We start from the raw sequence: 144179 nt of genomic DNA on the forward strand, positions 1-144179 counted from the left end.
CTGGGCTGGGGAGTGACGAGTGACAGCCCTGGTGGCCCCTCGGTGTTGGGAGCTACGTGCTGAGAGCTGCAGCTGTGGCTGGACCAAACTGAGCGGCACCAAAGGCGTTGTTTTTCTGTGGTCTACCGAACTATCACAATTAAACGCCGTAACAACCTCTCTCATCCTCTGCAACTGCTGAGGAGGATTTTGCTGTAGTTGAGCTGAGTTTGTGAGGGAGCCCCAGAGAATTGGATGTGTGAATCCCTAAAGCTTGTCTTTTGGCTTTATCTTTTGAAGAAAGCTGCTGCACCACCTGATGCATCCTAAACCCTTGGTTTGCACCAGCAGTGCTCTAAACCAGGTATGTGGACTACGATAGCGAGCAGCTCACCGTCACGAGTTCTTTGCACACAACTGTTCGGATGGGGTTTGACTCATCTCCACAGTTGCTGGGGCCGGTCCAGTGCCCGCTAAAATCTTCAGCGTGAGCAACTTGGGCTCTCTTGCTTTTTATTTATTATTAGCTATTTCATAATTGATGAGCTCTTTGATTTGCATGAAATCCTGGGTTCTACAGCTTTGCCAATATGGTCCATTACTACTGCCTACTACAACTTGTGTACTTATATGCCTTTGAGAACATTTTTAATTGTTAAAATTGTTAAAAAAAATAATGTTAAGTTAATTTAATTTTTAATTGGGGAAATGGATTCTGGTGTCAAAATGATATTTACTGTGATGCCGATGTTTTGTACCTGTCATCTAGTTAAACAATGTGTAAATACTCTTGATTGAAAAGAAATACGAATGCCAATCATTTATTGTTCTGTGGAGTTACATGTTGCAGATGTGTAAAAACTTAAAAGGGAATGTTGTAAAACAAGGTGGAAAAATAAATTTTATGCAACTTCTTTACTTCATCCATATGTACCGTGTATGATGCACCTGAGTTAGTCCTGGCATGGTGAGTCCAAGATGTGCTTTGGCAGTTGTAAGTGCGGAGGTTAAGTTGTGTTGTGGCCCTTTAACTTCTCTGTGTGGGAAATGCGTATCTGAGACACGGTCAGTACTTTCTGCTGATCGGTGTAGACCTGCTTCGTTAATGTCTTTGTTATAAATGGTTTTCTAATTGTCTTAACAGGAGGGGTTTTTTTGGTGGAGGTGGACGACAGTCGTGTGTGTGTGTGTTGGTGGGTTTTGGTTTTGTTTTTTTAAAGTTTTGCTGTAAGCTTTTGCTGGCCTTGGCTTTCTTAGTGGCTTCTTGCAAGATGGCTTGGGCAGGCTGCTGGCCCCGCTGCCATCCTGCCACCGCTCCCCCCAGAGGACCTGGGTCCACCTGAGGACCACCAGGTGGAACTTCAACCCCGGGCTGCCGCTTCGCCGCGGCCTTCCCTAGAACCGGTTGGTCCCAGAGCACCCGACTGTCCCAAGGATTTCAAACAAGCCCCGTGATTTGTAAATTCAGTTTCAAGAGACTCAGCTCATTCAGGAAAATTCTGGTCAAATCATCCTCGCAATTTTTGGTGCAACGCCAGCTAGGCAGAAGATGGTCGTTCCTGCTGGTACCCACTGCTGTGATTTAGGGGAAATTTTTTCGTTTGAAACATATATGTGCTGCTCTTGGAAAAGCAATGATGCAATAGCATTAGGAACAGCTATTCTTGGAATGGTCTCATCACTTGGACGTTTGATTAAGGAACTGGCTCGGCACAAGGGCAGTCCCGCGGCTGGGGGGGGCTGCCCCGCTTCTGGGTCAGCAACGGCAGGGAGAGGCGGGAGTTCAGCACCGAGTATTCTCCAGAGGGAAAACTTCAATAGCACTGATCACAGGATGGATGACAGTTTTCTACCAAAAATGTAATAGAGCCATAAGCATGCAAAAAAAAAAAAAAAAAATTTAAAAAAAAAATTAAAATAAAAAAATAGGATAAAGTAAATCTATAACTTGGGAGACTATTTCACTAAAACACTGATAAACTATCCCTCAAATCATTAAACAATTATTAAATATTTATTTAATAAATATAGGACGCAGATGCCAGTATCTTAACCTTTTTCATGGTTAACATTTTTTGTCTAAAATACTAAATAAACAATTTTTGTGATGTTTGCACACATCAAATGAATGCTGTAGACTCCAGAAATGACAGTAACAAGACTTCGCTCCCAAGTGTTACCAATTTCCCACTCTAAATGGGTTACATAAGCCCTAGTTAGTGGTTCTTCTAATTTATGGATGGTTTCTTTTTAATGGTGAAATGTGTAATTAAAAAAAGCTAGAAATAGTTTTTCTAAACTCACTCTGGAAAGGGAAGGAGAATTTCTGCAATTTTTTTTTTTCACCCAAACATTGCATAATAGTAGAAATGTCAAAGATTTCCATGGGGTTTAATTTCATTCTTCATGTGGCTGTGGTCATACAAGAAGTTTGAACACTGCAGGGGTTGGCAGATTTTTGGAAGATCACGCATCCTGGGATAAGTTTTCAGCCTAGGCTTTACCAAAGAATGCCTGGCCTTATTTTTCGAATTGTGGTTGTATTATACACTAGACACTAGCGTGTCTTTTTTTTTTTTTTCTCTTTTCTTCTAAAAAGAAAAGGTGCTGGCTGGTAATTGTGTGTCTAACTATGGCCCTGAGCCTTACGTGTTGTGGGAGGACGTACAGAAGCTTCCCTTTGCCTTAAATCATTTGGAGAGAAGAAAAGCTTCTCGATGTACCCTCTGTCTGTGCCTTCTGATGGCCCAAGTCGTGCGGCTGTGTGCCTACTCTGCCTCCTCCATGGCATTACTGTGCCATTAAATACCGTCGTCATGATAAACCTTCACTAGAGGAAGGTAACTGCTCCAGTTCCCGGTTCACAGGGGGAGCCTGCGGTCTCCGGGCTGCACCCAAAGTCCCTGGCAGAGCATGGACTGCAGCACAATATTCTTGGTTTGATTATTAGGCTTAATCCCCACCTTAAACACTGGAGTCAATCCTATGGGAAAGTTACTTACTCCTCAGAGTATTCAGATGCGTGTTTTTAAATTATGGGTGTGATTGCAAGCTTCGAATACTGTCCTTATATGGAATATTGATAAACCCCAATCCAAAAATTCTGCTGGGTTCTTCCGTCTTAAAACATGGACCTGCAGATCCAAGTTACATCTGAGCTAAAAGTTTTGCAACCGCACGTGAAAGCGGCGAGTTCGGGAGAGCGTGAGCAGCAGTTGGCAGCAGAAATAGCATCGCTGTGACTGCAAAATGGTAACACAAGGAGAAACTTTGCTGAGCGCGACAGCAGTCAGTGGTAGCCCTACCTCCCGGTCCAGCACCTATGTAAGGTCAGTACCAAAAGTGATGCTCTGGGATTTCGGGGCCACGAGCTGGCATTTCCTGGCCTTAAAACTCTCTGGGTGGTGTTGGGCTCTCTAAATTACATGGTGAATCTCTGAATTTTTCCTGCTTGTAATTATAGATGATGAGAATCTTGCAGGATCTGGCCTTCAGAAGAACGTCCTTCCCTCTGCTGCTCTTCCTCCCTTTGTGGCCTAAGACCTGACTGTTATTGAGTGAGTGGGTTACAAAAAAAAAGGCTTTAAAATCATTGCATTCCCACTTTAAAGCCTCCCCCTCTTGGCTTGCTGTAATTGTGCACGTAAGGAGGAATATTGTGTGCTGTTCAGATTCTCTCACAGAAAGAAGTAGTAACAAGAACAATCTGTGCAAAAGAATTTAGCGCATTAAATATGGGGGTAATAGTCATTCTCATTTGTCCTTTTATGTGAAACAGATTTTATTTTAAATGTACACTCTGAGTAGCTTAACCATATCCAGAAACTTGTTTACCAGGGCAAAAGTAGAATTACCCACGATATAAATTAAGAGCATGAGTAGAGGTGAACGGATTGTGCTGCGTGATTCTGCTCGGTGGGCTCGGAAGTGCCGGAGCTCACCTCGGTGGGCACGGGGGACGCAGGTATCGCCTCTGCTCGGGAGCTCAGAGGACAAAGTATTTACTCATGTGTTTCACATCTGCTCCAAAAAAAGCCATGTTGCAGCTCTGCTGTAGGCGTTATGTTTCTGTGCCGTTAGACACGGCTCTGTCCTGTGCTGGCTCCTCTCTTTTTAAGACACGTCACTTCGGGTTCGTTTTGTACAGTGGCAGGTTTCACCAACGTCTGACTTGTCAAAAAGGGATGCAAATCACTATTGATCGGGATTCCTATTTAAAATGAGAACAAACCATTTGTCAGTGGTACCATTATATAAAAGTGCCACATAATGGTCTCGAGGAAGCGTGTTACTTGCTCCAGCAGCAGCGGTGTGACTGCCAGGGAAAGAAACACGGCTCGGCACCGAGCCTAAGCGATGCCGCCCGCAAGGCAGAATTCCTCTGCATCCTTTGTACATTCGAGATAAGGATTCTGACTAAAAGGTGCATTTATAAGGATTGGCATTCCCCCTGTCCGACAGCGTCTCTGCTCCAGTGCAGTGGTTTGCAGTGAATCGCTGCGTCCTGCATCTGCCCTTGCTGTGACTGCGGACGGGCAGGGCCATCGCTGCCACTCTGGACAGGAATCATAGAATGGTTCGGGTTGGAAGGGACCTTAAAGATCATCTAGTTCCAACCCCCCTGCCCTGGGCAGGGACACCTCCCACCAGACCAGGCTGCTCAAAGCCTCATCCAGCCTGGCCTTGGACACCTCCAGGGATGGGGCAGCCACAGCTTCTCTGGGCAACCTGGGCCAGTGTCTCACCACCTTCACAGTGAAGAATTTCTTCCTACTATCTAATCTAAATTTCCCCTCTTTCAGTTTAAAACTGTTAGCCCTTGTCCTATCGCTCCACTCCCTGATAAAGAGTCCCTCCCCAGCTTTCCTGTAGGCCCTTTAGGTACCGGAAGGGACTCTAAGGTCTCCCCGGAGCCTTCTCTTCTCCAGGCTGAACAACCCCAACTCTCTCAGCCTGTCCTCACAGCAGAGGCGCTCTAGCTCCTGATCATCTTCATGGCCCTCTGCCAGACCTGTTCCAACAGGTCCATGTCCTCCTTGTGCTGAGGAAGGTCCCACAGGTGACTTGGCTCTCCTGGGCAGGCCAGGGTGCCAACTGGGGAAGGGGAGTTGAATGGGTCGCGCTTACCATGTTTTTATTACCTGCGGCTTTGATCTTGTTCCAAGAGTTAAAAGCTAGGACCTTTGAGGTCCTCTGGACCGCAGCATGCGGAGAAGCAGCACTGCCAGCGGTCCTCTCGGCCCCGGCGAGGTAGGGTCTTTGCCCTGGAGATGTTGCTGGAAATGTTTATTGCTCTCCAGCTGCACCTCTGTTAGGCTCCCTCCTGTTCTCCTTACGTTTGACAACCAGCACGCCACGAGCTGTAAAATTTCAGAGCCCTGGTGAGGAGCAGCCAGGGCTTTAACTGCTCTCTTGCCAAGGCGGCCTCGGCGTGAGGCTGCGGCATGAGCGAGGAGGGCTCTTGCTGTGGGAGCTGCTCCGGTGGGCGGCCAGCCCAGGAAACCCGGTGCCTCCCTGCCCGGCCGAGGTTCTCCCCCCGAATCCCCCTGGCGACATCGTGGGTGTCAGCCCTCGCGCTGCTCCTGCCTGATCTCCACGCGTGCCTACACACCGCCTCTGCACGTGTTACAAATCACTTGATTTGCACACAAGATCTTTGTCTTAATTTAACTTGTAAACGTAACTGGAGCAGTTACATCCTGCTGTTTATTAATGGAGCTTTAATTATTTAGCATGCCATCTTGGCTTCATTCTAGCCTGGAACAATTACTTTAAGCCCAACGACAAACAGAAAAGTGATTTTAACATGGAAGATGAAAAAAATTAAACAAGAGCAAGGACATTTTTTTGCCTAAAGTGAGAGCTGGAAACTAACACAGGTTCTTCTCCTTACCTCTATTCGTGTCCAAGGTAAGTAAAACCCCTGGAGAAGGGGAAGACCAGTTTTAATCACGTTCTACACTATCGTTGTCTGCTGTGAGCTGCTCCAAAGACGCATTTTTCAATTCTTATTTGCAGGGTGGCGTAAGGACCTGGACCTTTACAGCTGAGCTGTAAAGTGAAAAAGAACTTTCTAAAAGACCAAGGTTAGATGTTATCAACCTCTCATCTATCTTGCTTTCTCCAGATATGCCACTGTCCAATCTGTACTATCCCTTTATTTGTTTGTAAAGATGCATTGCTGCCTTTTAGCTGGATCCAGATAAGTTAACCGAAGTGACAGTTTACATTTTGGGCTGAAAGTAGTGCCAGAATTTCTCAGGCAACAGTCTATAGACTAAAGTTGCCCAGTTTTCCTTCTAGGAAATCTCAAGCCTCCTGCTGACCAGATTTTGGTATCTGATCTTTCCTATAGACAAGGAGAAATGAGCCAGAAAACAGATTTTCTAAGGGAAATTGCCATTTGCAACACTAGCCCTTAAGGAGAAAATCTTTCCACAATCAGATGGGAAAAGCGCATCGTGTCGGTATCTTGGCGGCAGACCCGCGGCTGGTGCCAGGGAGCAGGTCCCGCTCACCCACACCCTCCCACAGTCCCCAGGTTTTGTTCAAGTCCGAGTGGAATTCTTGCGAGTCCTTGTTACCGAAGTGTGGAACTAATTTTTACAGGTGCGGCGTTCACCGTAAACAGCCTTCAACAGAAAGAAACATCTTGTATTTCACACATGGATGACAGCTATTTCCTTCAGCGGCCTCGCGCTCTTTTGTGATCTTTCACCATCGGGACACCGCGCGGGGCGGTGATTTATACGCGTTCCCACTCGTCTGTCTTTCAGCTCCTGTTGCCATTTCAGCTCCGAAGGACACACAAGCCTTCAGTAAAACCAGAGCCCGGAGGAAATATCAGGTGTTAACATCCAATAAAAAGCTAACACGCTCGAATGAACCGGGATTGCAGGGTACCACTTGCGCGGACCGAGCAAGGACTGACCTAATGCGGCGGTTTTATGGCGGTGGCAGGTAAGGACTAATTATGGACCCTGGACTCCATCACGAACGGAGGTGTCAGGTTAACTTACCGACTGAAGTACCTACAATTACATTGTGGTACTTTTTGCTCCTTTGTGTAACTGAATGCAGTTGCTCCTGTAGAAACATAGGGAGTAAATCTGAGGTGCTGAAAGAAATACTGCACTAGAAATTATGCTGTAGGGAACGTTTTATATGCTTTGGGGTAAATTAATGACGGGGTTTGGGTTTTTTAGAGGGGAAAAAAAAAAGAAGCAAACTTTGTGCACAAATACATACTTTAAAATATATTTTCTTTCAAACACCAACTATTTTAACAACAGTGTAAATCAGATTTTACAGACCACATATTTCAAGTATGAAGTTCATTAAACGTGTGAAATTCTAGATTAGCTGCCGGGTGTGGCCAGAGCCCCAGTAATGAATCGTAAATTGTGTTCAGGGTATAATATCAGATTCCCTTGCCCTGGCGGTGATATTAAAGGGATAAAACCACCTTTTCAAAACAGTCATAACCTATCTTTATTTAGTTTAGTCATCATATGACATAGCGAATGACTGTATCACTGTTTCCATCCCAAACCTAATGTACAGGTGTCTAATTGGATTTGTTCATTGTGGTTATTATTAATAAACCAACTTATGCCCTTATGCAACTGAAACTAATGCTATCTATTTATATGTGCATTTTTGCCAGTGCCCTGATGGGAGGTGGTAGGCTGTCTTTAGATACCTGAATATCATTCTAAACTGCAATTCACTCTGACCTTGCATTAAAGAATCATTTTATATTGTGAGAAAGCAGCGTGTCTTTGATTTGGTGTGTTTTGGAGTTATCCACCAGCACGGCTGTATCCTCCAGCTGAGCCAGGAGTCGATAGGTGTGGGCATTTGAGTCCAGGTGTCCTGGGAACATGATGGGTTTCATAGTCATCTTCTCGGTTTAGGTTTGCTAAGTCCTTCCTGGACTAGCTTTTAACCACCAACGGTTGAACCATGAGAGGTGATCGCTGCTGTGTGGGACTTGGAGGAAGGTCCATGCTGAGAACTGTGAAGCCACTGGTGCATGGGCATGTACCATGGGGATGCTGAACCCACACCCCTGGGAAGGAACAGGTGGGGAAAAATCCTCCTAATCACCTGCAATCAGAAGGATCTCTTCAAATTCCTCTCTACAGTAATTCCTTGGAAGGGGAAGGTAAGTTGTATGGCTGGGAATAACAAATGATTAATGATGCTGCTCTCATTCCACAAACTCTTTGGTGAGCTGGGAGCAATGTACAAAAGTGACCAGCTATTTCCTTGCACTGTTGTAACAACTATAATTTGGGGGACAGGATCTCTGTTGTATCCAGCATCATGGGACAGAGCAGGTAGGGAAGGATTCGTCTGCCCCAGGGAAGGTCCCTGGATGGAGCAGCTCAAGGATGCTGTAGGCTGAGCCGCCAGATGCCGGTGAATCCGCACTGCCTGGTCTTGGCCAGCACATGTAGTTTCTTCCTCTCCCTTTTTTCCTCTGCTGTGCAAAGAGAAGGAGGTTCACAAGCCAGTCCTTATCCTGGTATGACCAATAATGGGAATTTCCCAGGTAGCAACTTTGGATGGGGCTAAAAATCCAGGGTTAGGAAGTTAAAGAATTGGCATTTCTCATGCATGGCTGTTTGTTGGAGATCTCTTCCCAAAGCATGGCCTGGTGACTGCAGTTAGAGTGACTTAAGCTCTGCAAGAAACAGGTCAATGGTAGCATGTTATTTAGTTGCCTTGCCCACACAGAGAAGCACCTCTCCAAATCCCAAGTGTGACTAATCCTTTTTCTAATTATTCGAGCAAGTTACTGCTCTATTTGGCTGTCTCCTTTTTTTTTTTTCCTGAACCTTAGCTTAAAATCTTGGAAAACAAAACAAAACCCCCCTATGGTTTTATAATCTTAAAGAGAAAATATCTTTGGAAAGAAACCAACATTTTTACAGCCTCATCTAGATTTCTTACTTGTTTAATTAGCCTTGCTCTTAAAAAAAAATTGTTATAGTTCAATTTTTATCCTTTGTGCTCATTTGCAAAACGCCTCGGAGCGGCTAACCTAGTCATTGGTAGTAGTTTGTTAAGGCAGTGCCAATCTGAAGGGCTTAAGTGTTCTCTGAAAACCTTGTTTGATGTTTGGGCGAAAGCACAGACCGTGGCGTTCACCCTCCGCCCCCCCTTTTTCCCACGAGTTTGCTTAATCGGAGCGAATTTCGGGTTTGGAGTAGACCTAGCGCCCTTTACAACGCCGTAAACCGATGTATTGCTTTTATTTCCGAGCTGGCACGTCTGGATCCACGATCCACCCGCACCTTCCCCGTCCCTTCCTGCTCCCGGCCGCCCCCCGCCTCCCGCCGGGACCCTCCCGCGGCCGCGCAGCCCTGCGCTCCCGCTTCGCTCCCCACAAGGGTATGGAGAATACAGGTAAACTGTAGGATTTTCAGCTGAACGATCGGGTTCGCCTTGTGCCCGGGCGTGGAAAAAAGCCTCCCGGGAAGAGTGATCCCTTCCGTCGTACCTAGCGGCCACCCCCCGTCCTGTGCTCCCTCGTGCAAACGCATTTCCCTGCCTCTAAGACCGTCTGTCCGAGAATCGCTGCGGGCTCTTGCCAAATTGAAGGGGCCAGGGTAGATGTGAGCGGGGATGTTGCGGGATGCCGGCGGGGCCGGAGGATGCTGCGGGGCCGGGCAGCCGCCCCCAGCCCTGCGGCAGGATCAGCCGTCGGGCTTCTGCCTGGATCGGGAAAAAGAAAAGAAAAGAAAACAAAACAAACACGCCGGGTTTTTCAGGAGGCTGAGGCTCAGAATATGTTTTTCTACAGCTGCAGGTGCAGGTCTGGTACTTCTTTCGCATGTAACCTGGTGTTTCCATGGACAAGTGGTTATGACCTCGTGCGGCTGCTTTGCAAACGTGCTTCCCTGGCTGTCTGCAATCCTACAGACTTCTAGGAGACGGACACGGTAATAGGTAAAACGAGAAACTGCAGCCTAGGATGGTATCGTATCAGGCCAGCTGAATTAATTACATCCTCCTGGTCCCATAAGAGGACTCTAATTCAAGAGCTGCCTGACTAAAGACAGTGAGAGTGGCGCCCTATTGTTCTATGAGTGAGTTGAAAGACATTTATTTTTTCCTTTACAGGAAATTTTCGAGGGGAGGGGGAAAAGAAAGAATGTTCTCTACACTTTCTTCAATATCTTTTTTTTAATTTGTGGTTTTGTTTTCTGGGGTTGCCTTTGTTGAGGAAAAAGTAAAATAAAATAAAAAAATCACTCTTCATTTATAAAAATGATTTTTAATGCCTACAAACAGAATCTGTTTACTAAAAGACAGCTCTTAGGGAGAGGGGAAAAAAAACCCAACCCAACCAAACAAAAAAAAACCCAACCCAACCAAAACTACGTTAACTCAAAAAAATAGCCTTTCAGTTTATTGAGTTTTGTTGGGAAAAAATAAAAAAATAATTTAAAAAACCCAGAAAATTTCAACCAATTTTCATTGTAGATGAATAGCTATTTCTCATTTGGAAAAAATGTTTTGATGGGAAAATTTCAAGCAGTTCTATTCCCAATCTTGGAGAGCTGTATGCGGGTGGATTCCCCGAGCCACGTGGAGCTCATTACACGATCAGACACTCCGTTTGTAACTTAATTAAGTGAGTGAATATGCTATTTAGACAAGTGCATTGTCAGAAATAAGCTTGAGTTGGTTACATGTAGTCATGATGCTCTAGGAGTGTTACGAAAAGGGAGGGCGGTGCCAGTTTGCGTTACTCAAACAGGCCGAGCTGCAGATGTTGAGGTGTTTGGTCCTTGTTGGGCTCTGCTCGGGACTCCCGGTGCGGTGCAGTGAAGACACAACCGAGTGTGTAAATCTGGTGTAGAGGCACGGCTCTGCTCAACGCCTTAATGTCGAGGTTGTGCTGGGAGTGCATTGTGTGTGATGGCAGATTCGGGGAGAACAGTATTTACTTTGGAAGGGCGAGAAGCTTTTGTCAAAAAGTACTTATTGTTGCTGTGAGCCTGAAATACCTTTTGCAAGTGGAAAACAGAGATGTCTCCATGAAGTCTATGATGATAAACTCCGGGCAGCTGCCCCAATGGCCTGAGAGCACATCCTCAGGAAGCCTTGATGTCTTATCTCCTGGAGAGCATGAGAATTTTTTTTTTAAAAGAAACACAACAAACTATTTCGGTTTTATCGCCAATTAACAGCGTGGAGCCGGCTGGGGAGCGCTTATTCTCCAGCGGGAGGTGCTGCGGGCGGCTGACAGGAGAAGCCGGGGACCCCCGGGGACCCGACCCCTAGAGGACCCCTGGGGACCAGACCCCTCGGAGACCGCCGGGACCTGACCCCCGGAGCCTCCCCGGCGGCCCCGCTCTCCCCAGCCGCCCGTAGCTCTCCTCTCCCGGGCAGGGAGCTCCTTGCTCAGCCTCCTCGGCCGGGAGCCCGGGCTGCTCATGGGGAGAATGTCGGGTTCCAAACCGCCCCCCCTCCACACCCCGAGCCAGAGAGCAGGCCGGGGTGGGGGACAGAGCCAGGGTATGCGCCTTCCCCTGTCCCCAAAAGCCGGGCATCCTCTTGGCAAATCCCGGAGGGCGCCATGGGCACGGTGGGGAGGTGGGACTGTTATTGGGGGTTAGGGATGCTGTCCAAAATGTGCCCCTGAAAGGAAGAGGAAGTATTCTCCTAAAGAGGGAATAAATAGCTAAAAATATTAGCTATTAATAGCTCCTTACCTCCAAAAATAAAATCCCTTAGTGATACCAAAATAAGAAAGCAAAGGAAAGTCGGAGATATTTGGCCTTCCTTTGAAAAAGGGAAGCTAAAAATAACTATATATATATAAAAATCTCTCGTTTCTAGGGAAAGTCTCTGCCCCCGCATCCAGCTTGCACCGTTATATAAGACTTGAACGCCATCCCCTTCTCCTCCGCGGCCGCTCGCAACGCGCTGGGAGCCGGGGCCAGATGGAGAAAGGTTCCGTCAGGAAAGTTTAACTCAGCGGGGAAGCTGCAGCCAGTGGAGGACACGATTCTCTCGCTGAACTCTCCAAAAGCCTTGGAAATCTTACAGTTGTGTCATATGCTGGTTTGGGGAATGCTAGCAGTCCGGAGGCAGCCGCCAGCCCTCTTTCACTTTATTTTTTTTTTTTTTTTTCGCTTTGCACTGAGTTTAATTTGGGTAGCAGGATTCAGCATTTTTAAGTTGGAAAAAACTTGGTGGAAGAAGATATTTTAGGAAAACCCTGTCATGTGAACTAGCGGGAGCCGATCAAACTGAGCTATTAAAAGAAAGACATTGTATTTTTAACCGGTCCAGACGAGGGAAGCCAACCTGTGTGCCATAACCGCTGAGCTGGGACTGCTCCCCCCGTTTTAGCTCAGCGTGGGAGGAGGCGAAGCTTTCCGTCGGGGTCGCCCATTCTCCGCTCGCTCTGGGATACCCCTTGGCAGGGCCCCGTGCCCCCGGCCCCCGCCGGTTGTGTGTGTCCCCCCCCTGCACCTAGCTCGCCCTCAGCCCCCTCCAGCTCGCCCCGTCCCAGCTCAGCTTTAGTGCTCCCCCCCGCGCCTAAAACCCCTTCCCCAGCTCCTCTCCTCTGCATTTCCCAGTGCAATTATACCAAGGGATGCTGGGGTGACCAGTCAGTGCCACAGTGAGGAGTGTAAGAGTGGAAGTGGGGCGAAATTAATAATTTCCCCCGACAGTTAATTAACAATTGCTTTGCTCCCCAAGCAAAGCAGCAACCTCGGTGTCCCCGTAACTTTTCGAAACAGGAATCAGGTTGTTCCGACTTTACTTCACCTGATGCGAATAGTGGGTCTAATCGAGCATGCCAATTAGCTTAAGTATGACACCTCTGCAGAGGAGCCGGAGCTGCGGGGCTGGGGCAGCACCGGGGGTTTTGCGGGATCTCGCTCGTCAATATCGCGGCCCCACGGCGGCCCCCTGAGAGGGCGGGTGGAGGGCAGAGCATCCAGGTCGAGCCTAGGTGTCAGACGCGGCTTTTCGGTGCTTCTCTGCCAGCCGGGAGCGCCTGGGGCTCAGGCGGGAGAACCCCCTGCCAGGAGAGGAGCGGTGGGTGCCGGCGGCATCGCTGCTGGGGGCGCAGAGGGGTCCTTGCTCAGCCTCTGCGGGACGGGGAGGAAAAGTCTTCCCTAAAAGTCCCCGGGGGTGTGAGGGGGGTACTCGCTGCGGGGCTCCGGGGGGGGAGTTGAGGGGTGCGGGGGAGCCCCGATGCCGCACCTCGGGGGTCGGGGGGAACCGGTTCTCTAAGAGCCGGGGGAGGTATTTCCGCCTCGGCCCGTCCAAAAATGACAAAAGCTAGGAAAGTGAGGTGCGCTGAGTTTCCCTGGCCTGCCTGCAGTTGCTAGCCTGCAGGACAACAAACCGGAGAAGCAGAAAGTTTGATGGCGATACCTCCTTCGAGTCGATTTTGGGACTCCGAAGAGTGAAAAGTGGAAACGCGGGGCGGGTGCCAGGCCGCCCTCCCGCCGCCAAGTCCCTCTGCCCTGGCTCTCCCCCCGCCGCTCCCCCGGACCCCGGCGGCCGCCCCGGACCGCGGCCCGCACCGCGCCTCTGCGCGGGCACCCGGGGGCCGCGGAGCTGTCGCCATCCCCGCCGGAGCCTTCCCTCTGCGTGAACTCTTCATCTCTTCTGGAAAAAAATCAACCTAAGTTCAGCTGCAGGCAGGTACCGGTCCCAGCACGGTATCGAGAGACACATGCTCGTTAACGCGTTAGTGAAAACTATACGTTGTAAGACAGCACAGGGTTCACGACATCTTTGACTTTATTTTCCTGTTTTCTTTTGCTTTATTTTCCTGTTTATACATCGCATGTGTAAACACACACGGGTTGTCTTGGTTTCGGAGGCTTCCTTGGCTATTTCTTTCTTGCTGAGCTCCACGTGTATCAATGGAAATCCATGGGGTTGCTCCTCTCTCTTCTAAATGGATCTAAAAATAGAAACAGAGAGAGGTCTGTGAAATGCCACTAAACAAATTAACCGATTTATTTTTTTTTAACTTTTCGTCTTCTGTATGGAGAACTGAGCCAGTGGTAATTAGAAGCCAAAACCCGTGCCAGTAACAAGATGGGTATTAATAGGGTGCTGGCGAATTTAAAAGACATAAATATAAGCTGGGGACTTGAGTTTTCTGAATGATTTATTCAAAGGTAAAAGCAGCAGCAGCCCGAGCTTGTCTCTGCTGGGAAGAAGGAAAACTTCTGCACAGAAGCCCCGTTGCTTTGAAAGGCTTTGCAGTGCCTGCAAGTTTTGTTTAAAAAGCACACACTGGGATTTTTAACATCATCCATATTTCTTTCTTTCTCGCTCTCTGACTTTCTGCTCAACAATTAAGTGCTTGTGCTGCAGACTGAGAAAGCCGCAGAGCTGCCTTGGCCCGGAGCTGGGAGACGTCATGGATTCCTGAGTGTGAAGTTTGCAGGAAAGCCCTCAGTTTGGGAGATGGAGGCGATCCAGGGGTTTCCATGGCACTGGGATAAACAGGAGGAAACAGTGAGGGAATCCCGTTATTTTACAGCATTCAAAGACTATAAACACTCGGAGCAGGGAAGGAAGTGGCCTTTCCCTCTCTAGTAACCCTCATCTCAGAGCAGAGAACTGACTTCACTTCAGGAACAAGCTCAGCCCAGTTCGGATCCCTCTTTGCACCTCCAAACTCTTACGGAGGAGGCGAGCAAGAGGGGTTCCCTCTGTCCGGGCGGCACTGGTTGAACATGGTTTAAAGAAGATTTTTTTTCTTCCCTTTTTTTTCTTTTTTTTTTTTTTCCCCTGCTATTGATTTTTTTTTTTTTTTTTTTTTTTTTTTAATTCCTGATGCAGAGAGAAACTGCCTGCAGGCTGGTACATTACCACCACATCATGAGGTCTATGGATCAAGGTAGGGTCTTACTCCCGCGCTGTGTGTCTGTGCTCTGTGTGTGTGTGTGTCCTCCCGTGCGTGTCCCTCCCCGGGGGTCTCTAGGTCACCCCCCGGGCCCGGTGCTTTATCCTGCCGGTTTTATCTCGCACGCAGACAGCTCGGCTGGGTGGGCAGGAAGGGTTTCATGGCGAGAAGGTCCCTCGGGGAAAGGGACTGGACTGGCTCTAGGTTTGGTTTGAAGCGCTCCGCGAAGGCGATACAAATCTGTCTGGAGAAACCTCCTTTAAACTTCAGCCAGGGGGACTCTCCTCTTCCAAGCCATCACCCCGGGAGTCTCGCTGACTAACCTCCCGGCCGCTTAACCCTTCCGTCCCCTGCCCGGGCCGGGGGCTCGGGGCGTTGCAGGCGGCTTCCCCCGGCCCCGGCGGAGCCCGCGGCCGCGCTGGTGCGGGCTGCTCCGCGGCCGCGCTGCCCTCGGGGATGCCCGCGGCTCCCGTCGGGGTCCCCGCGGGGCGTGCGGGCGGGGGCGAGCCGTGCCGGAGGGGGTGGGGGGGGACTCCGTGCGGCCGCCGCGCTGCCCTCCCGCCGCCGCGGTGTCACCGGTGCCGGTGGAGGCAAGAGTTAAGCGCGGCGAGAGGAGGAGTCTGCCCCGCTGTCAGCGCTCGGTGCGCGCCCCCTGCGCGGCCGCTCCGCGCCGCCCGAGGGTCCGCTCCCACCCGAACCATCGCCCCCTCCTCCCCGGGGGAGATTTCCCCGCTACCGCCCCGGCCTCACCGAGGCGGGGCGGGGGGGGCAGTCGTCGAGGAGGGTCCGCGGCATCCTCCGTCTTCCTCCCGCGGCGGCGAGCGAGGCTGTGGGCCCCGGGGGAGGGCGCGGCGCCGGGAGCGGCCCTGCCCGGGGAGGCGGAGGGGGCTGCAGGCTCGGCAGCGGCTGTGTAATGCCAGCACGGAGCCGGGGGAAGGGGCATCTCTCCGAGCGGTGTTAGCGGGCAGGGACGGGGGTCTCCGGGCACAGCCGTGCCTGGGGCTCTCAGGGTCGGCGCGGCCACCAGCGGCGGGTCCAGGCGGAGGATGCTCCGCGCTAGGAAACCCCCCGCCGCCCGCAGCCCGGCTCTTATAAAGCACCCTTGGAGCGGCGAGCCCGGCTGCTCGCCCCGGGCCCTGCAGCCCCCTGCCCAGGCGGCCTGCCCGCTCCCCCGGGGTGCTCGGCGCTGCACCCCGCGGGCCGGGTGGGAGGCGCAGGTGAGTTGCCATTTTTACAGGGCGACCGGTCCGGGGAGCGGCGTGGAGAAGGGGGCAGGAGGTGGAGAAGGGAAACGCTTTTCCATCCACTCGCTCCATTTTAGATTTCTCCCCCCGCCCTCCCTCCGTCCAGCCACGATCCTGCCCGCCGCGCTCCCCGCCCGCTGGCACCGCCGCTCGGCCGCTGACTCAGAGCCCCGGGCGCCCCCGGGGCCGGCGGAGGGGGCGTGCGGGATATGGCCGGGGGGGGGGGGGGAATACGAGGCAGGAATCGCAGGGCTTCGTTTGAAGGGCCCTTAGTAGCGGCTATTTGTTTTCTCCTGCCGTAGCAAATCTCCCCAAGCACCTGCCAAAACACACTCATTAACACGTACACCCGGAGGGGATCATCCGAGAGCTCCGAATTTCGGACAAGCCAATGGAAAGGCTCTGAGCGGCTTTATACCGCCTTAGGATCAGGCCATTGCCCTGCCTCGTGTATCCTCGGCTTTCTACAGACAAAACTCCCTCTCTCCTGAGCGCTTCAGCTGCTCTTAGTCACTCTCACAACACCCCGGAGAAGTTATTTTGCTGCAGAGAGAGCAGGAAAGGAGACTTCTTGCACTTCTCAGTGCTGGTAAATTCTGGCTCTCACCTGCTATAGGATAGCAGTGGATCAAAGCAGAAGGCAGCACTCCAATGGCAGCTACCACAGCTCCTTCCATTGCTGCGCAGCTCTGCTTCCCCAGAGCCCTGCAGTCACAGACCGAAATGAAAGGCACTGATTTTTTTTTTTTCTCCCCCAGATCAAATACTTGAAACCACAGTAGCCAGACGAGCAGTGCAGTCAGTTCCATGACACAGTCCAGAGATGCTCCAGAAAGAATATATTCCTGGGTCCCGGCATGTATTTTTCCCTTATTCAAAATGCTTGCTCCTGCCAGTGGCTTAGGGGCAATGGGAGCAGACCCTGGCACCAACCTGCCTGCATGTCAGAAGTCTGCTCCCAACCTTTCCACAAAGAGAGCTGCATGAAACTGCCAGGGGTTAATAGCACATGGCACTTTCGGGATCAGTCTCTGGCTTTGGGAGGATTTCTGCACCCACAACAAAGTGCAAGAGTCTCATTAATGTAGGGTGTGTGAACGATGATGCGTTAATAATTTTGAGCCATAGCCCCCTTTTATGATTAGAGCAGGCTCAGAATGGCGAACAGAGGCTTTGCATAGCCGAACACCCCGCTAGCAAAAAGATGCTTTAGTAGCTTCACTCCCTGAGCTGTGCTTCTGCAGGTGTCAGCAAGACACTAGCCATGGCAGAGATTTTTCATCAGGTGACCCCGAGTCCCTGTGTCGTCTTGTTGTCCCACATCTGTTGCTGCTCTGTCCCTCGAGGTAGCCCCTTTCCAGCTGGAAGCCTGCCCTGTGGGACACGGTTACACCAGCTACCTGTCAGCAAATGATTTCAGAGACTTTCGTACAGGGCAGGAATCACATTCACAGATGGGACACTGACATAATTGGAGCACTCTTTTATAACATTCCAATAGATATTCTAACTGCAATGTTTCATCATTCATTTTTTGAAAACAGCCAAGGATAATAATATCCTACAACTTCTTTTCCACTACTGGCTTAATCTACTTTTTTTTAAACTATGATATGTGCATTCCTTTGGTTTGCATAGCAGACTTCAGAACTTAATAGGAACATGGAGATAGGAGCAATTTTTTCCATCGTCCTTTCTTGCCAAACCACTTTAAGCCTAAAATTGGGGGGTAATATCTCTGACTCAACCTGACCCCAAAACTGAATAGTAGCGTGTGTGCATGTGTGTCTCTCAAAGGAAGTACCAGAATATTTCTCCCCCCTCTCTCTCTCTCTCTCTTTTTTCCCTCTAATAGCACTCCCCGCACTCCAGACCAAGCAACTAGTCACTCACAGTCTGAGCTCATTTTAAAGAGCTTGGATTAAGTCCATGTGCAAGTTTTAGTTGCCTGTTAAATTTCTAATGCCTGCCACATACACCATTAGAACGCTTAGATTTTTAAGGCAGCATTGACTCGTATTTTCTTTGTGTTTTAGCTGCTAAATAGACGTGCAGCATTTTTAATCCACTTTTCTCTACCTTTTTTTCTTTTAAAAAGTTTAATATGAGGGTATTACAGTATTACAGATCCAGTGTAAATTATCTAATGTTGGCCACGTAATAATTAGCATGGTCATCGTACTTCTGAAAAGCTCATCTAAAACTTTCTTCAGCTCGGAGCAGCACCTGATCGCTTGCATTAGTGAAGTTATTAGTGGTACAGGGAATACAATGGGATGGTATAAGTAGAAACTGAAGATAGTAAATGATAACTCACATCTGCAGTAAACTTCAACACCAAAAAATACGTTAAGTACATTCTAAATCATAGTTTATATTACACTAGAAAGTACTCTTTCTTAGCTTTGTTTTTGGATTCCTTGTCCCCTAGTACCTAGGTAGTCCAGTATTCACATACTTTTAAAGTTTATTAAAGCAAAACCCTGCCAAAGGCAAGCACCGATCCAACTATGTGGAAAAGGACTCCTTCCATTCTCCAGTTCCCTGAAATGGCAGCACAATGTATTTCCAGTTCTGCTCTGTGTAGAGCCTGCTGCAAGTATACGTGGCTGCAATTTTTGTTAATGCTGCCAAGGACAGACTTTGCTTAAGTTCTTGAAACACCTTTTTGGCTCATGAAAACAGCTTTGCAGAAAAAAAAAAAAAAAGAAAAAAAGGAGTTAATGCTGACTCCCAGCTCTCTACTGTGGGTGCTGTGGGCCCAAGCGGAGTTGTGACCAGTGGCCAGGGCTTGTGGCCACGTCGCCCTTTTGATAGTGGTAACAGGAGAAATAAATGGACGATCCTCGTAGGAAGGAAGTGTTTCTGAAATGAAGATGATTGAGATTTAGGGAAACCAACTAGTATTTCCAGTCTTTGGATACTTTATTCCAGCCTTTTGCTCCAGCCCGAATGGAAAACAAGCATTAGGAAGCGTTTGTCCTGTTGTTTGGGTTTTTCCTTTGATTTGGAGTGGCCAGACGCTTTTTCTGAGTGTATGTATTGAGCTGAAGAGTCCACGGTCTATTTAAATCTAGTAGTCTCCCTGCTTTTTCTTCATCACTAATTATTAATGACACAGTGTGGGCAGTATTTGTCAGTTATGTAGCTATAACAGCTAAAACTTAAACAATTTATAATGTTTTATTCTCATTGTTGGCTCAAGAGCATTTTTTGGGTCTCAACTAAAGTACGCTCAGTCCTTGGAGGTCTCCAAAAACCGCAGCTGTCACTTCAGCTGAATTCTGCAGCTGCTTGTACCTAGTAATGGTTTCATGCATATATCTAACATTTAGGCCAGATCTATATTTTGTGGATTTGCACCATTTCTACTTGAAATAACACACTGGTAGGTTCCAAGACAGCCCACAGAGTATAGCATTATAACTCACACCTCTGTGCGCTCAAGGCCTGTGGAAACTGTTATTCCTATGCGTTATGCCATAGCGGTCATATGGGACCAATGTCCTTACGTGCCCTGTGAGCTGCAGAAGGCAGCAGAGGGAATCCAGTCCATCCTGTGCCCGGTGGCTACTGCTGCTTGACATCTCTCAAGCCGTCTGCTGGGCAAAAGAGTTGAATCCTATAAGCTGAGCTAATTCCTACGTTTCTCTAACACTTTTCTCATTGCTGTCTTGTCACCCTAGTTCCTCGCCAGTGTCAGAATTTATGATCACATGTATTAGCAGTGAAACTATTTCGGATGACATGGTCAGCTTGGAAAGCAAAAGGTACATTTTCCATTTGTGGAGTATTACTAATTCTAGGAGTAGCTGAGGATAAGTTTGAAACTTCACATGCTTAATGGATTGCAGGCAAGCTAGGAAATTAAGGATACAGGATCGGATAAAGATTTAGCAGAAGTGGGGGTCGTTTCCCCATGCTCTCCTGCCAGTCATCATATCTTACTTAAAAAGGCCAATGTTATTTTTTGTGTCTTTTCCTTTTGTGGCTATCCAGTCTTGCTCCTTGGGTTGTTAGCTGCAAGGGTGACAGCTCTCTTTAGTGCTAAGCCAAGATCAGCAAGTGTATTTGGTTTTCCTAATGAATTTTAAATAGAAGGGCCAATGATAAAAGGCTAGCGCTCCAGCGAACGGTAAGCGTCATTTTAGAACAGATATATAAATAGGCCAATTTAATGTATGTTTTCTTCACATTTAAACAATTCAGAATGAATCAAGCCCTCGGACAGAGCAGTGTGTGTTCCCCAAGGGTGGGCCGCCTCCGTTCCCCACGCATTTTTCTGGGGGGTAAGAGCTCAACCCCATCTGCAGCTTTCTGGGGTGGCCTCATTTCTGAGTGCTGGTAGCCACGACCACTAACCACCGGCTGCTCTGGCTTCCCCGCCTGTGCCCGGCGGCAGCAGAGCCCTGTCTCTGGCTGAACCAGACACGAGGGGAACTGCAGAGAGCAAGCGCCTCGTGCAGCGTCAAGAATCGCTGCAGCAGATGGGGCAGGCTTTAAGTGTGGTCTCCAGCTCAACCGCAGAGCGAGCGCTGGATCCTTGCCACAGTGGGCTTCAGCGGTCCCTGCGCTGAGCGCGGAGCCACCGCGGGTCAGGACGCGGCGTCGTGGTGCGCGGGAGGAGACAGACATAGCCTTTCAGCTTTTCGCACCATTTACACGCGCGCGTGCACATCCACACAGGGCTGTGTGCTGAAACCCAGCAAAGGCCTGTTCCCCATTGTTTTGGCAGCGTGCGCAGGAGAAAGTTCCGACGGTTTGGTCCAAGGAAGCTATTGTGTTACTATGTATACTATGCATTAACAAGAAAAAATATTGCCCTTGTAGTCTCTGCTGAGTTCAAGTGTGGCATTGATTGCAGTGAAATCCCTCATTAATCTAGTGGCTGTGAATATGGAACAATGGCTTTTCCCTCTCCATTTAAATTGTACTCCAGTGGGAAACGTATAGAGAGAATATACCCGTATTTCCAGCTAACCGTCTCCTTCTGTAAATACATCAGTAAAAACCCTGGCACATCCCGCCTGCAGGATCACCTGCCCTTTCTGAAAGTCAGGCTTCCCTATCCCTTGGCGCTTTCCAGTCACAAATTAATGCCATAAAGGCCTAATTCCAGGCTGACTGTTCCCTTGCTTTTGTGCAGTCACAACAGCAGTGTCTGCAGTTCCCCTTTCCCCCTTTCACACCCGAAAGCGTTGTGCAGTGTTTCTGCTCACCATTAGGTGCCCCCAACGCCTCCCAGTAGGTGCAGCGGGGTGACCATCCGGGACAAAGCTCACCGCTGGGGTTCTTCAGAAGCTCGATGTAGAAACTGATTTCAGAGCACAGGAAAAGCCCGAGTTCTGGCACTCTGCACTGGCAAAGGATGGAGCAAAAGGGTGTGATGAGAAGGTGATTTGTCATTACTTGCCTGTCCATATTAATGATAAAGGTGACAGGGTATAAACCTAGACATAGCGATCCTGGTTCGTGTCTGCTGTAAAACAGACTTTCTGTGACCTTAGACAAGTAACTTAGGGTCAGATTTGTAATGTAGTTAATGCTGTCATGCTAACAGGCTTAGCAAATAAAAACAAGTTGAAGTAAACACCAAAATACTTTTTAAATGATCTTGGTCCCTCTGCCTTTGCCTCCCTTCCCTGTCTACAGACTAAGAGCAATTTTCAAACCCACAGACCTGGTGACAGCCACCCGTACAGTAATAAAGGGGACCATACAAAAAGGTAAGCGAGGGAACAGAGTCTTCTGACCACAGATGCTCTAAACACACAAATTTAGGATCTCCAGTTACCCACGAATGAAGTCATCGCTAGTCGTAGCAGCCATCAGAGGGGTAGAAGGCTGTTGGGAGGCAGTGACCAGCACCCTGTGAAGGGCCTAGGGAAGATGGTGATGAATAGAGTCAATGTGGCGAAGGTGGCCGTGGGTACCTGGGGAAGCTGGCAGCGCTGGTGGTGTGGTCAGCAGGGCAGGCAATGAGAGCCCATTCTGTTGAAACACTGTTTGTGAGCGAGGCAGGAGGAGAACAGAGGCCTTGTGCAGGGTGGACTTGATGTTTCTAAAGGTGCTCCAGTTAAGAGAGGCTGGCCTGTGACTACAGAAGGAGATGCACCCAGAAACCTGCCGGCGATGGGAGGTAGGAGCGCATGGCGGGCAATGCGTGAAGCCTGGAGAAGGCAAGGGCAGCACCTGGGCTGCCTGGAGCTGCTGGAGACCCTGGAAACCTCAACAGAAAGGGGCCTAACTGCTGGGGAGGAGGAGGCTGCATGCAAGACAGCAACCCATGCTCAACCCAGGGTAACGGGGCAGAGACGGGCACCAAATGGGGGCTGAATGGGGTTTCCGGAGGCTCCCATCCCTGTGCAAGGCCATTACTTCCCTTGCAGCCCCGCTTTTCCCTTCCCCGTCCCGCCTCCCCTCCTCCCCAGACCCCTCTCCTCCGCTCTCCCACCCCCGCAGGCATCCCCCCCGCGGGCACCCCCACTCCCCCGGGGCCGGTGCGGTGCGGCCCGGGCCGGGCCGGGCTCCTCCTCCCCGGGGGCGGCCCCGGCGGCAGGTGGCTGCTCGGGAGCAGGAAGCTGCCACCGCTCGTCGCGCCGGTCCCCTCGTGTGCCGCCGCCGGGGCTCGCCGCCCGCACCCACCCCCCCGCCGTCGGGGGCAGCCGCGCCCGCCTCAGCGACGCCCGGGAGATCTTTTTTGCTTGTTTTCCTCCTTTTTAAATTTTTTTCTGCTCCCCTCTAACTCCTCTCCACTTGCGCTTGGAAGGATACCGACGGGTTTCGCGGCGGCTGTGGCACTCCGGGCTCCTTTCGGCAGCCGGCCAGCCCCGGGCGAGCCTCCCCTCCCGTCCCCTCTCGCCCCGCCGCTGCCAGGCGGGCCCTGGCCGCGATGAGCGCCGCCGCCCCGGCTCCGGAGCCCGACCCGCAGGAGGGGGGGCCCGGGCACGGCCCCGGCCCCGGCCCGGCCCGGGAGGGCAGCCCGCAGGAGGAGTTTGACTTCTCCATCCTCTTCGACTACGACTACCTGAAGCCGATCGAAGGTTGGTGAGGAGCCGCCGCCGCAGGAGGAGCCGGTGCCGCGCCCCGACGGGGCGCACGGGCCGCCTCTGCCGGACCCAGCGGCTCCCGGGGCCGGGCGCTTCCTGCGCCCTCCGGCAGCCCCTCGGAGGGCGGTGGAGACCGGGGGAGCTGCCGGGCCCCTGCCCTGTCCGGGGCCAGCCCCGCCGGGACCCTCGGTGGGGCCGCAGCCGGGCACGTGCCCTGCTCTGGCCGCCCGGACCGGCGCGGCGAGGGATGCCGGGCCGTGCGCTGCTCGACGGGCTCGGGCTTCTCGGGTTTTGCGGTGCTGCTTTCGCCTGCAGGCGCTTGTGAGTGGTTACTGTCACTGGCAGCAGAGTGGCTTGGTCCCCATCTTGGTGATCGAGTATCTGAAAGCGGCTGTGGGACCTGCCTGTTATTTACAAGGTTGTGCACCCGGGCATGAAAGCGCAGCTGTGAAAGGCGAAGCAGAAGAGGTCAGCTCGCTTGGTCTCCTTGTGACCGTCATCATCATGGTAGAGGGTGTTCTGGAAACTCAAAAAGGCAGCTTGAGCATCGGGTCTAGGAGCCATAAGGAGTTAGCTACCTGCAATGAGTCTTACCATCCTGCTTGGATGGCAAGGAGCTGGGGAGATCTGGTTTCCAGTTTGGGTCCAAACACCATAAGCTTAAGTTAAAATTAAAGAAAAAGAAAAAAAGAGAAAGATTTGCAGACTATTCTCCTACTTTTCTGAGTTTATGCAAGTCTGTGATACGAAGAGCACTGTGATAAGTGTTCCCTGACTTTCTGAATGATAATTCTGTTGATGATACTAAAAAGCAATACTTCCTGTCCTGTAAAATACAGATTTATGTAAACCAGACAAAGCCAAAAGAAGCGGGACCCAGAGGAAAGAATTGCTGGGTTATTGTTTCTAAGATACATTCATTTTGATTCTGCACAGTTGAGAGGTGCCATTTCTCTAGGGCATTTAAGAGAGAGGTGTTGTGTTCCTAGGGGACGGTGCAGGAGGAGACCTGTTAGGCCTGAATCATGGTATCATTAGCGAAATGGGGAGTTGTTACTGAGTTTTATTCTTTGTATACTTGTTCAAATATACAGATGTGCACCAGCATCAAGGCTGAGTGAGGATGACTAATGTCATTGGATGTACAACGCTGAATTTTCTTTCAAGGTTTAATGTAGATCAAACCATGCAAAAATAAATCCATGATGGGGAGAGGTCAGTGATTTTAATGAAAATACATTAAATCTCAGTGAAAGCTTCAGATGCTGTTTTTTTTCACATCTTTATAGTAGGGAGTACTGCTGTGAGGCCTTAAGTGGGAAGTTCCACAGAATATAATAGTACGTAGGTGGGGGGTAGAAAGTTTAATCTTCAAACCACATAAATGCAGAGCAGTGTATGCTTGTAGTACAAGTAACATCCTTCTTGAGCCTGCTTTCTCCACATTTGAATGACTGGAAACTATAATTAGTAGTAATTTTGTTTGTTCCAAAGATGGAAATCATTAGCATAAAAAAAAAATCACAACCATATATACTAGCATTGTAATCTGGAGAACATTCTCCCTCGCTTTGAAAAGGCACCAGCTAGAGTCTGTAAGCAATCCAGTATACATCCGCGACCTTTAATGTACAAAAGATTAAAGCATGTTTACACAAGGACAGAAAATGTTCAAATTTTGAGAAAGGGCTTTATCCACATGCCGGTGGTAAATGATGCTCCTTGTTCGTGTGCGATTCTGGCCTCGTCTGAACTGCAGTCGGGAAAACAAGTCCTTTTCAGTGGCGGGTTCAAAATGGAACCAAAACCAGAGGAGTGTCTGTGGATCCCAGCACTTCAGTCTGGTTCCTACATTCAAAGCCTGTTTGAAAGAGGCTCTGGTTTCCTCAGAGTCTGGCCTGCTCCACCCACCGCTCACGACAAGTCCTATAATAACAAATCTCTGTAAACTTGCTAAATGGGATTTTAAAATTTTTTTTGAAAAAATTTTTTTAAGGAAAAAAATGTAAATTTGGGGCTCTAGGAATGAATTGGGACGAAAGTTTATTTTCTGATAAACAATTTTTTTTAAGAGGTTGGGATTTGACAGTATCCACCTAAGCTTGTGTTTTAAAAGTAGGATCTATATCACAACTTGTTGCCATGGAAATGCCAGAAATATCCTTACTGAAAGCAGTTGGCACTCAGGAGTGCTTATGTGTGCCTGAGACAACAGGAACATGGACCGCTATAAAAGCGACAGGGGGGAAAAAGGGGAAATAAAAATCCTACGGTCAATATTATTAATATTAGATACTCCTCGCTAAGCCAACCATTTCCGAAAGCAGGAGTGCTGTACGAAGTGCCGTTTTCCATGTGCCTTTTGCTTTTACCCTTACTTGCCAGGCTTTAATTAGCTATCTTCTCCTCAGCATTTGCAAACCAGAAACATCTGCCTTCAGCAGGCTGAGCTCAGAGTCGTGTCCAGGTGAAGAGGCTTTGGGAAGTTTGGGCAAAGCGGGGATCCTGCGCTGTTAGGTTGAAATTGTGATTTCGCTTGGGCGTTGAAGATATTTTCTATCTCCTTTTAAAAAAATGCATTAGATGCGTTCCCTTGAGAGATACAGGGGGAGGTATTGCTAGTGGTATCCCAGGTTTTAGCTTATTTCAAACTTGAAAGGTGCTGAAGATCCTTGTTTCTCAGTGGAGAAGGTTGACAGAAAGTCAGCGAGCATTTGAACTCGCTCCTGCAAATGGGGCTCCCAGATGAGTAAGTTCTGATAACTGCTTTTTTGTATTACTCCATAATACCTGTTGTTGGCCCCTGTGAGAGACGAAATGCTGGAAAGCCAGACATCTGCTCTGCTTCAGCAGCTCGCTTCACGCGCTTTTGTTCCGTGTTCACTGTGTGATGATCCACTGATTGGTAAAGCTGCCACATAATTTTTAATATTTGAGGTTAAACCTCTTGAGAACTGGTCCTCTGAGGGGTGTTTTGAAACTTAAAATCCAAACAAAACCCATCTTTAAATAAGATTCCAGACAAAATCCTCAACAGGTGTGAATGCAAATGGGAGAGAGGATTCTCTCGTAGGCTCAAGCCTTTGCTGTAGCTCAGCAGACTCTTACATTGCATCTGGTGATACGGATCTACAAGGTCTGTGTGTGTATAACATAGAGAGGGGAAGCAGGGAGCATCTATAAATATTAATATTCCTCTAAATGCTTGCTTTCATGTAGGTCAGGCTCCCAGGGACATCGCCACGTCTTGTGGCCCTGTATAATTTGCCTTGTTCCTTCTCTTTCTCCCCAGTACAAAGCTATTAAAAGGAAAAAAAATAAATAAAGTGCTTGCAGCTCAGCCCTGGTGACTGGCTCAGTAACACAGGAGGCAGTGTTCGGCGGCTGCCCCGCAGTGAAGAGGCAAATATGCGCATGTAACAGAGAATACCAGATTTCACTCAGGAAACCAACTTTCACTTTGAGCTTCCAAGCAGCCAGTGTAAATAACTGGCGACTCGGCTTTTGAAAAATGCAAAAAAGCTCTGGACTGGCCCCTTCAAATTACAATAAGCAAATCAATTAAAAAAAAAAAAGGAGCAAATTAAATTTGGACTCTTTTACTTATGCAAATAAGTAACTCCATCTAAATCCCAGGAGCTGCGCTGCAGCAAACGGATGTGAGGTCAAAACCCAACTCCTGCCCCTGCCCTCCCTTGTCCCCCTCGTCCCGCGGGCGCTATCTTTAGCTTTTCCTAGATTATGGTTTGTATAAACCCGCCATGGAATGCAGTTGCTGGGGTGATCTGTTATTCCCTAATTTCATGCTAATTGGCAAGGTCACATTTGGCTGACTGCGTGGCTTTGAAGTCACTGCCTTGTTTAAAAAACAGTGGAGGGTGGGCCCTTGCAAAGCCATGTGTGAACACAGTGGTGTGCATCCCGTCTGATTCCCAGTTGGGAAATTGCTGGTGCCCAGCAGGACCCAGCATGGGTTTTCCTTTCTGCCTTTCAGACGTGTGTGAAAAGGAGGTTTGTTGGGGGTTTTTTTGTTTGTTTTTGGTTTTTTGTTTTTTCTCCAAATCAAGGGTTAAGTCCTCTGAAGCTTAAACCCCTTGATCTTTTTCACCTGGGTTTTACCTCCTCTGGGTAATCAGTGCTAATGGCAGTGCTGCAGGTACCCACCTGGGAGGCTGCCCACCCACCAGACGGTTGCTGGAGCTGCCCGCAGCGTGCGTGAGTCTCTGTAGGAGCTGGTTTGCTGTTTGTTTGCGATACGGCAGCACACAGAGCCCCGCTCCCATCCCCGGTTGTGGGGAGAGATGCTCTTGTGAACTAGAAACTGGGTAAAGGCTGCGGAAAAAAGCGGGGGAATAAGAGCTGAGAGCTTGGAGGGAGTTTGGGTGGGGGCTTGGAGGCAGGACTTCCCCAGTCACGAGACTTGGGTGGCAGAGGGCAGTGGTGAAGTCGGCTTGGAGGCAGTAAAGCTGAGAACTCAAGGAGGTGCTGGTGTTGTCTGGGTGCCAAGCTCGCTTTCTTGTAGCCCCCCTGCAAACAAGCAGGATCTTTTGGTACTGAATCAGAGGCTGATTCAGCAGCGAAACCTCAGGTTGGGAAATGCCCGAGTGCGGGGAGGGGGGAAGCCCCGTAACCGCCTGTGCGGAGGGGTGTCAGAGGAGCTCTGCCGAACCTGCCGCTCTCTGAGATGTCCATCATAAAAGCAGTGGAGAGGATGGTCCTTTTCCTTTGCAGGAGGATTTCAGTCTGTGTTCTGGCATGTAATATTCAGAGCTAGATGAAGCCTTGAAGTTGGCACGACCGAGGGTGCAAAGCTGTACCTCTGGGGCTTTCACACAGAGGTTTCAAAGCTGCTTCAGTTCTTGAAAAACACCTTTGCTAGGTTGAGCGGTCACATAATTATTCTCTCGTAAGGAAGGGGGTGCAATGGCCTCTCATCTCCCTGGGGAGCCCAGCTGGTGGGCGGCAGGGCTGCTCCCTGCATCCCCAGGGTGGCAGAGGGCCAGCAGTGTGAGGTTTGATGTCCTCAGCTCCGGCCACCCTAGCCAAGCTGACCTTGGCAGTTCGGGGAGAAGCATGGCTATCGCTGGGGCCCCCTGCCCAGAGCCATTCCTGTGCCTGGGGCTGCTCCGCGTTCCTGCTGGTGCCTGCAAATGCAGAGAGAAAGCAGCCGGGCTGCTGGGGAGCAACCTCTCCCAGTCCCCCCGGCTCTCAAAGGCAGGAGCTCGACTGTTTACAAAGCTGAACTCCCGTGGTGCTCGCCCGGGGAAGCTGGGATGTTGGCTCGGGTCTGCCCCTTCCTCCAGCGGATTCCAAACCCCAGCCTGCCTTAGCCAAGTTGTCCGGAGTGGGGTAGTCAGTCTCCTCCTACTGAAGCAAAAAGCAGAATTTCTCCTGATTTCGACGGGAGAGCCATTTATTTCCAGAGAGCAGCACTTGCTGCTTCACCCAACCGCCGCGTCTCCCTCCCGGGGTGAGGTCCGAGCCCTGCGTTGTAGCATCACCGGCGTTTCCATGGCGACAGACCCTGTCGTCACACGCGTGGGCAACAGCGACCGGGACAGTGATTTCATTGTACCTCCAAAGTTAGGCAGGGCTGGGACTCGGTGGGGAGATCTCCCCAAGCCCCGGCTCCTGACGATGCCGATGAGTCAGGGCCGGCAGCCTCAGCCCTTGGGCATCTCTGCCCGGCGCGGTTCCCCGGGCGCTCTTCAAACCAGCCGAGGTTTTTCTTGTCTGCAGTCTTGCCCGCATTCCAGCGCCGCTGCCTGCCTTATTGATAATTTGCCATGCGGGGGGAAACTAAATATTTTTGCTCTACGGAAGGCTGTGGGTGTTGTCTGCTTGGCAAAGGGCTCCCGCCTGCCTCGCTGCCTGCCAGCGCTGGGTGAGCAATCCCGGTCCCTGTGGCCCCTGCAGCACGGCGGAGCGGCACTCTGCCGGAGCCCTGCGCGAAGGCAAGGGCATGCGGCAGCTTGTTGTTGTGCGTAAACACTGTTATTAATACCTGTAGCGTGGATCCCCCCGGAGGGTGAATACCGAGGATGAACGTGCTCCTTTAAACACAATATTTCGGGAGGGGGGGGGAAGAAAACGTAGTTTATCCCCAATTTTTAATGGGCAGAAGGCGTGTGTGGGGTGTGTCTGTTACTCACAAGGCTTATGTTGTTATTAATATCTGTAACGCGGGCCCTCCTGGAGGGTGAATACTAAGGGTGAAGTGCTCATTCAAAAACAATGTTTTTTTTTGGGGGGGGAAGGAAACTTAGTTTATCCCCAATTTTTAATGGACAGAAAGTGTGTGTGGGGTGTGTCTGTTACTCACAAGGCTTATGTTGTTATTAATACCTGTAACGTGGATCCTCCTGGAGGGTGAATACTGGGGATGAACTTGCTCATTTAAACACAGTATTTTGGGGGGGGGAAGAAAACTTGGTTTATCCCCACTCTTTACTGGTCAGAAAGTGTGCGTGTGTGTGTGATGATCATTTGAACACAATATTTCAAGAGGAAAAAAAAAAAACTTAGGTTATCCCCAGTTTTTAATGGGCAGAAAGTGTGCGTGTGGGATTAACATGCTCATTTAAACGCAATATTTCAGGAGGGGAAAAAAAAACCTTGGGTTATCCCCAATCTTTAATGGGCAGAAAGCGTGTGTGGGGTGTGTCTGCTGTTCACAAGACTTTAAAAAACTACGCGTGCGCACACAAATAGGTCTTTGCTTTCCCCATACCCCGCGACACAGATCTCCACACGCCAGCGTTGCTGCTCGACGAGTGCTGTGAGCAGTTGTAGTTTTGTAGTTTTTCACCTGCTGTCTGTGTGTCTGGCACAGACGATGCGGCGTGACAAGCACGGTGGGGGCAGCTCTCGCTGTAGGTGTGTCGCATGGGGAACTGAAACGGCCGCCTGTTCCTTGATGTGAAGCTGTTGAGCCTGGAGAGGTGTTTTTTTGCTGTTCCTGGTCACTGTTTGAGTCCCGTCACAAGTCCTGGCGTCACGCCTCGCTCTGCTTGGGGCTGATTTTCTCCCTTGCATCAGCTTAAATCAGAGTGATTCTTCCAACAGCCGTGGGAGGGATGTTTCGTGTGAGTGCAGAGGGGTGTGTTGCTCTGTTGAGGCCGAAGGAGTGATGAGTTTTATTCAGAGCGAATCCTAGCATCAGTATCTAGGCTCGATGCGTCAGAGTTTGAGTGGTGTGAATGACACGCTATTCCTGTGAGTGCCAAAGCTCTGATAGCCGAGATCAACGATGCTAAAAATATGTTCGGCTCAAAATTCAGTGACTCGTTGCTGTTTTCCCCATCCCCAAAACAGCTGTGTGCTGGGATTAAAAGCCAGAGGGAACCTTAAGAAAGCTGCAAGCTGGACTCCCCCAGTCGTCTCCTGTCCTGTCACATAGACGTTCTGTGTGTTGCTTTGTTTGGTCGGCTGTCGGGTTTTCCCAGTAAGCACGAAGGCTCAGCAACATTTTTTCTTTTTGTGGGGTTTCTTCCAGGTTGTGCAAAACACTGAGCACAAAAAGCAGTAGTCAAAAATCAGTGGAGGGATTTTGCTTTAAGGAAAAAATAATTTTTTTTATTAGGATTTGCTTAAACTAAGAAGCGTTTAAAACAGAAAACCAACAGAACCACCCTGAAATTAAATTGCAGTCTATCTCTGTGTAAAAGTTTTATTACTGTCTTTCGCTACTTTTGCAGAAAGGACAGTCAGCTCCTACCTGGCTTTACGTACAATATTATTTGCTCGTGGGAAATGCTGCCTCACGCAGTGTAGGAGTTAGAGAAAAAGCTGGAACAGTTATTTAAATATTTAAATGAAACTCTCTTCACCTATGCCACATACTGATCTGCGCCCAGGGGTGAGCAGATAGTATGAATTAATCTCAAACTGTGGAGCTACTTCAGATATTTCCTGCTGGATACATTGAAATCTTTAAAAACATAAAAATCCTGATAGCATTTTGCATGCTTTTGTGTAAAGACAAATATTGTTCAGCTCCCGGGCTGGGGAAGCTGATGTACATCGAGGGGTCTGTCCCGGGGATGCCTGGCCCGACTCTGCTCTCTCGGATGCCGCTGGCATTGAGGACCCGGTGGGGTGCTGGGACGACATCAGAAGCGGGCTCAGTGGGAATTCTGTATTGCCCAGAAGCATCCCTGTACTCTGCAACCTGGGAATAGTTTGCAAGATTGAGAATCTCTGAAAACTGAGGGGGTTTTTGCCCCAGGAGAGAGGGTTGCAGTGAACACTTACCTGTTACTGTGTATTTTATAATCCCTCTTTGACCAAAACGTTCCTTGAGCTGAAATTGGAAAGTGATTGCCTGTAACCATGGGGCTGGATCCTTTCTATCTCTTTTCTAACAAATATTTGTGAATATTTTCCGATCATCTGGTGCTTTCTCATGTGAAACCTGTCACCAAAACTTGTTGACATGATATGGAGCCAAACAAATCAGCACACAGAACTGTTTAATTCAAGAACTTGAGCTCAGCTTTGGTTTCATGAAGCCTTTTCTGGCTGGGCTTTGCTGTGTAAGGTTTTTTTTCTCCCTTCACTAACAGCTCTTCCTCAGCCTTTTGGTCTTACGTAGACCTGTGTGGAAGTGGGTTTGTGATGTGATGGTCTCAGTCCAGCTCCTAGTTGACAAAAGGCGACCAGAGTCACAATGCCCCCGTTGGCACTAAGGGGTATATTTGGCAGAGAGGGTAGGGAGGCCAGCACGGAAATGGGCAGAGAGGCTGACATGGCGCCGACCCTTCCAGGTGATCCCTTGAGCTCAGGGCTCAGGTCGAGGGAGCCTGGCCGGGCGGCGTGGAGATATTTGCAGTGTTTTTGTCCATGCTGCATCTGCTCTGAGCACTTGAGCTTCCCTGGCTGTTAATCCAGTACTTTTCACAAGCATTAATTGAAGTTAAAAAGAATTTAAAAAATATTTACCTAATATCCGATCACAACCAGTTTATAAATATGCATATATATTTTTTTTTTAATCCATGATTGCTCAGCTTCTGTAATAATATTTATAGTCTTAAAGAGACCCTTCTTTTTCCAGAAGAACCGACTCCACATAAAACCAACAGCCCACCCTCTGGAGTTACATACGCTCATGATGTCTTGGACTGTGGCCTCAAGCCATGCCCCCTGCCTTTTTCTAGCCTTTCTGCAGATCCCATGGGCAGATATGGACAGCCAGATAGCATAGGGACAACACCTACACACCCTGCCAACGCTGCAGGGGCCTCTGCTCCGAGCCCTAGGATTGAAATTACTCCATATCATGAACTGATTCATTCAGGGGGTCCCTTCCGCAGCAGAGACACAGATGTTCTTTTGGTAGAACATCAGTCAAACTCAGCTACCACTAGCCCAAGGGTTACCCTGCCTGTCCCTGGCTTTGAGGGCTACAGAGAACCACTGTGTTTGAGCCCAGCTAGTAGCGGCTCCTCTGCAAGTTTCATTTCAGAGACAAATGTATCTCCTTGCACATCACCATGTGTTTCACCAAATAATGGTCCTAGTGATGACCTTTGTCCACAGTTTCAAAACATCCATACTCATTATTCTCCTAGAACCTCTCCAATAATGTCACCACGAACAAGCATCACGGAGGAAACCTGCTTGGGACGACATTCACCATCACCCTGTCCCAACTCAAGGTCTTCATCACCAGGTGCAAAACGGAGGTACTCTTGCACTGAGCTCTACAGTACTCAGCTGCCTTCCACTTCTCCACGACAGTCAAGGACCCCCTCTCCACAGTCTTCTCCTCGCATCCCCTTGAGAGAAGACAACTCTTCAGTTACTTACACGCAGTTGCCCAGCGCTTCTCTTTCCATGGATGCTATGAACACCCTTCCTACGGATCCTTCCTGTGGTGTTCCCACGAAAATTTGGAAAACCAGCCCTGATCCTTCATCAATGCCTTCCCACAAAAACAGCATTCCGTGTCACGTCTTTCAGACTGTTGACTTCCATGGGCCTTGTGAGCAGGAGGACAGGAGAAACTCAGCCCCAGAATCAATTTTGTTGGTACCTCCATCCTGGACAAAGCAACTGGTGCCTGCAATACCTATCTGCAGGTATGTAATGCTTCTCGTGGCTGTGTGTTTTCTCGTGGTGCGATGCCCTCTGTCACACGTAGTGTTCCCTAGGGAGTGTTTGCTTGGGCAGGTCCTGCTGAGACCAGAGCTAAGTGCTCAGGGGCAGCACTGGTTAATGGGAGCCCAATCCATTGTGATTCCAAGAGATGAAAAAATCTGGGTTTGGAAGAAACATCATCAAAGTGGTTCATTGGTAGCACAGCATATGAAAAATTCAATTTTCCAAATTATTTCTCTAAAAAGGAGATTGCAAACAGCCTTTGACAAAGGCTGAACACTCTCGTTCCATCCTGCAGCTTTTGAAGAAAGTGGTTTGTTTGCTTTTCTAAACTCAGGGAATGTCTCGCTTACAAATTTTCACCAAGGATGAAAATACTTCAAATATCTCCTGATTCAAAATAGAGCGCCCTGCTCCAAGTCAGGCTGAGCATTCGGTCAACCCCAAGTGACTTATTGTTGTCACATTGTTGTTGTTAATTTGTTAATGGTCGTTTAACCCAAATCTCATCGACTCCCTCCATTGCCTGGCGCGGGCGGCATGCAGGTCTGGACCCTGAGCGCTGCACGTCTGCCAGGGTGGAGGTTGCCAAGTGTGTGACTCCACTTGCCGTCACCGCTGGCACCCTGTCAGCCCTGCTGTCCCGCTCGGCAGCAAGGTTGTCCCCGCGCTGACGTTATCCCGTGCTGCTCCCAACCTGCTAAACACAAATTGCGAGTGAAAGAACATGGGCTGTGACTCTCCTTAGCTTGTGAGATGGGTCCTGGCAGCAGTTTGTACTAACGAAATAGGAGTTGTTTAAAGTCCAGTGCAAGCTCTAGTTGTACATTTCGATGTAGTAATTTCATGTTATAAACCCTTGTGTATTTTGATCACAGGAAAACTAGTATCAGGTAAGACTATTCAGCATTTTATTCGTGTGCATTTTAATATTCATGAAAATAATAAATATTATTAATTTACGCAACTGGTAAGTAATGGTAAATGGAGTTGATATTTCAGAGTATATGCTCTGTGATCAAAGTTTAAGATGCACAGCAACAGCTAGATAAAAGAGGGGGATCTCTGAAAAAATATAACTGCTGCAGATAGTTCCATTGAAGAAATAGAAATATTCACTTCCATTGAAGAAATAGAAATATTCTATTCTCTGCAAGGAGATGGGCCCCCAGAAATTATTGTGTTCATCCTGAAGTTCAGCAAAGCTTTTAATCACCCGTGAGCAGGACAGCGTATTCTCATTGATATTGATAGCAGAGCCCTAAACGTTTTGGTGAGAGCAACCCCGCTGGGGCACTTGGAGGAAGAAGGGATCAGGGCTCTGAGAAATTAAGCGCTAAAGAGTTTCAGCTGGTGTTGTCTCTCTCTTGCCCAGTTTGCCCGTCCAGTCGCTGCCACCCCTTGAGTGGCCGCTCTCCAGCCAGTCCGGCTCCTACGAGCTGCGCATCGAGGTGCAGCCGAAGCCCCACCACCGGGCACACTACGAGACGGAGGGAAGCCGAGGGGCCGTCAAGGCACCAACTGGAGGCCACCCCGTCGTCCAGGTAAGGGGCTGGAGAACAACTCTGTAGAGTAAAAGTCGGGGGTGAGTTCATTTTTGAAAGCCTTGCTGGGGGCTGACCCTGGAAGAGGGGAGGGTGTGAACCTGGACGTGCTTGTACGTGTGTGTAAAGTGTCTGAAGTTGAAGTTGTGGCGCAGTCCTAGGCGTTTGGAACGTTGTTTTGGATTAGCTTGTGAAAGGTCAGAAACTTAGGCAAATATTTGCCACCTTTTCTGGGCTATATGTTAAACCTCCTGTGAGGTCATGGATGTCATCAGATGCCCAGCTGTCCTGAGTTCCAGCTGAGCCCATTTTATCTTGAGAACAGACTCTTCTGTGTAAACAAGGGCTTTTTGTGAGGCTCAAAAGGTGCAAACATCAAGCCTGGCTTTCAAACTCAGTGTAGCTCAGTGACCTACCAAACTGGGATTGAAAATAACTAACAGCTCGCCTTAGATCTGAAGAACCATGTCCTCCTGCAAGCGGTGAGCAAGAGGTTTGGAGCTGTGTCCCCCCACGTTCCTGCAGACCAAGCCCATGTGGCAGAGTTGCTACCTGTGTTTCTGGCTGTATCTAACCTCCATACAGCCAAACTCTACATGACTCCTACACATTCACTTGAGGTTTAAAGAAAGGCAAAGCAACCTTCGTTAACCTCCCAGCCATGGGAGTTGGATCAGGAAGGTATGGATGTTGAACTGGAGTTTCCCCAGAGTCAACAGCTGCCTTTTGCTAGCAATGTCTTTCATGCATTTGCTTTCTCCTTAGCAATTTTACTCTTTTTTTTTTTTTTTCTCCTTTCTTTCTTTTTTTTTTTCCCCCGTCCTCTGGTTATGCAGTGAAACTTCTCATTTTAAGCCCATGTAAGTTTAGGTCAGAGAATTTCACCCATGTGAATTCAGTAATTCAGCAATTCAAACACTGAGTACATCCATTTCAATCTAGCGCCTGGTTTATGCGTAACTTGCCGACGCCGTGTCCCACCTTGCCTGCGGTTCTGCTTGTCGTCTGGGGTAACGCTGCCTTCTCTTCGTCCTGGGTGAACACCACCCCGGGGAAACCTGTACTAGCTGTAGTAGCTGTGTGATAAGGAGACATCAGGGCAAGATAATTACCTAGCAGTGGGGAGGATTGCAAGAAAAATTTTGGCTTCTATAAAGCTGTGAATACAGAGAGGACACGTTTATTCACTTTGTAATGCTATAAAGGGTGAATGGGTTTAGGCAGGTGATTTGGGCCGATGTCACTACAGAAACATAATTTTGTATCTCCTTTGAGACATCATTTATATCGCCCTAAAGAGCCCAGTTCTGCTCCTAGCTATGCTCGTGAGCAGGGACGTCCCCCCGCCGAAGCCAGTGAAGAGAATCCAATCTGGCAGTGATGGAGGGAGCAAGCTGTGGCCCTTTGCTGACCTGTGGGGCGGATGAGCTGAACCGTTACTCTGTCGTGGAGGGTGAGGGGCTTTTCCTTCACTTTTCAAAGGGTAGCGTGAAATAACGGCTGAGTAGCTGCACTGGGGCCACGTGGGGCCACATCAGTCTTCTCCCTCCTTTCCTCCTCGTTTGAGCCGAGCATTTGGTCGGGGTGGCGAGGTGCCAGGGGGATGTTGCTGGCAATGAGGTACGGCAGTGGCACCCATCAGCCACAGCTACGCCTTCCACTAGCCAAAGTTGGGGTGCACCCTACAGGTGTTCCTCTTGCACTCAGGATTTGCTATGGCAAGCACAAAACCAAGAAAAAGTTGAAGTTTATGCTTCATTTTAAGCATGTGATCGATACCACTAATTTTACTGGGTTGGCTTGCGCTTAACTTGGAACATATGTTGGGTATTGCCCTGCAGGCTCAGCCCCTTTTAAAATCAAGCCATAAATTACTGAATCAATGAATTTGTTTACTTCAGTTGAGCTGGACTTACTTGTATGGACTGGATATTTGAGTAAGGGGGGAAGGGCAATAATAAATAGCAATCACATTTGACATACCTTAATAATATATGCAATCTTTTTAGTTTATGAATCTGACAAACTCATAGCCCGCTGTGGTGCATTTGAAGCTACATGGATGTATGAACTATATGGACAATCAGCACTTGCCCATTTCTTAGTTTGCTTACAAATATAGTATCATTTACCTTCCCAAGATATCCCTATCAACCGGGTGTTTATTGCAATGAAGGAGTTTCTCATGACATGGGGAAATATAAGTGCTTTGTTTCCTTCCTGTAATCAATATCAATCAAAGAGGGATTTATATTTTCAGTTGGAGACAGGAACTGATATTCCTAGTTTTATCATAATTTGCCATCAAGCTTAAGGATCTTAAACTATAAATTCAACGATCCACGTTAGTTTCCCAAGCAGATGTGCCTTTGCGCAGCTGTGCCTGCATATGGGGAAAATGTGGACGGTTTATGAAGGTTTAGTATAAACCTGGAAGTATTTGTTGGATTTGTGTTCACTTTAACCTAACAAGGTTCATATGGGCATACAGAGCATTGAGATAGTTGCACCTGTATGGTTTATGACATCTGAAACTTGGAAAGGCTAGTAAAATCCAAAGCTTTCATGTCATAAGTTATTTGGCTTCAAGGTTGGGTTTTTTATTCTTTTTTCCCCCCTCAGTGAATTTTAACTTTCGTGTTCTTGTCAGATGCAAGCAGTACGGAAACAGAGAAAAGGAAATGGGAGATTTTTAAAAGGTGGATGCTGTGTTGAGGAAAGGCATGAGTTAAAGGCAGATGGTTGTAGGGAAATTAAATTAAATGAGTTTTCAACAAGTGCTATCGCATTCGGCCCCGGAGCAGGAATGGCTCCCGGGGGTGACAGCGCTGGTGTTCTCCTGCAGGCTGCAGGCCTGGCGCTGGGGACCCGCAGCACTTTTCAGATGGCAGACTGGGACACACCGCCCTTGGGAATTTTCTGGAGCATTAGGACCTCTCCGTAGCAACTTTTTTTTGAAGCCAGTGCTGTCTTTCAAACAATGGACTTAAATACTGAGAAGCCAACCTTGTCCCGAGCGGGAGCGGCCCACCAAAGCAGTGGGATTTATGCTGAGGATGAATGTCCCATTCGTGTCCCATGCATTTTACAGTCACTTTCAACAGACTGCTATTCCACTGTTTTGATTACGTTTTCTAAAATATAATGGGGTTTTAATATTTTTTTTCTGAATTTTCTAATTTCCCATTAAATTAACCCTACACAGGATTAATTATCAGCCAGACCTTCTGGAGGAAGAGCTGTTGGCTACTTTTTGCAGCATGATGTTGGCCCGCAATATTTATTTTTTGAAAACTGCGTTTTGCATGCAAGTTTCTTCTTTTGGGTGCTCCGAAGCTACAGACCAGCAGATCTCATATCCTCCAGGCCTTATCTTGTGGTTTATCTCTGATGCTGCTTCCTCCTCTTCACGTGTCTAGCCCCGAGAGTTTGTGCACAAGACTCTGCACCGGTTGTGCACTCCAAGTATGGCAGGAGGAGAGTCTGGTTAATCAAAACCTCTGGCTAGATGGGCCACACTGAAGTGGGCATTTACTTTGTTTGCCTGGGGGAGGAGGAGAGAAGCCACGCATCTCTCGTAATGTTCACACCATCTGACTTTAGAGACCGTCTAGAGTCACATGGAGAAGTGTAGGCTCCCAGTTTAGGTGTTCTGAGTCACTCTTGGGAGGAAACTAGAGTTTGCTACTAACTATAGAGAAACTCGGGCTTCTATTTTAGGGATGTAAGTTGAATGCCAGTGTGAGTATCCCCTACATGTTAAGTCACTGAGAACAGCGAGGAAATCCTGCATAGCAAGGACAAAGCTGAAGTTTGCATGCACCCACCGTCTCGCAGGCCCATCCGGTTGCTGAGACTGCAGAGGAGGGGTAGGCAGGATTGTTTTGCTCCTTTCCAACTCTTTTTCACTGATGTTGAGGGATGGCTGCTTATTTGTACCTGACTGCTCCAGTCGAGGCTTTGGAAGAGGCTATCCATTAGGAATGCTCCTGTGCAAAGAGCTTATGGATGTGACTGGGATAGAGGTGACAATCCAAACACAAACCTAGCTTTGTCCAAGATCACCCTGTGGCAGCACACCCTGCCCAGAGGGGTAAAAATCTCCTTCTTTGCATGTTTTTAGGCAAACATCTGCTAGGAAGGATGTGGATATGTTTGAATTCTGCTTTGGGGTAGGAGAGATGAACTAGATGATTCCTTGAGATTCTCCCCGCATTATTTTCAATAATCCTTCTAGGAACTCCCATCTCTTAGAGGAAATTAAATTTTTTGGGTTGCTGGCTTTGCTTGCTGTCCTGTTGTCAAAGAGAAACAGGGCATGTGGTAGCACATGAGTAACACTGGGTGCTGGCATAGGTGTCTTTGGTGTCTTTCTTATGCTGCCCACAGGAAAATGTGGTGGTAAGAACTTCTCTGCAGTTCTTCAGCAGAAGGTCTCCTGTCTTTGAACTGTTTAAGGCAGTGATGAGAAGGAAAGGCCTTTTTAGTAGCAAAAGTTGGGTCTGAATGAGCTTCACCCCATGGTCAAGAAGAGTCTGTGGTCCCTTAAAAGCCATAAAAATATTATTTTGAAGATATTCATTAAACTTAGTGGTTCTGGTGTTGTCCTACTGCTTTGCATGAAGCCAGATTTTTTTTCAAGATGGAAATGATGTTTCACACGATTGTGTGGTATTTCAGGGAGTTCTAAGCAGAACCCTTGTCTGTCCTTCCTTCAAGTGAAGTGGAAGGGAAAGGAAAAGCTTTTAGGGAAGATGAGCAGTTGATTTATGTAAATGATTGGCCGCATATTCTGGATACCTGGTCTGTACTTGTTTCATTAGAAGTGGTTGCGTTTACACGTGTTGCAGCCCATGAGTATAAATGAGACAAATCCATTTCACATCATCGTCTTCCCACATTCTGAAGTCCTCTGGGGTCCTTGGAGGTAATCGGTGCTAGATAAACGGGTGATGTACTGCTGCATTCATCTCCTATAATTGAGAGCAGTGACACAGGGCATCAATTTCAGATGTGCATCTGCCATGGGCTGTAGAGAGGCTGAGGTATATTATTTTGTTAAAAATCTGTTTATGAGAACTCAGATAAGTCTTGGGGTCAAAGAGTAAATATAAACCTTTTTCCTTTTTTTTTTTTTTCCTTATTATTTCTATTTTTCCCCCCAAGGACCTAGGTTTTTTTGACTTACTTTGCTGTAAACAATCCTCGGGGAACCTGTTTCTTTACGAGGCTCTTCAGCACAGTAATTTGTAGTCATTTTCTCAAAGGAGCGTGCCTTGCTCTGGTATTTTGGGCTTTTTTTATTGCTGTCTTAGCAAATCCTTTCCCTGATGTGTTGCTTCTCTAACTTATCTTTACAAAAGGCTCAAATACTTCTGAATGAAAACCAGCTTATAAGTAATCAGTAACTCATTTGCATGTCTCACCTTTTCTCTTGGTTCCTAACTGCGTTATTAACTCAGTGCTTCATCAACAAACCCGCTTGTTGCCACTGCTTGTGTCAGATAGTCGAATCCGTGCAGCACAACCCCAGGCTGTGGTGTTCGAAGGCAGCTGAGGACGTTGGTGACTCGGGCCCCAGTTTTCCAAGGCAGTGCCTTGCCCGGCGCACACCCTGCATCGGTGGTCCCCGACTCGGGGTGGGGAAAAACTCACTCTTCAGCCAGAAAGTTTGCCCCATCCTGCAGCCGGAGGTTCTGGATGCTGGGGCAGACAGGCACCAAGCCAGATGAGCCTGCGTCTGGGGCAAGCGCTCTTGGGGACCGGGTGGATGGCGGAGCTGCTGCCGCCTGTCTTTGGGTACCAGCTCCGGTGTTTGGGCACTTCCCAGGCACTGGGAGCCCGTCACTCGGACCTCCTCGCTGGTGCGGCGCAGCCCTCGGCTGACACAGGCTCCCCAGCCACTGCGCACTGATGGGCGGCAGCTTTCTGTGCCCCGCCAGAGCTGTGGTCCCCTGCAGGGAACATCCCTGCGACCTGCCTCGCCTGCTGCTGAAGTCTGGGGTCTTTTTTTAGTCAAAGGTGGTGGGTTAAAATGAGTAACGGGGCCGGGATGGAGGAGGGAATAGTTCCTTCAAGTCAGAGTGTCAGGGACAACAACTTCCCCATCTCCCCCTGCAGCAGGAGGGGGAGATATCTCAAGAGGGCTGAGACTTCAGTCCCTGCCTGCTGACGCTATCCTAAAATCACCAGGGAGGTCCGCAGGGTACCCCTGACCCATCACAGCTTGTGCTGTCTGCCTGCATGGGCTGCTTTCCCCTGGGTTTTATCTTTTAAAATTTGGGTGACTTTCACTGCCTTTTTTTTACTTAAAAAGAAGCTGGGATGGTAGTTTTTAATGGAGCACACAGGAGCTGCTTTACAATAACAAACGTATGTTCCACTTTCCTTTTATATTTGAATTTTGCCGTATGTGTTTTCTTGTGGTTTCTAAGTCAAAGGAGACATTGTTTTCTAGCCGAGGCTTCCCATGGGGCCCTGACTTTTAACTGTATGTGACTTCCAACATGCAACTAATTCCTATTTGTATTAGCGAAACCAGAACCTTTGATGGCAACTCAAAACCGTATCACGGCTCGATACCGTGATGCACACTCTCACAAGTAGGGCTGGGTTGGAGATGTGCTCATGCTGAAACCCAAACGGGCCTGCCCAGCAAGACTTACTCTTGAGGGCACGTTGGAGGAGTTGAATTTGTCCTTTTCTGCCCATCTTTTCAACTCCCCCTGTTCGGGGAAGGGGAAGTCGGAGATCCGGGACGAAGCCGTGCATGTTTGCACTTCCATGGGCAGGCTGTTCTGGGCTCGTGCTGTGACACATCTTTGTACCATTCTTGCGGCCTCCACTTCCCTTTTCTGGCGAGCGGGAGCCTTGCGCGGCCTCTCGGTGGCTTTTGGCTCTTGCAGGGATTTCTGCCCCCAGCTCCAGAACAGCATATGACAAACTGACTGCACGTTTCATGCCCGATCTGCCTGCAGGACTTCTGGGCTTGTTGGCACAACTGTGATGCCTGTAGGTGCCTCCTGAGCTTTGAGCCATTGGGTCGTGCATATATTTACTGTCGTTGCACATGCTGTTGCAGCAATAGATGTGCAATTCTGAAAATGCAGATTTTAGGTACATCTGGGAAATTCTCTTCAAAACTAACGTCCCATCAAATGTAAGGGTGGGTCAGTCAGTACCCCTCACACCACACTGCTAGCCTACTGGTAGTGCGGCTGTACCTTGAGATCTATCTATCTGAAAGCTTAGAGGAGCCACTGAGGAAATGAAATGGCTAGATAAATCAAAAGTAGCGTAGGAAAACATGGATGAGCCTGAAATTTGCTTTTGTTTAGATGCAAGACAAACAGAGAATATCAAATATGACATCTAATAAACCAAGATTAGAGGAAGAGCTGATTGGTGTGCTTTCTCTGACTAACACAAGAAGAGAACTGCTGGGTAACAGTGAGGGTAATTAGCTGCTGGGAGAATTTAACCAGAGATAAGTTGTATCCTCTGTTGCTTAAAGTCTTTAAACTGGGTCTCCATCCCCCTGCATGAAAGGGGTGCCGCCACCCAGATGTTATGGCTGAGCGAGTGCAGCTCGTCCCGAAGAGAAGGACAGGCAGGATCGCTCCATGGTGGGGTTGAGATGCAGCTGGGGTGCAGAGGCACAGGGCAGATGATCAGTGAACGAGGTACCTCGAGGGAGCAGCAGGATTTTCCCTTAGGCCAACCTGCTTTGAGTTAGAGATGAATGAAAAGTTCTCGTTGAAACTTTTGAGCCCAATTCAAAATATATTGCTTTTGATGGAAAGTAAATTTGGGAGAGGTGAGAGGAAGGAGGGTATACCAACTGCTTAGAGTGTGATGCCTGTGAGATGCAGGCAGCCCGGGCTATTCCTTGGATTAGGAATATGCCTGGATTAGGCAGATGCAAGATTTAGGCTACTCTTTCATGTGTGATCTAACTGCAGGACTGTACATGGGGGAGTCAGTGCGCAGTAAACCACAGTTCAAATTTATGGCTGTTTGCCATGAGTGTGGACGCTTCCAGCGCAGCAGTAACGCCTACGTAACTCATCCTGTGCAGGGCGCGCTCGAGTGTCCGCAGAAGTTTGTGGAGGGTGGATAGTGTCCTGTAAACTCACATCTGAGCACTTTGTTCACAGGATTCACCACCCAGCTGAGCCCCCAGTTCCTCCCTTCCTCTCTCAAGACCAATGTCTATTGAATGGGAAGAGCCTCGCGCCAAGCGAGGGCTCACACCTGGGTCTCCCGTGTCCGGGGGGAGCGTCGTGCTTGCCGGGCTAATGGCTCTTCTGGGCGGGAAGGGGCTGGACTCCTGCCTGCTGATGCTCGGTGAAAATTTTCTAGGGTCTTTATTTCATTCTGAAACAACTGTTGAAACCCTGATGCTTCCAGCAGACCCGAGTTATTCTCTCTCTGAGCATGCCTCGTATTGTGGGTTTCAGCATGAGAAAGAAATTGGGGGGGAGGGAGGCCCCTGGGGCTCATTTTTATTTCTTCTTTTTTTTTTTTTCTTCCTTTTTTTTCTTTTTCCCAAAAATGCTTTTTGGCCAAGTTCCTTTCCAAAATTTGGCTGATATTCAGTCAAATAGCCAGTGCCTGAGCAAAGGCCATGGTTCCTGGAGCCCCTCGCAGGAGGCCCGGCACTAAGCCCTGGCAGAGGGCTCAGCTCTGGGGATTTGGTTCAGTGCAATCAAATCAATCATCTCGGGTTGAACCGAGCAACTCCAAGATGCTGTTGCTGCTACCGCTGTCCCATCTTCCCCCTCCTCAGCACGGTTGCTCCTGAGCTTTGTGCCACATCTTGGTCGCACAGCGTGATGCTCCTGCGGCTGCACCTGAAGCATCGCTGCCTCGCCGGGAAGGACAAACCGGCCCTGGCAGAGGAAGCTGCAAGGTTAGGTGATGAGGAAGCATCTTTGCTTGCCACCCTCCACTCTGCTCCAGCTGGGCTGGGGCCGGTTCCCACAGTGCCTCCGACAGCTGGCAAGGGAACGACTTCACTAACGGGTGTCAGAGCCACGTGCTGAGAAACTCCCCCAGTGCCTCTCTGTCCAAATCAGCAGATTTGCACCCTCTGATTTACTTGCGGCAGAGAGAGTTTTGTTGTGCTGGGGGAAGTTTAAATCTTTTATCATGAATGTGCATGGAAGCTCTTTTATTACACAGCTGGTTTTCTTAGTAGGAAAAAATTAATATTTTCACCCAGCTATGAAACCATGATATCCAAATCCCCATATCTGTTCATGTGCGGTAGTCAGATAGTGCCGCCTCTTTTAAACTTTCAGCTGAGATTGTCAAAGCATCTTGAAAACAGGATCATCTCTTTGTAGGGGTAGGGAAACTGAGGCACAGAGAGGGAACAACTTCCTTACATTGCAATGTAAGGTCAGCGTCAGGACAGCCAGGAACAAAACCCCCCAACTGCTTTCTCCCAAGAGCTGCCGTCTCTGTCCCAGACCTGTATTTTAACCCCATGTGGAAGCAGAAATCCCAGTTAGACACTGGCAGTCTGGTTGTCATTTACTGTAAGGAGCAGCAGAGCAAATGAGATTCAGTACTTGGAATTTTGACAAAATTGTCACCAAAATAAGAAACACTTAAAATTGAGTATAATAAAAACTCATCATTTAGCAGAATCAGATGTTTAAAGGATTATCTTTGGAGGCCTTTTTAGACTGCTTTGGTAAGGAGCAAGAAGAACCAAGGCAGAGATTTCCTTCTGGTTTGCGTTCTTTCGCTATGTCACAACTACATTACATTAAATTGAACAAAAACACGTGACAAGATTTGACTTTGTTGCTCAATGTCGGCTCTAAGTGAAGCAGGCAGGCAAGCCGCTACATGATACGGTGTCTGGATGAGGTCTTTGTCTTAATTACTGGCAGCTATTGATATGCTGCTCTCCCCGAGACAATACAGTGAAAATTTCCATCTTGGTAGGAGTATTGTTGAGTGAAGACCCTCCCAAAAATCCTTGAAATTGTTGCAGTCACAGGGTATTAATGAGGAGGATTAATGATCAAATCCAAGATGTAAAGTTGCTTCCACCAGGAAGGGAGATGAATAGATGTGACAGAAACGCTGGGGCTATTCCCACAAGCACATCTTCCTCTTGTCCGCTGCAGAGCCTCCGAAAACGCTTGCTGGTGTGGAAAGCAGCCTCAGGGCCGATGAAGGGTGAGCAGGGGAATAGTCCGTGGTGTCAAAAGCTTTAACTCGGCAGGCTCTTGCTGTTGCTAGAGGAAGGGTGGGCGTTGGGTGAGCCGGGGCTCCGTCCTAGAGTAGCCAGTGCCGCAATGGCGTGCTGCTCCTGGCCAGCCTGTCGGTGCTTTCTTATCTTCTTGTGTACAGCAGGAAAAGGGAAGCAGTAGGAGGAAGTGATTTCTCACGCGGCTTTGTATTTGCTTCTAATTAAATGTTGCCAGTCGAGCTCTGTTTTCCCACTTTTCACTACCGGCCGGGGACGGTCCATCTGCCTCACCCCGGCGCTGTGCTCAAAGCTGGCCACACACATGCACACCCTGCGCGGGGGGAAGCCGGAGTGACTTCCACGGGGAGATAGCGAGCAATATGAAGCAGTTAATGGACTAAGCCTCATGTTACAGTGAGCTGAAACAAGCAAGAGAGCTGATTACTTTCAAGCAAATAACATCACCAAGGCTAGCAAATTCATTCCTCAATTTTATACTTTCCTTCTGGCAGTAGCTTGTGTTGTCTAGACAGGAAGATGTGTGCAATCAGCTTTAAAGATGCAGCTTTATACCTCCCAAGGGAGAAAGACCTAAATTCCTATCAAGCAAAGCTCTGTTGGGATGAATGGGAAACAAATTATTCCCTTCTACTCTCTAAAGCAATCGGCATCATTATCACACGGGGCAACATTCTCGCTGGGGCTCTTCAAAGGTGCCCCTAGGATTTGCAGATGCTCCTGCTTTTGTCTGGCAAAGCCCAGCACTGTTTGCCTGCAGACTTTCAGATGTGCAACACGCAAAATAGAAATCCCCAAGAAAATTTGTCCCTGAAACCCATCAGTTAAAAAGGCAAAGGCAGGAGCCTGCAATACTAGTGGAAACGGAGGAGCTGCGGCTGGTGAGCGGTTACTGCACACTTGTGCCACTTGCAGAGGGAGGTCGGCAAGGCAGAGTGCAGGGGGACAGGGACCTTGGGGTCTTTTTGGCTGCTCGTCTCCTGCGGGACCCAGCGAATCACTGCAACTCTCTGCCCTGGCTTCCCCGTTTAAGAATAAAGAAGTTATCATACTTATCTCCTGGGAATCCTCCTTCCTCTAGCTAATAATATAAGTCTGTATAAAATATAATAATATTTAAACTCCAGTAAACGTGTGCAAGATTCAAAGATCTACATTCCAAAAGTTTTGCTAAATTCCCTCTGTATATGCATATATTGTTTCTATAGGTGACCACCTATGGAATCCTTAAGGAATTCGCTTTTCCTTCTGACTCCGCTGTCAGTTTATCCCTCTGTTACCAGACAGCGTAACTAAGCAGTGTTGCAGGCTTCGCTTGTGCAAAGAGATTTGCTGTTCATGCAGCACAGCAAAGGGGAAGCTGTGTTGTTCAATCCCCGCAGCCAGAGACGATGTCAGCTGCGCAGATGCAGGGTTTGGTGTGTCTGAGCGCTGGGGTAGGGACTGATTCAGATTTGAATTTCAAACTCCTCCTTTAAGCGCTTGTGGATTTGGAGCTGGGGGCTCAGTCTGTAGGAAGACCTGAGTTTTGAAATAGTGCAGGAAAAAAGAAGAAATGTTATTTCATATGCTTAACGTGTGTTCTGGGTGGCTGTGGTTGCCGGTACCGTCGCAGGAATTGTGTTCAGGCGGGTAACTGGGCTGCCGATACACAGCAGCTAAAGGCACATTGCTCATTTTTTGCATGCGGAATTATACACGTGCCTTCCTGGAAATGGCACTTAAGTATTCCCCTGTCCCAAATTTGACTGGTATCGATCCACAGATGGAGTGCAGAATGAATGAATTTTATTTATGCAGAGGTGAGCTGATGATTTTAATCATGCCACACATTTCCATTTTGTTTAGAAACCCAATCATAGCAGCAAACCAAACAAGAAAAGTCTCCTTGTTTTCTGAATGATGTTATTTGTTTATCTGCCAAAGTGCTTTGCATTTCCTCAGGTCACAGACCAGCCCATGTCTGGCTATGTTAATATTATAAGAGTTATGCAAAAGCAGAGTTTAAGAAAAATCTTTCAACTGAAAGAAATAGGATCTTAAAATCCCAAAATAGAGTATGGAAAGGTACACATCATGTCTGGCTTCTCTTTCCCCTTGTGGCAAATGTGACTCAAAGGATTTGGTTTTTTTCCAGCTCGATCTGTATACAGTTTGGGGGAGTTTTATTGTGAATAGGTCACCTTATAATACACAAAAATATTTCCTCCCAGAGTTCTGTATTCATAAATCTTTTTGGATTCTCACTCTCTTGAAACTGAAATCCACATGATTTAGTTTTCTTCAGGGAAAGAAGAGTGAGGGAACACCTTGGCGCGGGGCTCGTCCTCTGTTCTCGTCTCTGCCGAAACGCCGGTTGTGGGGCTTTGCGTCCCCCCCTCAGGCAGCTGCCGGGTGAGCTGCTGTCTCCCTTCCTGCATGGGAGCAGAAGGGTAGGAGTGAAAAACTGAGACTTTTGAGCGGCTTGGTTGTTGCTAAGGGAGGAAAAAATTAATTTCAACCTTATTATTTAAGAAAATGTTCAAAGTCTTCACTTCTCTGTAGGGTTCTTTAAGGGTCACTTTTGCTCCGCCAAAGAAAAGATCAGCGTTATGGTTAAATACTAAAGCATAGCTGGAGGTGAGTGCTTATTGAGAGTACCGGTCTCTCATAGTTCAGTTTCGAGGAGAGATACATCTGAAGTGAATCCTTGATGCGTTCTTTCATTCTAGCTCACAATGATTTTTCCTGTGTAAAAATGCAGCACAAAATATTAACTCATTTCTGTCCCTGCAAAGTAGGGTTAGCATCACTGTCCCCCTGTTACAGATGAACAGAGAGGTTATATGGCATGACTGAAGATATGCAGTAAATTGGTGGTAGAGCTGGGTGCAAAACTCTGATTTTAAAGTGGCTGGAGCGGTTCTGTGGGCCGTCCCCATCTTCATTTTTTGCTCCTAAGCCATCCTGATGCGTTCTTAGCAAGTGAAAGGTAGATGGAAATGCTCACGGTAAGTGATCTTCTTCTATAGTGTCTTTTAAAATGTAAACAATTAACTCAAGATAAGGACATACCCTTTTAAACCTGGATGCTTGTCTCTCTTATAGATATTTTTGTATTTGTATTTTGTAGGGCTATTTTGATTTTACAGTGATGTCATCCCATAGCATTGCCACAATGCCATAAATTACCAAATAATTCTGTTACTTTCTTCCATTGATCAAACAATTAATGTAAAATGTGGTCCCACTGGAGGACCAGGCAGGCTTTTACTATGTGTTTTATACCCGCTCGTCCAGCATATGATACAAACGTTGCCATATGAACAGGCAATCAGTTTGTCTCCTCTTTAAGTCTGTGTACGTTTATACAGACGCACACCCACAGACATACATGTTATTAGAAGACCATGAATAGTTTTACCCTGGGAACTCATTCTATACATGAGCAGAAACACCACTTAAAATTACTTTTAAAGGTGGCCAGTATTAAAAACTGTACATAGCCAGTTCTGTTACAGCTGCTACTGACTGTGCTCACTGGGGGCAAATCATCTTTTGTGATTTATTAACTGTTTTCCTCCGTTACAGTCTCCCACCTGTAACTCTGGGATTTTGTTCTGCCCAGACAGAGGGCAGAGCGAAAGCTGCTTTGCTGTCACTGCCATAACCGCCCCAGTGCAAAGGATCCTCTCGTCATCTTTGCTGGATCCACAAAGAATTACTCTGTCAGGCACGACAATAAACATGCTCAGTACTTAAAAACTACTCACTCTTCTCCCTCTCCTTTTGTAAAGACAAGATGGCTTTTGGTCATACAATGGCTTTTCATTGAAGGCCAGGAAATCTTGGATTTTGAAAGCATGATACTGAGGATGAGTTTCAGTACGGCTCCCAGAGGAGCTGGGCTTAATGGGCCTCCATGGATAAACAGGGGGTGATTCCTCCATTCATGCCTGTTCCCAGTAGATCTATCATTTTGACCTCTGTCGCCTTTAATCTTCTACACACTCTATACATTTCTAAATCTCCCCATGGCTGCCATTGTATTTACCACATTCTTGGCAATACTGCTTCTCCCGTACCAACCCTTGCGCTTGAGTCCAGCTCCGCTCCTCCTCCACCTTGCTCCCGGAGCCAACTGGCATGTTTGCACAAAGCCGATTTTCCCTCCTCACGATCTCCCGAAGCGCTTGTGTGAGTGAGTTATCGTAGGTGTCTGAGCTGCGGCTGGGCTGGATTCTGTAATTCTTTCTTGCACAACCCGTACTTAAGGCCCGTTGACTTCAATGGAGCTATTCATGCAAGTGGAGGCTGCAAATTCGGGCCCTTGGGTTGTAAGGTCTCTGGGGCATAGACCCTGTCTTTGTATGCCTTGCAAATATGTGCTAGATGAGTAATGATAGCTCAGAAGAGTGAGTGTCGCTTTACATTTGCCATACTGAAGGAAGGTTGCCAGGATTGCATTGATGCTGCATGTGGTCCCCTTCCAGGGGGGAATTAATCCTTCTGTGCAAAGATACCTCCCGCCGACTGGTGAAAAGAAAAAAGAAAAAAAAAAAAAGGTTTGGCCATGAATACCATTAGCTTAATCTTCCTTTTCTCTGATCTTCCAGCACTATTTGCTTTGTATGGCTTCATCAAGGTTTTGTATGTGGACAGAATAATTGAAAACAAATTTAGCATGTCTCAGACCATAAAGTTCCCTTCCAGCTAGATCACTGGCTATGCGGTAGATAAATGTCTGTTTTTCATTTTTGGTTATGTGAGAAATTTAGAATGGTTTGATTTGTAATTTTGAATGTTAATAAAGAAGGAGAAATTTCCTCGTCTCCTGGCCTGTGGAGGAATTCTGCCTTTTTTGCTTCTCCTGCAGCAAATGCTTCTTATAAAAATGTTACTTAGTACAGGAGAGTCTGTTTATGTCCTTGAACCCTAGAGGCCCCAGTCTCTAAGGTCAACTAAGATCTCCTTGTGCCAGGTGCTGTGCAGTCACCGACCAAAAATGCCATCTCTACCTGTACGGATAGTATTTCAGTGCAGTGCAAGAGGAATGGCTGAAGGTGAACTAACGACTGGGGGAAGGACGAGTTTCAAAGAACAGTGAATAAACTCTGGTCTGCAGAAGTGATTTCAGGAGAACAAGAACGTATTTCCTTTTAAGACTGTCTATGAATTCTGCAGAGAGGGAGATTTGTTGGGTGGAGATGTAGATCTTAAAAGGGAACATCCTCCCTGGGGGAAGAGGCTGATGGACAGAAAACTCAACATTGTGAGTGTTTAGGAAGCTGATACTGGTGTTTTGGGCTGGATTTGGGAAGTTTGGGAATAGACGTTGATAACTGAGTAGAAAATGAGAGGTGTGAAGGCAAAGAGAAGAGAAGACCTTTGAAGGTGCAGGCTGGCAGCTTACGTCTGGTGTGAGTGACGCAGAGGAAGCTGGAGAGTTGTGAAGCTCAGGGTGACTGCAGCAAAGTGAGGGGCTGGAAGGACAATCCTTCCAGCTGGGTTTGGAATGGGTATGAACTGGGCAAGACTGCATGTGCCAAGGCCAGAGAAAGGGCTGTGGCCGGGACTATTAATTTCTGAAATGTTTATACATAGTTTAACATGTCAGTTCGCAAAATTGCAGATCCATTTGCTAGATACTTCCTGTTGAGGGGGAAAAAAAAACCCTTATTTTTTAACTGCAGTTGAAGTAGGAATCATAAGCTGAGCTGAGGCAAAGTCATTTTACTGAACGTTGGGCTGGACAGAAACTGGGGTTTGCAAGTTGGACGTCACATAGGCCCTGATTCAAAGCCCCCTGTGTCAATGGGCATCTTCCATTAGCTTTGATAAGGTCTGGAGAAGGTACGTAAGGGAGTACCACATGTATCTGCAGGAACGCAAGTGGGAGACTTTCTTCTGTCCTGGCTGTGTTTCCTGCTGATGGGAAGCAGGAGTCACTGCCCAGGGCTGCAGATGCAGGGAGTCAACGCAGCTTTGCAGCTTTATCCACCCCACCAAGCAAAATCTTTTGAACCTCCTTTAGGAATCAGTTTCTGCAAATTAAACAAGTGTACTCAAAAATATATCTTTTGAGAGGATTTATCAAGCTGTTTTGGAGACAGCCAAAAAACTTCTGGTAATGGAGACCTTGTCTGGAATTTTTTCTTCTTGATATATCCTTTTTTTCTTCTTGATATATTTAGTATTAAAACCATTAATTACATGTTTTCCATTAGCTTCCTTCCCTATATATCATGGACTTCAGCAAATACTCTTAAGAGGATGTCTGTCTCTGAGAGTAGGAAAGAGTCTGTATTTATTCATATCTTTATGTCTCTGTGTATCTCCATATCTATATATATGTCTGTAGATCTATTTGGTTTCCTGACATGAAGGCACTGCAAGCCCTGTGTGTGATCATAGATTTTTAATGTCTTGCCAGCTTCACGGTTACATGGAGAACAAACCCTTGGGTCTTCAGATCTTCATTGGGACAGCAGACGAACGGATACTTAAACCTCACGCTTTCTATCAAGTCCATCGCATTACGGGAAAAACCGTTACCACCACCAGCTATGAAAAAATCATTGGCAACACCAAAGTTCTAGAGATCCCATTGGAACCCAAAAACAACATGAAAGCAACGTAAGCATATTTCTTTTTATTAGCAAAGTTGAGGAGGATTAAATTGGCACGTGAAGTTCCTTCCCTTTGGAAAGGAGTCACTTAAATAAATAATGATGCCTGTTCTGGAGGGACTCCCCTTTCAGGAGCACTGGGATGATGTATGAGCGTAAGACCCTTTTTACAAAAGCACAAGCAGCAGTTACAAGCACCTGGGTTAAAGCTGCTTACAGAGTTACCATTCATCAGCTGACCGTGCAGGCATTGGTGCTCTTTATCCCAATTGCTGCAGTGACTGTATTGTAGTCATCTGTCATCTTCAGTGTCAGAACAGTTTTGTAGGGCACTAAGGAAAACAAGACTCGAATCTCAAGTCCTTGTGCTGCAGGGATGCAATGAGAAGCAAGGAGCAGTAGACAGTGGAGGAAAGGTGTACAATTCATTTTACATCATCTAATGGAATAGGAAACATCTCTTCTGAACTCAGCCAAGTGCTCTGGCCGTGAAATTGCACTCTTTTGTTGTAATAGCTTAACAGAAAAGCAAGTACAGGCACATCTTTTCTGTATTACTCCTTCCAGTTTTATGGAGGCAGAGGGATGAAGTGGGCACTAGTCTGAAACTTCAGGCTTGAACACGTGCCAGGCAGCGTGAGAGTGATTGCTCTGCAGAGGGAAGAGCTGCGTCTCCATCCTTCAGAGGATACTGACAAAATTGGCAGAGCAGCTATGTTTTTAAGCCCCCCTACTTCATCGCAAAATCCACATTCTTTCTTTATATATCTTTTTTTTTAAAAAATATACCTCATTCCTCCCTTTCCTTCAAGCCTCTCCTTCCCTCTGCACCCAAGGAAATAAATAAAAGTCCACATCTCAAACTTAAGCAGCCAAGTGAACGGAACACGACTATCTGTTCCTAACAAGTAGCCCTGGAGTAATAAACCCCTGCACACATGCAATGGCAAGGAACAGTGTGGGTGTAGGAAACAGCTTGGGGTTTACGCCTCCCAAAAAGTGATTTTAATTCATATCTACAGAAGAAAAATGGTGTGTCTTTAAAAATGATATCAAAATGGGTTGGCAGTGCCCATTTAACAAGTGTTCACTGCACTCTCCGATGCCTATTGCTGAGCAGATCTCAGATTCTGTAAATATTAATTAGCACATTCTCTTGCCATGGCTCTGCTGTAGACAGGCATGTTTGCTAGTTTATATCGGGCTCTTAAGAAGTTAACGTGCACTTACACCAATATTAAGTTGCAATGCTGGTTTAAGCAATCCTAATCCTTTCATTGCTGCTCAGCCCCATCCTGCTCCCTACATCCTCCCTTCGTGCAGGGACACGGTGAATGGGAGCAGAGAACCTTTTTCCCAGGCTATTGCCTTGGCTGGGAACAACGTCCTGGGGCTTTGGAGGATGACGTGGTGACCAGGGCGAGGGCTGGAGCACACCTACCGTGTCCGAAAGGAGGGGAGAGCAGTTTGGTTCCTACTTTAGAGTTGAATTCAATGCTTGCGTTACAAACTGTGAGGAAAACGTGCCTGGGTGGTGCATGCAATTAGCTGGTTCAACTGCTGTGACTCCCCGCGGAGCTGAACTAATTTGCCCACGTGCAGGCAATAGCTGCTGTGCAGTCTCTGGGCACTCAGCTCTTCGGGAGCTGGCGGTGGAGGCTTTAATGCTGTCTAGCTCACGGAGGGCTGCGGCACAGGCTCAGCTTTTTGCCTGCCCCGGTGTCCGCTTCTTGTTCTGGTTCACTCCCCCTGCCCCGCTGTGCCGAGGCAGGCGCTGCCATGGGCACTCGTGTGCTTAGCACAGGAGGGAAATAGGACTCGGCACTATAATATTTGGAGGGTGGCTTCTGCTTTACTTGCCAGAGTAAAGGCCACCCCGGGACACGCTGAGCCCAGACTCTTTGGGAGGGCTCCAGCAGCATCCCTCACTTGCTGCGTGTCTGGGATTTCTTCCCTGCTGAAATGGCAATATCTAGATCCTATGCAGAACCAGTATTTGGAGCTGCTCTTAACCCAGAGATTAAAGCAAAACGTCTTAATCCTCTTGACCGTTACCTATTTCCAAGCTGTTTGAGAGCAGAAATGTTAAGCTAAAGGGCGTGTGTGTTTGGCAGCATCGACTGTGCAGGGATTTTGAAGCTGAGGAACGCAGACATCGAGCTGCGCAAGGGAGAGACAGACATTGGCAGGAAGAACACCCGCGTCCGGCTCGTCTTCCGCGTGCACATCCCCGAGTCCAACGGCAGGATCATTTCTCTGCAAGCAGCGTCAAATCCCATCGAATGCTGTAAGTATCCCCTGAGATTTGCTCCTTCTCCGTCTCTTGCAACAACGATTGTGTTGTCCCTCTGCTGCAGGCTAGCTCTGAGGGGACAAAACGCAACGTGCTCGGATAGGGAAAGGCAAGGTGCTCTGCCCCTCCTGCGCTGGCTGGGTCTGTGCCACCGTTCGAGTGATTCGCAGGTCTTACCCGTATGCACTCCCTTTCCTGAAACAAGTTTTGATGGCAGGTGGCTCTTCACGGTGCCTAGAGCTTGTGAGGACGGCCAGGGACTTTGGGGCTTTTGCAGAGTTCATTTACTAGTGTGCTGCTGCTGGATCCTCGTGGTTAGGAGGTCTTTTCTGGGAGCAGGGAGCCAGCGTGGGTGTGTGTGTAGGGGCGTACATACATGCTCCCTGCTTGTGTGTGTGCGCGCAAACTGCCTGCCATCCTGGGAGTGGTTTTACTTTGAGCGGAGGCACAACCAGAACTTGTTATCCACAAGCTGGCACGTGGTTGGAGGTTTTGAATTCAAACCTGGGCCAGATCCTAGCCCTGTGGCCGGTCCTGCCTGCCAAAGGAGTGACTGCAGTCCTCAGATCTGCGCTGTGGCAGGAACACAACTGAAATGGAGAAACAGGTTTGATTTTGAGGCTCAGGCATATCCTGGTTCTCGATGTTGATGCTAAGGGGTGTGCAGCTCAGGAGGCTGCAGCTGAAGCAGGGAAACCCCGGGTTGTTCTGGTATTCCCCTGAGGGACAGAAGAAAACATGCAGTTCTGATTTTTCTGCGGGGCAAATCCTATGAGCATGTGAGCTGAGATACCTGCACCTCCCACTCACTTTAACGTACTGGATCCTGAGAAAGAGAGGCCTCTGATGAGGTGCCCCCTGTGTCGCAGTCATTTCTGGAAGGGCTCCACCCACTTTGCTGGTTCATGTGCATCCTGTGATGCTTTTTGTTGGTAAATGGTGCCTTTTCAGCGGTTTGGGGATTTCACAAATACATAATGAGCAGTTTTCCTCTCCCTTTGCTGAATGACTCACCCCTTCAGCAGAAGCTGTCTTGCCATCAGTCATGTGAAGAAAGCTATTGAAGAGTTTCTCATGTGTGCGTTTTATTTATTGAGACGCAGGCTTTACTTACTTAACAACTGCTTAGAATAAGAGAGGAGCCAGTTTTGGATGGGAAATCAAGATAAATTGTGTAACTAGTGAATTATCGATGGCAGCTTTGAAAAAAAAAACCAAAACAGTAGAAATGAATAAACAAGTCAAGGCTAAGGAGAGGATGATGGATAGGTATGATCTCTTGGCAGTGCTTATGAGAAGATACCACCTATCAGAGCATTTTAGCAGCTGAGTGAAGTCTCCGGGCACGGTGATGGGAAAGGGAGAATAGTGGGAGTAGCCACCACCTTTCTCCATAGGAAATGGTTACGATCCTTTATGGGACCAGATGGCTGAAACAATAGTGGCCTCCACCCCAAACGTGTCCCTGATGAAACAAAGGCCCATTTGCTAAAGGAAATAAACGTTCAGCGAACTGCAGCTTCTGGAGATAGGAAGGGAATTGCGGCAAAGCATCACCTGGCTTCTCCCTCAGTTTCTTTTCTGACTGGAAAGAGCCCATTCCTGCCTGCAGTGGGGAGCTGCTCGGGTGGGGAAACTCCAGGTGTAACTCGTACATCCACTGTAGAGAAAAACAGCAGGAGCCCACAGCAGAGGGTGGATGGTCCTGGGTCATGCCGCGAGCCCCGCAGATGACACCCCGCTTGGGCAAATTCTCCTACAGCAACAGCAGACACCTCTTTCAGAAGGAGTTAGGCAGGGCCTAACCTTTTGTTTGGAAGGGCCTAAGACCCTTCCACAATTGCACGTTGTATTTGTGCCCATGACCAAAGAGCGTTCAAGCAGAAATCTGGTCACGGTTTACAGCATAAGATCACGTTTTCCCAAATTGTATGTGCCCACCTTATTTGCCTGGGCAATGACTGCTAATTTTGCAAGGCTTGTTTGAGATGTCTAGGCATTTATTTTGAGATATGTTTGCTTTGATGAGTCTTAAGGGCATAAAAAAAAAGAGAGTGGAGATACCAGTGTAAGTGGCTTATTTTTATGTTTTTTATGATTAAAATATGAAAATGTTGGCTGCAGAGCAGACAGCAAAGCTCCTACGAGAAAAAAAAAGGATTTGTTCCCCAAGAAAAAAAAAAGTTTTATTTTTGGAATATTGGATATACTGGCAATTTAGAGAAATATTTTAAGGACTGTGCTTTTCTAAGCTCATGGAAGCAGAATATGAAGTGATCTGGAGTAATAAGCCTCTTCCATTTAGAACGTGTGTTGCATATTTAGCAATGTTTTTGCATTTCAGTAGCACTTCCTGAACTCAGCCCAGTTCTGGGAAGATGGTTAAAAACATTAGTTAGTTCAGCCAGCATTAGTAATGCAGACTAAATCACACTAGAGATGATAATCTCGGTTTCTCCCAGACAATCTGCACATGTTGCAGAGCTCAAGGGCTCAGGTAAGCTCAGGTGCCCGGCCAAGAAGGGGCTCCGTGACATTTTCTCCTTGTGTCCCACCTCCCACCTTCCTGTGGTGCTGGGATTCTCTTTTTTTCCCTTTTGTTTGTTTTTCATTTTTCTTTGACATGGCCACGTGGGAACCCTTATCCGCGAGGACTCTCCTGTAAGATCTCTCCTGTCTGGTAGCTGTTAATAATATTCCGTCGGGAAAGCCTTAGTAAGTAGCAGCTTTAAGATAACTGGCCATTTCCCTACCACTGGGGTTCCCTTGAGAGCGCGGTTGCTACCAACAGAATATCTGAGTGCTCTCCTCAGCAGAAGCTGATCCCGGCTAAAAACTCCCACCGGTGTCAGCAGATCATTAGCTGCAATGAAGCAAGAACTGTGAAGTATCTGCTTTTCATGGGGCAATTTGATTCCACCTCATCTGTGTCACATTCAGCACTTGACAGGTTTTAGGAGGGGATTTCACAGGTTCAAAGCATCATCCGGAGCAAGTTCCTCCCTAGGCAGCTGTGTGGGAGGACCAAGAAGGTGATATGTTGTTAAATGATCAGTTATGCCTCAAAATGGACCTAGTATCCAGACAAGCCTGTGCATTCAGCAGCTTGCAGCTTTTTTTCTCCTGTTGCCTGTTGATTCCTTCTGAAGCCACCGAGTAGGCAAAGGCATTTGGAAGTCCTCTGATAATTGTAGCAACAGGCCATCGCTTACTTAGGGATAAAAAGCCACTGTCTTGTAGATGTGGTGCTGGAAAGGTGAGAAAAATCCCTTCTCCTGGGTGTTGCTCCATGTGGAGTCTGTGAAATGGCAGCAATGCCCCATAGGTGCTACATGCGCTGTCCCTGGGATCTGCAGCCAATGGGTCCATGTGGCAGCAGTGTGCTGCCTGGCCCGGCTCCCTGCCTGCACTCCTCTGCCGTGGTGCCCTAAGTCGGTGTGCGTGCCCAAATGGCCATCCCTGCGTGGGCAGGGCTGTGCTTTAGGCATAGGCATAAGCCAGCTCACGTAGCTGAGCTCTTGCTGGGCCAGGCAGGGCTGTCACAGAGCTGCTGTCACAGAAGGTGGTGAAATCGCAGGCATGAGAGGTTACTGGGTTAACTTGTCCCTTCGAACACAGCCCTAATAACAACAAGCTCGTAGAGTGCTTTGGTATTTGCAGACCTGATCGTTATTTTCAAACCGTTCAGGCAATTTCTGTAGCATTAGTGCTATTCATTTGCTTTGATTTACCTTTCACTACGAGCTGAAAGTCATTTCTTGGTGAGTGATCTCTGGATTTGTGTTCCTACTCCTCGGCTGGAGCATCCATGGAGCAGAGAAGGAGCAGTACTGAAGGGAGTTCAGAGTAGCACCTGCCGTGCTTTTTTTACTCCATGCTGTTGGCAACCAAAAATTGCTTCGTGCAAGTGTCTGCAAGATGCGAGTATAAGTGTTCAGAGTACCATTCACGCTGCGTCACAGTTTTAATTTGAATGGATCCTGGTTAAACCACCCCAAAATGTCTCACAGTTCTTGTTTTGTGTAATCCATGTTTGCTGATACCAAGCTGTGCTCATGAATCCCTTAAAATGCAAACGATTGCACTTGGCAGGAGAGAAAGAGTCTAAAATCTTGTTCTTATAATAGATATTCCAAGGTGGTTAAAAAACAAAACAAACAAAACTTATTACTAAAGAACTGTGTGTCCATCTGAGGAATTTAAATAGTTTCTATTACTGACTGTATTTTGTTCCACTGAATTGGGTCAAATATCTTATTTCCCTTTAATCAATTTCCCTGGAAGTTTCCTTTATTTTTCTCTCCTTCTAGTAGATTTTCCCATAATATTAGACAATCTGAGCCTACAATATGTGACACATTAATAACTACAGGGGAAAGAGCTGGTCATGTAAAAGAATGTTGTCTTGGCAAACCAGCGAGTGCTTTTCCTCGGCTGGGAGCTGTGCTGGTTGGAATACAATGGCAGGCAAGAAGGAACCCTAGTTTATTGAGATAAAAAAGCAGAAACGAATGGTCTCTTTGCACCAGGGAGATACCCATTTGCAAGTTTAACCATAACCATGATTATTACAAGAGTAGCATGGTTTCCAGTTGAATTAAAGGAATTTTACCCCCCTTTCATTTCAACTTCAAGACAGATAGCTGACGCAAAAACTGGTGCTTTTTCTGAAGTAAAATTTTTATCTCTCCTAAAGCACAGAAATTAAAAGCTAATTCTGGCAATATTTGCCACTTTTAATATGCAACTGAAAGATTTCAGTCTGGAAAGCCTGAGTCAGACAGAAGGAGAACGCCCGCCCTTTTTGCAGGCTGCGAGCTTTGCTACGAGGATAAACTCCTGTTTACTTTTTGCCTTTGCAATACTGCTGTTGGTAAAAGCAAGCGCCCCAGCGTATTACGCGGAGCATGGATTTCTGAGCATAATTTGAGCTCAGCAGATCTCCTCCACAAGGGATTAAAAGGAAATGCTGTGCATACCCGCAGAGATGATCGACAGAGAAGTGAACCGAGGCCATGGTTTTCCTGTCATTAATCACACGCTGGTTTGGTGAGCTGGCTGCAGTTCATAGAAAGTATCATACTTATCTGACACTGCTGCCATCGGTGCTTGTCACTCCTCTTTCGCAAGGACATCATAAAATAAATTATGTGCAGAGAAGGAGGTGGAGAAAAGCCCTCTATTTTTGGTGCTTTTTTTCTTGGATGGCTCTGCACAAACTGCTGATTAAGTCTTGCTGGCAACAAATTGGAAACTGTTGTCATTCATACCGGGTTCTTCTTTTCATAGCGTTTAGATCGCATTTTCAAGGCTTCCCATCTAATCAGGAGGTTTGGAAATTTGCTTTATTTCCTTGATTCTCACTTAAGCTTTCCACTGCCCCATACTCCTACCAGGAGGTAGTTCATCTCATCCCTCTGATTAGAAGATTGCTGCTTTCTAGGGTGCCTTGCTGATGTCTGCCTGCCTGCTGGAGGTGTCTCCTGCCCTTGGTCCTCCCCTGGCTCCCATACTGCAGCTCCCCAGCCTTTGCCTCTCCTCCCTCCGGAGAGCTCAGGGTGCTTCCATGTGTGATGGTCGGGATCAAAGTCTCTCAGGATGTTAGCGCGTTGGATAAGCATTGGGCACAGGAGCCCTGCTCCTATCAATCCTACCACAGGCAGGCAGCTCGTGGTAAATAAACACAGTGTGACAGGAGCAATGAAATATTTACTTTGGCTCATTAAGGTTTGCATTGAGGTGGAAGAATTAATCCCACAACAAATCAGGCCTCTGCTATTGCTTCTAGGGTTCGGGATTTTTTTCTAGCATCAGACACCCAGCTCTATCTGCTCTTCTCAAAGCCAACAGAAATCAGTGGCTGGAGCCAAGAGCCTTTGGGGGTTTGGAAAGACATATCAGGAGTGGTGAGTCACGGCTTGAAGGCTTCCAGAAAGCTGGGGTGAGCTGGGGCTGCCCTGGGCAGGATAAGGATGGCGGGGTCCAAAGAGGGAGCTGGACGTTTGGCCTGGGGAGACTGCTGCACTGGGGGTGCAGTTGTGACCCCACCTCTTTTAAGTAGCCACATTTTTTGGTTTACTTGGCTTGTGATGACATTTAGAGGTAATCAGAGGTAACACTAGCTTTGTCCTCACTGAGGTGCAGGTGAGCCTCAGTCCTGCTCCTTGGGATCGCCCTGGGTAAGATCTCTCCTGAACTGTGGTCAGCTATGGGGACGACGGCTAAACCGAAGCTCTAGAAGCAGAGTTGCAGGTGTCAGAAAGACGGCGTGGAGCAGATTTCACTCAAGCAGCTATTCTTTGGCCTCTGTTTACACAGAGGTTTGCACGGAGGCCTCCAGCCATGCTGCAGAAGGCAGCACTGAGATAGCGTGCTGATACACGGAGGCTGTAGAGCATCTCCGCTCTGGAAGCGTCGGTCAGAGCTGTGCTGCTCTGTGCAGAGTTCACAAGCCTGTTCCTCCCGAGAGGCAGATCACGTTAGTGTTTTTGCTTTGCCTACATTCCCCGATCCAGCCCTCACTCTCATTGCACATGCAGGGAGAGAGATTGCCGAGACGGTTCCTCTCCGGAGGCTGTTAAGAGACATTTAGCTTCAGTTAAGACTCCTCATAAAACGAGTCAGTTTTTGGGCAAGACAAGGCAGTGCTTGGAAGCCCTCCAAGCCGGTGGAAGGAAACACGATGCTCAGGCAGGGCTAGAACTGCTCGCCCCAGGAGATGCATGCAGGAGGAGCGCTGACGGGGAGAGCTGGGAGGCACGGAGGGAAGGGGGCTCTCAGGTGGAGCTGGGATTACCTAAGGAGCATGTTAGGGAATACAACTGAGGTTGTCACTTGGAATCTGCTAGCAGCTATGGGCAACACTCTCCTGGGGGAGATCTGGAGCTGCAACAGACTTATCCAGGTAATCAGTTGCCACAAAATATCCTTTTTTTTTCCCTATAAACCAAATAGCCTCTCTGCTGAAAAAGGAACAGTTATGGATGCTGCGGGCAGGTGGGGAAGCAGGAAACACCTTCGCCCTGCCTTGGCACGCTTCCTTATGGTCAGCCCCAGGCTTGTGCATCCCCTGTGGAGCGTCCAGCCTGCCGGCCCAGAGGTTTAGGCCATCTTAGCCTTTTCTCCACCCGTTGGCATAGGGAAGGGGATAAAGGCTCACCCCCGGAGAAGCTCCCTGCGCCCGTGCAGCGGGTGGCTGGGTGGGCTGTGGGCAGCGGCAGCCGTCCGCAGCGGGGGCTGCTTCCCTCCTGGGCTGAGGGTCGCTGGAGGTGGCGTGGCACTCCCAGACAGCAGCTCCCTTTCTCTCTTGTGTTGCTCTGTGCATTGTATTTCTTGGCACCATGCATCCATGACATCTTGATTTGCAGACAGTCAAATAAAATAGAAAAATAATGTCCCCTGTTAATAGGTTGACACACTGCTTCAGGCCAAGTGTGAGTATTTCTATAGCATTTGCTTTGCTGCCTTATGTCAGTAACTGTTGCTATTGAAAGTAAACACCCCAACTGGTTAAATCAACAGCGTTTTGTTTATTCAAAGCTCATAAACTCCAGTAGCTGTAGGTCACTTTATGAAGTGCCAACCCCTGGGGGAAGAGAAGGAATAGTGTGAAATTATTGCATGCAGTCCACCCATCATGAGCCTTAGAGGAAGGGGATTTATTGGCAATTAATATTTCATGCAGAGGAAAAAAAAGTAATCCTACTGAGGCAGCTCCACACTGAACCTTGAGCCTCCTTACTGATGGAAATGGGGAATAGGGTGAAAACTTCTTATAGGCCTGAGTAAAAAAAAAAAAAAGATCTTGGAAAATGAAAAGTGGGTTTTTAAAAAAAGATTGGCAAACCACATAGTGGGAGAAGAAGAGTGCAGGCAAAATGGGGCAGAGGAAGTCAGGCCTGTATTCCTTCTCAGGTGCCTGTGTTCCTCCACCTTTTCCTTTAGCACGAGGATTGAGAAATTGCATTGCATTGAGAAACTCAACTGAAACTCTTCTAAATGGTATTATTCTGCGGCACACATAAAGCACACATGGGTTTTGTACACCTACAGGGGTGACCAAGTCTGGGTCAGGGTGAACGCAGTTTTTTGGAGATGCCTGTAGCCTGCTCGTGCTGTAGCCATGCCTGACTGTAGCTCTGCATCAGCCGGGCTGCCATGGGGCCGTGGCCACACAGAGCTGCATCGGGGTACCTGCAGAACACCTCTACCCATCGCAGGCTGCCAGGCAGCACAAGGATGGCAGAAGCATTTCTGGCATGTCCCAAGAGCTGGGATGCACATTCCCGGTGAACGGGCTGTCCTCCCCGGCTCCCTGGTAGGTCTCAGCGTACACAAACACTGCGCTCTATGGAAGTTGGACAGAGGCTTGGTCTTCAGCAGCGATTTCCAACTCGCCGAGATCCAAATGTAATTAAGATGAGTCAGACGGTTATTTCCAGGCTAAAATTTGTCCTTCCTCGTCCTGAAAAAGCCTTGAGAACCACTGATCTGCTGGATGTCAGGTACAAAGCTCTCTACTAACAAAGTGAAGTCTGTAGAAGATGTGGGCTAATCTGGAATTTTTACTATTTGGGGTACTTAGGAAGTAAAATTTGGGGATTGAAAAGGAATAAACAGTGTCCAGGGCAAAGCTTAAATACGTTTTCGCTTGGCTGTTGTAGACGTGTTTTTGATGATTGATATTTACTCTTAAGCCTTTAAGGTTACAAATCTGTCTTTGTGATAAATCCAATTATGAACTCATAACAAATTTGAGGATGTAGGGAAAGGAATTAATCATACAGCCATGTGAAAGAAATTAGCAGCTTCTGTGAAAATAATCTGAATATATATTCTTAATTGGCAGTATCTTAGCCCAGCTGTTGTTATAGATTTGACGGGAACAATGAGTCATAATGTTGTTTTAAATAGACATTTTAAAATGCCTCTCAAATGGGACAAGAAAGTTATAAATATTGAATTATCTGTATTTTTAGTGAGCAAAAACTCCATGTCATATGACTGGCAGAAAGGGTTCAGCTGAGCTTGTCCTTGCTAGATAAATTGCTCCCCTCTTCTGCAGACACCTGTCTGAAAGGTTTAATGTTTGTGTTTTCCCACCAAATACTCTAGCATTTTCTTGATGTGGTGAGAGAATCTGTACAGCTCTCACTGCAGCTGAGAGCTGTTGGGTTTTCAGCTTTCTGAAGGTTGCAGAGCAGTAAAAGGGTGCTGGAACCAGGTCGCAGAAAGCACAGCCTTGCCTGTGTGCGAGCAGAGGGCCAGCGCTGAACATATAGGGTAATATTTCCTTATTTTTGGCTCAGCAGCCAACGGTGTTCAGTGAAGGGAAGACACAAGTGCTCAAGGTCTCTTGGGAGCAGGCTCTTTGTCAGAGAAAGTTAAAATCCAGCCAAGGCAGCTGTTAAATAGATGAGCGGCATCCTCTAGAGGCCTTTCCAGTTGGGGTGGATGAATCTGGAGGAGTTTGAGTGCAGGTCATGAACTCGCAGTTCACCAGACCCAAACTGCTGCCCACCTGGTCTGGTCACAGGGAAGCTCATGATATTTTCCAGCTGTCTGCATTGTAGGGAACAATTCTCGCATCTTTGCTTTCTTCGGCTCCTGCTGCTTGTTAGCAAACAGTTGGAATGGACTTGCAGGGATGGTGATCAGGATTCTCCGAAGCTTTTCTGACCATGCAGATGGCTCTTTTAATGGGATGAGAGGAAAGCAGGTGGAGAGGTGGTGCTATCCTGGTTTTCTGGCTGGGGAAAGACAGAATAACTTGCCGAAGTCACGCTCCAAGTTCATGGCTAAGAACAGTAAAGACTTTAGAAATCCTTGATCACGTACATGCCCATCTGGATTCCACTCAACCTTTTCTTTCCTTGCCTTTTGTAATCAAATTCAATTTGCAACACAAGGTCCTGCTCCTCAGATATTCGGGCCTCTGCAAGACATGCTTGCAAAAAGCCCAGGCTGCAGGAGAGTCCCGGCGTGACCCCTCCTGTTCACCAATGTGAACATGACTTTGTGATTGCCCCTCTTGTTGTGTGTACAAGGCTTGGGTGCCTGCACATGGAGACGGTGTTTTTGTTGGCAAACAGATTGTTCCATGCCCAGTGTAGTCCCTGTTCTGTGGGAGGCAGTGGGCTTTTGTAGAAGAGGTTTATTTTTATTTTTTTTCTGAAGGAATTCAGTGTTATTCAGTGGAATCCTCTCTGCAGGTGGAATTTTTGGGCTCCAGGGCTGTAGTGTGCCTGCACTTGAAAATTTGGCCATTTATTTGGAAACAGACATGGGCAAGTTCCAGCTCATTCATCCAAGCTGTCCTTTCTCAAGGACAAGGAGTAAGGCCAGCACAGCTGAAACGCTGCAGCCAGCTCCTGAATGTTTCCAAATAAAATGCCTTGAGTAAGTTTATTTTTCCCTCTCAAACCTAAATTTAGCACCCTGGAGAAGCTGCTTTGGCAGTCAACGGATGGTAACGATGACAAGATCAATCTGTGGATAGTTCTGGGAAGATCTGGAAAGTCCTGGTAAAACAGAGTTGGTTTCATTCATGTCTGCAATTTGTCCACAGCCCAAAGATCTGCTCATGAACTTCCGATGGTTGAAAGACAAGATATTGATAGCTGCCTTGTTTATGGAGGGCAACAGATGATCCTGACTGGACAGAATTTCACAGCAGAGTCCAAGGTGGTGTTCACAGAGAAAACATCAGGTAAGGCAGTTTTTTTCTAACTTTCCCTAATGGGATAAGGCAAATCTGTAGTGGTGTTGTGTCTCACGGTCTTTCCTAAGATTTGTGCTCATGAGTAACTCTGCTCGAGTGAGTAGTCCCATCCAAGTTCATGTAAGTAAAACCAAATCACTTGACTTAACCATGTGAGTAAAATTAGACTTGGGAGCAAATATTTGTGTTATTGGTTCACAAGAATACAGACACTGGGAATCAGCAGGAAGAGGATATGTTATCAAAGAAATGGGATGACCAGTACATGTTCCTCTATGCTTGTTCCATCTCATGTTTAGTGAATGCTACTGCAGATTTCACAATTGAAATGAACGTTTTTTATTGATGTGAACTCCAGGCAAAGATTGCGTTTTCTTCCCTTCAGAAGTTTGTGGGGGAAATTGTTCATAATATGTGTGTTTTATATAAAAGTAAAATTATTTTTATACATACTGAGATAAAAGAACACATCACTTCATCTTCCATATTATTTCAGATATTTTCACATAGGCTCAGACTACAGCAAAACAAATCAAATTCAATTCAAAGAGAAAAGCCCCCTGTTACAGCCCAATGCTACTTTTTTTCCAGTAGAGCTGCTTCTTTTAAAACATGTTTTGCCAGTTTTCAGGTAATCTTGCTAGCTCTTGAGCAACCATGACAGGGGAATGAGTGGCAGATTATAGATTCTCTCTCTTTTCATCTTGTTTGGTGACTTGCTCAGAGCCAGTACAAGATGGTCCCAAGCGCTGACGAGCATTGGATGAATATAAATAATAGGAATAAAGAATGATTACTGGGAGTTATTTAGTTGCCTAGCATCACCTTTTCTGCCTTTCCTGAGCTCTCTGTATTGTGTTTTCATAATGGCATGCTACAATAAGTGTATCTTGATTTCTAACTCAAAGAATACCTGACCCCAGAAAATATGCCTAGTGTGATCTAGTGGTTAAGGTAGGCAGCAGAAATCCAGGTTTCCTTGTTTACAGGAGGAAATGCAAACAAATGCATTCTGCTGTAGTTAGTTACCTGTTTTTTCAGAGCTGAGTCGTTTCTTTTCTAATATCATACGCATGCAGGCATTTCATCTCACCTCACTAAGCAGTATGTGTATTTTATTGGATTTTCTAAGGCTTTTGCAAAGGGACATTTGTTTCTTTGCAAATGGTCTGGACTTGTTTAACTTACCCTTCATTAGGCTTGATTTTTGTATTCTAGATACTGTGCTCTGCAAGGATGACAACAGTGTCCAGGGATCAAAAAAGCACTTTGCAAATATGAAGGGACAGACTCTGCCAGCCTTTACTCTGCTTGATTTCAGCAGGACAGAGGACTCTGCAGTATGAAAAGTGTTAGCCTGTTTTATGTGAAATTTGTGTTCTCTTTGTGCTGTTAAGAAAACATGTTGTTCCCAAGTTTTCTGTTGGTAAACTACGGTAGAGGCAGTTTAAGTGATATATCCAGTGACTTGCAAGGGATTTAAGAAATTGCATCCCCCAAGTGAACAGCATGTGCATGATTTTATGGGGTAATGCCTCTGGCAAAAAGCAAAAATTGAGCCAAAAATTAATGTATGTGGGCATCAGGTGGCGATGGGGGGGGGGGGGAGCGTGCTGTGGGTCTCAGCTTCTTCCCCGCACTACTAGCAAGCCATGCTAGTTTACAGCAAGAATGAAAGGCTCTGGGCTCTGAACTGTGAAGATTCAGATGAGCCTGTGCAGTCAGAGCACTTTTCTTGGCACCCTGTATTTCCTTTTAAGCCCGTGTATTAATTCCTTCCCACTATGCTGCCACTGTTCCGTCGATGTCAGCGAATCGTGAAGGTGCATGGGAACATGCTTGGCAGCCCGCGACAGTACCTGTCCCAAGAATGTTTTGCAGTAACTAAAGGAGATGATACACTAAAAGGAGGTAGCTCTTAATGCCATTTCGAGGAAACATCCAAAACGCCCTGCCCCTATTTCCATATAAGAGCAGAGAAGGCTCTGGCTGGAAGAGATGTTAGAAAGTAAAAAGAACAACAACATTTTCCACACTAAATCTAAAGCTTTTCTTCACTGCTGGGGAAACTGCTATTTTTTTTCTTCTTTTTTTACCTCCTGGTAGCGGAGAGGCGTGACTTATCCCAGCGGCAGTGCCCCGTCTGGAGCAGGGATTTGCATGCTGGTGTTCCATATCCTGCCTCCTCCACCGCCCCTCGGCCTCTGCAGGCGGCCTCAGTCTGCAGGACTTTGAATAAATGATTGGCAGAGGGGGAATTTAGAGGATGGGGGGCCCAGAGGCAAATCTTTGGTCTGAATCAGAAGTCTGTGTAGTTTGCAGTGGGTTATCTGGGGGACTCCACTGCGTGCTGAAGGCGAGCTAGTTCTGTGTATCTGTGCACTGTTTTATAATGCAGCAATACCTCTTACTGCTTTTAAGTGAAGATTGCTTGCTTTAATAGGTATATCTTAAGGTGAGGAAGGTTAAGAAGCTGAGATGGGTATGCAAATCATGCCGGGGCTGATCAGACTCTGGCTGACTGCAGTAGATTGAGAATTAAGCCTTTGTGCTTGGGTTGTCAGAGGTTAATGAGTGTCCCAGCTTGCCTGAAAATTAGGATCCTATGCACCTGCGACTTTCAGCTTCCCTCATTGTACACTGTAGACAATTATCACTACTGTGGCCATGCTTAGTTGTTGTTGCATTAGGTTGAACGCAGAACAAAAAGGCCCAGGTCTGCAGCTGGATTTATCAATTAGAAATGTCACTGGGTGGGAGGAGGAGGAGGATCCTGCGCTCACCTCGGGGAGCTGGCTCGCTGCAGATCTGATCTGCACAGCACCTTCACCTTGCAAAAAGGGCTGATAAGCCGCTCAGAAGTAAAGTAAGCCACAATAAACATGCTGGTGGGTGGATAGTGAGTCGCTGGCATGACCCTGTCTTTGTTGCGCCCTCTTCCAGAGCGTGACGTGGCCCCTGGGGGGCTTGCAAAAGAACCTCACCTTTGTGAAGGCAGGAAGATGCACCAAGCTCGCAGGGGAAACATGGTTTTCTCTGAGTTTCATTTTAACAGCTCACAAGCCTTGTCTGTGCTAACAAGTGGTATTTGATTTCCCACTTTTGCCACCCATTTTAGTTCTACAACTAATGACAAGGGTGAGAGCAGCAGTGTAGATAACCATCTAACAGCTTTTGGCATGTCGTACTCCACAGAGCCCCCTGACTTGTTTGGCCAGTGTTTAAGATGAGAGTAGCAAGACTCTTTTTTTCCTCAAAAACCTTTGTGTGGGTATCTTTGTGCAGTGAGACATTCTCCTGTTAATTGTTTCGTAGACTCCAAAATCTGGGTGTACCTTGAATCTGGGGTCTGAACCAGCATCTGCAGTGAAGCGGGTGCTGAGGAGGCGGCAGTCGTTGTGCCTCACAACACTCGGGAAACTGCTGCTGGGGCTCACAACTGTAAATTAGTTTTTATCCCTCAGGCAGACAATCAAACCTTATTTCCATTTCCTATGGACCTTGTAGGCAATTCTTCACTCACTACTAGCAACACAGAGAAACATAGAACTGTTCATATTTCTGACCAAAATACAACAGGCTTCTAAGAACAATAATGAATAGTTTTTACTTCTCTGTTACACAGCGCAACAGATACGTGTATTTTTCCCTAGGCATACCTGGAAAATAAAGAATATTCCCCAAATTATGCCGGCATGTCATTATGAAAATAACTGCCTTGTTGTATTACACGAACTACAAACTATTGCAATGAGCTCGCCAATGAGAAGTCTGTAAAAGGCTCTCATTTTAGGCTTGTGACAGGAAATGGCAGCAGGAAGTGAACTGAAGGGGCTGGAGCTCAGAGTTCTGTGTGCGAGCAAGGGGATAAAGTACTTGCATTTGAAATGCTGATGCATAAATAGCATTCATTTTCTTAATGGTAAGGTTTACCAACATGCAAGCATTACAGCTTTGAGTTCTTTTTAAGGTTATCTCTTCCTGATGAAAGATTGTCATCTGTAGCTGCCATAAGCCAGGGGAACTCACGAATTTGGTAGAGTCAGTCCAGCACACAAAAGCAGAGTTTGGCTGAAGGTGTTAAGATCTGAACTCAGGGACACCTAACTGAGCCCAGCTAAATAAAAAGAGGTCAGGGGAAGCAACTAGATCGGATTGTACAGATAGAAATTTTTGAAGTGCACGTATTCTTTTAATTTTGAGCTGGAAGAGAGAGCTTGAAAAGCAGCCTTACGGCCATCAAGGATTTGGAATATGCTAAAGGTCAAGGGTGTTAGTATTTGGTTGGAGCCCAGATCTTACAATGCAGTTAAAAAAAGAAAAGGGTTGGAATTCCCCCTTTTATTTGTTTTAATTGTCATGTAATAATTTGCAAGTCAGATGTTGTTGGTTGCATTGTGTTTACTCCCATTTGTGTACTGGTTACTGCTGCTCTGCTGTGAGTGATAGAGGAGTTTCATGTTTCTCTGGGAGAAAAGTGCAAATGGACTGTGCTTTCCCTTGCCAAACTCTTATGGTGGCCACATGGACATCATGAATCATCGCTAGGACAATGTGGGTGGTGGAGAAACAACCCAAACAGAAAGCGTACATCTTTGGAATAGATCCACCATAAATCTTTCAATTCGGCCATGCAGTGTAAAGAGAAGAGGTGGTGCTCTCTGTGCCCTTTGAACTGATGCAGCTGTCAAGGCCTCTGAAGCATGGACGCTCAAAGTCCATTTGACAAAAATAAATCTTTCCAGCTCTAGATTCAAGCAATGGAGTTCTAGTTGCTTTTTCCCTTGAGTTCCTGCATGTCTGTCCACCTCGGTGATATTTTCATGGCAGTGGTTTCTTAGGAGGCTAATAGCTAGAGCAGGTGAGCTTGAACATACTTGAATGTCGGCCGGATTCAGGAGAGCTCAAGCAGGCAGGATCAGGGCTATTGTGTTCAGTGTGTCGGTGGTGAGTTGAGGCTTTCATCCGCACGGTGCCCAGAATGTTGTACCTGAGTGGAGGCACTTGTCTCCCTACTCCAGAAATGAACCTTGGAGCTTGTGCCAGCACCCAGGCTACCAAGACCCACGAACCTTTCTTCTTCCCTCCCTCTTGTTCCGTCTTGTACATCCCCAGGCTCCATCCTTTGGCAGCTTTACTAAAATATCTGAAATGAGATTCACAGAGTTTGTTGCTTCAGGTATGGCAGGAGCATTCACGCCTTCATGCACAGCAGAAGCAGTATCACGCTGCTTGAGGTGTGCACCAGGCCTCCACCCTACGCCCGTCTTCTTTGAGGTTGGGTGCTCTCTGTTTCTCGGGTATATGTTTATGCGTTGCTCTCTGTCAGGGATGGCTGTGGGAGATGGGCTGTCATTGCGCATACCGACGTGTTAAGTGCAGTGGCTTGTGTGCTCAGAATCACCCATGGCCACAGGTACCTGCTTTATCCCAGTATGTTCATTCAGATCCCTTGCAATGGCTTGCCTATCACTGGAACAAGAATAATGATAATAACTATTCTGATTGTATTTGTACTACTTCACTGTGCCTCTCTAATTTTCAACACTTCTGTATATCTGTCATTGCAGATGTGCTTTATTTTAACTCTGGGTAAATAATCTCATTTCTTCGAAACATATTGCTTTCACTTTTAGAAGCAAACAGGCAGGCTCTAGAGTGATTTTGCTCTCAAGCTTGCACTTTTCAGTATTCCTGCTGCATTGCAAGCTAGCAAATAAGCACAGCAGCGCTTGCTGGTTTTGGCATTTCCACTTTCTGGAAAAAGTCTTGTTTATAAAGCACAGTAAGTTGGACCCAATGATGCTATCAAACTTCCTCTACCTCTGCCTGCAACAGTTAAAAGGAAATCACAGCTCCCTAGGAAGGTTTTATATTCACAAGTTATAGCTGGGGATAGTGATAATTCTTTAAATATATATTTAGATATAGTTAAAACGCACAATAGACTTAAAAATATAGAAAATTAAGAATTTATAGCTTCTTACATCACTCCCTTTTGTCCTGCAGCAAGAGCTCAATACTTCCGGTGTTTGGGCATGGGACTTGCTTATGAAAAGCAACCCAGAGAGTTCAGTGAAATGGGGTAAATCCTTTGTTAATGGGTTTGTGGGAGTCCTAGCAATCGGTTCTGGAGCAGTGAACAGCTCTACGCTGCCAGGCACCAACGGGAAGAATGGGGCAGCCTTGGCAAGCAAGGAGTTAAAAGGGGTGATGTTTTACTTTGAGCCGAAGCTCCTGAGGAGGCTGCATCCACAGTAAGTGTTGCCCCAGACCTGAGTCAGCACATATGGGCTGACATTTTATCACAAGTAAAGCCACTATTGCAAGTGCTCTTCTATGCCGTAAATGTCTTTTATAGCCCATATGTGTAGTAATTGTGTAAGTTGAGATACATCTGCTCAAAATCAGCCAAATGACTTGAAATGTGAATCAGTCTTTTGGCCAGGACAATTCACTATGGAAAACTGTGACGGGATGGCATTATGGCACGTATAATGCGAATAGAAGGTGGCTTGTGTATTGGGTTTGATGATAGTGAGGAAACAGGGCTGAGGATCGTGGTCCTTTGTGGGAGATGTGAAAAGTAATCATAAGACTGTCTTCAGCAATGTTCCCCTTTCTGTTGTGTCAAGTCTGAAATTTCATACCATGCCCCAAACAGGGAACTAAATGCCCGTTAGCAGTCTGACAGTTTCATGAACGATCAAAAGACTCCCAGGGAAAGTAAAAAATAGCAAACTATTTTCAACAATTATATCTTTGAACTTAATGATGCAAAATTAATGATGCAATTTTCTCAGGCAAATTAAAGATAAAAAAGACACCAGCCTTTTTTAAAAAAACTTTCAATTTTTTTCCCAGATCCATCCGAAAGAGATATTTGCTATTTGACCCCAGTAAACAACTTTAAATATTTAATGCAGGCTCCAAGCTCCAGTTCTTTCACTGAATTTCTAAATTAATGAACTGAAATAGAGGGTTTAAGTTATGGAGAATTGAGAGGAACCGAGTGTATCTTAGAACTAGTATCATAACTCAGTCACAGACACAATCCATGCTGAACATGCAGGTTTTTAGTGCAAAAAATGTAGGTTTTTAAGGCATCTTAACCTGAGATAAAAGCCCAGCATCTGGGGAAAAGAACCCAAACTATTGATTGTGGTTTTTAATGGGAAAGGCTAAGGAAAAAAGCACAAATATGTGGGAATAGTTATAGAGTTAGCAAAACTGAGAGTGGTACTGTAATCTTAAATGATTCAATTTGTTTGCAACTTGACGTTCTGCAGAGAGTATATGAAATAAATTTGCTATCTTGCTATTTTCTTGGTAGTTTAGAAAGAGCGCTTTCTCTACTCCACGCAGTCTGTGGCTGGAGTCCAGCATGTAAAGCCGGATGCATATCTTCTCCGCTCTAAAGCTGCAGAGCGATGGGATGAACCGGAGGAATAAATTACAGATGTCTGTGTCGGGAGACCCACCTGATTTTTGCATTAGCTAGAGGTGATCACCTTCCAGGTTAATCTCCCCTCCCCGTGCCTTGCAGTGCATAAAAGTAAGGCGCCAGCAAAGTGGAGCACAGGGCCTGCTTGGTCAGTTCTCTCTGCAAAAAGATGTCAGAACTGGGGAGGATGAGGGAGGTTTTGTTCTCTTTGAGTTTCTCTTTGGTTTGTTCTTTCTAAGCAAAAGAGGAATGTGTCTTAGCAAATCCCACCATTTGTGAAGACTGAGGAGTAACAAGTATTAATCAGGAGGATCAGTTTGCCCTATTTTGCTGTGCAAATTAGAAAGTTTCAGGGTAAAGGGGACACCTTCTGCTTTTCCTTGCTATTATAGCTGCTGAAACCCCAGCAAACCTTGCTGCCCACAGGTTTACTTCCTGGCTGAAATGTGCTGCCTGCCCCAGGTGTTCTTGTAATCCCACAGGGCAACTGTCAGACATTAAATTGGGGATCCCAGAAAAACACTGCAAAACAGGAAAAAATCTAAGGATCCCACACACAAAAATGCAAGAGTGTGGCTGCAGAAACGGAGTTGCCATAGCTGTTAGAGACTCAGCGAGACAGGGTGGAATCCAGTGTTTTGGAAGGTTTCCCCGTATGACACAAGATTTTGGAATTTTACAGCTGGTAAATCCTTATTAACACAGGCAGCCACTACTGGCCTGAATTCCCTGGCTCACTGTTTACTATGGGGGCGCCTAGTGGAAGCGTGCCTGGTCCTGATTATTCAGCTTTGAATCTTAATTGTTTAAAGAGAATATTAAAAAATAATAATAATTTTTGGAATAAACAAAACGCAGAGAGACAAGCTCCCATCACCTGTTGACAGAAAATTGATCCTGTAGAAAGCTGGCATGGGGAGTGGAATTCCCTATTCTCCCACTTAGTCATCGCATCCTGGTGTGACTCATTTTATTACATGGAGGTTCCCAGTGGTTTTATTTTGAGAGGAGCTTTTGTTTAATAATTTATACACACACACGCACACACAAACACACGTATAATCTTAAAAAAACAACAAATCCATTTTGATGAATTGGCATAAGGAATCATTTGGAAGAGCTCTGGAATGACAGACTACCCCTGCTGCTTCACTACTCAACTACTGTATTTATGTTTTATTTTAGCGTGAATTCAATTCCTCAACAATAGATGGGGAGAAGTCTTCTCTAGACTTGTTCTCACTGTGCAAAATGTCAGATTTGGGGCTGGGCTGGATGGCGGATGACTAATCCTTTGGCCTTTTACCTCCCAGACCTTGACTTGTATCTTTGGCCTTGGTGACTCAAACTTGTGTCCTCAGTGAAATGAAGGCACTGGCCTCAGCTCATCATAAACAGAGCTTCATTAACTGCAGTGGGCAGTCTTGCTTCAGAAAGAAAAAGAAATCCATGGAAATCAAGCTCAGTGAAAAATTCAATAGCTCTACTTTTGTGAGTTTTAAATTCATTCATGATGTGAAAATTCATAAAATTTGAAGACTAGTCTGAAGTAAAATCTTAGAGGGAGACAACTGCTTAGGACTAGATGCTGAGCAACCTTGCATTGACATGGAGCAGAGTAACTTCCCAGCCAAAATCAGAATTCATCCGCAAGAAGAGCAGGAGAGGTTTTGTGTGAGTTTTCCCCTGCCCGCAAGGTTTCTGCATCCCAAAAGTGGTGTCTGTTCTGCTGGAAAGCATTCATTGTTGTTTGCTTTGTTCTTGGGGTGGCTCTAAAAAACCTTAACTGTTTTCCAGAGATCCCTCTCGCCTGCTGATAAAAGCTGACAGAGATAATTGTGCTTTTTTAGAAGACTTTCCAAGAAACACAGTGCATAGGGAGAATTCATTGCAAACCCAAAGGGAACTCTAGAAATGTCTAGTTGGGGCAGCTCTCCCACTAGCTACTAGGCTCAGTTTCTTTGGGGAACTAGTGTGGTTTGCTGCCTGGGAAAAAGGTAACAGGTTGTTCATTAAGTAATTTGTGTAATGCTTGACTGAAAAGCAATAAAGTACGTTTTCAAGCATAAAATCACATGCAGGCACAGAATCACATACAGAATCGGCACAATAGTATACTTAGTCTTCAACTGGAGAGAACTGCAAAGAAAATTTCCTGAACCTCTCAGTCCATCAGTCATGCTTGTTCAAATAAAGCAGTAAGTTTGTTTCTCTGGTAGTTACTGACCCCAAAGTCATGAGTAAGGTATCGTGAATAATGTGTAAAGGCTGTAACTGGTTCAGAAAACCTTTAATTGGCTAATTAAAAAAAGCCCTATAAGGGGCTGCAGAGAATCACCCAAAATGTTCCTAATGCAGACTGACGTTTTGATTTTCCCCAAAGTTTGAAGCAAGACTTTTGGTATGATCACAGTTTGAGTTAGAGAGGGTAGAATTACTTTCTTCCAACAACTCATTCATTCCGCCAAAGAGTGCTGACACAATCAGATCTCTCATCAGGGTTTAATGCTAAGTCTCATAGTCCTGAAGCAGCACAAAAATCTCTATTTCCTGAACATTTCACTGACCTGTGGTGTTAAAGACTTGCCAACTAAGACAAACCATTAAATGAGCAGGGAACCACAACAGTAAAAATACTGCGTGAGGCGGCCATGGCTGGTAAGACCTCAGGGTCTAAATCCAAAAATATTTTATCATCTTTAGTGGAACTACTTTTCAGAGGCGCGGGTTGAATTCCCTGTAGCAGAGGTAGAATTTGAGACACCCCACACATGTGGACCTGGCACCAAGTTCTTGCGTGATCCACGCATGTACCAGGACATCCTTGCAGTGCTCTGGCTGGCACGTATTGATGTCGGGACAGCCCAGTGCTGAATGCGACATGCAGAGCACACGTTCTCTGCACCTGTGTGCTCATGCTCTTACACTACTTCAGCAAAAATGATGCTGTTGCTCTTTTACAGTTTTCTTACCTCTCCGCTGTCAAAGCAGGTTTGATTATATGCAATAAACAGCTATCTGTACTTGTAGACTTTATATTAAGTTATTAGTCATGCTGGGGCTTAATCTTGGTTTGCAAGCAGGGAGGGACTCATTTGTCCTGTTCGTGGCATGACAGAACGACAGGGTAATTAAGGCCAGAAGAAACCTCAGGAGGTCATTGAGCCCAGCCTCCTGCTCCAAGCAAAATGTGTCCATAGTGTTTACGCACCACCTGGGTTGCACCACTGGCACTGGAGAAAAGGGCTACTTCGGTATAGCCAGGTCATGATGCATGTTTGGTATTGAGGGCTGTGCTTCACCATCATATCAACATTATGATTTTTAGCACATCCTTACAATAAAGATCCCATTTTTTACTTTCTTCAAACATCCACTTGAATTTCCTCCTAAAAAAATCTCATTTATGCACATTCTAAAGATGATAAATGTGTTGACAGTTTGGTGCAAGTTTTCTCTGTTCAAAATTTCCTTGAATGGTCCTACAGATGGGCCTTAGACTTCTCAGTTTTTTCCTCTGGCTCTCCATTAATGCTCTAAGTGTGCATAATCAAAAGATTTCATTACCAGCAAAAAGGAGAGAAAGTAGAGAGAGATTTCTGAATGCAGTTGTATTTTTCATTTTATTAACAGCCTCCCTCATCCTTCTGCCAAAAGCTCACCGTAATGTGCATATCTAGAGGGGTTAAAGGAAAAGCAAATATTGATTGTCTTGAGCTAAAGTTTATACGTTCACAACTATAAAAGTGAAGCAGTGAGACAGATGGAGCCACATCATGATATTTAATCATAAAGGTCAGGGAGTGAGCTGCAGAGTGGTTATATTCAACAGGGCTTCAGTGCTTAAAGAACAGGGATTGCTGCTGCTGACAGATACTTTAGAAACCTGTTTAGCTGCCACGAGCATGAATATATCCAAACAGAAGCATCTATCATCATTAGATTGATAAACCCAAATACATTTATTTCTTGTTTGGTTGGGCTTATTCTCGTTCTTACTCTTAATCCCCACAGACTTTGGACTCAGCCTAAGCACCATTTGATTTTTATGGCTGGCTTCATTAGCTTTTAGTGCAATTTCAGTGGCTTGGTTACTAAATCAAATCCACTGTGATTGTGGTTGCATATGCTTCACAGGCCTCTTGAATACGGCAGATGACTTGGAGGCCCATTTCTCCTTTATTTTATGCATTTTGGATGAAGAAATCCTTTTGATTTCTACCTTCTTTGTGAAGTTAGTGCCGTTGTATCTGCACACACTGTTTGAATTTAGCAGTACAGAACAAAGATGAAAACATTCTGCCTGGAGGAAAACCAGTGTCAAATATTCTCGCTTGGCTGTCCTTGTTGTCAGGACATCTTCATATTGCATTGCTTAGACAGTTCCCAATGTGTGTCTCTATCAGAGCCCTGTTTTGTTGTTCCTTCTCCCTCCTTTTTTCCTCAGACAACTATAAAAATTTCTGTTCTGGGTATTTTTTTTAGGGGGGTATGGGGAGGTTCCTTAACACATACTATGATAGTTTCTTTTCATTAAGATGACCTCGAAGAGGAATTAACTATTTACTGCTTGTCATCAGACAATGCATTTAGTATTTGCTGGATTAAACCCCTGGTATTTGCTGGCTTCCCCCTTCCCTGAGATATTTACCATTTCAACCACAGTGAAGCATTAGCTGCATTAATAGGGTTATAGATTTAATCTGCAACAGTCCAAAGTAGTGGCCAAAGTGAATGCTTATTGTTAAAAAATGGAGTATTTTCCATTTCTGTGCACAGCGGTCCTTTGGGATGTGAGGGCTAAACAGCAAATGGGGCGAGAGCCTTGCTGGCTCTAATTACACGGCTTGCTTAGGCCGTCTCCGCTCCGGCAGTCCGTCACTAATCCACGTGTTAGCGTAGAAAAGACAACTGATTCACTGTGGAGGAACTTGAAACACTTAAACAAGTCTGAATTATCTAGCATTTTCTCCTTGCACCAGAATAGTGTGGCAGTAGCGGTGTGAAGTGTTGGAGGCCTGAGCTCGCTCTCTCTCCCCTCTCTCCCCCTGCAAGGCTCTTCCTCAAAGGTAACCGATGGATGGAGACAATCTTTCAGCTTTTCCTCAGATGCCTCCATGTCCCTGGCAGGAAGGATCGGGGGTGAGAAGGCCCAGCCAGGGCTGTGTGCCTGTGTGCCCGCCACAAGCCAGGCACCCTGCCCGAAGGCCCTGGGGAGCCAGCCTGCCCTGAGGGAGGAAGGGTCACCCCGTTCACGACAGACCCAGGGAAAACCCTTCTCTCCCCTCTGTGTGTTTAGGGGCCAGAACGTGGCCGAGGTGTCTCAGGTGTGGGTGCTGGGGGAGGCCAGGCCCTGCCTGCTGCGGTGGGCAGGCTGGGGGGGACCCCTGGGCTGAAGGACATGGAGCTGGAGCCGGCAGGGCCCTCCCTGGGGCTGCGGCCATGGACCAGAGGCCGGAGAGCCCAGCACATCTGTCAGCTCATTGTCTGCGCGGAGGCGAGAACAAAGAGGAAAACAACAGAAAAAAAAAATGCAAAATGCATTTAAAAATACTCTTTTCATTTCCCTTTTCGCCAGAAGCAGAAGTACTTAAATAACAGAGGACAAAAGCAGCTCTTGCAGAATTTCCAAGAATTGGGAAAAAAATAAAAAGTCCTGTGAGAAGGACTGTTTTTAGGAGACTTCCACCCCTGTCCCGCCAGACCTGGGCGTGCAGTCTGGGGAACCCCCGCAGAAACGCGCCCGCGGCGGCCTCCCCCTCTCCAAAGCAAACACCAGCCTCGCGGCTGCAGTATTTCAAGTCACGTCGGTTGGTTGGGATACGTGTCCCCTATTCATTTTAAAATCAAGCTTTCAGAAAGGTATGAGGCAATTTTTTTGTTCCCATCAGTATTTTTCTTCCGCAAATTGCTTGGCTAAAAGGCTCAACAGAGTGTAAAAATCAAAGGGGTAGAGATTAAAATCTTAAAAAAAAAAGAAAAAAAAAAGAAAAGTAATAAGGAAGGCATTGCTAAAAGATGTTTCTGGGAAGTGTGGGCGACAGTAGATTTAAGAAATATTTGTATCCAGATGAAGCACCCAGTCTATGTACAAATGTCCTGTCACTACTGATGTACTCTTATAGCACGGGGGTTACTTTGATGGTATTCCATACAAGAGGATCAAATTTTATTTTCCACTATAAATACAGTTTTGTGTAACAGAATGGAGATGAGCTGTGTGGATGTAATTAAGAACAGAAAGACTTCTAGTGGTTCAGAGGTAGAGGCAGTTGCATGTGCAAGTGAGATGCTTTTACACAGAGTACCGTGAATATCTGGTGCTTTATAGTGACTTTAGGACTGCTGGTGTCCTCTGTCACAGCCCACAGTGGTGGCAGTGCTGAGGCATAGACCCACAGCTGGACATGTTGGGCTTTTCCTCGATCAGAGGAGATGTATTGCTAGATATCATGTGATGAGGTTTCATATTGCACTTACAAGAAAGGAGTATAAATAGTAAGAAGGCATGCATAATAAAAATCAAGTACCCTATATAGATGGTTTCCCAATTATGGTAAGAATCCGTCCCTGTTGAACTACTTCTAGAAAAACCTGTGTTCCCATGAGAATTCAGAGCATCTGCCAGTTTCACTGTGCAGCACCTCTAAAAATCATCCCTGAAGTGGTTCAATTTGCTTGCTTCCATCTCTGTGCATCCCTTATGAGATCGGGATTTTTAGCTAGTCCTTCCTGCACCTCCTCACCCATTCGACCACTTACCACACTGGTGGGGAGCCATGTGGTCTTAGCTTAAAATAGCGGAAAGTTTGCTGAGCTGCTGACCGAATGTGACCATTAACGAGTTATCTGACCTTCTGGTGCCCTCCCTCAGTCAAGCTGGCTGAAATCAAGTCTGGTAGAAAGCAGATGTTGCACCTGTGCTAAATATTTCATTCCTCAGTTCAGCTAATTTCTACAAAAACACTTGATTTTAATATGTACGTTAGCTTTTTCCTGGCGAGAGAAGTGTTCAATGATGTGTTTAAATTAAATGCTGTTGCTTTTGGTTAGGACTGGGAAGGTGCTTGAAATTAAGTCCATTTTGAGAGCTGTGCTAACTTGGTGCCCTTAATTTGTCTCCTTTTTTTAACTCAAGCTTTATGATTAAAAAAATACAGTGAGGTTAATACTGTGTTATTCTTCCAGATGGGCAGCAGATCTGGGAAATGGAGGCAACAGTGGACAAAGATAAGAGCCAGCCTGTGAGTATGCAGAACATTGGATGTCCTCTCCTTGAGTTTCTCAGACAGCAAGTTGTATTCAAGGGGTAGTTTTCAAAGAGCGTCTCAAAAGCAGAAAGAGCAGCTATCTTACTGCTATGATGAACAAATGTCAAATGCTTCAGCGATAAATGTGTTGCAAAAAGAAACTATTCATTTAGCAGTAACCCACAGCAAACTGAATAGCGGCTAGATTTTGTGTTCTTGCAGAAGACTCTATTGTATCAGCCCAGTCCTCTGCAGGATGCTGGCTGTCCTGACTTCCTTTTGCCTGTATGGAAGTCTTGGTTGCTCTGTACTTTGTAGGACGGGACTTGTACTGTAGTATTTAAAATGAACGTTGGTCTTTCAAGGGAATGAGCCTCTTTGTTCACTTTGCTTAATGGGACCTTGCTGTAGTTGTTCAACGCATTTAGGAGCTAGCAATTGCATTGCCATGGGCCATGCCTGCCCTTGCGGAAGAGAATGGGACGCTTGCTGTTAATTTGCATGGAAGTGGGATCCGGCTGTGTATAAGTAAAAAGCCTATAGAATAATCAGGTTTACTCTAACAAAAAGAGAGAATTCTGCAATACATACTTGTTCATCAAGCACAGTGTGATTAACAGTGCTGCTACATTTATCACCATTCTGTGTGTTTTATTTCTAGCTGAGACTTCTCTCTCCAGGTTCAGGACAACATCAAGTACAAGAGAGGATACAGTACATAGAAACCAGCTTCCTAGTGCCAAAGATCTAGTCTTTCACCATCTGCCTTTTTCTCCCTTTCTTCTCATACCCTTCTTTAGAGGGATGAATAGGAAGATTTCTCTTCCTTTATGCCTGGACGTGTAACAGGGGAGGTCCACGCAAGAATCTGCAGTCAGCCTCAGTTACTAATTCTATATTGTCACCTTTCATTGTTTCAGAGCATGCTTTTTGTAGAAATACCAGAGTACCGTAACAAGCACATTCGCACAGCTGTGAAGGTGAATTTCTACGTCATCAATGGGAAAAGAAAAAGAAGCCAACCCCAGCATTTTACCTATCACCCAGGTAATTCTCAAGGACGGAGCAAGATTTTATTTTCTGCTGTGTTGTTTTCTTGTCATTATTTGAGGATCTAAATTTTACTAATTTAATTCAGCTGAGTGCTGCTAAGCACTCAACAACTGTTTGGTTTAAAGGATGCATGTGATTTATGATCAGGAATTTCCCATAAATTTAAGGAGACAGTTATCTTGGCAATGGGCTGTTGCTGCCCCATTCACTTCATGGAAGTTTGCCAACAGCCTCAGTGGGAGCAGACTCAGTCTGTGACATGATGTGACCCTGTGAAAACCATGAGCATTGCCTTCCCCAGCTGACGTGTATGACACTAAGATAACATCAGATCTGGGAAAGTAACAAGGGCTTGGCATGGAGGAAGACGAACAATATATATTTTTCAGAATGAGGCCGGTTGAGAAAAATATGAATGCTTTTCTGATGTTCTTCCTCTTGGGAATTGGTGAGCCATGTCACAATAAACGCAATAGGATTACTAATGAGATTCCCAGAATTTCTCAGCTTTGGCTGGGAGAAAAATATTGTGAGAAAATCAGAGTATTGTGTTTGTGGAAACCAAAAAGCATAAAATAACAGTACCAGATTTTTTGCAAGCTTCAAAATGATGTCTTAATTTGACTGTTTTCTAAGGATGGACAAACATTCATTATGATTTTTTTTTGGTCTCCTCCAGCCTGGAAATCTCTGATCCTCCCCTGAATTTATGAACTGTATAGTGTACGTGAAGGTTTTGTATAGTTGCTAAATTGTTCTGCTATGGAATAGTATTGATAAGCACAATACTATCCCAATACAATCCATAAAATAGACCACTTCAGACAAGGAATTCCTACACTTCCAAAAAATGACCCTGTTGCATGACCATTATATGCTTTCAATTGTCTGTTCTTTCTGTACTGAGTTTTGGAGAAGATTTTACAAAAAAAGAATTAGATATGTGAGAATTTGTCTGAGGACATCATTTATCCACTCTGCCTTTGGTCACTAGTTAAATGTTTGACAGAAAAATGAGGAGTTGTGTACACCATAGGATTTCTATTTACTCAGTCTTCCTTTGAGATGGAATTACTACCTGAAACAGCTATCTAAGGCTTCTTGTTTTGCTTATGTTCCGGAATTGCCGTTAAATGAATTAAAATATGAGCTAAAGTACTGAATTTTTCAGTTTTTAGAAATTTGTGTGAGAATGTAGATCATTACAGATTTTCAAGAACATCTTAGCATAGAGGGCTTTCAAGAGACACTCTGCCATGATTGCATATACGTGATTTAGTAAACTCAATAAATGTGTGAGATACGAGCTCGCACGTGCAAATGTTGTAAATGGCTTAAATCTGTTATTACTTCAAGGAAAATCTCTCTGTTACTTATCAGCTTGTTACGAATAATGTCCTTTGCCTGCTTTATTCTAGTACCATCAATCAAAACAGAGCCCATTGATGACTATGATCCAGCCTTAATCTGCAATACAGTACACAGTGGTCTGGGAACAGTAACACAGCCTTACTATTCACAGCATACAATGGTCACCGAATCCCCTTCCTGTCTTGTGGCCACTATGGCTCCTTGCCAGCAGTTGCGCTCAGGCCTTTCTTCTCCTGATTCTCGATACCATCAGCAGAATCCAGCCGCTGTAATATACCAAAGAAGCAAGAGCCTTAGCCCGAGCCAACTGGGCTACCAGCAGTCCAATTTGATGGCTACACCAGTTGCTATTTCAGATGCCCATAGGTCAGTGCTGGTGCACGCTGGTTCTCCAGGCCAAACTTCAGCAGTGCTCCACCACTCTCCAGGCAACCAGCAGTCTTCTCCAGTGATTCACTATTCTCCAACCAACCAGCAGCTGAGGTGTGGAAGTCACCAAGAATTTCAGCACATCATGTGCTGTGAAAATTTTACATCCAATGTTGCAAGATCCAGCCAGCCCCAGGTCAGTCAAGCACAAAGGTTAAGTCCGAGTTCATATCCTACCGTGATTCAGCAGCAGACAGCCTCAGGCCAGCGAGCAGCAAAAAATGGACCACCGGTTAGTGACCAGAAAGAAGTGTTACCAGCTGGAGTCACTATTAAACAGGAACAGAATCTGGACCAAGCATATCTGGACGACGGTAAGCACCGCTCTTCTCTTGTATGGGTTGGTTTGTTGGAGGGAGGGAGAAAGTTTAGGACTTATAAATCCCACCTGTTCCTCGGCACAAACCCAACATGTCCTCCTTTTGGTGGGTGTGGATATTTGCTGTTTGCTCATGCTGCATTTTGGTCTTTCATCAACTGCATTTTTGGTAGATGGCAATGCGCTTTGGCAACTGAGCAAAAAACATAGTGTTCTTCAGAAACCCTGTGTCTTGCTTCGTGCCATGGAGTGAGCTGTCAGGTTTCAAGCTGTTGCCATTTTTCTTCCATTTGCAAAAGGTTAGTTTGGAAAATGGAGAATCTGAAACAAATGCACTTTTTAATTATTTTTTTATTATTCATATCAGGGCAAAGTCCACTTTGTAAAATGCTTTTGTACATTTTGTACCAAAAAAAAAAAGCCCATTGAACAGTCTATCAAGGCCTGTAATGAATGGGGTAGTGCTGCAGGCAAAACTATTGCAGATGTTCTAGATGAACAGTAGGACATTGATAAGTAAAACAATGCTGTTTCTTTGTTGTAAGCCAGCAGATTTAGCCTTTAGGAATGAATATATGTTAGAGTAAAGCTTTCTTTGAACATATCCTGCTTATTCTTAGGTAGGCAGCTATTGGCAAACTGGTTGGTTGGTTCTTTTATTAAAGTATGTTCCTTGCAAGAGGAAATCAGTGCAAAGTTAATAGTGCAGCTGGACGCTGCAATCATAAAGGCCAGTAGCGAACCGGACGCTGATTTTAGTGGGAGCAGAGTGAGGCTGCTGGATCTATTGCTGCAAATATAGGCTGTTCTTATGCATGAAGTACAGACCTGATTTTCACATATATTTACTGATCTCGTGAATGCGCACCGTTATGTGCTTTGTAAGCACCCAGTAGTTTGGGATTTTTACTGCAGTTACTCACCTAGAGTTGTGGAATTGTGCCCATGAAAGTTTTACTTTCTTCAGCTTAGGTACTGAGTGCTTCGTGGCTGTACAGTCTTCATTGCTGGTTTTGTGGGCAGAGTAGAGTTTGGATAGTTTTCTCTGTTAGTCTATGTTTGAAATGTGGTTGATATAGCTTTCGTGCCATCACAGTAAAATATTGAGAGTTTTTACTGGTCCCTGTGTCTGAAGAGCAGTGTTGAATTGGGTTTTAACAGTGAATTTGATTTAGGAGATTTGCTGGATCTGCAAGAAAATGGCTAAGTAAAATCAACTTCCCATTCAGGGAATGGGGCATGATAACAAAGCAAGATAATCTTTCTAATAGTAAAATTGAAAACTGTGTTTTAAGGTATTTTTAATATGAGAAGCTGAGAGGTTCTTCCACGTTTGTAAAAAACCTTCGTACAAACCTTGTAAAAGAAATAAAAAAGAAAGAATCTTGAAGTAAAAGCTAGCAAACTTCAGAGTCGAGCCAAAGTCCACTTAAATGGACTGCAAAATTAATTTCACTGAGTTTTGAATCAGGGCAGTGACATGTAACTATAGCATAGCTCACAAGGGATGCAGTCGACCTCTGTGCTAAGAGGAGCCATTAGGCAGAATAGCAGCAAGTTAATAATGAAATTCCAGGCTTCTGCCTGGCTGTCTGGATCATCTTGAATTGATTTCATCTAGAGATTAATTATTAATTATGCCACCCAACTCAGGCCAGGCAAGATTGGTCAGATGCAGTCTCTTTACTGACCTCAGTGAGTTTACATTAGCTAGAAGTGTGATTCGGAGAAGTGTGATTTACTTTAGGACTTTGCAAAACATTTCATTCTGAAATGTTCAGGACTTGAATTGAAAAGCCACTTTGTTTGCTGCTGGGGAAAAGTGACTCAGAACATAACAAAAGCCATATTTTTCCTAACTAGAAAGTTTATTTTTGTGCTTTATAGTATTAAAAGAAAGCAAACCCAAAGGATTATGGAGGCTTTACCCTCAAATCCCTTTTATCCAGAAAGCTCTTCTGAGATGAAGTGAGCTGTTAGGTCTTGCTGTGATTTTTCACAGATAGATACTGAGATGATGGTTCCCCAGCCAGGCTTGGCATGAGTGCGCTGCACTGCCGCTGATGCACAGGCTCTTAAGCAACCACTGTTTCAGTGCCTCTCGCTTCCCTTCTCTCTTCTTCCCTTCCCCCATCTTCCTCCTGCCTCTTCTGTGTTCTTCTTGGTTCTTCTTAGTTCTTCTTTCTCCATATTTCTGCTGACAGTCCAGCTTTTGTCCCTTCCTACGGTTGTGACCTCCACTTGTCAACTCTTGTCCTCTGCCTTCATGGTTAATGCTCACGCTTGGTGTTCTGGACTTTGTTTCTATTCTGAGCTTTGCCATGAACTTCTTGAGTGACCTGGGACAAGCCATGCTCCATTTTTTTCCTCATTGCTGAAGCTTTTGCCTGTCAGAATGGGTATGCTGTCCCAGTCTTTGAATTCTCCTGGAAGTGACCAGAGAAGAACATCTCATAGCTAACACAATTGCTATTTCTCTTTACCTCTTCCAGCTTCCTGCTGTCACTGCTGACACTGCTTCATTATTTTCTTATCTTCCCTGCTGTAAAAAAATATTTTTCCTTCTTTCGGAGATCATGGTTTGTTCTTTACTCAGAGCCTTCACTGCTCCACAAGGCATATAATACTGGGGACTTAGCACACCTAACATGTCTTTACCTCCCGCCTTGTAAAGGTAAGAGCTGGTTCCACCTTCACAGGCGGATTACAGTCAAATGTGTGACATAGATCACAAAGCTGTAAGCTCTCAAGGTTGAATAGCACCAGCAGTGTAGCCAAAACAGCACAGACCTTAAGGCCGGTGATGGCAAGTATTTACCTATCTTCTCAGGTGGGTTTTGCCATGTGTGAGGAACTCTTTGTGCAGTAGCTGCAAAACTGGTACCATCTATGCTGGCTACCTTAATGGTAACTTTAGCGTGTTTCTTGCTCATTTCTGACTATACTGCAGATGTAGAGACTTGCTGTGTGCTTTCTTGGAAGGAGACATTTGTCCCATTCTTCTCTTACTGGTGCTACCTCAGAGCAAGAGGTTGTGCAGCCCCCTTGCAACTTCTCAGCTTTCCCCTCCCAGACAGAATTATGAAACGTGATTACTGGACGAAAGGCTCTAGCTATCAAGTCATATAGATTAGATTTGGAAATTAGGGACACTGATGCAGGTTAGACATTGTCACACATAGGTATATGTATGTTATACATATTCCTCCCTATACTTCCATATTTCTCTGTCAAAAAAAACCACCTGTAGCTTTTTGATATAAAATAGTGTAAAGATGAATCCCCAGGGGAAGGGATTATTTATGAAAAATTTGCAGAGAAACCTTTGTTACACACCTCTGCCTCAGAGATTCATTACTGTTGGAAATACGTTGGGAGTGAAGATGGTCAGGAGATCCTTCAGGACGCATCTGGTGTCCAGGCTAATGCTGGCAAGCAGTGATTAGCTTCAAATGCAAGTGAAACCCATAGGATGAGAGAGTGCTGAGCACGTTTCAGCAAAGGCCGCCTCTTAATATTGTTCATAACCAAAACCACCAACAATGGTAAAAGTTACACAAACAACCACAGAAATATGTTGACAAATAGAACTTAGTTCTTCCAGGGCCTTCAGAGCAATCAGATTAGCTATTTAAAGAACAAACACAGTTAAAAAAATAGTTATTTGCAGCACTTTCCAAAATCCTTTGGTGGGGCAGGACCAAGAGAGGGTGACACAGGGCTTGGGGCACTGCCTGTGCCCTGCACTGCCCACGCTCATGCTGCGGAGCCAGAGGTTTCCTGTGTAGCTCTGGGGAAGCCGCTCAGCTGCCATGTGCCACAGTTCCCCATCTGCGACACAGAGATATGAGGATCGTGTGACAAGAGCAATGGGAGGATAAATGCATCGCAGACTCTAAAGCACTCAGATGTGACATGATCAAGAAGTGTCTTATAGAGATCGAGTGTCAAGTATGGTGTTAGGCTCTTTCCATATACAAATAATGGACGTGTAGCTGTTGTCTTGAATGTTATCAACTTGCCTGCCTTATATTTAGTCCTTCTTTTCGGTTCAGCTGTCATGTTATGTGCTTTTTACTTTACAAAGAAAAATGATTGTCATTATTCAAATAGTAACTATCTAACCACATCTGACGCTCAGAACTGTCTGCTTGATACAGCAGCTCTAAATTATTTTTGGTGCACCAGTAATCTTTAATGGGGAGGAGAAAAGCAAGGCAGATGCTTGTGTAGTGGTTTATCAGCCTGCCGATCAGCAGAGATGTTTTATAGTGAACTCATGTATTTCACAGAAAATTTCAGACACAGCAGATACTTCTTTAGAAAATGGATCTGCAGGGTGTGCAATGTGGTGCTTGTAAATCACCCAGCACTTTCGATCACCTTCGCTACGAGCAATGTGTTAATTTGTGCAGTTTTGCTCCCCACCGCAGTAACCATTGCCCTAACCATGGGTCTCATACGAGACCATTCGGAGTGTATCAGGTCCCTCCATTTTCATTTTGTGTTTTTTTATTCAACAAGGAAATCCGCAGTCTGTCCCCACAGTAGCATGAAATGAAATTCAAACCCTTTCTTTCCTCCATGTTCAGGAAGAATCTTTCTTTTCTGACCAGCTTTTTTCTCCATAGGCCGGTAGCTGTTAGGCACAAGCCTGAGCAGGGTGTACCTCCAGGAAACCCCGGGTCTCCTGGGGACCCAAGAAGCAAAGCTACTGTGTCAGCCCTGAGTAAGCGGCAGTCTGGGACCGAGCTCTTTCCTGCCGCCCTCCCCGCAATGCGCAGCCCACTCTGCATCCGTGCCGCTCCTGTGTCCTCCTCGGGGAGACTGGTGTGCACGTGTGGATGCAAGGAGAGCATCAGTACAGCGAAGAGGGAAGGCAGGACACAGGGCCCCCCCATGCAGCCACCATGCTCCTTAGGGCTTTGGCTGGGATGCTAGTACGTTGGGAGCGTCCTGCTCTCCCTCCCCAGCCCCTGCACGGCGGATGGAGGAGGGGGTGGCATGAAGCCAGCTCTGTCAGCTTGCTGCCAGCTGGGGATTTCCCTGTGCTGGGGAACCTCAGCTGCACGGTGAAGGCAGTTTTAAGCCCTCCGTGCATTAGAGCAGTGGAGCCGCACTAGCAGGGGCCAGGGGTCCGGCCGCCTGCCTGGCTGTAGAGGAGCTGCTTTTCTCCTTAACACTGTAGTGATTTCATCCCCAGAAAGCACAGAAGATGGTGGCTGTAGGAGCATGTTTTAGTTTGATTTGTAGTTGTTTTCCTCATGTGTCCATGCACAGAGTAAAATAGCAATACAGGGCAGAGGGGGAAATGTTCCTGTTTCCTGGCATTTTAGACAGGAGTGAATTGGAATGTTGCACATGGGCTGTGGTTCAGTTAGAGCAACAATTTGCATCAAAAAAACCCCATGCTCTGTTTTTAATTAGAACTACTTTTCATAGAAGGTGTGGTCATTTCTGCTCAGGCGGAGTTTGACTAAGAGTGAAGCGTGTACGTTCTCCAAACATTTCGCTCAAACACTCGCAAATCTGTGTATTCATCAGACTCATTCTTGAAGCTCTGACTCACTTTATTCCAGATTTTCTGTTCTCTTTTGGGACCTTACAGCACTCCGTGGGTACGCTACATGCTTTATTTTTGGATCCCTGCTATTTTGTGCTTGTCACATTAGGACCTGAGTGCCCTAGTCATATGCCAGAGTCTTGCTTTTCTAGATGAAATATGAAAAGAGAATAAAAAGGTGGTTCTGTTCCTAAAAGCCTGTAGTCTGTTGGCAGGAAGTAGAAAGAATTCTATCAGGAGGCTGGTCTTCTGGGTTGTGTCTGAGCTTGGCCTTTCAGTAAAGTATTTAACTTTCCTGTACCTCAGTTTACCATTATAAGAAGTATCTTGTTATTCTTCCCTCTAGTACAGTTAGGCGTTTAGTTCATTTATGTTACTAAAACTCACATGGATTCTCAGGAAAAAAAGCTGCATACGTGAATAAGTATTTGTATTGTTATGGCAAGCTAGCATCTGATGTTGTTCTTCAACTCTAGAAACAATTTGAAAATTCAGACAAATCCAGCCCTTTTTCAAGACTGCTCTTTCCCCAGCAGTCTTTCTGAGCAGCTGTCCTGCTGCCTAAAAACACGCAAAACAAAACAAAGTGAGAAAAATAAAAACCCATACATTCAAAATCAGCAGTGGAGGAAGGAAGAAAATGAATCAAGTGATTAAAACCATAGTTCCACTGGCACCTCTTTGTTCTCAAGCTCAGGAATCTTTAATTGGTGCAGTAAGTGCCCACAGGCAAGTTGTGTTACAAAGCGTTTCCTGTTCAAAAGAACATGCAGACTCCATTAGGAGACCACGGGCACCGCTGCCAAGAACTGACACTGCAGGATGGGTACGTGAATGCTCTCTCGGTGCCTCGATGGGCAGAGTCCCACCATGAACTGATGCACCAAGACAATAAACCCCAATTCTAGCGATTTGCTGGTGGAACACATGCCACCGTTTGAAGGCTAAACCAGTGGAACGTTATCAGCAGAAAGCGCTCGGTTCTCAGAAGGCATCAAGCAATTTTCAATGATAGTTTTGAAATACTGGCAAAGAGTTACTTGAAAAAAAGAACTGGTTCATGCAGTTGAGAATTGAAAGCTTCTAAACCACAATAAAGTCCTTTCCCAGACTTGCTGTCCATTTACTTCACGCTCATGGCATTCCTTAGACGGCCTGAATCACAGACAGCAGACAGCTCTTATAAAGACGACCATAGACACCCATCTGTTGGAAGACATCTGCCAAGATAGACCATACATTTACTTTTATTCCTTTAATCCACTTTCAATTTAAAGGGATAACAACAATAACATTTTTCAGTCCAGTGACACTATTCATCCAGCGCAGAGAAATGGTAATGAATTAAAATTATTCCACTGCAGAAAGAAGCAGACAAGCTTTTTACCCAGCTCTTACAGATGGGTGAAGGGGGTCGCAGAGCTTTTAAGGGACTTGCCCCACTTGATACAAAAAGCCACGGGTAAAACTGTAACTTGCCTAAGGGACCCCAGGCTGCCAGATCCCCCCAGCGGCATCCCTCGCACATACCTGGGGGTACCAAAGGCTGCGAAGCTGTCGCCCTGGTGTGCAGGAGCTGGGGCAGAGCTGGCCATGCCGTAGGTTGTTAAAACACGCGTTGCGCTAAACGGAGAGTTTGGCAGAGGTACTCTCTCCTTTTTCTGTCTTTCCACCAGACTCACTCCTTTCATACTGTATGTATCAAAGAATACTACCTGCTTTCTAGAAGTGAACAATTGCTGGCAAGCATTATGCTACCTGTCACCGAGAACAGGTGTGTCAGAAATATCCTCATTTCTTAGGGCAGCGTTTGGAGACAGAGCAAAGCTGTCGTGTGAGCAACTACCGGATGTATGGAAAATGAATCAGTGGTTTTCCTGCCAGTGAGGGGTGACAGTGGGTGTTTTACACAGAAATTCTTTCAGTTCAGTCAAAATCATAACCGTTTTGACAACATTTTTTAAAAATGGGGGCTTTGGAGATGAGAAGCAAGAAACGTGCAGATAGGAAATGGCTTATAACAAAACTGAGCAAAGCAGGAAAGGAGGTTAACTCCTCCTAGAGCTAAATTCACCATTTTGCATTGAACCAGAGAAGCACTCTCTGGAAACCTTTAGCAAGGCTTGTTTTACACTTAGGCAGCTTACCACATAACTATGCTGGTTAAGGTGGTTGATTTTTTTTAAATTTTGCTAACACAGCTATTATGGTAAAAGCCCTTGTATAGACACAGCTCTGTTGGTGTAAAAACACTGGAATCAGCACGGCTTATGCCAGGTCAGGGAACCACCACCAGCTGTTTCACTGAAAGGCTTTTGGACTGGGATGACTATGTCTGCATTGGAAGAAGGGTTTCACCAGCAACACCAGTGCTGCTAAGCTGGATAAACTTGTAGGGGTAGCTACAGCATATGAAATATAATGGCTTTTCACACGGGCAATAATTGCATGAGCTTAGCCTGCTTGCTTTGTATGTTGACCACCTCAAAATAAATCCTAGTGTTAGTAACTTCCAGCAAAGATGATGCAATGGGCTGGATTAATTTATTAGAAAGGTGCTTTGCTGAGGGGAGTTGTGCCCTCCCTGAAAACTATACAAGCGACTCACAGCTAGGTATGTATTTGTCCTCACAGTTTATCCCGTTATCTCCCCTTTAAAATTAGCACGGTGTAATTGAATAAGTGTAACCAGTGAGCTGGCTTACATCCACATGGCAGCTTGAAGCTTTTCCTAATTCTTTGCAATTTTAATGTGAGTCTTGGAATATTTATAGTGATTCAAAAGTCCTGTGCAGGTGACTTCAGCAAAATACGAACTATTTTTTTCTTAGTGATCTTTTCAAGTCCGATGCAAGAAAAACCAAAACATTAAAAATACTAACCTTGGTGTTTTGATCTTTCAAAATTCAGACAGACAAAAATGATGCAACTTTGGGGGCGGGGAGCTGATTGCATGATTTTAAAACCGATCTCATGATTATTAGAGGCCTGACTCATGAACCCTGAATGCCTGGGTTTGGCATTGCTGCTCTTCACGGTTTTGTTTATTACAAATTGTGTCAATGTTAAGAATGTGCAAAGGCGGGAAAAGGGTAGGGGTCTTTGCCCCCCTTAAACCGCAATATAATACATCGAAGGATTCTGTTCCTGCTGCGATGGCTAGCAAAAAGGCAGCTTGAGCTATTTTCAGACTGCACTTCTGAAATCTTGCAAGCAGCTGCAAAGAGCCCTGCTGCTTTGCAAAGTTTGGACAACATCTGCACATTTCTTTAACTATTGTGAAATAAAATGCCTGGCAAGAATAACCATCTTAAAGATATACAGTCTGTTTATGGTACAAACTGAAAGCCAGTTATAAAGTCATCTCTTCTAGAAAAGTGGCTGGATTCTCAGCATTATTCACACAAGCAGAACTTTTCCAGTTAAGGTGACATCCTGCCAGGCAGCGTGGATAGTTGATGGGGGAGTTTTTGTCTATATAGATCTTTTCTCCCACAAGAATGAAGACCTATGGGTGATTAATTTAAAATCCATTTTTCTTCCACCTGCTTTTCCTACTTTGTGTCTTATGAAAATATAATAATAATTATTATTTCTAAATCCCTGGCCATTTTTGAATAAACAATGGAGGATGAATCATCTGAATTTACCATCAAAGTTTGTTTTCTTACGAGAACTCTAAATAGTGAGAGCTACTTTTCTGCCCAGCAGAAGCTGGTATGGCTTTATATTCCCTGGTCATTTTATAGTGCTGCTTACTCGCCAGTTCCAAGAGACTTCAGTGCTCTAATTTGGATGCAGTATGTTTTTAGAGGAATTTTAAAAGCAGACTGGACAAATGTACAAGAAGATAATCCTGCATTGGCTACGAGAGATACTAGATGACCTAATAGGTCATTCCTACTTCTCTGATTTGAAAAACAACCAGCACATCTGTAGTCATGCCAGCAGGAGAGTGAGAGATAGGGGAAGAAGAGCAAATACTTGAAGACCATAAAACTCCCTTCCCAGTATATTAGCTCCTAATTTGAATTTTCAACCAGCTGCTGGCTTTCATACTCTTTCTCATTTTGTAATGTAATTTTTTCTGTGTTTACCAAGAAGAAACCAGAGGAAGGTAAAAGCCAACCTAAAATGTATAAACAACGCAGTTGTGTCTGAATCATCACTCCAAGTCCCCATGCTTCATTTTTGCAAGCACAGAAATCTGGGCGTACATCCAGCTGTGAATTTCACAGATGGATCCTCTCTCTAAAAGGGGTCTGCACAAAACCCCTAAATCCAAGCACTCCCAACTTTGCAAACATTGATATTCTCCAGTTTAGGTGCACGTCTACTATACATACTACAGTCTGTTTGGCAATTAAAACTCTGGTCTCTCTGTATTCGCATGACTAATGGTCTGATAACAGTGACTTTGAAAACTTGGTCTTGAGTTGCATTTAACCAGTGTTAGGTAAAAAAGAGTTGAATCTTCAGCTACTGATAACTAGACTAAAACCACTGAGGATCAAAGGGCTTCAATAGTGATGCCCATGTGACTCAGCAAGGCAACACTAATTTAGTGAGAAACTAGTCTAATACTCTCCATCTTCCTGCAGGTTCTCCTAATCTACACAGTTCCCATTTTAATCAAGCCATGTCCTTTTATGTGTTATTAACTTGGAAACTGTGCACTCCAAAACACAGGCTAAACTCTGCCCTCCGCTGAACAAACACGATTTCTTTAGAGTGAAATCGTAGTTGAACTAGATTCAGTGAGAAAAGTATTATTGACCTCTGCCTGTGGACAATGGAGTGAATGATGGGTTTGCATCTGAGGGAGAATTTTTCCCCATGGATAATTGTCAGGTGTGGGAGTAAAGGTCAAAGTGGACTGTCCCTTGCTTCCAGCCAGCTGTGTGCATTGGGCAGGCTTTGGCTCGTGGGTGGTGGGAGGGTGCTGGCAGCACAGCAGTTTGTGCACTGCATGCATGCCTGGCATACACAGCCAGACCTGTTTGTGCACCAAAGCAGTGTGCACTGCATGACCAGAAAACCTTGAGGCCCTGCAGAAATAGCCAGTTGATAGCACAGCAAAGTGACAGCATAAATTAGTCCTTTTTCAGTGCTTACATGTTGACTTGCTCTGCCTTTTTGCAAGGACTCTGAGCATTCGCTTTTAATGTGCAAAGAATAATTTGGGCCAGGCAAAAGCGGCAGTAAATTAGAGGAGTGTGAGTCTGCAATCATTCCCTCTGATCATCTCTGCCAGGGGAGTCTAGTCAAAGATTCCCAAATTGTGGTGTGGTTTGGTTTGGTTTCTTAATGATGAATGACTTCATCATCCATGAATGAATCGAGTCAAATGCAGGACAAATAGTGAGACACATGAATGACTCTTATGACATTTGCAATGTCTCAATCGGTGCTGGTTTATTTAGGTGGTTTCTAAGTTTCATTGGAAAGAGTGAGAATGACTAAATGAAGGGGGAGCCACTTCAGAAGTATGGGAGTCAATGGTGAAAGTATTGTGACAGTTGAACCTCCCTGGGTTAAATATCTGTCATTATGAGCAACACAGCATTGGTTATTTTGTAAGACCTTGGTTCCAGGAGATTCCGTAGCCACAAGGACAAAGGAAGCTGGATGATGTACTAGACATTGCATTCCCTTTATGGTCAAATAGCTCCCTGTGCTCGTGCTGGGTCTTCATCACCCACTTTTGGGTTTCTGATTCTTACCAGGAGGCAGCAGGGCTGTTCTCCGAAGGTGTCTGTGAAGGTCCTGACTTTGAAAGGCACCTGCCGTTAGACGCTGTGTGCGGTTGTGGTGCATCCAGCCTGCCCACAGGCAGTACCTTCAGCTGATGCTTTCCAGGGAAAGGGGCACTGGTGGGGGCACAGAGGGCACTGCCATACCTATTTCGCGAGTCTGCGAAAGCCACTTAAAAATAAGGCTCAGAATTTCTATAGGTAAATGGTCACCAACCTAGGAGGCTGTCCTTAGGACTTGGGAGAGTTCCCTAGTTCAAGTCACTGGATATGAAGCAATTATAATTTTGTATAAATTGACATTTGCAAAGGCTGGAAATAGCCTGCAAACACTGGCCACTGTAGGCATTAGCAGGTCCAGTGAGCAAACTGTCTTGGTTTAAACCAGAACTGAAGCAAATTGGAGGAGGACTTTTAGGAGCTGTATTTTTTAATTATGTTGTGTTTTGTGGGTCTTTTTTTCCTTAGAATTCCATTTAATTTTTTCTTGTCTGGTTTCTTCTTCACGCATATGCATTTGCTTTGAGTGGGGTGCTGTCTTTTTCCTTGGAAAGCATTACAAGATACTGATTTCCAGCAGGCAAACCCTCGGGTGAGATTTTCAACTGGGTAGACTGGTTTACCTGAGAGCTCTTCATGTCTTCAAATAACTTCTACTATGTTTTCAGATATGTTTCCTTTTTAAAAAACGTTCATTTTAATATACATTTTTCTTCAGTATAAATTTGATAGGCTATTAGTAAAAGAAAAAGCACACAAAACTATTATGACGTCTGTTTAGAAATGAATATCTGTGGACCTTTGTTTTATACTTGATTACAATTCATGGCTCTTCCCATCTTCAAAACTAGTGCAAGTTTTAGATCAAGATTAAGACTTTTCAAGAATTCAGGCTGTTCTGATAATGGTCTTGGTTTAGATGTAGCATTGAATGCTCCTCCAACTTTTTCTGTCATGTAGAAAAACATCTCTGCTTTTCAAAACCCACAGCTGAACGTGAGTGTGTCTGTGGAAAGGCTGGAAGAAACCTCACCTGCGTGTGACATTCCGGTGCAGCTCTCAGTCTCAGGGAACGTACACCGGCCATGTAAATAATCTAGCCCGTAATCACAGTTAGTAATATTTACTAGCATTTCAACAGATTGTGGTCGATATAACAAGACATTCATTTCCTCCCATGTATGCAGCGAGAGATGCACACTGTTGATGGCTGGTTTATTACAGGAAGCTCGCATTGCCGCACGCAGGCACGCTGTGCTGAGGCTAGCTCAGCTTGGGAGGATCAGAGGCTGAGGAACGAGAATGATTAGCCAAGGGCAACCTCTCCCCCAGCCTCTGCAGCAAAGGTAATTCGCATCATGCCATGTACGCAGACCAGAACCTCTCGAGGATTTTTCTTTTCAAGATGCATAAACGCTGCATTCAGCCGACCGGCAGATGCACTAGTTATCTGGGGAGTCCCTGTCTGTGGCACCTAGACAAAAATGCTTTGGCAGACAAATAAGTGAGGAAATTAATTTTCTTGTCTTTAGAAAACAGTGCGCACCATCACGCCTGGATAGATCGAATTTGTTATGATAGCAAAACAAGTTCTATGGAAACCATTGTGAACCCTGGAGTGCGGCTGCCCAGGAGAGTTGGGGAAAGCCGCTTTTGTTTGTTGTGCTTGGCATCGTTTTGCTCTGGATGAAGATGCTTTAATTTTGTGGGGAGACCCAAGAGAGCATTCCTCTTTTTCCATACCAGAAAGCCTTCCAAGCTGGCATAAACGTCTCCTCTTTCCAGCTGCTCCTTTCCAAACACACTGTGCCTCCTAAAGATAGTCTTTACAGTGGCTGGGGCTGGTGGAAAACATGAAGCCTGCATGGATTAGCACAGGAATTCATTTGGGCTGACGAATTGGGTTTCCCTCTATAAACAGCACTAGTGTTTTCATCTTCTGGACAGCACAGCAAACTTCACGTCCTCTTGCTCCTCGCCCCGCCTCTCCCGCGCTGTGAAACGCCTGCATCCAGGCCAGCCGTGGTAAAAGATACACTAAGGCCTGCTTATGGGGGATGGAAAACAGCACGTGTTCAAGGAGGTGTTTTCAACTATCTCCTTCTCAGACAGGTTTTTTCCAACCCTTTGAAGAGGTGGTGGGGTTATTTTGTTTTTTTTCAGTTTATTTTTCTTTCCAGGTAAAAGGGAAATTAAAGTAATCCCTTCTCCACTGGTGTAGTGACCTTACAGGCAGCCCACACTATGTATTTTCTTTTCTTCTTTGTTTAACTTCAGCTACAATGTGCGTATCATCTGCAGGAGTTAGGGATTCTCTAAGGAGGATTTTGTCTTTCTCTTTCCCCCCAGGGCTTTGGACACACAGAGGTTGGGTTGCAGTGCATCGCTGCCTCTGGGGACTGTCCTACCCCTGCCAGGGACGCAGCCCCCCAGTACGCCACTGAATGCCTCTGCTGCAGCAAATACGCTTTCATATCATTTATACTTTCTTTTATAGCTTACTTGGTAAATATAATCATCAGGGGTTATTAATCACCCAACATTGCTCGGGAGGGGAAAGACATGTAAAGGCCAATTACACGATCAGGCTACATTTTAGTGGGGGTTCATATTTACCTGACTCTTCAGTGATGGATGATTTTGTCCGTGTCAGTGAGTAACTGAGCATGGAATTAGAGTTCTGTGGATAAAAATGGGGGACTTGGGATTCAGCTGCCAAATGGAAGGATTATTTAAGTAATAAAGCCCTGTCCCTTAACTTAATCACCATGTTTTCACATGTATAACCCACACTGCATTAAAAGTTTGTTCCTTGGAAATAAGTCTCAGCAAGCCCCCACCTCCTCATATCACGCTGCAGTCTCTCCTGCCCTTTCAAGGCTCTCTGGATCTGGCCGTTCTCCACCTCTAGCAGCGATGTCTGCTCTGGGATAGGGGGATTATTGTGGCCTCGAAAGTAAGTGGGCAACTGAAACTGGCATGGGAAAAGCATACTGGAAGGAAAATATGCAGGGGTAAAGGCGCTACCCTCATTCATGTATAACCTGCCCTGTTCCTGAAGCGTGGTCTTTTTGTAGATAACATAGATTATACTCATAACAATTTGGGATTTTAAAAAACAAACTCTACAAAAAAGCAGAAAAACTGAAAGTGGATAGCAATACCATAGTGTTTTGGAAGTTTATTTATTTACAGTGTATTTTATTATGCTGCAGTTCACAGCATAAGCATTACCATGCATTCAGAAGTCGGGGTCAGGATGCTGTTGGCTGCAACTAAAATGTTTTCTCTGACGCATTAGTTGATGTAGATATCTATTTGTGCAGTTCCTGATCACCACGTTCTCATCTGGTGTGGGTGCGATGGAGTTAAGCACTGTTCCCATTAGAGTGATGAGGAGGCTGCCCAGGGGGAGCCCCAGGGTGCTCCCAGGAGAGCAGGTACTGGCCAGGACACGGGCTTTCATGTATGGTTGCTTTAAGCAGGCTCACTGGCTGCAGAGGGTTTTGCAGCTGGAACATCAGCCGCACTGAACCACATGAGGAAAACAAAACCTAGCAGATTTCCAAAATACTAGCAGCTGGATGCAGATGACATTTCTGAATCAAAAAAAAAAAAAAAAAAAAAAGAAGCCCAAACCAAACTAGCAGCTCTCGTGTTGCTTTCTGCTCCCCTTCTGATGCTGCCCCCACACAGCAGCAGGGCCGGGCTGAGTGCCTTGCACAAGCAGGTGAAGAAATGCAACTGGGGGATGGTTTTGGGGCACCTAGCACAGGTGGTGAGAAGGAGAGAGTGCCCACTGGAGATGGTCACCCTCTTGAGACATAAAAATTGCCTGTCTTTGTGGCCAAAAGGCTGAAGCCCTCTCTTGTCCTGGTCATCCTTCAGATCTCAGCCAGGGTCAGCAGTGACCAAACCCTCTCTGGCGACTCCGCTGGCTGTTGCTATTAACAGTGGTGATTTCTAGCCCAAATATAAACTGCGCTATCATTTTTAGTGTTGATTGCAGTCATGTCAAGGGGACCCCCTGAGACGAAAGCCTTGTTGTGTAACCCATGGCACAGCCGGGGCAAAGCATGCTCCCACCCCTCCATGCCTAAGGGCCCCGCAGGGATGCTGGCTTGGCTGTGAAACATAACCGATCTCTGCTTGACAGGGCTCTCCCAAGGTCACTGGTTGCTGTCAGCACAAAATGGGGGAATTTTCAGTTCACCCACTGTGGCATGAGCCTGCTCTGAAGTCACCATGGCTTAACCACCCACTTAAACTTGAGCGCATTTTAACTTTTTGGCTGAAAGGGGGAAGACCCAGCCTCTTGGTTTATCTTTTCCCACCAGTAAATTACTTTCATTTTTAGTTCTTTTCATGTGGCATTTTTGTAGTACCTGGAATATTCCCTTCCCTTTGCCAGGCACCTGCCTTTTGCTGCTGCTGGGCCAGTGGGTAATTCCAATGTGAAGTGTTGCACCCACGTTCACTGTCAGGCAATCCTGCAGTGCCGAGGAACACCACGTGAGCCAGGGCTGGCTGGGAGTATGTGCTACAGCCCATAGGCAAGTCTCTGAGCCTGATGAGTTACGGGGGAGCGCAGGTTAGGATGGACAGTGGTGCTGTTGCGTCCGCTGGGTTTCTCCCCATCATGGCTGATCCATTGTCCTTCTCCTCCACATTGAGCCTGGGACGAAGCACAGCAGCTGGTGGTAGTCAGGGCACAGCTTAGGCCAGATTCTGAGAGGTGATGCATGCCTGTCTCTTTGCATATTTGATTTTTTTTTAGAGTGGCTAGATGTCTAATCCACAGTGATTTAGTTGAGACTTAGCTACCAAAATACCTTTAAAAATCTGGCCTTGTGGTGGCTTCACACAGTTTCGTTATGCTGGGTGTGTTAGCTGGGGCATTTCATTTGTGTTGGCAGTCACTCTCCTTCCAGGACTGCTCAGAAAGAGTTATGGTGATCTTGGCCTTCCACTTTGCTACTACTGTCTCTTCCATCTGTCTGTGGCTAGTTCCCCAACTGCAGGACAGTGTTCCCATTTAATCCGCGTTCCTAGCTGAGGGGATGGCCTGCCAATTGCTTCTGAATGTGTTCTGTAGTCAGATGAGATCATATCAAATGTAAGCAAGTTTTATCTTTATTTTAGGCAAGAGGGTGTTTTATCATGATATGGTTCCAAAGCCTTCGTTGTTTCGTTGGAATTCACCCAGGAAGTGTAGCAATGGATGGTTAAATACAAACATAATAGGTTCAATATGAGCTACAAATGCAGTGCTCGTGAGCTGGCTGTGCAAACTCACATATAAAGGAGAATGTTGTCATACAGCTGATGAGAGCTTGGGAGTGAGTAGGATGGTCTTGCTAGGTACTTGCAGTGTCTTGCAGCATGCCCCTGAGACACTGCAGTGAGCACAGTATTTTGCCTCCTGCCTGGGTTGCATGGGGATACACACAGCGCTCAGACCTCACAGTTGGAAATTTGGGATGGCTCATCATTAATTCCTGGGAAGGATTCCCTGGGGCAGTCTCTTTGGGTGGTTGTTCCTACATCTTGATCTGGAATTGGGATGGGAGGTCTGCAAATAATTGAGGGCTAATTTCTGAACAAATGTAGGTTATTGCTATTGTGGTGAGGTTGGGAATTGCCCAACCTCAATAGCGCTGGCTACACTTCAGCTAAAGATAGTCACCTCAACAGCTATTGAACATCGAGGAGCTCATTTCTCTTTCTGGTAATTTATATCCCCCCCTTTTCTTTTCTTTTCATACTGAGAACAAAAGTTTTATCGTTTGTGCCATTGAGTCAAATTGAAAGTTTTGGGTATTTAGATGATGCATATACATTTTTCTTATGCTCTCAAGCTATTTACTGTCAGAGGTTCCTGGCCTTCTTGAGGTGAGATGCAAAGTCACTTAGAGTGTCTAGTCCCCGTAGTCCTTTCTGTAGTTATAGGTGTATCATATAATTAGTTCTCCTTCTCAGTTCGTAATGGTCTCTGATTTATAGATATACTCCATAGTATTATTTAGTATCTTTATTATTACATTATTTTATGTTAGAAACCCCCACATGGATGAGAACTCCATTGTGGCAGATGCTGTGTCAACTCCAAAGGAAAAAAACAGTTCCTGCCTCAAAGGACTTACAGTCAAAGTGCAAAATAAAAGCAAACAGATGGATGTGGGCAGACACACAGTATCTTGTATGTGACACCTCCTTGACATTGTTATATGTGAATGGTAGCACCCTGTCAATAACCACTTAAATATTTAATGGTCTGGATTCTTTCCAGCTAACTTGGAATTTGTAACTATAGCCCCAAAGTTAGGTGCTCAGCTGTCCTGGACTCCCGTTGCCAAGACCCGCAGACCTCTCTATCGGTGCCTATCCCTTTCCATCACCTGCAGAGGCAGTTCCTGATACCAGGGCTCCTAAAACAGCACTCAACATTCAGTGCTGAACACAAAGAAGGGAAGAATCTGGCTCCAAACATTCATTTGCTGAAGGATGTGGAGTCATGATAGAAAAATAATCTGTGCGCAAAAGTGATTTCATGTGTTCCCATGCTCAGTATTTTTCACAACCAACAGTGTGCCTACTGCCCATAATCCTCTTTAAAATAAGACACATAAGAAACATATGCCTTCTTTGCACTCGCTGTTCTGAAGTTGTTTGTGAAAGCAGAGTAATTGCAAGCAGAAGGTTATTTGCATGCCTCTTCCAGAGGAGAGCTTGGTTTGTCTGGCAAAATTGTTCGTAGGCCACTTGTGCATCTTCCCTGTTACCTTAGGACAGTGATTTTCTGCAGGCTGTTTTCTCCTGAGCGCTGGGCTCAAAATTCAGTTCAGACATGTTCGGAGGGAAACCCGGTTTGCTGGAGAGGCCTGAGTTCTGCAAGAATCCACAAGCCCTTCAGCGGGGACGCTTTCAAAGTTAAGACACAGCAGAAGATAAGATGCCAGAGAATTAGAGCCAGTAAATAGTTTTGTGGATTAATAGATGTAAGCGCTAGTGCTCAAGGGAAGAAAATAGATTACATTATTGACTGTTCATCCCCTGCAAAACTGCCTACAGGGAAAGGTAGTGTGGTTTGTTTCCCCATAATTAAATATTTGTTAAATGGTTTGTTTCCCCTCAATTAAATATTTGTTCTGGTAGTTCCTTTGTGACAGAAATTAAAAAAAGCAGCAGTATTGCCTATTCTTGTTACTTTCAGCTAATCCTGAACATGCTGTAACTGTTCTTTGGTTCCTACCCCCCAATTATTTCCTGTAAAAAATAGCTTTCTCCCATGCATTCTCTTTTCACTCTGTTTTTGAAACACTTCGCTGAATGACTCATATTGCCTCTTAGTAAATAGGTTAAGTCTAGGAGAATGATGAAACTGCACAGTGACATGTGAATAAATAGTGCTATCGCTTGTGTGCTTTTCCTGCCGGCAGTTACTATTTTAGAGACACTGTGGTATCTATTACCAATTTCATTAGCTTTTAAACCATGAGGTGCAAGCTACTGTAGGAAAAATCATCACCAACCTCCTTTGGTTTTGCCGTTTTTCATCTAAAAGAAACATGTCTTAATACCAAATGCCACTGCTTATCTCAGCAGTTATGTAGCAAATTCATAAGGTCCAAACCACGCGCACAAAAAAAGACGTGAGCACAGTTCATCCTGGGGCTTTACAGCAGCAGCTGCTGCCGCAGAGTTAGATCAAGAGTTAGGAGTGACAAAATGAAGACTCTTGCCTTGTGTTTCTTAAGCTTCAGTCCATCAGCCTAATACTTCTGTATTGGTTTAGCCAAGTAATGTGGTTAAAGAAAATGAACTTCATCCCCTTCTGGTATAAGTTTTTGTGTATTTATTTATTATGTGCCTATTCTACTTGGAATATTTTACTTGGTCTCATTGCATGTTAGCTAAAACTGAATACAAACTTCATCTTTTCTCAGTAACTTGCTAACTATCAACTAGAGAGAGCCAACTGCATGACTCAAACACGTGTCCCTTCCCTTATAATTTCAGCCAAAACTATCTGGCATCGGAGTACTGCAGAATGAAAGTCATATCTAAATATATGTGAGCAGAAAGAAAGTCAGTTAAAAAAAGACTTTGTTATGGAAAGCTACTACAAACCAAATCCACGGTGGCCTGGAGTTCCTCATCACACCCAGGCTGATCTAGTTTTCCACTTTCAAGGTACGCTTTCCAAAGTGGCTGCTGACACTCGTAGAAGAACTGCACATCTTGTTGCAGTCCCTTTATGCCTTACATGTAGCAACTAAACAGACTTAAAGGATTTATGTAATAAATAAACAGGATATTTATCATAGACTTAGGAAGTTTAATAACACAAGAGTTTTTGCTTCATATTCATGTAGTTCCTGGCAGTGTCAGCATTAATATTCAGAGCCAGTTCTTTGCCAGATAAGCCGTGAAGGAGGTTGGCAGGGCCTGGCACTGGGTGCCACCCTGAACACCCTCCCTCAGGTTCAGTTTCACTATGTGCAGCGCTGTGGATGGAGAAGAAAAAGAGTTCTGAGAATGAGATTTAAAGAAACACCCCAGTTTTGATGGGGTGCCTCTTCCCATTGCACTTGTGCAGTGACTAAGATGCAACTCCTCTAAATTAAGGTATTTTTACAGCAGGGACTGAGCCTGCAGATGAGCTCCCAGGGCTTCCCACAGTGATACGCTGAAGCCTATTGGGGCAGGAGGGAAAGGACATGACATTGCGCCTGAAGGTGCACTGTCTAGATTGCCAGCTGATGGGGATTCTTCCTCCAGTCGATGCATAGGCAGGGTTTGCGCCTATCTTAGAATCTTCTGATAAAAAATTGTCGACTAAATACTGAAATCCATCAAGCAAACAGGAAATCACACTCTGGAGCAAAAATTGCTCTTCTGCTCTTCTAGTCAGCAACCCAGGATGAGAAAGCTCGTGCGTGTGTACGTGTGTCCTGCAAATATCACATAACCCCAGTTTCCTGGTTCATGGAGGAGGTGCCTAGAAAACATAACGCATTGATTTCCAACAGATTCAAACAGGGATCAAATGGATTAAATAACTGAAAGCACGACAAATGGCACCTTAGAATTAAGGTGCCTTAGAATTCCTCCGTTCAGCTCACTTTAGGGTAGCATTTGGCATCTGTTTCTCCAGGAGAGTATGTCATGTGTAAGCAATATAAGTCTCCCATATATTGTTTGCACTTCAGATTTCAGTCCTCTTGCTATGGGGGTCTCAATAAACTGGTCTTCCAGGGAATTAAACAAACAGTTAACACCCAGTTCTTTTCTTAACTGATTAACTGTGTGAAAGTCCTCTGGCCGTGGAAGTGTAATGATTTTTTACTAATCACTTACAGGTTCAGGTGCAACTTATTACTGATTTACAAGATTGTAACCATTTGTGTAACAAGCTGAAGTGAAGCATGGCAAAATAGGACAGGCACCCAACAGCTCCTTGCACAGCAGGTAGCCCAGGGAGAGCAGCACAGGTTTCACGTTATCTCCGCTGCTGCAAACTGCTCTGTTTTCCTTCCCTTCTAACTGGTTGCTTCGCTTTGCATCACTGAAGAGAACTTGGCTGGAGGGAACTGCAGAGTAACAACTTCTGTCTGAGGGTAATGCATGAATAAACAAAAGCAGAGGGTTGTTTGACTAAAATAAATTATTCAGGCTACCAACTGTCTCGGGATACCATTCCCAGACTTCCCGCACAGTCAGTGGAGAGAGCATCTGTGCGGCTTCTCACAAGTGGTACCCCAGTGTCTCCCAGGACAAGGCATCCTCAGGCTTGGGGGATGCACCTTGTCCTGCCTTTAGATGCTATACAGCAAAGTCAGAACAGGTCACTGTCTTCAAAGTGCTCTCCGTTGCCTATGTTGGTTCAATTTCATAATAGAAATACTTAGGACAGAATTTTTAGAGATATTGCGCACTCCAATGTTGACTGACGTTTATGAGTTTAAAGGCTTTAGGTTAGTAACTTAAATTGTTGCCTGTTAGAATATTTAGAGTCCCTAAGTGCCTCGTGCCTTTGGTAGTTTGGGATCTAAACTACCTAAGGACTTTAAATCATCCTGGTACGGACTTCTGAAAATTATTTCTCTCTACTACATCCGCACACTTAGTATAGGCTCATTCTATGCAGGTCATCATCATTTCAGGCTTTTTTCTGTTAGTTAAGCATGTGTTATTTAAGTTCCCTGAATGTGACCTTCACAGTCTTTCTGCATTTTTTAGACCAAAGCAAACCTGTAATAAATCTGGTCCTTCAGAGATACTTTGGACTTGGCTGGGGCAACAGGGCAAGGTATGATATAGCAGAGGTCCAGGCGCTGGAGTCCCACTACCCAGTCCTCTGCTCTAACCACTAGGTCACACTTTTTCCGGACAGTTTTCGATACAGTTGTTTTGTAGTGGTAGGCTGTTGATCTTTTCTGGAAGCACACTAAAAATAATGAAGGTACTTAGAAAATCCTTAAAATTCTTGGGGTAGTGTCACAGACAGATTTGTCTTTTGAGTATTTCCTTCTTGATAGTTTTGATGTATAGTGCGTTTAGGACACTGATTTTTTTTTAGTAGAAATAGCAGAGATATATTTATCTCCTGCTCTTTTTTAACAGGCACACCCAGCTTCGTGTTAAAGATTTTGGGTAGTATAGTACCAGAGATACTGATTGTTTTACTTTGCACCTCACTCTGGAACTATATTGAAATATAAGGGAAAGATACTTAAATGTCGTGAGTGAAATCAGGATCCTGAGAATCACAAGGAGTTTAGATATTAATTTCAGTTGGGACAGGCTTTAGCCAAAAATATGCATTTTATTTAGATTCTGTTTTCCATCTGATATCTATATTATGATGTTAAATTCATGGAAAGATGCTGTTGGGTTTTGAGTCTGTTGAAACTATTATTGTGAAAATGCATCATGAGAGCTGAATTGCCACTTAGTTTGAGATCAGTAACTTCTTCCAAGAATTTGCTTAATTAGTGGCTGTTGGGCTGGATGGTGTTGAAGAGGTTTATAGTTTACACAGACTGAATAGATTACAAGCAGGACAAGGAAGAAAAGTTGCAGGGTGCATCTGTTGGCATTATTTCAACAAGGTAAAACCTTTTTTTGACGTGTAGTGAAAGCAAAGCTTTACGGCTAAGTTATAAGTCCCCATTTTACAGAAAAAAAGCCTTTCATTGCTGTTGATTTATAAAACAACCCCTCTGCACACACCCAGTATTTTTCCCCAACACAGTTTGTTGGGTTTGGGCTCCTTGTGCCTGATACACCTAAGTTTGTGTTTACCAGTCAATTAGTTGCTCTGCTTGCATATGCAAAAGCTGATTTTCCAGGATGCAGAATATGAAATAGGCTGTGTACTGAGTGGTAGGTTCCAGCGTACGATACGTGGCTGCACAGTCTTAGGGAGCCAAGTAAAATATTTCTTTTCTATATATAGTGACCTGAAATCCAGCAGCAAAGACACTTCTGAATCTTGCACTCAAAACTAACTTAGTTTTTAAGAAACACTTTTTTCTCCTTAATATTGCAGTGATTTTTTTTTAATTTCCACATGGTTTTGCAGAAGTGCCAAATGCTTTCATTATGAATTCAAAAGAAATCTAAAAAGATCAGACAGAAAAAAAGTGAAACAGAATTTAATATATTGCCATTTTATGAGAAAAAGTAATTCACCTTATTTGTGTTTGAAGCAAAGACTCTAACTTTCGTACTTTCTTTGCACATATCTTTCCTGTTCTGTACAATTAAGGCAAAGTCTAATTTACATGGACACTGTGGTTAGATCTCTTGTTTAAAAGGGACTGACTTTTGATCTGGCATAAATGTGTCATGTTTTATTTGGGCCACTAAGACGATAATATAACTGAATTTTGCAAAAGGCAGTGGCTAGTCTTTGACCTGACTTACAAGAAGCATGGACCTTGTGTGCCTCTGAAGTCTCAGATCAAATTACCAGCATTTCGCTTATGTTTTGTGATCAATTTAGGAGTGTACTTTTTGCATTCTTATTTTTAGATATTATCAGCTGAGAAAAGAGGGGTAAAAAGTAAAATCTAGTTCTGGATCTGAGCAAACGGAAAGGTCAGCGGTTAAGTTCTGCCTTATGTATTGTATATGCTGAAATGTCCTTTTAATAAATTAAACCACAAAATGAAAGAGTAGCTGAAAACTGTAACATTTGGCCTTGCAACATAGGTCAAAGGTTACCTTTTTTTCTCAAAAATGGTTTTGCAAATCTTTTTCAGAGCTGATAGACACACACCTTAGCTGGATACAAAACATTATATGAAAAAGAATGACTGTGATCTTTGATCCAAGCAATCAAAAAGAAAGGTAATTGGTACTTTTCTGCCTTTTCTCCAGCTGTGTGTTTCTCTTAACCTTTTTTTTTTTTTTTTCAATTAAAAAGTCATGCCCCTTTTTATTTGGCTTAAAGGGTTTAAAATCTCACTTAATTTAATTTAATTTTTTTTTTCCATTCTTTTTCTTCTCCACTTGTGTACCACAGAGCTGTCCTGAAGTAGCTGGGGGCCTGGTGGGCAGGGAAGGAGAGATGGGGTTGTGCATGCTGGGCTAAAGCTAAAGCATCCTGCTGTTTCCAGGCAGCAACTAGAATCACGTTAGGACCATGGTTTGCCTGGTCACATTTTGAGAGCACACTGAAAATTCAGGGTTCAGCTTTCCTCCCCAGTCCCTGTTATGCCGTTAGTTCCTCCCTGCGTGTCATGTGTTTGCTTTGCATGTAAAAATGCCTCTTGGCTGCGTCGGCGGAGCAAACATGGAATACTGCAGGGAGAAGCCCACTGGAGCTGAACTTTGCCTCCTCTGATGAGAGCCAAAGGGCACGAGACCCCAGTCACTGCCATGGGCATAGTGCTGTGACAGCATCGACTTCATCGGTGTTATTCCAGATGTATACATGGAATAACGCTAATAAAGTTGTTATTCTGATGTCTGTGTGAATGTGTGCGTATGCATGCATATGAGTGTGTGTGCGTGTATATAATCAATTACAAGGAGCCTGACTCATTGCCAGCTAAAATTGGAGACTGTTTTCTGTCTCTGGACTACTAGTTGAAGCTCGGTATTTAATACAACCCACTATCATCCCGCAAGTGAATACACTCCAGATTTCTATCTGAGAGGATGTGAATTAGAGTCTTAAATGTCTTTGAGGACTGGAGCCTGAGAGACCGACTCTAACCCATCAAAGCTGAGTGATTAGAAGAACGCAGACATTCTCCCATGACTTCGGCCAGCCTTTCGCATTCAGCTGACTTGGGGATCTCTCAGTACTGGGGCTGTAATATTCGTACAACAGCAGTATCTAGCAGAGGATATGCTGAAGGGATTCAGGCCTAACTAGGCATTTCCTTGGTCTGGATGGATGACGTCAGCTGTAATTTCAATATCCTTTTTTATGATTTAATCTTTCATTATCTTGGCATATGTCCTCATGGCCCCATTTAATCAGTTCTCTCTCATTAAATGGATCAATAGCACTGTGCTACAGAGCTGCCACAGGCCAGGCACCTTAAATAACAATATTTTATTTATTAATCACATCATCTCCATTTCCTCTCTGCTAGAAATGAGCAAATAATGAGAACTGATACTTGAGATACATTTTAACCATGCTACCAAAAAAATAAATGGGAGTTCAGAATAGTGAGTTCAGCACATGGTCTCAGCTTCCTCTGAAGTTTAGATATGTCTCAGGTCGCTGGTTTTGTTCAACCTACTATTGAAACCCAAGTCACTGAGATTACACCTGGATCCAGATCCACATGCTCTCAAATCTGGAGCAGATCACCAAAGATGTGTGATTTCACTAAACTCACTCTGGAGGTGGCGCCAAGCTGGGAGATACTGGCCTTGGGGTCCATTCCTGTAACACTTATGTACTTATTAGATTTAGGCGCTCTGGTTGTAGATTAGGACTTTTTGTGCTGAGACAATCATTGACTTACACGTCTTTCCCATAGAGCTCCCAGATTAGTGTTGCCCAACCTAGACCGCACCTATCTCCCCTCACCACATGGATTTTGGTGAAATTCAGGGTGACTACAGGACATTGAGGCCAACTAGTAAGAGGAAGCTCCCTTGTCATTCAGATGCTTAAAACAAAAATCCAGTTTCCCACCTGTAGGAGCTCATGCAGAGAGAGCCCAACTGCACCCAAGCACGGTCCTGCAGCTCAGCTACGGCGTTAATGTTTCATACAGTTCCCCACAGCTTTTTAGCTCTTTCAGATTGTAGGCCCCCTGTAACCTCAGCCCGCAAACCCCACGGCTGACCTCCCCTGCAGCATGCAGGAAGGAAAGTGAAGTTTGCAGGCTAAGCCCTTCACCGCACCGTCCAACCTGCCTGGAGCTGGTGAGCGGAGGTCCCCACACTGGCCAGGCTCTGGGCTCGGGGTCTGCTGGTGCTGCACCACGGATTTCACTTTGCCTAGAGCTCAGGCTGGGAAACAGAACCAAAAATGGACTCCTCAAAAGACTGTAGGTTTAGCAAACTCCATTTAATTATCTGCTCATTTTTCACTTAGTATTTAACCCTTCCTAGATGAAGATGACTGTTGGCTACAGTATTTCCACAAGTGGTGGTTGTATTAAATGAAAGGAAACTCGTACACGGTATTTTTGGTATGCTGGCTGCTCAAACAAATGTGTCGATAAATAAATCGGCCTGCAGTCTCGGCCCACTTGCTTTTAGAAAGGAAATGACCCTGTAAGAGTGGGTGCCCACTTCTTTTACCTCACTGCTATTTTTAGCTGAGGCTGTGAAAAATTTCCATTGAAGACCTGCTCCTCTCATTTCCTGGGTAGAGCAAACAGGAAGCCCTTCTAACTGAGCTGGAGGAGGTTTTTTGCCTGAAAGTGGACCAACCTCACCTCCCACTGGTTGCTTGCTTGCACTGCAGAGCAGCAACACACCAAATACACCCCACACGTGCTTTATTTGCAAGAATTCACCCAAAAGGCTGGTAGAAGCTACCAGGTGTGGGTGGGAGGTAGAAAGTTGGGCAGTAGGAGAGGACAGGAGGTTCTGCTGTCAGCCATGCTTTTTTGCCCATGTCTTCTCCAAGAGGCACCAGTGTGGTTGAAATCAGGCATTTCCTGGCTGAAATTAGAAAGAGCTAAACTCTGAGCTGTTAACGGTGGGATTTTTGAGACAGAGGGATGGAAATAGCCTTGTGTGGCGCAGGCTATGGGGTTCCTTCAGGAGAGTTTCCTGTACCTGGAAACATGGAGGGCTGGCTCTTTGCTCCTACCATCAAGCACCTGTGCTGTGCTCAGGGCAAATACTTAGTCCTTGAGGAGTATAGCCCACCACAGCAGACATCTGTACAGTAATAACATGGAGCTTTGCATAAAACATAGATTTTTTTTTTTACTGTCTCAGAGATAAATTCCATTGCGTGTAGAGTGGAGGGAGCTTTCAAACTACTAGTCAAACATTAAAAATTAAATCATGTGTTCCCCTTCCCACAGACAATAAGAGACTGGGTGCCATTTTTTTTTAATTGTGGGAAGTGGTGAAATACTATGTCAATTAATTTTTTTTCATAAACATCTGTTAGAAATGGGCCTAAATATGGGGGAGCCTTGCAGCTGCATACCTGAGGATTAATCAGTCTTGGGTGAGGGTCGTGTTTGGTTTGATTTAGTCCTTGTCCAGTCCTTAAATATTAATGAGGAGAAATCATTTAGATCTGGGGTCTGAAACCTTTGATTTTACCGCAGATTTGTCAAAGTAGATAAAGAGTTTCTGAACCGCGGACCCCCTTGGTGAATACAGCACCAAGGAGCTGCATGTGAAATGGAGCCCCAAAACAGGCAGTGCTGGAGTTTGGCACATCATGTGTCTCCTAATACAAGTGCAGCCTAGAGAGAGAATTAGTGTTCTGGGAGGTACCAAAGGCTTTAGGCAAACAAGTGTGAAAGGTAGACGGGAGAGCATGGCTGTTATATATAATATGTAATATTGTTCTGATTTTAAACAGATAACAAAGTTCTTCTGTGTCTTCTCTTGAGCTTTATTAACAAGCCTGTCCCAGTCTCCTAGAGTATCGTAGCGATGCATGGAAGTTTGCTTATGCTGCAATCTACAAACAAACTATAACGAAACTGTAGGGCAAATAGAGTCTACAGCAAGATGTAACATCCCCCCCCGCCCCCCTCAAAAAAACCAAAACCCAAACACAAAAAAGCCAACACTTTTTCACCTGAACTGCAGTCTCTGTGTTTTCAGCACTGTCCATAATATTTCCTCGAAATCTGACCTTTCTCTGTTCAACATATTCTTATTTCAACCTAGCGAGAATATTAAAATGCTCAGATACTTACAGATATTTATGGTTTTTAGCCGAGGTAAAGCAAATGTCTGTGAAAGAGGGAAAGTGTTGCGTACGTAAGGGCTGTAGCGTGTACTGGACGCTTGGTACAGCTTCTCAGTTGTGCTTTTATGGTAGTTGAAGCATGCTGAACACAGTGTAAACCCCCTCTCTCCGCTCCTTCCCCCTTGCCTTCCAAAAATATGTAGTCTGGGTAAATAGGACTTAAAGTTTTAGGTTTTAATAACATTTTGTTATGAATACAGAGGGGATGTTTTCAGCTTAACAGCAAACTGCTCAAGGATTGCATTTACTTTTTGTGATTTTGAAAGTGCTCTAACATTTCTTCCTCTTTCTTTTATTTCACAGTTAACGAAATTATCAGGAAGGAATTTTCTGGACTCCCTGCCAGAAATCAGACATAGAAGAGACAACTTTTACCGAATCCTTCCATAACTGACCTCTTAGATCCTTCCAATGCCCCTGCAACCTCACGCTTCCTTAACTGTTCATCTCAAGGCACCAATTCAATGCAAGGAACAATGTATTGGCATCGAGCTGACAGCCTTGACTAAGCAACTCGCCACCTCTCTCTGTAAACATCGAGAAGGACACCCTTCCTTTCGTCCAAAGACTGTATTGTTCTCATATAACAGAGCATCTGTCTGAGGAAACTCTTCAAGCCTGCTGCAAAATATCTGTCTATGTATCGATCTATCTTGGTAATAAGGGAGAAGCGAGATGTCACTCCTGAACACCGCACAAAGCAAGGGAGGTTATATATTAGTGCTTATTTGGGTGGGGTGGGAAACGGGGGAAGAAAGAGTAATATATTCCATAAAAGAATAACGACGTTTTGCAGTTTGCTAACAATGACTTGCCCTCCAGGTCTCAAAGCACTTTTGAGACATTTTATCGTTGTAGGAAACTGAGGCAATCCAAGCTTGCTCAGCCTTTATCTGACCTGGGATCAAAAGCCATTTTTTTTTTCTGACTCTGAGCACTGTGATCAGTGTTTCAAACAGTAGATGTCAGCTGAATCCCGGAGTTTTCTTCATTGTTCTTGTCAGACTGGATAGGAATTTGAAGGAGAAGGATGCTCACAGAGAACCAGTGAAAAGAGCAATTCCGCAGTTCTAGCACCTGTCCCAAGGTAAAAGAAACCCAGATAAAACAGAGATTAATATATAGGAGTCACAGTAAATCCAAAGATTTTATGTTTGATTCGTATTAATATTTAGTCAGTGTATGAACACATCTTAGATATTTTCTCTCTAATAAATTGTTGCTGTTTCTTTTCATATAGAACCTGCTCTTGGCTCATAACTTATCTCATTTAGCAGCTGTAACATTTAACCACACAAGCTGCAGAGGAAAAGACTTGCATCTTACAGAAACCATATGTTCCAGAAAAAGTATACACTTACTTATATTCACCTTGTCTCTTTAGCTTTGCAAAGCTACCAGCAATTTCTGGAAAGGTGAAATTTCCACGTGAGTTAGTATCTTTGTTATGTTTTGCTTCATGTGTTAGAATATGCTGTACTGCCGCAGGCTTATCATGATAAGAGATAACCGCTGCCATCTGCAGTTGTACAGCTAGAAAGTTTGTAACATTTTGATGTGTCATTGCTACCACAGTGTGATGAAAAGGCATTGTGAGTGGATAATCAATGTACAGTAAAAAATAGCCGTAATATTGTAGGAGATATGTAGTAATCTTTTCTGGTTTTGTAAATGAGGAACACGATATTTTTAAGAGTGCAGAGCCTGATCTCTGTTCTAGAGCACAGTGAATCTATCCTGTTCTCAGTTGTTTCACAGTAAACTTTGCTAAACACCAACGTGTCCGCATGCTCACAGCAGGAATTAGGTTACATGAATATAGCAAACCTGGAGAGCAGCTGCATAATTGGTTCCCCCATATTGCAAGAAAGATCTTGCACAAACCCTGCAGAGTATGTGCTCAGTTCAAGAGGAATCTTTTCAGGTGTATTGAGAAGAATGTATTTTCTGTCACTAAAAGCTGGCACTTTAACTCTGCAAGATCTTCAGTTTTAGAGTTAGAAGCATTAGACTTTCCAGAACACCTGACCTACGTCTCACCTATAACCTTGGACATTAATAACGCATTAATGACAGTAATAATGCAGCTTGGGGAGTTTGCCTCTTTTTTTCCCCTTGAAGTACTGCTAACACACACTGGCAGCAGTAGTGTAAGACAGCGAGTGAGTGGTAGCAGGCATTGGTCCACTTTGTGAGATTCAAACCTTTTGTCACAAAACGAGTCCCCTGTATCCCATTTCAGCAACACCAAAACGTCACTGGCCAAGAATGCCTCATCCTGGTGCCCATATTGTGAATTCCACATGGTGTGTCGGTACAAATGTTGAGATAGCCAAGCCTCAGCCTGTTACCTGCAGCAGTGAAAATGGCCTTTTTTATTACTACTTTTACAGAAACAAAACTGAAGCTGGGACTAGCTGAAATGACTTCTCTGCAGGGGAATTATTGATTGTTAAACAGCCCTTGTATAGAACTTCGACTGGCTTACATGCCTCAAATAAGCTATTTTGGATTGCTTTAAAACTGCCAGTTTGCCAGAATCTGACACATATTATGGATTTTTAATGCACTCACTCTGATGTTTTGGACAATTTTGAAAAATTCCTCAGCACAAAAGTTGCCTGTCAGAAGCTCTTTGATGCAGCTGAGCAAAAGAACAGACTAACCACGTCTCCCAGTTTCACAGAATTAACGCTTGGAAGTACAAACGTGGCCATCTGTTTTTTTTCCCTGAGCCAACCTGTAAAGTATAGGAGAAATTTAAAAAAAAAAAAAAAAAACAACCACAAACCAAAACCCCATTCACAGAAAACGAAAAATCCCCAAATAACTCACAGAAATTTTTCTCCTGCTGGGGATTTTAAATAAAATATCAAAGAAGAACATGAACTACTTTTCAAATCCGTAGACGCACTGACGTAGTCTAAAAATACTGCTGCTTATTTGGTGCTTGTCCATAGCAACTGCTTGTCAATAGTCTTCTGTATACAGCTGAACGGCTGCTCTCAAAGTCAGATACCCGCTCACCAAATCCACCAGCAACCTTCTCCTGCCATGAGCCACTGCACTATGCATGTCATGATGCAGACTGATTTTTTTTTTTTTTTTTTGCCACTGTCCCCCATTCATCTTTTAAGCATCTTTCTCCCCTTTTTTTTTACTAGAAGGCACACGTGTATAGCAGGCAAGAAAAATGTGGACGCATAGCAAAGGCTTTTCAGTGTTCAAAGGGACCCAGGCAGGCAAACCCCTGAGCCCCTGCAATGCTCCATCAAAGCTGCTTTGCAGGATGCTCCATGAAACACGTGCTCTTTAACTGAAGGGTAAGATTTCCACTGCTCTTACGTGTTCCTTCAGGCACTTTGCTATAGCGAGGGGGGCAGAGGATATATTTTTTTTTTAAATGTGCTACAAGTGTTTACTCGTGCTTGCAATAGCTGTATTTCTTCCTCGTTTTTAATGCGTAAATATTAATCTGTATGTGTGTTTGTGTAGGTGCACATACATATATATTTATATAATATAACCATGTATACACAGATATATATGGTTATATTATGTACATATGATTATATGTGAACGCACACACACCTTGTTACAAACTTGGGTCGCGCTCCTGTAATTGGCTCCAGTCAGCCAGCCCTCGGCAGGCACGTGAAGCCAGCTACTGGAGCGAGGGTTCATGAGATGTATATAATATAGACTACATTTTAGTGGTTTTATTTACAGCTACATGAGGTCAGGCTGTGCTACTCTCTCCGCTTTCACGTGCAACTGTTAGTTAAATAATACAGCTTTAACCAACTTTATATTTATTTCCGGAGAAAAGGCGTATCCTCGTCCATCGCTTTACGCTTTGTTGTTTCTTTTTAAAAAGAAAACTGATATGTTAAAATTATATAGCTAGGCTGAAGAACTTCAAAATACACAGTACTAAATTATTTCCTGTTCTTGCTGAGCAGTGTTTTTCCAGTATTAATATTTTGTTACTTAATACAACTTGCTCTCTTTCTGTAGAAGCATTAGCTTAACCTTGGAAGAGTTAATACCATTTTGTGAGTAATTTGTTCTCACTTTATCTGGAAGATAGCCATATTTGCACATGAGGAAATTCTGTCTTTCCTCAGTTATCTGAATGTTTCACCACAGTGCCTTCCTGCCATTGTACCAAAGGCCTCCAAATATATTGTCTACAGGGTGAACAACTCTAATGCATTTTCCATCAAAGTTATACCATGAGAAGTGCATGGGGCTCATTGGAACTCAAAGTTCATCATCTCTTTCGTTTTTGTATGTGTGTGCGTTTTTTTTTTTAACTTCCATTTTTCCATCCAAGCTTTGGCTGCAAATACAGGATGAGCTTTGATAAACTTCTGCATCAAATATATGAATACGTAGAATAAAATCATCGTTTATGATATATAAACAGTCCGAGAGTGGAATGGGAGTGGACAGATATCAGGAAGATTTTTTTTGTCAGTTATGAGTGCTGGAAGTACAGTTTGCCAGGAAAGTAATTGCTCGCGAAGATCCTTGCAATGAAATATGAAGTCCCATTTTTGTTTTTCTCCATGAGAATGAGCAAAATGTAAGACCTGAACAACAGCAGTGGAATGAAAGTGTCTAATGTATGTGTTTTTATTGGTAGAAAGAATGTAGAAGAGCCATGGTTTTTGCACTTGCTTTATTTGTATCCATGTAAATATGTATCACTTCCATTCTTCTCGTAGGAATACAGCATTTTCTGAATGTAGAATATTTCCAAAACCAGCACTATGTTATTCTCTATTGTATAAAATGCTGCTGCTTCATAACATATCTAAAACAGTTCTCAAATTAGCTAGCATGTTTTTTTAAAGTATATTTTGTAATCCGTATCTTTGCAAAAAAGTGTCTATGCTTTTCGTCTGACCAAATATGCAACAACTTTTGAATTAAGGATAGTATTTATAAAGGATCAATTTTCATTTTCTGAGTGTATTAATTTTCTATGCAATTGTTGTTGAATTGTTATTGTCCTAAGAAAAGATGTAATTGATACATTTTCCAAAGACTTCAAAGACAGCTTTAAACACTTCAGAAATAGGTTTCTAAATATTTCAATCTGACTTTTTCCCCTGCATTTCTTTCCAAATTGCTACTTAATAGGGAGCAATTATCTGCCAGATGGGATTCAAGAAAACGACTCTTTTAATTCCAAATCTTAAACTGATTCAGATCTTCATAAATTTTTCACCACTTAAAGTCATCTGATGTTCCGGTTTATCTGCAATTCTGAGTGTTCGTTATTTATATTACGTATTCCTGTGCAATACAAAGAGACGCCAATGTTAGGTTTAGACTGGGTGAATTGTAAATTCTCCAGAAATCAACTGTTTTCCTCATCGTTTACATTGCAATGATTTCTTACCTGTAAATGTAAGGCATCTATCTGTCATCACACGTGGAAAGTTATAATTCTTTATTAATCTCAGTTCAGAATGAATAATCCACCTTTTTTGAACATTTTCCATAAGATTGACATCTGTCTTTTCTAATGTCTGCTACTTTATAACTGCAGTGGGTGACAGCCGATAGCAATCTGTTTGACCCCCAGTCAGTACCTATCTCATCTACTATGGTCTGTTTAAGATTCGTTTAGCCATTTTCATCGTTCCTGGGGTACAAAAAAAAATAAATTGGTACCTGACCCATATTGCAATAAATTTCAAATGAAGGTGCTGGTACTGTAAAAGATCATATAGGCTGCAAACGAGTGGTTATCTGGGGAAAAGTTAGTATTTTGAGTTTCTGTTCAATAACTCTCATAAAATAGCAAAATTGGGTAGAAAGCTCTAGAATGATTGAGTCACAAAAATGAATAATGCTGTATGTGTTTGTAATAGCCCAGAAATCCACAGACGTGTTGTTGGAATAATCACTTATTCCAGGATTAAACTGCCATCATCTCACTGATGCTGATCAGTACCTTACCACACAAGCTCTGCGGTGAGACCTGGGAACAGAGGATCAAGGTACAGCTCAGTCTTAGTAACTGTGGCCTAACTGGGACTTACGCGTTGTATGTGTGTATGTGTGCGCATGTGTGTAATTATGAAGTGATCCCTCTCGTTCGGGTAAGACCGTATGTTAATAGATACACGAGTGAGCAACTGTCACTCAAATCATCCTAACAGATGTCCTTTTAATCAAACTGTTTGTTCAAAAGCCTAACTTCAAGAATTGAAAAGGGGTTTATATCATTCACATTCCTACAACAACATTGTTAACCTCCAATGTAATATTTTTTTTGCTATCTGTAAAATATTTTTATATATTGCCTGTACTATGGTAGTTTAGCAATAAACAAAAGGATATCATCTGCTGCATGAGTGTTTGGTCTATTCTTAAATACCTTTATCACCTTTGCTAAACTAATATCAAGTGGGTGAGTCACGCACTCGATAGTTGTCTTGTCCTCATCACTCTCCTAAATACTCACAAACGGGAGGTGTGTAAGGATTTCAGAGAAGGGAGTACTTTGTGAATGAAATGCCCAGTGCCCCTTTGGCTCAAGATCCCATGCAGTGTCTGTCGATGAGATCGATTGAGTCATACAGTGACAATTTTATGAACTTCTTAGCTTTCTCTTACTGTCTATTTCCCCTCATTTAATTTTCTATTCCCACCAGAACCATCCCAATAAAAAGCACTAACCACTCCACATCAACAGGTACTCCACAGAGTTTTCTCCTTTTTACAGCATTAATTTACATCTGTGTAAATGTCCATCTGCATCAGTATATGCTTTTTAGAGACTGGGAAATGTACTCCATTTAGGTTTTGCTCATTGAAAATCTTAATTCTGCATTTCTCTACTGGAGACACTAAAAGATGCGTTTCCATACTGCTGTGCTGGAAGAATGCCCAGAGCCCATTATGTCTCAGTAAGAGTCGAGTTTATATAGCGTACAATTAAAGACATTTACCTTAACAAAATCAATATTATCCTTTGCATTTAAAAACAGAGAATTCAAACCATATTTGGTGCATTTGTTGGACATGGAGCAAGCGCTTTGCCTTGCTTATTCAGAAAAGCCTCAGAGCAAGCGCCATGTGGAAGTTCTTAACTCCCAGTACACTGTACAAAGGCTGGGAAGCTCATAAACCAGACAGGCTTCGCCAACAAAGAAGCTGTTACTGGCTAGGAGAGAACATTTTATGATGAGCAAATATATGGCACACAGGATTTTAGCTTTATTCAGCAACAGGAAAATCTAAGTCACTTAACCTGGAAACTCCACAGCTAAGGGCTGAGAACGCGAACACCTGACCTGATACTCTGGCTTTAATTTCTGCCTTGGGTCCAAATTAAAAGACTACAACAGTACCCCAGATTTTCAGTCTTAACGGGAAATTTCCTGGATTTTGTAGACTTAACTCACGCCTTTATACCCCTTCAACATAGCTGACTTTTTTCCCAGTTTTGCTTTTCATGGTAGCAGCAAGGCAGAAAAATTCATGTTTCTAATGAACATCTGGGTTTCGTATGAGAACTCGCTCGCTCGCGTGCTCCATTGTGTAAATATGCGATTTACAAGTTCTTTTCTTCCCCCCCCTTTTTTTTTATATAAATACAAATGTAATTTACTCAATTTAAGAAGCTGCCTTTCAGCTTCAAACCAGATTCTTTTCTAAGTGCATCATCACTGGCTGGCTCAGGTGGCCACACTCAGCTGGGCTGCTGCTACGGGAGCTTCGCAGGAAAGACGCGCTGCCACCCAACACTGTCCTCCTCTTTCCACCCCTGCTCAGCCCCTCTGCCTGAGCTGGGCTCTGCTCCTGTGAGCAGCTGTCATCTCCGAGAGCTCATGTTATAGAGGGGCTTGGTTATTTTTATATAGGGAATGCCACAGCACAGGATCTGGGCTCCTGCTAAACCAAAGGCTGCTGGCGCAGCAAAATTGCTGAGGTTGTGAGGAACCACTTAACCTAAAATCCAGGGGGGGGAAGGGGGAGGTGGGAGAGGCTGGCGGGAGCGGCAGTGCACAGGAATTGGCCAAATCCAGGCACGGGAGGTGGCTGCGGCACGAAGGCACTGCTTCACTCGGCAGAGAGCAGCGCCGAAATCACAGCTGGGCTCAAGGGGCGGGAGCAGGGAGGCAGACCAGAGCAAGGGAGGCAGGCACGGAAATAAAAATGATCTCTATCTGCCGCTCAGATATAGATATAAGAAATAAAAAGAGTAACAGGATATTTGTGCCTTGCAGTCTATTAGGCGTCTAACTACCTTTGAGAGCCCAGCTCTGCTTGGGGATTTTGGCTGAAATGGACTTGCAGGCCAGGGATGGGGCACGGGGAGCAAGCAGCCAGCATTCACCATTCCAGCCTTGTTTTCCTCAGGAATGAAGTTAAAAAGCATAACAAACCTTCCTTGGCCAACTGCAACATTTATGCGCAACTATGGGAGTATACGCAACTAAAAAAGTAATTTCTGGGTGATATTAACTGCTCTAAGGGCCTTGGGCTCCAGATAGTATGAAACCAGCAGTAAGAAACTGCAGCTTAACCCCTTGGGCTTGCCTCTGGGCTTGCCAACGGCTCGTATCCTGGCTCTGCCTCCAGTGGAGGTGAGAGACAGCCAGGCCAGCGCTGGCCCCGTGTAGGGAGCCCCGACGCTGCCCCGAGCCCTCTCCAGTGAGGAAAGAGCCGAGGAAATATGACTCGGAGTCCCCCCGGGAGCAGTCCGGTCCTTCCACCACCTCTAGCTGAGAGCAGCGACCGAGAGTGACTATTCTGAAATGCCGCTGAAGGTTTAGGGCAGATTAGGACGCCTGCTGTCCCAACCCCCCCTCCAGCAAAGACGCAGTCGCTGCCTGTGCGGCCGAGCCCCCCAGCCCTCCGTGGGAGCCGTCGGCGTAGCAGCAGCAGCGTGGCCGAGGGGAAAATATTACAGCCTCTGGCCCTGCAGAGCAGAACAGGGATAAATACTGTGATTTTGTGGCAGGCCTTTAATGATAGTCTAGGAGTAATCACAGAAGGAGTCAAATTTGAGTCATACTAGTTTTGCCAGATACTATCAGTGATGTTTTTGTCAGCTACATGCCCCCCGCTTTAATTTGCATTTTTTTTTGCAATGGCGGAAATTGTCACAAACCCACGTGCCTTGACTTTTTACACCAGGCAAACTCAAGGCATCAAAAGCCATCAAAGATTCAGACATATGTGTGTGTCCCACAGAAACTTACAACAACAGACCTCCTCACATCTTGTTGCCTGATTTCTTGCAAAATTTGCCCTAATCTGTGCTACAGTAACTGAAGCCAGTGGTTTTAATACTGCCCTTTATATACCAAAAATACATATCTGCTTCTAGCTGAAAGAAAAATTCCAGCCTGGCTGGGGAAGGATGGGAGTCAGTGGTGGTACCCGCACGTGTGCTGCTGCTGCGTGGCAAGTGGTGGAGCTGGACAAAGTTTTCATCCGTTCTCTGGAAGTGTGAGCAGGAAGGATGAACAGGCACCGCAGGCTTACTGCAACTACCAGCAAACTTTCCCCATCCCAAATTAAAATTAAAAGGTTTCCAGCACGAGAAAAACATCCATGGGAAATGGGGCCTCATTTGCTTACCGTAAGAGCCGTGGAATGCTGCTGTTAATTCCCAAAACTTATTTTTAAAGTGGCTTCACAGCACAGGCATTGCTAATGTCTCCAGCCGGCAGCACCGCAGTCTGCCCAGGTGTTGTATGGGGACCTCCGCAGCTGCTCAGCGGTTGGGCCCCGCGGTGTGACACATTGGCCATATTAGCTGTGTGCCGTGCTAGGTAAGAGTACCTGAACATGGCAGTGATGGGAATTCGTGTATCCGCCGGCCACAATTCAGTTAAAGTGAAGCTTCATTGACAGGCAGGTTATTTTTCCTTAGAGTGATGCTAAGGTCTCAGTTTTGACCTGTGGACACACTCAATACATCACATCCGTGGTAAGGCTCGCTCACCGGTGAGAGGAATAGTCCTGAAGATTTAAGTTGGCCTGAGTAAATTTTTTACAGACCCTTTATATAAACTTATCGAAAGACAAGCGTTATCATGAAAGCCTTCTCAGATGCCCGATTATATCAGCACGAGCAAGCCACTGAAATCTACGCCCCACGGATACTTCATTTCTAAGCTTTTTCATGTTAGGCTTCACTAAAAGAAAACATGACAGGAGAGAGAAAGACCTTTCTTTTTGGAGCTGAAGTCTCCTGTGAGTACCTCACCCTACCGTTAGCACTGGAACGCCTTTCTTTCCTTATGCTTTTTCTTTTGCCCAGTTCTAAACTCAGACATTTCTATAAATCAGGATTTGTGCTGGCAATGTACACAGGGCTTTTGCAAGAAACTGTATTGGCTTCATTTACCTTTAAGAAAGCGATATAAGAAATAAATGAAAGGAATAAATGTAATTGAACCACGCCCACATATCTTACATTTCCTAGGCTTTTATATGAGAATGAGCTAAGTAATACTTTGCCCCACAACAGCACAGCTGCTGGGGCCAAAGCAAAGTTTATATAAAATTTGCTCTTTAGGCTGCATGGAGGATTGGTTGGGTTTGTTGGTTTTTTTTTTTTTCCTCTTAGCAAGAAAAATACAGCAAAGGGTTTGCTGCAGCACAGAATATCACTGCCATCTGCAGGGGAGGCGTGCTCCCCGCTGCCGCACCGATCCTGCCACCCTCCCCACGGCCCCGTGGGGGCCCATGCCGCTGAGGCCCCCACACCGGCGGGGCAGAGCTGCAGCACCAGAGGGAGGATGAAACGTCCTGGCCATGGAAAACCCTTCCCGGAGGGGTTCAGCAGCCGGAGGAGAGGGACAGGGGCCCCGCTGGCAACAGATCCCGTGCACCTTCGCACAGTGGCCTGTGACGGGGCTGTGTCTGCTGCCTCCCCTAACCCTCCCCGCTCTGATAGCAAAAGACAGCAAGAAGCGCTGACACACACATACACACACACAAACACACACACACTCTTTTCCAAGCGTGGGGTGATCTGGACGGCCTTTCCGAGACCGAGACCCAGTCTGTCAAACACCACTGCCCTCCCCTCTGGAGCTTCCCAGCCATCTCTCCCCAGCTCTGGCAAGGCTATGCCAAGACTAGGAAGTGTTTCATAATTGTGAAAACTGTTTTGTCTGGAAAAACCTTGTTTTTCCAGTCTTCTATGCAGCTCGGTTCACCTTGTGCTGCTTAGTTCCCTCATAAGAAAGCAGGGAGTTTCGCTGGGCTGATCTCTGACACTGTGTTTCATGCACCGACAGCAGATGATGCCGCCTTTTCTATTAGTCGCAGCAGCTCTGTACTAAACCAGTGTTTGCACAGCTGCTGCGACGGCTACACAACTTCCCGGCCTTTTTCTTCGTTCCCCGACACCGCACACTCCTGTTAGTCTCCAAGAGCCCCATTTCACAGCTGGGAGAGCCCCACCGAGCCTACCCGGCAAACAGCTGCCGGCCGGGGACCAGCCCCGGCCTCCCGAGGTGGTACGGCAACCAGAGCAAGGATTTCAACCCACCCTTAATACAGATGCGGACGCATGTGCAGACTTGGAGCCCATCATGCGTTTGGTAGGATCTCTTCTATGCATGTACTCTATGTGTTCTGGTTTTTCAGTTTCTGAAAGCAGCAGATTTGAAACGAGCCAGGACTTTTTAGAAAAGGTGTTAGAAATCCTTCGAGACCCACACACCTCTAGTTTGCAAAGAGCAGCACCCCATAGTGGCCCATGGGCACCATCTCTCAGGAGGAGGTAGGGGTTGGGGAGCAGAACCGCCTGAAGGTGATGGAGAGGACAATTCACGTCTGCATGAGATTCATCTGTTGGGTTGTTATAAGCAACGAGACCCGGAGGCCGACCTGGCAGAAGCTAAACATTAGACTTACCCGTTCAGGCTGGCCATCACTTTACCCAGAACGTTTTTCAGTGGTGAAAGAATCCAAGAGCAACAGCAATAGAAGGGCACTGAAATAGCATCTGTAGACGCACCAATGAGAGAATGGCTGCAGGTTAAGATGTCTCCTTTGAAGAATTATGCACAGTGACATGCTTGGGACTATTTAGCAAGACTGGTGAAGCTTTTGAAGAAATGGTGCTTTTCTAGCCAATAAACTCCTACCCGTATCAGCGTATCCAGTTTTCCACGTGGGAACCTCAGCCAGAAGATCCCCTGCCTTTGCTGTCCATCACACAGAAATCAAAACATTCCAAAATTTTAACTCTTTTAAAATTACAGAATTCCTTCGTTTTATCCAGCATTTTTTTCACCCACCCAGCACAAATCCTCAAGGAAATATTATAACCTCGTTGGTACAGATGGTGAAACTGAGGCACGGGGAAGGGGCTCATCCAAAGTCCCAGCTCCAGCAACTGCGATGATAACTGGGGACAGAATCCGGTTATCCGAAGTCTGAGCCCAGAACAATATCCATGCTCCCGCTCCCCCAAATGCATGAAGTTTGAGGTGGCTGCCAGCATTTTCTTACCGAGGAATGACCCCTGAAGAAGGCTGGGTGCTGGCAAGCCCGGGCTGGCCCTGCGCGCTGGAAGGTAAGCAACCACCACAACTCAAGTGCCGTAGAAACGTCTGGCGTGGAAACCGCAGTTCACCTTGACATTGTTGCTGTTGGCACGGGGCATCTGGCGCTCTAGAAGGAGAAACACCACCCTGTTATTCTGCTGTCCTTTGTTTCTGATTTATGGACCCCTCTAAAGCACAAGTGAGAGGTATTCACTTCATTTATGGTATGTGGTAGAAGGTGGGATTTCAAGAATGGCCAAAATACCTTCTACATTTGCTGCAAAGACAGCAAATTCCACATTTATTTCCTCTTCTATGGGTACAAAATTTGCATACTAATAAAGAAGTCACTGAGTTATGAGTAGAAATTCAAGGTATATTTTCCACCCTGTAATAACATGTTTTTATTAATCAACGTTCAAACACAGATCTCGCTATTTTAGAGGCTGGGATTACACTCCATGTATATTGACATTATACCTGGCCAGTTGAATTGCTTCCCTTACTGCTTCCCACTGGCTTGGGGATTACTTATCTCTTCTAAATTATCTTCTGCAGGATTAAAGCTATCTGAAAGGAAGCACACACTCAATATGGGAGATGCTTTGCAAGTCTCTGATTTGGGTTCCATAACGTAACCCAAATTAAGAAGGGAGCAGCACTGGCACGCTGACAAACATACGGTAATAGGCAACATACATTGGGGAGTAAATCTGTATTGGTGGGCTGATATAAGCAAGACACGTCCTTTATGCAGGCTTGCCGATTCTGATCCAGTCCATTTACTTCAGCTAGCATTAGAATTTTTCTGTCTTAAAAATGTTCCATAACTTGGTCTTTTGCCCTTCCTCCTCTGCAGTACTGCAGCCGACCAAGGTGCAGAAGCTTTAAATCTGGATGCTTGAGTTAAAACTTGTATGAATTGCAGGGCCTTATTCATTAGTTTAATTGGATTCTGACTCTCCACATGCTTAATGCCATCTCTCGGTTGCTACTTGCCTGGACTAAGTGAGAGCACAGGGGTTGTTTCAGTCACAAAATTTTATCCATGCTGTTGCCATGAACTCACTCATACAATTTCCATCTGATTTAACTGTTTTTCAGACTTAACCCTAGGAAGATTTTTCTTTTCTCTCAAATGGTATTGCGGGCTTTAGTTCAGTCCTTAATGAAACATCAGTGTCACCAAAGCATCAGCACCCCCAGATGGCAGCAGCTGTAGGAGCCTTGGCAGCAGGGAGGAGTGACACCCAAAAGTGAGGGGTCTGGGCATGGTGAGGCTGCCTGAGCCTCTCACCTTGCTGCAGGTCCAGCTCCAAACCTGTCAGCACTGCAGGCAAATTGAATTTTGTCCCACTTAGGCCAGGGGCTGGGTCCAGCAGTGTTCCCACTGTAGAAGAGAGAGGAGAAGGCTGGGGGTGAGACGGACACGACAGGGAGAACAGCAGAGAGCGCGCTGTGGCACCAGGGCTCTGGCACAGGCACTGGGGCATCGGGCAACCTGCCTTGCTTGGATTTGCCCATGCCCATGCCCAGTCCTGCCCAAAACCATCCATAAGAGACTCACTGGTACAAAGGAGTAAGGAGAGATGGCACCATCCATGCGCCAGAATAGCTTCTCTCTCTGGCTGTCAGACCGGGACCCTTCATCTGCACCCAGCTTACCTGGAGCGTTGTTCAAAGCCCAGTTCATTAACCTGTCCCATTTTTTCCTGTTCATCTTCATGCAATTTACAATACCCCTCTCTAGAGTCTCTGAGATGTACAATCATCCGGTCAAATAGTCAATGCCGTCTCTTCAGTGGCGGTGTTGCACATCAGCGGGCACAGAATCAGCACGCTGATAGCATCGCGCCAGTGTTTTCCCAAACCTTTTCTTTCCCTTAGCTGCTGAAAGAGAAAAGGGGGGAAGAGGGCAGGAGAGTTCATCCCACGAAGCATATTTCTTGGTTGCTGAGAGACTTCAATTCTCCCTAATGAATAAACACAGCGCACTTAATTTTGTTTATGAAAACAGACTTATTGTGATGGCAAAAAGCATGAGTCAGTGCCCTGAGTGAAGGGGAGTGCAGCAGCTGGAGACACTCACCGAAAAGCAACGCCTCGGAAACCAGAACAACTCTCATCTCGACCAGTGCCAAGAGATGCAATTTCTCCTTTAACAAAAACCACCGGGACGCAGGGAGTGGGAGAAGGCTTCCTCGTGGCCTGGCAATGGGCTGGTGAGCGAGCATTGCCATGGCTATGAAAAAGCTGAGAACTTGTGAATGAGCAGCGGGTGCCAGCCGGCACCGCACACCCTGCACCCAGCCCAGCAGCATCCCGACGATGCTCTTGTTCAGTCAGCCCGAGCCTGGCTCATGGGTTCGGGCTCCTGGGCAACAACTTCAGAGCTGCTGCTGGTCCCTCACCAAAATCCATCAGAGACACACAAGGGAAGGTATATATTTGAGCCCCTCAAGGAGGATGAAATGCTGACTCCAAGAAGCAGGTTCTCCATGCGTCTCTGCATCCCCTCTGACATTTGTTGGCATTTAGGTTGCTTGGACAAAAAGTGGGATCTGAAACTATCACTGTGGCTTCCTGACCTGATGAAGGTCCTGAAGCTTCAAACAAGCAAGTGAAACAAGAAGGCTATTTCCTTCAACTAATTTTACAGTCTGTACTCACCACTAGACTTACTTCCCATATGCTCTCCCCATCTTCCGAAGGGAAGAGTCCAGTCTGCAAAATGCACGCCACAATGTGCCTCTAAGGAGCCCCGAGTTGCCAAACACATTGTCCTCCTCGCTGCGGCGTTCGGTGGCATGTCACCCTGCCACCAGCACCTTTGCAGAGCGAGGCTGATTAGACCTTCATCTAATCCTCAGCACGTTACCGGCGCTTCATAAATAACGCCAGCCCTTCCTTCAGGTCATGGGTCTTTTGTTTTCCTTCCTCAGTTTCACTGGTGTAAATCTGCCACGTATGCACGAGGCAGTGCCATGGTGATGAACGGTCCTGAATAAGGACCCACTTAGCCAATTTTCACTGTACAGAGTTTCATTGTGTGGCGGAGGGTTAACACACAGGGCTCTGTTCAAACAAAATGAGGTAAACAGAAGTTCAACGCTTTTCCTTCCTTCCTTCCTTCCAAAAAAAAAAAATAAAAAAAATAGAAAACCATTTTCTGACGGCCAAGCATGGAGCAAGGAAAGAGATTTCAAGGAAAGACCTAAAATTGCTCATCCTACATTGGTGCCTAGGTCAGATATGCAGGCAAGTATACTGGCCATAAGCACAAACTGCATCAAGAGTGAGGTTCGTAGGTGCCACAGGGAAGGCAGCCAGAGGTGGCTCCGTGTACACTGCAGAAGGCAGACCAAGCTATCCAAGCTCCCTAAAAATGTCCCCAAAAGACTGAAACAGGTAGCGATTTAAAATTCTGTGTGTTCTACTGTCCACGTAAGGCAGAGAAGAGCCTGTCACTCTGCGAGATGGTGTCAGCCCCAAGCTGGCAGGCACGGCCGCTGCTGCCGGCAGCACTGACTGGCGCGTCCAGCTCCCCTCGGTCTTTAATACCCCGCACAAACACAGCTGCCAACCTCCATCAGTTGGCTGGCGAAAAATAACACTGCAGCCGCATGCTCAGCCTCCAAATATTACGTATTTTTCAACATACATCCACTGGGACTGTCCCAGAAAATGGAAGGTAGGTGAGACATTAGCAGGTTTTCCATACAGAGACCGTAGTTAATATTTTTGCTGGCTAAAAGAAAACTAACGAGGAAAGAATGATAGATTTTCGCTCTGGGCTGTCCATCACTAAGCGATCTTTCAAGCTTTTGCCATGTAGCAGAAGAAAGCATGGACTGCTGAAGGTCGTACTTTGCCCTACAACCACACAGTCATTTAGTATTTTCCACTATTTAAACCACTTCTCTAACAAGCCAAAACTGTTGCAGCAAACTCATCCCGCCTGCCAGCAGAGGAAGGCAGAGGAGAGATGGGACTTGTGGATTTTCGTCACTAAAGCCTACGCTTTTAGTTGAAAAATCACCATATAGAAAATATGCATAAAAGGATCCCTCCCCCTCCAAAAAAGGAGTAGAACTACAGGCTGAAAGGTCAAATTAATCCTATGGAAAAGAGGATGCTGGAGGGATCAGCCCCATTGGGATGGCAGCGGGGAGCGGGCCGGGGGCACTTGGGAACAGTCCCAGCTCCTGACACCCCCTCGTTGCTGACATTGTGTACCCTTACAAACTTTGCAGAGGCTCAGGGGGCTCAGGAATACAGTTACTGGGACCCCACTAAGTGCCCGGGGCTTTCGGCGCCACACTGGTGTGGTCGCGGAGGGTATAATATACAAACAGGCTGACCGGGGTAGGTTTTTACACTGATTTTGCACTAGCAGGCGTTAAAATACAGGTAGAAAGCACTGAGATGTGAGTGGTAATGGTTCACAGCACTACTGCTGTGTTATATTAGTTGCTTTTACCTTTTGTGTTTTTTCTTTGTCAGTATGATTAATTTGCTCTCTTCTTCATCCAGCTCATGCCCCCAACCAATTTTTCCCATGTTAAGAGGAAACTTAGTTTCAGAGGGTTATTTGTTTAGCACCTTTCAACGCTAACTCTATCTTCAGCTTAAAAAAATTCTATTAAAAGCATGTTATATATCAAGTAGAACCTTGAGTAAATAAAAGGACAACAAGCAATACTAGAGGTCCTTCTGGAGACCGTGTTAGTCACAGGTCAGTGCTTTCTGTTACTGTAATTCACAGAGAAAATTGCCACAAAAAAAGAGAAACTCTCTGATCTAAGACCTTTTCCTCCTTTTGGTACCCCAAACTTAAGATGGCTGAATCACAGATGGATCCTTTTCCAGTTCCTTTGAAGTTTCTGGTTAAACAGCGACTTTTCATGTATCTTCAATACAAACCCAATCCTTTATCTGCCACAACAGCAGCGAATGGAAGAGGATGTGCCAGGCATTGCCTGCAAAACCCGTGGAAATCCTCCCCTCGTTCTGTCTCACAAAAGGCGAACTTTTCTGAGTCCCTGGGTCTGGAGCACGAAGCTGGAGGCACCGACCTCCCTGCAGCATCCCTGGCACCACGAGGGCCCGGGTATGGGATCTGCCATTTGGTTGTGTGCTCTGACGCACCTGGCACAGGAAGGTCTTAGTCCTTCATAACAGTCATATACCAGACACTAATACAAAGAAATAACAGTGAATAATAATTTCCCCGTAAGATCCATTTGAAATAGTCTGTATGCAAAAGTACTTATAATTCCGGGGGAAAAAAAATAAATCTATTAAAAACTAGATCTGTGGTACTAAACTTGGCTCAAGCCAGCGCCTTCAAAAACAAACAAAAAACCCCTAAGCAGTGTAGATTAGTTGGCTTTTCACCAACCAAGTCTTGATTGCAAATCAAATGCAGATGTGAACAGAAAAAAAAGCGCAGCAATTTCAGCTCTCCCAGCAGCCGCTTGTTGTTGGCATGCTCCAGAAAAATATCAGTGCAAACTGGTACCGTCTGGACCACGCTGTAGCCTTCGTGGCAATTATGCGGCCAGAGTGTTCTTGCTGTCCCCGTTAAGATAAACAGTGCTTTCTGCAACAAAGAGAAAGGAGGGATTAAGGCAAGCAAAAAGAAAAAAAGGACTCAGATGGGAAAGCTTAGTTTTCTTACAGCTAAGGGGTATGTGTGCAACTCAGTGCTAGGAGTGAAAGCATAAGCCAAGAAATTCATCCTCTGGCTTGTCCCTGACAACGCCTGGATGGGAAGAGTCCTCCCGCACAGGGCAAATGTGGCCTCCATCACCCCGACAGGCTGGAAACAGGGAAGACCAGAACACTAACCAGTTTTAAACTGCTTTAAAAACTACAGGAAGAAGAAAGAGAGAGTGTGATGATAAAAGATGTTTTGTACTGTACTGGCAGAGGAGCAGAATTGATGATGTGATGAGTCAGTTCCCTCTCCAGCATTAACAATCCTCAACATGCCTCTTCCGAAAGCAGCCTCTGTTTGGGGGCCCTGACTCTAGCATCAGCAATACTGCCCTTGGGACAAGGATCTGTCTTCTCTCAAACTTAACTTTTATTTTGGGGGAAGAGAAAACTACCACTGCACCATTACAAATTGTTTTAGGGGTTGAGGGGCTGCTTGAGTAGCTGGTTGTTTTCAGGACAAGAGAGAACACTCTGTATCCAAATAAATTTCATGTGAATGATCCTATTTATTGTACAAATTCCAGCCTATTCCAGCTTGCCATATGCAGAAATACTAAGAGAATTAAACTTCAAAATTTGAAAATCATATCCAATTCCACATGCAGAATTGAACTTTGCAGAATTCTTTTTTTTTTTTTTTTTTCAAGTTCATGCCACTGGGTACACTCCCCTGCACTCCCAAACACTCACTCCCTTGTGCAGGATGCTTCCAGTGGCCATCACACAAATGACACATTGTCTGTTGGCAAAAAGATGTGCAAAACAAGACTCGACTCAGAGACCTGCTCACCAACAGCAGCAAAAATTCCCCTCAAAGTTTCCTACAGAAGCGGAGCCAGAAGGTATCTTTCTTGATTAATTCTCTCTGGAGAGTAAGAACTTGGAATATCCCTGCAATATTGTGTAGCAGCACGTTTTTGAAAAGAAAATAATTAAGTCTGTAATAATAGATAGCCACAGAAGCATTGTCTTCACTTTGTCCCGTTTATCTACAAAAAAATAATTTGAGAACAGAAATACCATTAAAGTAGGGAGAGTGGAAATAAGACCCTTGCACTAGAAAACCATTCACCAACATGGCCACGGATAAAATATCAGCTCGGCTTCATGACTCATCTCTGAATCTAGAACTATTTAAATGCCAAAGTAGTTTGAATCTTATGTGGTCATGACTAATAGCAACAGTCAATTGAGTTCACATCCTCCCTGGGTAATACTCTATCACGGAAAACTCTCCACCTAGCCCTCTGCTTTCTCTTTCCCCCTTTTTCTTGTTTCTTCATCATCTTGGGTTCCTACCTCCTTTTTCTCCCGAGAGAGCATCCAAACCCAAAAAGCACTCACAACATTTCAGAACCATCTTGAAAGAAATGTGGAAATATTCTAAGAATTTTTACAGGAGCAGCTCTGATACTCTTTACATAGTAAGATGCTACATATTTCTTATTATAAAGAAATTCTTTGAAGCTATCATCATATTGTTCAGCCATTGCTGTTATCAGCCCCAGCAAAAAAAAGAACAAAGATAGTACTCATTGATTGCCAACTGCACTAATTAATTGCTAATTAATAAGCCCCAAGTGTTGGTTTGGCCCCAGCATCAAGGTGCCGGGTTGTCCAGACCTTCTACTGTCAATGGCACAAGGACATGCTTTCCCACACGGTGAATGAGAAGGTGCAAGTGGAGGTGGAGATAGCTGAGATGTCACTGCCCGGTGTGGGAGAGCTGCTGAGGTGGGGACAGGGACAGGGTGGTGGGAGCAGCGTTGCCAAGATGGACAGACAGACATCCATCTCTGCACCCTGCGGATCAATTTTGCCTGCAGGCTTTGGGCACTGCCGGCAGAAATCACTACAGTATGGTCCACGTTGGTCCTTCCAGCAGCAAAGAAACATGCTGGCTTCACTCTTTTAATAAAAATAAGTGTTTTAACATTGCACAATAAGCACAATCCTGCTGCAGAGAACAGTTGCTAAACCAGCCTCAGATCTTTACGAGCCTGCAATCTTCAAAAGAAGAAGAGAGTTCAATTGGCAGTCAGGGATCTATGAATGCCCAGTTTTGTTTCTGCTGGGGAGACCTGCAGGAGGCAGTCCCGGGGAGAAAAGCTGGGCGAGCGCAGCGAGGAGGTCCCACTGGATCAGGGTCGGGGGGTTCACGCTGGCTGCAGTTCAAAGCGAAATGTGTCAGAGAGAAAACAGAAAGAACTGGAATTTTTTTTTTTTCTTCCCCCCCCCCCCCCCCCACCTGTTAACTCTTCAGTGCTAAATTCCTTCTCCAATTTGCAGTTACAAATTTACATGTATCCGGGGTTAATGTAAGATTTAATTCACCATCCCTGACCCCCCAAAACACCGGCACTATTGCAATGTTCACCTCAGGCCTGGAAGTCCGACGTAAATATTATTTCACCTGCACTAACGCATCTCAGTTATTTGATCTCAACAAGATTGGATAGTGCCATCCATTTTGAAGAGCAAACTGGTGTATCAGTAGGCAATCCACTAACAAGACTCATTAGTATGAACTAATTAAAGCCAGGGGGCCTGGCTCACACTCCTTCTTCTCCCAACTGGAATCCCTGCTTAATCAGGCTCTTTCCCCCATCCTGACACTGGAGCATCAGAGATCTTTCCCAGCCCTGTAAGTAATCATTAATGCATGGAAATTGGATTGCCTAGTTTATTCTTTCCATCCTATTCATTTTGTTTGTGTGTGGGGTATTTTCAAACTATTGAAATACTCCCAAATCTCCCTTTCCTGCCCCCGTGCACGCAGGGGGGGCCTCTCTCTGACCCGTCCCTGAAGCTTGAGCTCAAAGTGCCAGTGTCTCATCAGTAGCCCCTCAGATACTCAAGGGTTTAAACTCTCATAGACAGGACAGTCTGGATTTCTAGTCCTGTGGATTATGAGAAAAATCTCCTCCCTCGAAAGATGACCCAAGAGGACTTGATCCCAGAGCCTGCCTGTGTGTGACAAGCATAGGTGCGTGGGGACAAGTTCTGTGACACGCGAGTTTCTGTCCATTTGTCCTGGTGGTAATTTGGGTCTGGTACCCATACAAAGTGTTTCAGTCCAAGTTAGAGATTCACGCTCGAAAACTGATCCCCTGTACGCACAGCCCTGCTCTTCTCTAATCCACCCAGGCTGCGCTGACGAGAGCCTGGCTCTGTACAAAGACACCCATTTTGCTCAAACTCTTCCCTCAAGACAGAGCTAGAGCCGGACTTGGGCCTGCACCAGAGCTTGCATGAAAGCAAGCTGCTCATGGGCAAGTCTGGACTTGGAAATGGGCTTGAACATATGGTCCAGTAACAGCACAAGCATATCCCAAAAGCTAGGTGAGCTGGCTCTTCTGAGCTTGATGGCTGCTGACCCCAAAACCTAAAGATTGACCATGATTTCAATGGCAATAACTTTAGCAGAGCCTTCCAGCTACTCTGGGGCTGGATTTTTCAGCCTTTCTCCTATTGCCGGAAAGGACATTAGCCCATGTGCTAAACCCAAAGCCTTCCAGTTCCTTTGCTGTGGAGCTCTGTCCTGCGGTGGGACAGCCTGAGGCAGAAACCACTTGCCAGCTCCTCTGGCAGGGCTGGGGCCTCCATCCAGGGAGATGTAGGTCCTTTCCTGCAACATCTGCCAGTTCTTACCCCTTTTCTTTTAGACTCCAAGTATCTATCAAGCTCTATGGCTCCACCATTTATCTCCCATGTGTCAAAGTGTGCATCCAGATGGAAGCACCTGCAGTGTTCCTGATACCAAGGCTCCTGTGAGAGCACGAGTGTGGGAATTTGGATCAGAGGAGTTCTCTTTCAGCATTAGGCCTTATCAATCACAACCACCCGGGTTACATCCCTACCTCCTAGAGAGGGATGCAACACGTACGTTGCTCCCCTCGTCATTCTCTAAGGGAATTCATGACATCTGCAATACATTACAGTCTTTTCAGAGAAATGTTGTCTACATTAAGTAGAAGTATTTAATTAGCACTTCATTTAGAGCATGTGGTACAGCTCACAGTTCCATTTTGGGCCAGAGATGATTTTCAAGGGTGGGTGGAAAACAGCCGAAGATGCCAGGAGGCCAGTGTAGTTTGCAACAGCCACTCACCGCTCATTTCTGTTTTCACATTATTGCAGACTTTGCAGGGAGGCTGCTGTAGTTTGTAGCCCTGCCGAACTGAAAACAGACCCTGGCAGCAAATACACACAAAAAACCCAGTCATAGGAATGACTTTTTGTAAAAGCCTTGTGTCACCTTGATCCTGTTTCTCACCTGTGGCCACGCTACAGGCGTAAGGTCCTTCAGGAGGGAGGTTGCTCCTGGGGCTGCAGGTCTATGGAGCTGGAAGCTGCTTTCCCATCCATCCATGCCTGGACATGCGGCAGGGCGGCGTGAGTCCTGCCTCGCCCAGGGGAAGCCCCGGTGACTCAGACACCCCTCTGAGTCATCATCCCTCCCCACGGGGAGGCTAATGGGTTGCTGGCCAGAGCTAGCCACAGTTTGTAAACCCCGGGCTGCAGACAGCGCGTGTAGGGGTGGTGTCCCCCCGTCTCCAATCCAGCAGGTATCTCAATTACCCGGGTACACGTTCCAGGATACCCAGCCTGGCTCCCACATGCACAACCTAGCTCTAAGTCATTTTAAAAACAAAGCTCTCCAGTATCACTTAATGGCCCATAATTTTATCAGTTCCCTTGAGGGCTGGGAGATTCAAGTGTCCGTACTGACCTAAATATTCCTCCTTGGAAGGAGAGGCCGAAGCCTCAAATGTGAGCTTCTTGCCAAGATCGAGAGCAAGTCGAAACACATCTTAGAGACAAGAGCAAAATCATTGCACTAGAACTGCTGGGGTGATCCAGCTATATATTTCACACTTCTCAAGCTGAAATCTTGATCTGACTGGCCTCGGATTTTTCCATCTGCTTGATCATCCAAAACCAGCTACCTATTGTCTGCCTGGTGCCTACAAAAAACCCCAAACAAAAAAAAAGAAAGCTTGGTACATGTGGCAAATACACTGTAATATTATCAGAAAAAAATCTCTATCAGACTTTTTGAACGTTATATCAAAAGGACAAGACCAATCAGCTGTGGTTTTATGCACACATGCACACACATCTATCTATTCATATGTATCTATAGAGAACGATATATAAATATATCTATTTATAGATATCTATGATAAAAACTCTTCCTTGGCTGTGTACATACAACTGCTATTAAAGTCAATGCGACCCTGTGGTGAATACACACATACAGTCATTGTCCATCACTTACCTATTTTATTTGTAGTGTTTCAACAATTTTCTGTACTGTAGCAATATACTTTGCAAAAGTTTTCACTGTTGCAAGTGACAGTGGTAATCTATTTTTCACATTTAATTCTCTTACCATATTTCCTTCAAGTATCACACTGGCCATTATCATCCAGTTATCACTGGGGATAATAAATGACACAATCCATGGACAAGCAGGACTGCTGTCATTTTGATGATGGGAGATTTCCACACAAAATTTAAATGTTAATACTAGATGGAAGGCAACACACATCTCTGGAACAGATTTCTGATTTTCAAAATATAGCTCACAGAATGCTAAGGCTGCTGCAAAATCTACAGTTCAGGCTATAAAGCAACCTCCCGAGACTCGTATTTTATGCTCTGGTCCTCACCGCCAAACAGCTTATAACTGTCTCCATCCTGCATGTGTCGAGCATGCACTGCTGAAACCCTAGAGCTGCGTTTGTAAAGTAGACACTCCGCAGCCTTCCTTTCTCTGTGCGCCGATGCTTGCCTATACGTAGCTAGACAGATTATTCCTTTGGCAGGAAGTTCTGAGCACACTATTATTACGGGCACAAACTTGGATTTCCTTTGAAAATGGAGTCTATAATGTTTCACGAGGTAGAACTTCTAATGTCGTATCTAACACTGGGAAGCTTTGTTCTCCACAGTGGTATTTGAGCTCATGCCTCTTCAAAGGCTGTTGTATTAAGGATCCGTTCTGTGGCTCGTAGGGTTACGTATCTCACAGCAGCGTGTAATTTAGTGACTCTGCTCCAGCAAATTATAAAGCCCACGTCAGACTCTGGTCAGACACGGTGCAGTGAAGAATGCATGCCACCAGGACAGCTCTCCTGGGGTCTCTTAGCAAATTAAAAGGTTGGTCCCAGTTAGACAAAATGTAAATGCAAAAGGTGCTTGTCCCAGTATTTGCAATCACTGTGTCTGCCACAGAAAGAGCACTTGGAAAAGGCTAAATTTGCTTTTCAGAATTACATAATTCAAATTATACACACACACTCCTGGGAAAAGCATGGCTGCTCGGCTCCAGCCTGCTCTTGCAGAAGTCAGTAAGCGGGTATGAACGCTAGCAGATGCAGGGCCAGCACTGAGCATCTCTGTAGCTGCTTCCTCGCAACTGCGGGCCAGGGAGGAGTTGAGTGCTGGGGAGAAGCAGCACACGGAGCCCTCCTCCTGGGGAAGCAAAGATGAGGAGAGTGAATATAAGGGCAAGGGGGGTCTCATGGGGAAGAAACTTTGATTTACGTTCTCTGAAGAAATAGAGATAGGACATAATGAGGAGAGAAGAAAGACATCTTAAGCTGTGATTCTGCTGGCTTTCCTACTCCTCTCCACATATTCCCTGGAAGATTTCCTGGTGGCACAAACTGCTTCATGTGTATCTTGTTTATTTTTGGCCTGGAGAGCTTCCTTTGGAGCCAGCCCAGCCCCTGTTGGGAACATAAGATAAATCTGGATTCATTTGAAACTCCCTTTTGGAATAGGCAGGGGTGTCCTTGTCAACATGTCAGATTAGGAATGCTCCATTTGGTTTAATGGAGCTGGCCTTTGGTTTAATCCAAAAGGCTCCATAAACTTCCATTGTCATTTATGCCCCAAAACTTGCAGTCTTCAGAATTACAGATTTTTTTCCCCCCCTTTTTTTTTAAGGTAATGGCTTCCTTGTTTATTTGTATTCCTTTGCTGCTCGATTTGCTAGTAAATCAATTCAATCCTATCCACCAGAGATGCTCCATTTATTCTGGCATAAGGAAGTGTTTTTATCAGTCTGAAAAAAACCCAATTTTAATGATCTGCAAAGTTAAAAAAAAAGCATCAAAGAACGGAGGAAAACTGAGGAATAAAATGTTAATGAAGGATACCTGAAAATCACCGCAGTGCAGGGCAGAATCAGAATTATCTCTTCTAACATAGACTTCTCAGGTGTTATCGGCAAGTCACTTCAGACATGTGCTGTCACAATCACTTCTGGAAAGTTGCTCTAATTGTTATTCTCTTACCTCATAGAATGCTAAACTCATTCATTCCTAAAGAGGATGAACAGACTGGTGAAAACAGTCTTTTACATTAGTAAATTATAGGGTTCTCTGAAGTATCGCTTTATGCCAGCCAAAATTTTCTAAATGCTGAATCGATCAGAAAGCCTTCTTGGATTTTTGAGAGGAGAGATAACTATGACTTTAGTGCTCTGGGCTGGCACTCGGGACATCTGGGTTTAAATCCCATCTCTGGCACCTACAGCATCTGGCACCCACGCATCTATTGTGTGACTTTCAATGAGTAACTGTCTTCCATTTCCCAGTCCATGGAACAGGGATAATGACCCTTCCCCACGCTCCCATTTTGTCTGTCTGATCCAGTTAGGTGAAAAATTCATCACATCAGAGCCTGTCCTTTCACAGACGCTAACCGGCCAAGTGGGACCTGGTCAGCTCGGGACTCGGCGTCAACATGATTTGTCCAACATAACATGTTTTTCAGAGATTGCACAACCCTTCTGGAGGAGGCATCTTGCTCCACTTTGAGACCCTACAAACCAAGCTTTGTCATGCGAAGGGCTTGCTACCGGTTGTGTCGCACTGGAAAGGCAGTTTCTAACGGGAACGCTGCTGCATCTCTACCAGAGTGTCGAAGTCAAGCTGCCATAGTGTGAGGAAAGTGCTGTTGTGAGAGAAAGCGGTTCCTACGATGGGTAAAGCCAGTAAAATAGAAAAATTTCTTAAATGTATCCAGGACCTCAGCCCCATGTACAATAAACATAGAAAGGAACAGGGTAAAAGGAAATTGGTTTGGTTTTCTGTTTTCAAGTTGCTGATAGATAGTTTCCATGATTAGTCCAAGGTATTTTAAGTTTATAAATGCTGAGTTCTAGGTTGTCTGACCTAATTTTCATCCATAAATAGTAGGCTCAGAGTTCCCAGGGTGCTGATTCTGTACTGCCCAGACGATGAGCTGCAAGGCAGAAATGTTTGTTTTCCTTTTGTATGTACATAAGTAATTACTGGAAACCAAATCCAATCCAATCCACAGAAACCTGGATCATGAGATAGAGACTTTTATATCCTGGCTGACCACAGGCACACTGCTTGGTAATCAGTGAGATAAATAATGTGACCTCAGAGTGAGCTGTGCCCCAGACTCAACACCAATGTGAAAAAAAAAAGTAATCCCTGAGGAACAATAGACTACAGAAGATTTTTGTATCTCTGTTTCTCAGTTTCTTGAGCCTGATACTTATAATAAAAAAAAAAAGGACATAAAAACCCCCACCAAAAAACCCCAACACAAACATGCATTTCAAATCAGATTCTCATATGATGGGGTCTCCAACAGACCAGTGTTCAGCTGATGGTATTAATTTAGTCCTCACTGGTCATTTAGATGGTAAAATTATGTTTTAGTCTTATGTAAAGATCACTGCAACACAAGCAAATCAAATACTGTACCCTTGTGCTAACAAAGCAAAATATAGGAAGTAGTTAGAAGGAGATAAAAAAAAGAAATTACATACTTTCCCTGCAATATGAAGCTCTATAGGCAACTTCGGATTTGTAAATTGAACACCTTATTAAGGGCAGCAAGACTGCTGATCATCTACTTTCATTATTGCAGAGGAGTCCAGAACAAAAGGTATAAAATTAAAAATGAAGTAGAAAAGGAGTCATCAAATCCTTCCAGCTCAAATACACAAATTCCAAAGCACTGCTAAGGTAAGAAATACGGGGATGTTATTAGGGAGGCATTATCCTCAACTGCACTTTTAAGAACTCCAGTTCCTAAATACACGTGTACTAGAAAATGACATGGATATGAGCTATGGGAATGAAACAAGTTGTTAGAGAGACTCTAAAACCCAGAGAGCTGCAATTTCGTCACTGCTATTTTTGTGGGGTGCGCGGGGGCTGCGTTGGCCGGAGGCTGCACCCCGGTCTGCGGGGCAGGGGCTGCAGCTGCCTCCGGCCGAGCGCCCTGTTTTCCTGGTCCAGCACTTGAATGATGCTGAGGAAGCTCAGCACAGTCAGGAAAACGTTCACCCATAATCCTCAGAGCTGGAACAAATAAAGCTGTCATACATTTTTAATATTTCTCAGCTATTTAGAATGTGAATATTCATCATTCTTGCAAACCAGAGCCTAATTAGATTCATAAATTATTATTGCTTAAATGTAGAGCAGAAAAGAAGCGTGCATTTCTGAAGCTCATTTCACCCGGAGGAGCCCTAGTTATCTTATGCACAATAATGAGGTAGCAAGCTCGCGTAGTTTTTACTCTTTACGAGGCAAACACGAAGCTGAACTCCAGACGCCAGGCCAGCCTCAGGCCTGCCCACAGCCCCAGGGTCTCACTGATTTTTGGGCACCTCGGTGTCCACTCACCCAACTCCTGCTCAGGTTTTGGCAAACACACGGCTCATGCTGAAACCTACTGTGTGCTGGGAGCAGCACCGCTGGGTCAAAGCGAGAGCAACAGGCAGGCAGGACATGATGGAGAGGGATAAAGGTTATTACGCATCTGCCACCACCTCCTGCAGCCATCACTTCCCGCATCCTTGTGGATTAATTGTCTGGATGTTTCTTCAGAATCCACTAATTTATGGAAATGGTATAGACCAAACTTCCAAGCTGGAAGGTTTAAATACATACATCACAGCACCTGGAGCGCTGTGTCCAGTTCTGGGCTCCCCGGTTCAAGAGGGATGGGGAACTGCTGGAGAGGGTGCAGCAGAGAGCTACCAAGATGATGAGGGGACTGGAACACCTCTCTTATGACGAAAGGCTGAGGGATTTGGGTCTCTTCAGTCTGGAAAAAAGACGGCTGAGGGGGGATCTTATCAACACTTATAAATACTTCAAGGGTGGGTGTCAGGAGGATAGGGCCAGGCTCTTTTCAGTGGTGCCCGGGGACAGGACAAGAGGTAATGGGCACAAACTTGAGCATAGGAAGTTCCACCTAAACATGAGGAGGAACTTCTTTACTTTGAGGGTGGCAGAGCCCTGGCACAGGCTGCCCAGAGAGGTGGTGGAGTCTCCGTCTCCGGAGACATTCCAAACCCGCCTGGACGCGTTCCTGTGCCACCTGCTCTGGGTGACCCTGCTCTGGCAGGGGGTTGGACTGGATGATCTCCAGAGGTCTCTCCCAACCCTATGATTCTATGATTCTATGATCTTATACTCCCTCAAAAAGTTTTTGAAGCAGATTCTGGGCAGCAGGAACGGGTGGGAAGGGATCTGCTCTGCAAGGGTGGGCTGTACATAAGCTCTTCCTTGCACAGAGCAAGGAGATGAGAGCATGGCCCTCGTTTTAACTTCTCCCACCACCAAAGGCTGCTGTTTTCCATTTTCAGTGGTGATTAGAGAACTCTGCAAGTTGCTTCTTAAAAAAAATAAAAAAAAATCTGCAAAGGATCTGAACAGCTCTTAGTCTGGATGGCAGGGGATTAACAGGGGAACTTCGCAGCTCTCCGTGGTGAGCTGCAAACCACAGAGACAGAGCCCTCGAGTGTCCTTCGCTCCTCGTGGAGTGTTTGCTCTGAGCAGGATGAGAGTCCAAAGGCAGCAGGCTGAAATTGCCTTCTCTGGAATATATTTGCTTATCAGAGGGAAGAATAAATAGTTGGCTACACTGTGGTTATAGCCGCCTCTCCTGAGAAGCCCTCAATGTCGCTAAGGACATGCATAATGCATGCGGACTAAACACATCGTATACATTTGGGGATATTTCCAGCTCCAAAAGCTGTACATTTTTTCTGGTTTATAAATGCACAGGACAGTTCCCCAGAGATGCTGCCCTGGGAAGGTACTTCAGCTCCAGAAAGACACTGATGAAAGTCCAAATGACACCCGTGGTGCCATGGTAGAAAACGGTACCATGAAAAACACTGCCAAAGACAGGACACAAAAATAGAGCAACCCATATTCTCATCAGATATAAGAATTGATACTCACAAAGTGCTGTAACTTCTTCTGTTCTCGTAGATGAATTCCATTTCCATGCCATTGTCAGGTCTTTTTGAAAAGATCTACTCAATAAAGGGAAAATGCCAGGGTTTAGTGCCACCGACTAATAATTAAAGCGAACAGTTCTACTATATGTATCAAAGTATTGGGCCAATTGCATCGCATTTTAAAGATCATTCACTATAATGATGATGATGATAATAATAATAATAATAGGGATACAGCAAATTTGAAAATTGTAAGTCTTCCTTAATAGAAAAAAATCCACTTTAGAAATCAAAAAGGAATTGTTTCTATTTGGATTTTCATTACATAAAAGACTTCCCATTTTAGCTTCTTTATAGTATAAAAATAGCATCAGGGTTAAAACTAAAATCTAAATCTGTTCTATTATATTTGTACTAGCAACAGTTCTAATTTCAGGCTGCCTTTTTCCTGAGCTACATTTTTCTGTATTTCCTTTTGAGAGTTGTCCAAGATCATAGCCTTGAATCCAAAACTTTTACTGTTTTCTTATAGGTCCAGTTCAAATCACAGGATCAAATTATTTCCTGGAATTTAAGTGTCTCTACAGTAGATAAAATATAGATTTAAGGAAAAAAAGCAGATTATTTCATGTGTGTGCTTCTTTTAAAAATAAACAAATTTAAAAAAACAACTCTGAAATAATAGCAACTTATATTGAGGCATAAATTTAATATCGGCTATTTTATATAAATTATTGATATACTTTTCAACAGCATATTATTGCTGCTGATGTTGTAAAGAAAGTCAAGCAAATGACCTGAAGGAAGTTATTCTCCAAGAAGATGGACAGTTAAATGAATAAATGAGCTCTACTTTGGGTAGTAACTTTTTCTTCCATAGCAACACAGAGGAAAAATATTCAGTGTATTTGAGTTTCAGTATATCTGCGTTCAATGAGTAGGTCATGCAACACTGAGAAACCAGCTAGGAGCTGAAAAAGCAAGAAAGTTTGTTTTCTTCTTCCGACTTATACATATGAAGGAGGTGCGAGAGGCTAAGTCAGGTGAGCTCCAAAACTTTGGCAGCCGCACTGACGAGAAACAAGTGCTTCATTTTGCTGACTTGGAGAAAAACTTCCCTTCATTCATAAATGCATTCATTTTAATTGTCAAACGTGCCTGAGTAAACTTACTGCTTTTCTTTCTGATGCATCCGAAGTATTTAAAGACAGCTTTAACTAATAATTTCAAGCTGCCGCTTTTGTGACTTTTAAATTACATTTCAGGTTTTATTCAAAAGCAGTCTCACACAACTGGAAATGAAATCAGCCACCCTGTAAATAATATATGCTTTTCAGCATTTCTAACATAATAAAAATAGAAAACCTGAAAATCTGAATGAATACCTGCTGCATTACAGAACATTTCAAACATTTATTTGTGAGGTCTTCTCTCCGAGAACAGACTTTATAGAGCAAAATGAATCCAACACATAATAATCAACATTTACTAAGAAAGTATTTTAAAAGTACAAAGGCAAACCAACTTTAAATCCGTTCTTTAAATCTAAAGCCCCCTGCTACGGTGTAAGTGGAAGATGGCAGGAATTTTATAACTTATTTACATTTCTCTATAAATAAGAAAGTGGTAAATACAGTGCAGAAAATGTAATTTCTTTCGCAGCCACGAGAGGGGAGCCTTTTCCTTTTGTAACTCGGCGAACGCCTGTTAATGAACTCGCCACATGGAAACCATCGCAAGAGGGAAAGTCAGCTCCTTTGATTTAGCAGAAAAGTTTGGCGTCATTTTCAAAGTCAATACATACATGCAGTCAATTAAAAAGAAACCAGCCAACTTATAACCGCACTAATTATTTATATAAGCATGTTGAAGACTCATTGTTCTAGGGCTTTTACATGAAAAATTAATTTATGTGGAAGTCTGCAGTGCTTTTCCTCCCCCGTGTGAGAGCGCGTGTAGAACCCGCGCTGGTATTCAGCGCATTATGGTCACTGGGGGAATCCACGGGCTTCCACTGAAAGGCCAAATAATTTGAAGTCAAATAATTTCAAGTCAAATCTTCAGTGACAAAGGATGGGCTTGCTGCACACTGGGAGCTCATTAATTGTAGGCTCAAATGTCACGCCTGCTATTAAACATCAGCAGTTCATTGAGCATGTTCTTCCCCTCTTCTGTGTCCAGGGTAATTATTTGGTGAGCGAAACTTGCACGTACCTGCAGGAATGAGGAGGTGTTTTTCTCTCGTTGAGCGTTAATGAGCTGGGTCTGGATCCATACCCACCAGGGTGAGCTGAATGTTTCCACAGAGAGCTTGGGCCAGCCCAGGCGCTGAGCCCCAGCATCACTGGAGGAGGCATCGTGGCCTTTGCTGGCAGCATCATCCAGAAAGTTCTGTGCCTGTCCTGGGCCCTATGAAGGTGCTGGGAGGGCCTTTGGAGAGAAGGTAGGCGGAAAGGAAGACTGATATCCAGCTAAAACCAGCGTAGGCTCAAACCCAAAACACATGGTTTGGGGCAGAGGGAGCCTTGCGAGCTTGGGAACCAGAAACGAGTGTCGCTCTGCTGTCATCTGCAAACTTACCTCTTAAAGAAACATCAGCTTGTTGTAGGACGCCTCAGGTAATTCCTGCCTAACCTCATCCAGCAGTCAGCGGGGCTGGCAGTGCGAGCCTTCCCAGCTGCAGGGCCAATACCCTCATGCGAGAGAGGTGAACAAGGATTAAATGGTGCCAAGCAGCTGCCCAGGAGAATGTCAAACTGAGGCCTGAGATGAGGGATGAAAGAGGCTCTAAGGTGTAAATATAAAACATTAAACCTTAAAGAAGGAAGGAAAGGGTGAGCTATATTGTTTTTCTAATTCAATAAATGGACTGGAACTCAGATCTCTCTTTATTTTCTGAATAGAAGGTGGCCCAGCTTGACATTCACATTCCCAAAATCATGCCTGTATCTCCGAACAAGCCTAATCTCAGTCCCTTGGAATGAAGAGCAGCAAGAGTCTGCTCCTGCGCTGGGTACCAGTCACACTGCAAACACGTTTCTCCCCAGCTGCAAAAGAGCAGTCTGTTTTCCTTGAAAACTGAAACCCTCGGATCAAATCAAGCACTACTTGAGGAGGCTCCCGTGGGGCAGAGGCAGCGGCAGGGGCCGCAGGGACTGCCCGGCCGAGAAGGGGCGTTGGGGCTCTGCACTGTCCCCAGGAGACGGGCCAAGGGTGGGACAATCTCCCTCCCCCTGTCTGCGCACCCATCCAGGGAGGCTCCGGGCTTCAGGCACAAATTTTCTGCCTCTGGTTGTGTCGGGGCTGGAGTTGGCCTGGAGTGTACCCACGCACGTCCCTGTAACGGGATTATCTGCTGGCCGTTCAAGAGCTCTAGTCTGACTGTCTAGATATTATACCCCTTTATTCTACTTACAATTCAATCCCTTGATTTTAAGGACAGCTTTTCTCTCTCCTCCCACTTCCCCCCTCCCTCTCGAAGCTGCAGAGTCAGAGAGCAGTTATATTACCATAACATTTGATAAACTCATTAAAAAAATCAGAGAACATGCAGTACCAGGAGGGATACAATGGGATTTTCATCTATCTCTGCCTTTGCACGAGGCTATTATCTATAGGGCACGGAGCACTGATCTAGCACTAACAGGTGTCTCCACAACAGTCTGAATCAAGCTGTGACAGGTTTCGGGTGACACTGCCTCCACCATGCCTATCTAATTCAAAACCCATTAACTTTTAATATACGCTGCTGGTTGTTAGAAGGACCAAGGTAAGGCACAGCTGGCTGTCAGTGGAGAAATATCCGAGACCTCTAGCTTTCGGTACCTGAAATTTCAAGAGCGTAAATTATCTGAAGTAGTTTAAGCAGCCTTTAGAAAGCCAGCTCCCAGCAAAAGCCGACTCAGCAGCCGTTTTGACAGCTTTCCAACCTCTCATTGGGAACCCCGTTGTCTTCTTACCGCAACATCAGTTTTATACAGCAAACGGACGTGGGACATGGTTCTGGCTGCGCACTGCACATGTACAGCCCTTCGTGCGGTATAAACCGTAAACCTGCGGATGAAGAAACAAGCCTTGATTGCTGGGTTGTCAGAATTCATGGATTAAAGCTTACCCAAAGGAAAGACTATTTTTTATTACCAATTTGTTTTCAGAGAAGAAATTGCGTATAACAAAAAGCCTTCACTTGAAACAGGTCCATAGAAAAGAAAAATAATTGAGATCATGTTCTTTATTTATCACCAGGAAGGGATGAGGTTTTAAAGCGGTTTTGTTCTTCTTTACAGCTGCTATCAATTCTGACCTTCCCATATAACTCATCAGCAGTCTCTGATTCAGACTTTTATTTCTCCTTCTTCAAATAAAGGGAAAGAAGTAATGAATTTTAACAAAGACATC

General features: G+C 45.5%; 1 protein-coding gene across 4 annotated transcripts; it reads left to right on the forward strand.

The window, feature by feature from the left end:
• The first annotated feature begins 22799 nt into the window (after nucleotides 1-22799).
• NFATC2 (nuclear factor of activated T cells 2) lies at nucleotides 22800-116633 on the forward strand. Of its 4 annotated transcripts, XM_074605268.1 has the most exons (11): nucleotides 22800-23168; nucleotides 32230-33256; nucleotides 34651-34819; nucleotides 51457-51659; nucleotides 53767-53939; nucleotides 64513-64653; nucleotides 79298-79353; nucleotides 80280-80406; nucleotides 81831-82526; nucleotides 106117-106204; nucleotides 110577-116633. In XM_074605268.1, exons 1-10 carry the CDS (start codon nucleotides 23018-23020, stop codon nucleotides 106158-106160), a joined length of 2787 nt encoding a protein of 928 aa, XP_074461369.1. In that variant the 5' UTR covers nucleotides 22800-23017; the 3' UTR covers nucleotides 106161-106204; nucleotides 110577-116633. The 4 variants fall into 4 exon arrangements, with proteins under 4 accessions (XP_074461369.1, XP_074461367.1, XP_074461368.1 ...); XM_074605266.1 differs by lacking the exon at nucleotides 106117-106204; XM_074605267.1 differs by lacking the exon at nucleotides 106117-106204 and having other exon boundaries at nucleotides 32233-33256.
• Nucleotides 116634-144179: the final 27546 nt, after the last annotated feature.

Source organism: Larus michahellis, chromosome 12 (genome assembly GCF_964199755.1).
Source record: "Larus michahellis chromosome 12, bLarMic1.1, whole genome shotgun sequence".
NCBI lineage: Eukaryota > Metazoa > Chordata > Aves > Charadriiformes > Laridae > Larus > Larus michahellis.

Coding starts and splice junctions, on each gene's coding strand:
- NFATC2 (XM_074605266.1), top strand. CDS start 23,018: ATGAGCGCCGCCGCCCCGGCTCCGGAGCCCGACCCGCAGGAGGGGGGG. Junction 34,820..51,456: donor GAGGCCACCCCGTCGTCCAG/GTAAGGGGCTGG, acceptor ATGTCTTGCCAG/CTTCACGGTTACATGGAGAA. Junction 51,660..53,766: donor AAAAACAACATGAAAGCAAC/GTAAGCATATTT, acceptor TGTGTTTGGCAG/CATCGACTGTGCAGGGATTT.